This window comes from Serinus canaria, chromosome 3 (genome assembly GCF_022539315.1).
Source record: "Serinus canaria isolate serCan28SL12 chromosome 3, serCan2020, whole genome shotgun sequence".
In the NCBI taxonomy this organism is placed as follows: Eukaryota; Metazoa; Chordata; class Aves; order Passeriformes; family Fringillidae; genus Serinus; species Serinus canaria.
In genome coordinates this window covers 8,657,220-8,800,702 of record NC_066316.1, presented here as the reverse complement: position 1 = coordinate 8,800,702, position 143,483 = coordinate 8,657,220, and the positions used below count along the sequence as shown (strand labels likewise).

Sequence of the window (143,483 nt, the reverse complement as noted above, 5' to 3'; positions counted from 1 at the left end):
GTTCTTTACTTATCCAAAGTAAGCCTACAGTCACCTGGGCTCAGGAACTTCCCCAGAACAAGACTTTCTGTTGGGTCTGCAGTCCCTTTGAGCTGGGATGTGAACAGTTCACACAGCAGCTGGCTCCTTGGAGCTATGGGAGATGAGGGCATAAAAGTGCTCATGAAAAAGACAGCTCATCTTCTTCATCAGTGCTCACTATAGCTCTGTGGGTCTGAAAGCTGGGTACTGCACTCTGCCTGCTCCTCTTTAAGGGCTTTCATTTCCCCACGAGACCCCAGCATTTAGCAAACTCCAATAGGAAACGCATCCACGCAAATTAGAGCAAAATCTGCCTCAGAGGGCAAAACAGGTGCAGTTTTCCTTTAAGAGCTGTTTTCCACAAGCACTACATAAATAAAAGCTGATTGCAGCAGGAGCAGGGAGCAAAGATTTCCTTCATGGCAGGGAAGGAGCTGAGAGGTGATAAATGCCGTGGCTGCCGGCTCCTGTGACAGCAGGAGCGCCGCTCGTCGCCTTCTCTCCTGGAAACGGCAGGTACAGCCCCCTCCAGCCATGGGATTCATTGTCTGGAACTGATACCTCTGCCTCAATGCTGGATTAACATGATTTAAGAAATATTCATCGCAAAGTTGATTAGAAAGCCCCATCACCAACCTGGCAGGAGATTTCGGTTCTTGCAGCACGAGATCATTTTGAGGCTGTCAGCTTTTCTGCAGAAGGCTGTATGGATGTGTCCATTTCTGCAGTGGCTCCAGAGAAGGAAACCCACAAGGCACAGGGATTTATGTGCAGTAATGAGCCTTGGGATTATTTGCTACCCTAAGTATCTGTGGAAACCTGCAAAAAAAGGAAAAAACCCACAAAAAACCAAAAAAAAAAAACCAACCCAGAAGGATTTGAGTAAAGTGCCCGGGGCTGTGCAGTGGGAGAGCAGGGTTTTCTTCCAGTGGCACCCTGTGAGATGGTGGTAAGTGCCAACAATTCCCCTGAGGCAAAGTTTGCTTTTTGCAGAGCAGGGACAGGAATCCATCTAAGGGTAGACGTGCAGTTTAATCTTCTCATCAGCAAAAGATGCTGAAGGATCACTGAAAAATCAAAACTGCTTCTGCACTGTGAGGCACCACTTCAGGGCTGGTAAAACCCAAATAAAGGAGGACACCTTTCCTAGGACCAGCAGCTTCCTCTTGCACTGGATACTGGCACCAGAGGGCAAATACCAGCAGGTGCTGCTGAACCCAGGTTTTCTGTGAAGCCAGCATGGCTTGTGAGGTCTCAGCTGGCACCAAAGATTTTTGGAATTTAGTGAATCTTTTTATTCCTCTCTACTCTGGGATAAAAATACACACACACAAAAAAATATTTGCACAGCACAGAGGCACTTTTAAAATGGATTTTAAACTAAACACTTATATCTCCTCTTTGCCTGGCTTTTCTGGGTGTGGGCTGCTCTTCTGGATGGATGTCATGGTCTAACTGCAGCTGTCAGCTCACTCACTCCCCCATCACCAGGTCAGGAAGAGAACTGAAAGAATAAAAGTGAAAAAAACTCATGGGTTGAGGTCAAGGCACCTCAAAAGGTGGAGCAAAAGCCGTGTGCACAAGGAAGGCAGACCAAGGAATGAATTCCCTGCTTCCCATGGGCAGGCAGGTGTTCAGCCATCTCCTGGAGGGAGAGGCTCCATCCCACAGGGCAATTCCTGGGGAAATCAGTGACTCCAACATCCCCCCCTCCTCCTCCTTCCCCAGCTGTACCTGCTGACCAGGATGCCCCAGTGTGGGATGTCCCTCGGCTCAGTGGGGTCAGCTGGCCTGGCTCTGACCCCTCCCAGCTCCCTGTGCTGGTGGGTGAGGAGCAGGAAAGGCCTTGATGTGTGCAAGCACTGCCAAACAACAACAAAAACATCTCTCTGTTATCAGCACAAACCCAAACTACAGCCCCACACCAGCCACTGTAAAGGAAATGAACTCTGAGCCAGTAAAAACCAGCACAGCAGCCTGTCTGAGGCAGAGAGTTTTGCATCATCTTCCAAGGCTGCTTGGGGAGGAGCTGCATCACTTTGCCCAAGTGCCTTGGAAGCCTTGGCCTTAAGAAAGGGAGCTCTCCTCACTCCACCCACAGAGCTTCTGCACTGAAGTATTAAGAGTGTTATTTTTTGCAACATTTCAGACATATGCCTTAATTTCTTACTTCTGCTGCTCTCGCCCCTGTGAAGATCACACTCCTTTTAGCAGAAAGGCTCCTAATTTACACCGTGGTAAATAAAAGAAACAGGCTGGGAAGTTTTCCAGGGTAGTGAACACAAATAGGTTTTGTGTAAAAGAGGAATCATCCTTCAATCATTGTCACATTTGCTGCAGTGATTGGGCATCCCACTGGTTTTTGCATTATGGGACTAATGTAGGAATACTATCAATCCATTTCATTTCCTCATTCATAATTTTATATCTAGGTCAAGTGTTACCATTTATTTGCTTCTCTTAGACAAGATGCAGGGAAACCATGATTAATATTAGTCATAAACAAGCTCCTTTGCTCTGTGTTTATGCATTCCTATTTCTGGCAGCACCTACCCTTCTAAAACATAAACTTTTTTGACTGTAAAAACCACCAGGCAAGTAACAAAGTCCTCCTTCAGCATCTGTTTTCCCCCAACCCTCACCCACGAGCTGCTCCTCAGTGCAGATTCACCACGAGCTGCAGCACTCTTGCCATGCTCACATTTGAATCATTTTGCTCATAAATGAAGTACAACTGTTGCTGGAGTGAAACGTGGCAGCTGCTTAACAGTACATAATGAATCCACAGAGCTGGATCCTAGCTGCCTCTTGGGGGAGGGGGGATTTGGTTTGAAAAAGATCTCTCTCCAGAGCCCTGTTTTCAGAAGAAATATCCACTGACTTCAGAACCACTGTGGGGATTCTTTGAGAATAAAAATAAAAATAAAAAAATAGGCAGCCTGCTACTGACACCCATATTAGCACTAGAATTTCCCAGTGGAATATTTTTCCTTCAGAAAAATGCAATCCTGTCAAAGATGAAAGACACTGACAATGAATTTTCACCACGAGAAAGATACAAACATTTCAATAATGCCATTGGGCTCCATTCGGATTTTGCAATGGTTGCAACTTTTGCTTATGAAAACCCCATCACTTCAGGCTCATCCCTGCATTATCCAGAGGGTTGAACACTGCAATGTAGAAAAGATTCCAGGTGTTATTGCAATAGCTCTCTGCATTCTGTCTGACGGGATTTTTATGAATGTGATTTCCCAGGAAATTTTGGACTTTGTTTTTTTGTTTGAATGAGAACAGAATATGATACCACTTTGAATACCAAATCTCTACAAAACCTCTCCACCAGTTTGACCCCTCAGCAGGCAGCAGTGACACTCTCCTCAGGAATAAGCCCATCCTATCACCAGGAGTAAAATCACAATCTTTTTAAACAGAGCCATCATGACTTTATCCTTGCTAGTGACACAGCCTCCCACCTGGTCACAGCACTGCTGCTTCACTTCTCAGCAATAAAAGGGAGGGAGCACTTTTATTCCTTTCTCCTTGGTGTCCCTCACCTACCTCTTCACAAGCAGCTTTTTGGGTCCCAGAGACAGCCCATTGTGCCAGGCACATCAAAGTGAAGCTCTTGTTTTCATCAGCACACTGGCCTTGGTTTGGCATTCCTGCCTCCAGCCTCTCTCAAGCCTCGTGGGTACGAGAAAATTTATTTCACGCTTTTTTGTTTTGTTTTTGTCTTGGTGTGAACAGATTGTGGCAGCCTCACATTTGTTTGTTTTCCAGAAACGTTCCTGCCATCCTCTAAAGGAGAATCCTTGGCCTGCAGATCCCTCTGACAGCTTACTAAAAACATTTGGGGTTCCCAGTCTTTGCTGGCTGCTGCCGTGCACAGCACAGCTTCCTCCTCCTTGACATCTTGCCTTTTGGGAGGTGCCAACAAGGCTGTACTGCTGGCATTCCACCTCTCCTCCTGGCTGCCCACCTCTCCTGTGGTGTTTGTGAGGGTCCCCAGGAAGAGGGGAGAGAATGGGACTCTGACCCCATGTTCTCAGAAGGCTGATTTATTATTTTATGATATTATATTACACTAAAGAATGCTATACTAAAACTGTACTAAAGAAAGAGAAAGGATACAGACAGAAGGCTTAACAAGAATGAATAATAAAAACTCCTGACTGACTCCTCAGAGTCCAACATAGCTGATATTGATTGGTCATTAATTAAAAACAATTCACATGTTTGGATAAACAATCTCCAAGCCACATTCCAGAGCAGCAAAACATCTTCCCAGGAGAAGAAATCCTGGCAAAGGGATTTTTCAGAAAATGGGAGTGTGACATTCTCCTCCTGGCTCCCACAAGACATCCAACACCTGGAGAAATTCAGGGCTGCTCCCTGAGACAAGCCAGACAGCTCCTCTGGGATTCCATGAGCTGCAGCACACAGCCAAAACCTGAGAGTGGGCTGCATACCCAAATCAGCACAGAGGGGTCTGAAGCTCAATTATGGCAAACCCCAACCCTGTCACAGGGGAATTAAGGCCATGAGCTGGCTGGAAGCCACAGACATGACAGCCTGGCCGTGTCCTCTGAGGAGTGCTGGTGGAGCTTCTCCCCCTGGATGCTGACAGGGCTGGCCATTGCTTGCACAGAATGGTTCCACAAAGCACAGAAGGAGAACTTGAGTTAATCTCTCAGACTAACAACCCTACCACCAAATTCCTGCAAATTTCAAAGTTAAGGAAAACCCAGAAATCATCTGTTTTTGATGACTCTGGCTCCATCTTCCCTTGATCTAGCAGAGGTGACCTCTCCTGAAGCAGTAGAACCCAAGCATACACACCTGGAAGGTTCCTGGGCAGTTTAAAAGGAAAGGCTGTGGTGAGAGAGGATGGTGAGATACCCACAGGCCTGATGGTAAAGCCAGAAAAAACTTGTGTTCACCTCAGGTACCACATGAGGTAAGAGTGGCACAGATATTTTCTGCCTGCTGGACAGGACAGCAGGCAGCTCCCCTGGCAGCCCCAGGGAGCACAATGCAAGGCTCCCAGGATCATGCTGTGTTTCCTTGGAATACTCAGGGTACCTAAACCTGGGGTTTTCCCTCTGAAAAAAGCATTCCACACTTTGTATCCCACTCACCAGAGACCCATTTGGTCTCTCCCTGAGAATTATTTTGGCCAAGAGAGGAGTCAAATCAGAGGTTTGTAACAGCATCAGCACTTGCTGCCATCACAGGGTTGAAAAGTAAAAATTCTCAAAGAACCTAAAAATCACCAGCCTGAGTTTTCTCATCCTGATGACTTTGTAGCCAGATGCATCTGAGCTTTCTTATCTGACTGACTCAAGTTGAAAGCAAAGCATTGTCCATAAAGAAACCTGTCCAGCTTAGTCTGGAGTCTAGATTTGTTCAGCCCCAAACCAAAGGAGAATATCAGCTCTGATTTGAGAGGCACAGAAAGGGTGGCAATTCCATGGAGAAAAGTTCCAGACAGGAGTGGTCTCCTCCAGTAACTGAGACAAGTTTTGCTGCTGAGGCCAGCTGTCAAAAGAGGAAGGGGAAAAAGCAACAAGATCATCTTGAATAGAAAGAGTTGAGGGGTTTACAAGGGAGAACTTTCAGTCACTGTACAGACCTGGAACCAGAGAGTGCTTGTCCCTTTGCAGCATGGCTCTGGTGGCTGCTCCAGGACACGTGGAAGACAGAATCCCATCCCAGCTGAAAGAGAAGCAGAGATCAAGAGGTGAGGCTGCAGAGCACAAGTGGGAAATCTGAGGCACAGAGCCCATGGTGGGGGCAGCCATCTGAGCATCACAGCATCAGGACTCAGCCTGGGCTCAAACATACAAATCCCTGATGGAGAAAGCTGCTCTCCCCAAATTCTGCATCCCAAGAGCTGTGGGGGGCCCAGCTGTGACCTGCATGGACTGACAGAGCAGCACATCACATCCAGGTCCCTTGGAAAGAAAGGGTTTGTGTGCTCTGCTCTCCTTTTCCACCTGGTTGCGTGGCCTTGGCAGCTGCCACCAGCTGTCCCAGGCTGGCCCTGCTGTGTGACCTCTGTCCCCACACTGTGCTGGCAGCAGGCTCCCTTTTCCTGCCTCAGAGCAGCCCCAGCCCTGAGCTCTTTTGTCAGCATGAAAGGCTCCTCTCAGAGCCGCACGTGTGCTTTGATAACAGGGCTGCTCTCTTTGCTCTGCTCTATCAGAACATGGGAAATGAGGATTGGTGCTCTATCTGAGGCATTAATTAAATACCTTAAAGAGCTAGATAAGGCCCTCAGCTAGGGCTCAGAGCCAGGGATGCAGAGTGAGATGCCAGTGCAGAGAGCAGCATATGCTCCCTAGTGAATGTTTCTGTCACTTTTCATTGACACATCAAACTAATGTTCTTCACTGATTATCTGTAGTCTGCACTGTACTGGGGAAGCACATCACACACTGCCTTTAACTTGTCCAGCCAGACTACACTACCATGCTGAGAGCTTCCTTCTTCCTGGGGGAGGAGGAGGAGAAGAACTGAACTCTCTGATTCCATGGTCAAACACAGGAGGCTGTGAGTAACAGTCACAGGACAGAGCAGGGCCATAACACACCAGCCTGTAAAAGGGAGGGCCGAGCCTTTATTTACAGAGGATGACTTCTGTGAAAAGTATTCCATCCAGTAAAAAAGTGAAAAAAGCAAAAAAGGTAATGCCTGAAAGGGAAGAGGGACACTAGGAGAGGACAAGGCTCAGCAAGACCAGTCCTAGACAGACTTGGAAAAGTTGCTTCCCTTTGAGGTGAGCAGAACTGGCACAGTACCATGCTGGGAAGCACCCAGGAGAGTAAAGGTAGACTGGAAAGCAACGTGACAACGCCTCAATTCCTGGTGCATTTTTAATTTTAACTTTTTCAGAAGGAGAACTTGTTAATTTTAAATTTGGTGAGCTTATGAGAAAATCCCAGACCAGATCACTAATCTCACTATATCAACACTAATATAAGAGAGGGTTTAAGATGGAGCAAGAGCTGAATGAGAAGCAGCCACATCCCCCCCCAGCCCACCTGGTGAGAACATCTTGTCCCTCTCCCAGACATCTGATTTCCTCCAGCTGCTCTGATGCTGGTGAGCCACAGGGAGATACAGAAAGGGAGTGAGAGTGGAGCAGAGCTGAATGAAGCAGCTCTCCTGACTCACTCATGGAAGAGGCAGCACAAATCTGGCAGCCCCCAGGAGCCAGTCAGGGACCTTTACTCTGACACAGTGAACCAGCCAAAGTTTCTTCTGCAGAGCAAAAAGATGAGACACTTTGAACCTAAAAACAGTCAGTGCTGGCATCTCTATGCACTGTCATAGCTTTTTTACTAATATGGGATAAGACTTTGGGGCAGGACTGAGCCAAGCCCCTTGTTCACTGCATCCAGGAGAAAACTGTCAATAAGCAAGTGGGTGATGTGCTGAGATGAAGACTGAGCCTTATCTCTCCTGCAGTCTGAATTTCAATTACTGTGCTTGCTGCAGCCTACTGAGAGCAGGGCTAGGTAGCCATTAGCTGGAGAATCCAACTCTAATGTGTTTGACCCAATATAAGCCCCAGTGAGTGACAGAGGATGGGATTGAGCAGGAAATACTGCAGGCTGTGATGGATCAGATTCCCAGAACAAAGAATTGCCTTCCTCTTCTCCTCTCCCTTTATATCCTCCTGCCAAAGCACTGGGGATGGTCCTATTAACCAGGGGCTACACAGAGTATTGGAGGAAATCACAGAGATGGGTTTTGCACTGAATAACTGGGCTGTCAGAGAAAGAGAGAGGGAAAAGACATCACTGCATTGCTGGGAGACAAAAACTGAAAAATTGCCCATCCTGCAGCTTCTTTGGGGCCACAGATTTATGATGTGTGTGCAGTGCATCACACAGTAAGACTCTGAGCCTTCCACTGAATCTTGAAAGACCTCTGTAATCCAAACAGGAAGAACAAACAATTATTCCGTGTCAGGACGAGGAATGATTAAAATCATTTAACTGTGTTTTAACTGTTGGGTATATAAAAACCCAATGAAGTTTCAGATTAGTTAATCTTTAACTCTTTTTTTTTAATTTTTTTAACATTCTTCATAAATCTCTGGGCATTTTTTTAACGAGCACAGTTATAGGCTGTGGAAAAGCCAAGTGATTGTAATAAAAATTCTGTGTTATGAAGATTTCTGTGCCTTGGTTCTACTTGTGTTACCTGGTCAGCAATACAGGGCACAGAGCTCCAGTGCAGATACAGCCACTCTTTTAACTCCCCTTCATTATAAGTGCACACCTTCACCTTTTTTTGCCCCTACTTCTGGTGGCAGTTTAGACTCCCTCAGTCAACAGGGAGCAGGAAGAGGAAAACTTTTACTGGTGAAACATTCACAGAGAGGCAATCTAAAGTGAAATCAGAAACCATTTGGTTGGAAAATTGTGGTGTTTGCTGGGTCCCCCGGACAAAGGAGGAATTGAGAATCTGACTCCATGTTCTTAGAAGGCTAATTTATTCTTTTATGATATGATATGTTATTAAAGATTACAATACTAAAACTATACTAAAGAATAGAGAAAGGATACAGACAGAAGGTTACAAAGAATGATCATGAAAAACTCACGACTCTCTAGAGCCTCTACACAGCTGGCTGGGATTGGTCACTAACTTAAAACAATTCACATGAAACCAATCAAACACCCACCTGTTGGATAAACGATCTCCAACCACATTCCAAAGCAGCAAAACACAGGAGAAGCACTCAGATAATTATTGTTTTCATTCTTCTCTGAGGCCTCTCAGCTTCCCAGGAGAAGAAATCCTGGTGAAGGGATTTTTCAGAAAATATGTGACAGAAAATTAATTCCTATTCATAATTCAAGAGTCCATCTCAGAAACACACCTGAAAAATCTTGTTTCTCTAACCAGGGATTAGCTCAAGGCCTGGATTTCTGAATAAAACCATGCCCAGCTGGCTGCAGGATCTAACAAAAAGGCCACTGACTTGGACAGAATAATCCAGTACCTTCAGAGCAGCCTAGAGCACACCTGGGACAAGGCAGCAGCACCCCAGCCCTGCCTGGGGGCAATGGCCACACCAGGAACAAGCCACAAACACCGAGTTCCATCCCCTCTGCTAAACCCCACAGGAGATGCCAAGGGCCTGAGTCTGCCCCTGAGGCTGAGAGCCACAGCCCAAACCACAGCCTTCTCTTCTGCCCTGAAGAAGGCACCTGATCCAGGCTGGATGGGATGGGCATCTGCAAACTGCCACCTGCTCAGGAGGTAACAGTGCTGCTCTGCAAAAAGCAACCTTTTGGGTTTACTTTCAGACTGAAGAAAAGCCTGAACATTTCCCTGTTTCCCTTCACCTGCACTTACATTGATAGCTTGAACACAAGGTGCTACATCACACCTGCACCTGTGCAAGGCCATTTATTTAAATTTGTGTCACAAGTGCTTGAGGAGTAAATATTTGCAATGACCAGCTCCCCTGACTCTGCCTGCTGACTATTGCCTGGGGTTGGGCAGCAAGCTGGGTGTCACCAGACCACAGGGACACCCTCTGCTGACTGTGCCGCTGTCATTGTCTGAGGGAGGTGTTGGTTTCACTCAGACTCACATCTCTTTATCCTTGATCCAGTAAAACACCCACAAACACCCCCTGGGCATCCCCAGCCCAGGCAGCATTGGAGCTGTGCCCCAGACCCACACTCCAGCTCTTTTGGTTTCACAGAAAGTCACACCAGGTATGAAGTTCAACCCTGGCACAGAACCAGGCACCTCCCCTTGATTTTTCTCTCTCTTCCCCCCATGCCCAGGAGGTGGCTGGGGGGTGGCAGTCAGAGAGTGCCAGGGTAGCTCAGGAACAATTGTGTGCACATCCTCATTTCAGGGCACCAGGCTGGGATTCAGTGGAAGAGGCTTTTAATGGCTGCATTGTTTTTCTGAAAAACTCTCTTTCCCCTTTTTAAAAGGCTTTGCTTCTTCTGTTTTTGTTTGTTTTTTTTTTTTTTTCTTCCAGGTTCCTGCTAACTTCACGTTACTTTTCTACAAATGCACTCCAAATAATTTTGCTGGCAACAATATATTCAAAAGTAGTATTCTAAGAAAAGATTTTAGTGGCAAAAAATAGTCACAGAAAACAGATTTGCAACGTGTAACATGAGTCACTGAGAATAGATGGAGGTTCTATCATTTGGGTGAAAACTCACAAAATTTTCACATCAACAGAAGAGTGCAGTGTCCAGCCTGCAGCTAATGAAATGCAGAAAGCTTTGCTAGGAACAGTCCTTATTAGAGAAGGCATTCACACCCAAACAAATCATCCCCTTTCACCTGTGTCTTTTTCTGGTATAATGGAAAAAATAACAAACCAGATGGTGATAGCTTTACTCAGGGTTTTCTTGCAGGATACTCAGATATGGCAAGGAAATGTACAGATCAAAAAGCAATCCTGTCAAAAGAAGCTGGGGGAAAGTTCACTGCTATCATTTGTCAATAAGCAGCCCACAGCTGCTCTTTCCCACCTCTGGATAATATTCTTAAGGCATAGGCCAACTACTAATGGCTTATTATTTTTAGTAGTACAAAACATTTTAAGGTCACACTCATTTTAGGCACAAAATAGAAACACATCAAGTTCCTCAATGCATTCAGACCAGCTAATCAACACATCAGCACAGGCAGGATTTGGAATCTCAAATACCTCACTTTGAGGTGCTCGCAGACTGAAAAATTCATAAATCAGAAATGACTAATGGCTGCATTCAGCAGATCATTTCAGACAGCAACTGCATTTGAGAAGCCCTCAATCTGTCCACACAAAGGTCAGGGATGCTGAGAGGAGGTGGCTTTGGCTGTCCTTCTCTGCCAAATGTGTTACTCATGGGAAGCCCCAGTTGTTTGGCCCCCAGGAAAGCATCCCTGAAGAGCTGGGCAAGCCTGTGTCCAGCTCAGGCTGTGCTCTGGGCATTCGTGGCAGGAACCCTGCAGGAACCCTCAGGAAAAAGTCTGCAGAAGTGATCAGATTTACTAAAAAAGAGCTCCAAATCTCTGACACTCCCTCTCTGTGGCTGGCTCAGCCCTGCAGGAAAAGGCAACATCTGCTGCTGTGGTGGCTGGCTGCTGTCTCCACTGAAACACAGGTGTGGCTGGAACAAAGCATTGTGAGGATTTAAAATTACAGCTGCTATGAGGGCAGACCTGCAGGAGGATCCCAAACCCTCTGTCCCACTTTCTGACCACACAGGAAGGCTCCTCCCGTTTGGGTGTCCCCCCACACCAGGCTGGGAGGAGGTGCTGCAGGCACTGGAGCAAAAAAGCCCCTTCCCCTCCCTGTGTCCTCTGCTCCCCCAGATCCCTCAACAGGGAGAGACCCAAACCCCAGATACCACCAGCTCTTCTCCCTGGCTCTCTAGAAGGAAGGGAAGCCAGGGCACCCCTGGGAATCCTCCTTATGGCTTTCCCCACCATCCAGGGCTGTGCCACTCCCCATCCTTGGGACAGAAATCAGCTTTTTGTCTCCCCACCTATGTCTGGCCCAGGCAGGAGAGACCACACCTGAGCTGGAACACAGGTGACTGTGCACATTCAAATCTCACACACACACAGAGCAAAGATGTCCATCCACTCCTGTCCCTTCCCGTGAGGGAGATCTCCTGTGCAAGAACATGGGGAGGCCAAAAGGTGCAAAGGACAACCACAGAACAGCCACCAGTGCTGAATGGGAACACCTTGAGCCACGCTGAAGCACCTGCCAGATCCACTCCCTCTCCCCCTCCTGCAGAGATCCAATTAAAATGAGGAGAAGCTGCAGCTCATGGCTGGCAGATCAGCCCCATCCAGCCATGCTCTTCGATGCTGGGCATGGACTTTGGGGTCAGATACTCCCTAATCAGCCGAGCTGCTTTTCAGGGGGAAAAAAGAAGAACCAACTTTTTTTTTTTTTTTTTTCTTCTCCTTCCTTTTTTGGGGTTGTTTTGTTCAGAGCTTCGCTGCACTGGTAGAATTCTGCCGGGCTCCTGGGCAAATCACTCACACCACAGACAGAGGGTTTTCACTGGAGATCAATGTAATTGCTAGCATTTATCACTTTAATAGCCTAATGAAGGTGAGATGTAATTAGAAAGGGTGTCAATTGGAATATGGAGTTTGTTTTACAATTACCTGTACAGTGGGTAACCACTGGCACAGAACAGTGCAGTTGATAAAGCTGGTAATATGTGGCATAAATGTTCATCACTGGGTGACTTAAAGTGACCTAAAGCCACCTTCTGTAATTGCTGCCTTTTTTCCTAAGTGCTTGAAACAAACATGAAAAGGTTGAACTCCTCCCAAGGCAGCTCTTCCAGCCAATGAAGATGGTTTATGTCCATGAAACTGAGCCCATAGAGCTGTCACCTCCTCATCATTCCCACTTGCAGAGCGATCAGCAGTGATTTTGCTTGAGTGAGTTTTGTCTGTGTAAGCAAGCTCAAATGAATGCAACAATCATAAGAACTCCCAGCAGGGCCATTGCCAAAAAAAAAAAAAAAAGGCTCCAAAAGCATACATAAAAAGCTTTCTCATCACACATCCCAAAAAAAAAAAAAAAAAAAGGTAAAAATCCACTAAGAATTAAAAGCAACCCATGAAGTTATTTTTCTCTCTGCTTTACTCAAAATAAGTGTTTGGGTAAAGTGAGTTTAATGCATTTGGCAGGATGGCTGACCCTTGTTTAAGGCAGAATGTCTTAAGGCAGAACACTTCTCCTGGATAAGCATCTCCTGCTGCTAAATAGACACCAGGGCTTGCTGCTTGATGGATATTGTGCAGTAATGAGGACTGATGGTGCTGTTAGCAGACAGCTTGATGCTGAATGGGAGACCTGAGAGCCACAGTCAGGAACCTCCCGAGCCCAACAGCCACAGCACAAAGTGTGACTGTCCTTAAAGAGCTACTCTTGCTTCTGAATGAGAAAATGCAGTTTTGGTTTGTATGATCTCTGGAGGGTTGGTCAGGTTACTGGAAGAGTGATTGCTTCTGGGAAACAAGCCCTTCCTTTCTTTCCCCTCTGCAAAATGGAAGTGCAGACCTTGGTACTTGCCCAATACCATGAGTGTACCCCTGCCCTGGCAGCTTTTTCCAGGTGTTATGGCTGTAGGATTAACCAATAACCTGCTGCACTGCCACCCCTCTGACATTATCTCCAATGGATTTTAATTTAGTGCAGAAGACCGACAAGAAGCAATGCTGAAAATTTTACCTTTAAAAAGTCAGAAACGGCAAAGATGCAGCCTGGAGGTGAAACAATTTGTGCTGTGGATGAAAACAGAGGGTCTGTGAGATGCTTCCATCTGGTTCATCCTGACAGGATCCCCTGAGGTCCCACAAACCCACCAGTGGCTCTGCAGCAGGGGCTTAGGTGGGGGTGGATTCCTACAGCACTCCAGGTGACACTCCTGTCATTGGTTCACCATGTAACATTTTCACCAGATGGCAGGAAGCACTCAGATCTCCCAGAGAATCACCCTGACAGCTCTGAAGGGAATCCCCTTCTGCATGAGGTGAGCAGCCACAGGGCTTTTGGAGAGTGTGGTCACCCCCTGGTCACTCTGCCTCCTGACACACAGTCCCAGCCTGGTCTCCATGTCCTAAACAAGGTGCCTGTCGCCTCCAGGTGGCACTTATTGTCATGGTGGCATGTAAATTGAGTTCATGGAGCTCCTGAAGATTCAGCCTGAGACCTTATTCCCTATTTCCTGTACTCTGTGTAGCCATCTGAATCCACAGACAAAGGACATAACAAAAGGAACATTTCAGAGAGGCACCAGTTTGCAGGTCACCTTGCAGGGCTTTAGGTGCCTTCACAAAGAAGAGGAAATAGCTCAGATATTCCCTTTCCTGTGGCCAGGTGAGCACAGCTTCTTGATATAATTACATGGACATCCCATACATCTGCACTGGGTGCCCCAACAGGTGGGACCCTGCTATCATGTGGAGGCCACATGATGACAGTGATGGCTCAGAGAAAGTGATGCTGCTAATTGCAGCAATTAAACAGTAATGACATAATTAATGCAAAAATTATGCATGGCTCGAATCCAAGCTATTGCAGTGCAAGAGGTATTCATCACACCTAGATGAAAATCACTCCTGTGGAGATGGTATCATATCTGCTTTTATGACTTGATCAGGGATAATGGTTATGGGGAATTCAGGGAGCACTGACAGCAGCAGAAGCAGCTGAGGGGAATGGCAATGAAACACAAAAGGACTTTAAATGGGAATGGACAAATTGAACACTGAAGGTGAAGGGAACTGAAAAAGTTGTGTTCCAGCAAGACCCTCCAGGTCCATGCCCCAGACCAAAAGATATCTCACAGGGTGAGATGCAAAGACTGGCTTCAGCTGCAAATAACATTCAAATGGACATTTGGTATTTCCCTTTCCAAGTGCAAGGCAATAATGAGGAAGAGAAAAGCCAACTGGTTCATTTTTCTTTTTACAAAGCAACTTTTGATTAAGTGAAGGTTCAAAGATCAGCATTAATTCTGTATAATCTACATCGTGCATTCCTAGTCTAGTATGCTCACAAATCCTTAATCTGAGAAATTAAAAAAAAAAATTAAAGTGACATGAAATGTTAAGAAATTTCTGTGATATTGCTTAAACCTCAGAAATCAGGTATTCCCAGAGAGGGTAAAAATAGGTGAAAAAATTAGTCTGATGTATTTGCTCCATGCCTGACTCAGCTCTCGGTTCATTCTGCAGTTTGGCTTCTAAATTTTGAGAATCCACTTTGTCATATTTCAAGGTACCTCCCAACAGGGCCATTAGGAGGACTTGTTAAAAATGGGTCTGATTAGGCCTCATAAATGGCAAAGAAAAGATTTTTTGGGTGATGTTCAAAGCCAGTTGTGGCAGCCCACAGTCAGACAGTCACATCCCTCAGAGGGCTCTGCCCAGGAACTCTTTCCCACATTCAGACCAGATGATGCTCTGTGATTGCTGTGTGACTGTGCAGCAAGAGCAGAACTGCAAAATCTAAGAGTTCCTTGGCCATGCTACAGGTTGAGAGCACTGAATGCCTGTTGGCCCAGAGATACCCTGGATTTGCAAAGCTGGACTGAAAACATGGCCAGCCCCCAGCCTTTCCCACAAATCCAGCCTGAAATATCACGGCATTAAGGGGTGGTTTACTTGAACTGTATTATTTATGCTTCCATAGTGGGCATCTTAATGTGGCAATAAATAAAACCAAAATACTCACTGTGTGCTACCAGACATTTTACTGATGGATCTCCTTATGGACAAGGGCACTGGGCTCCAGGAAAAGGGAAGGACTGAGCAATCTCTGAGCTGGAAGCACACAGTGCAGAGCTGCTTTCAGAGGGTTTTGTACCCTGGCCCAGAAGCATCCACTTTGAACCAATCCTTCTGTGCTGAACCCAGGATTCTTTCCCTTCTTTCTTCACTGGAATGAAGTCACCAGGGAGTTTTGGGAGTCAAAATTAGCATGTGGTGTGTACATTTTTGTCCTCCAGCAGCTTCAAACTAACTGGTTTGTTAGTCTGCAGCTGAACACAAAGCCCTGAGGTCCAGTAAAGCAGGCTGTGGGTTTGTGCTCAGGCAATAGGAAGTGTTGGCCACGGGGCTTTATGAGCATACCTTGTTTGGTGTCTGAGGAGGAGTGATGGCTTTCCATTTAGACTGTGGAGTCTGCTGCTTAATAATAAATACACTCCTGACATTGCTAAATGATAGCCTGCTTCTAATAAACCCCATGCTGATCCCTGTGTTGGTTGGAGTGGGTAATTCATCTTGCTGGGCTGTTCAAACTTGAGCTGAGATTACAGAGACGACATGAATCAGGCACGATCAACACGTCCCCTGCTGCTTTGCTCATTTTCTCCCCATAACAAAATGCTGGCTGGTTCTCTCTTCACATTGCAGATCTTGTTATTAGTTGATTTCATAACTAATCGCTCCTGAGGCTTGGGAGGCCTTTTCCAGGCACATCCATAAGGGATCCACGTGGTCTACAGTGAAACACACCCCTGCACTTTCATGCTCACGCTTCTCCCAGGCTACTTGATATCAAGTTGTAATCCCTTTGTGCTGCTGAGTACAGCCTGCAGCCACACTCTGAACACACAAGAATGAACTGAGAGCTCCAATTTTTCCCTTGATTTGCTACCAGAAAGAAAGAGAGGGGAAAAAAATAGAAGAAGAAAGAAAAAAAAAACCTTATTATCCTCAAATCTAATTACAGCCTCAATAGCTCCTGAGGATTTGGCTTCATGAAGTGGTTCATAAAACCTTCCTTGTCATTATGCCCACTAACACCCTTTGGTCTCATGCACTGATAAGGGCTTGTGTGAGTAATTTTAAATTAGCTGATAATATGCAGGATGCTCCAGGCACAGCCAGGTGTCCTAGAAAGAGCAGCCTCCAAGGAACAACTCTTTTGTGACTGCCTGACCAGACCTGGCTTCCCACCAAAGGCAACTCCCTGTGCTCCCGTGGCTGGGCAGGGGCTGGCACGGGGCCCCAGGAGTGTCACACCAGGAGGGAAGGGTGGCACAGCCAGGGGCACACAGGACACCATCAGGGATGGAGCCCCCACAGCCCTGCACACAGAGCTGATGGAGCAGGCAGAGTTCTCAGCTCTGAGCCATTGCCTCTCACCAAGGCAGCCCAGGGCTGCCCTTTCCAGTCACAGACTGGAGAGCACACAGCCCCTTCCTGCACATCTGCCCACCCACCATTATCTGCCAGAAATAGTTGAAGTCAGGTTAAGAACGTGTTCTTTTTCTTTCCCCAGTCCAGTAACTTCCCACAAAATCCATTTGAAGCCCCACAGATTTTTCCTTTCCCTTCTGGATGCTTGTGTTCTCAGGCACCTTTTGACAGCCACCATTAATTACTGTGCTGGGTGGACATGGCACCTTTCATTTCCACAGCTGTGTGCAGCCAAACCAACAGAAGATTTGCTTTCTACATCAAAAGGAACAAGCCCAGCTGTGAATGCCACCCTGCTCCCTGCAGAACAACCAGAGCTTGCCCCAGGCCTGGTCTTGGGCAAGCTCTTTTCCCCTGCAGTCTCATGGACAACCTGAGTTGGCATCTCTTGCTAGGAACCCACCTGCTCCTGTTTGGAGAAGCTTTGCAGTGTTCCTGAGCCAACCTGACACTTGTGCTGAGGGAAAAGGGCAATGCAGGACCCACAGAACACACCCAGTCTGAGAACTGGAGCTGACAAACTTGTGCTTAGAGGGGAGAAGGGATGGCTCCAGCCCAGGGCTGGACTGCAAATCCACCTATATCTTCAGCCCCACTGTGGTTTCCCAAGCCCTGAGACCTCTCAGATACCCCACAAATTAGATGCTACTACACATCAGGGATATCTGTTACAGAAGGCCAAGAGATTGGGAGAAGGAAGGGAGGAAGAGTGGTGGGTTTGTTGTGTTTAATTTTTTTTTTTTTCTCACTGCTTTTCCCTTTAGAGCACACTTTCTGTTTTCTGCTCTCTCTGTAGGTTGGCTACCACGCTACCTGAACAAACAGGAACCAGCTGAGGACTGAATCAGACAAGACACCAAACCCATCCAGAAAGAAAAGAAAGCCCCGTGGGTGACCCTCCAGAGCCACTGCTCACTCAGCAGCAGCACAGGCAGAACCTCACAGGCCAACCTCAGATCAGTGGGAGCAGCTCAGCACCTTATTCACCACGCCAGACCCTCAAAGGAGATAAAGCTGCCTCACTTGCCCGGGTTATACGCTCAGTGTTAACACCTCCAGGCCTCCCTAGTGTCTGTAATGTGATTGGGAAATAGGATACACCTGTCCTGAATTAGAGGAGATGGGTTTATCTCATTTCAGAGCCAGCTCACGGATGGGTGGAGATCAGATCAGCTGTGAGAAATTCCTTTTATTTCGCGACTTGTTACTCGCAGCAGGGTGAAAACGTCTTCTAAGGTGATCTCGTGCGCTCTGAGGGATATCTTCTTATCTCTAATGCAGTTTATACAAACCAAATTGGTTTTTGCTTCCAACAGCTTTCCCTAGAAGAAAATCAATTTGAAGGCGCGACGACTGCGATCCTTCACGCCGAGGATCCGCTGCAAACACACCAGGGCACGCTCTGGCAGCACACGGCAGCAGAGACAGCACAAGCAATGCCTCTTGTCAGCAATGGGCCCTGCCCAAACCAAGCCTTCGTGTCCAGGGCACTGAATAATCCACTGCCACTCCAAAAACAGTTCCATAAACAGAAGTGAAAGTGTGTTGTAGCCAGATAAGCAAATTCCTTTTAACCCCTTCAGCGCTCTGGGGCAGCCGCTTCAAGCACTGGATCAGTTATCAGTCAAAATAAATCCCCCCCTGGAAGTGCAAGGTGCTGATGTGAGATCCACCCAGACTCTGCACCCCTGGGTGCAGGTGTTTTCATGCTCAAATACTTTGAATTGTTCTTGGTTACTCCCCAGCCTCCACGTCTTGTAAACCCATCCACCCCATCAGCTGCAGTGCCAGCCAGTGCTTCCCACCACTGCCAAACCTCCAGGAAACCTCCTCTGCACCTTGCCTTCTGCACAGCCCCTCCCAGATAACTTCCCAAGGATGAGTAAGGAGGTGATAGCAGCCTCAGTATGAGGATTGGAAGTGCTCTCTCCCTCGTTTTTCTGCTGCTGGTGAGATGATCCTTGCTGCACGCCCTTGTCAGCAGCCTCAGGCAGCTGGAGTCCAGTAAAATTTGTAAAAGCCATCTAAATTGTGTGGCCTTAGGCCAGAAGGGTCGGAGCTGATGTTAGTAACACCCTTGGATCTGGTTGTGACCACATGTAGGCTTTGGATCTGACATTGCATTTAGAGAAAAGAACAATCTCTGCTACACAGCACAGGCTGGGTGTCCATGGGGATGATCCAGGATTTGTCAGCAGGATCAGAATTCAGGAAAACTGCTCCAAATGCTCGTAACACGGCTTCTTCTGAAACGTGTCAAATGCCACAACACCATCACAGCACCAGGACGGCAGTCTCCATTGGGAGAGGCTCACCCAACTGCTCCAAAGCTGTGAAAAGGAGGCAGGGTTCTTGTCTGCCTGCTGCAGAGACACAGACACGTGGATCCATCAGGGGTGTCCATGGCCAGAGTTAGCCAGGACCACAAAGTCCATGCTGAACCCCTGACAGGAGCACAGCTTGGGCCACAGGAGCAGTGCAGACTCTTGTGTTCTTTCAGAAAAATGAGGACTGGAGGGACTTTGCTCAGGTGCTGTGTTATAAACCTGTCCCCATGGAGCAACTTTGAGTCACTAGGGCTCTTCAAAATGACCCTAAATAGATTCCTACTGACTTGCAGACTCCTAAGCTTTTCACCCTGGGAACAGCCCTAATTTTGCAATGTCATTCTTTTATTACACCTATCAGGTTACATACAAACTTTCAGCGCTCCTTCTCCTTTTTTTTTCTCTTTGGTTGGTTGGATGGCTGGTTGGTTTTACTACTGAGTTTAACCCTCTGCAGTAGCAATACCTTGCCTGGACACTTTTTCATGTAAGTCACAGGAAAATGAGAGACATCACTTACTGTGATGGACAGCTGATAGATAATTATTACATGTGTGCTTATGCAAAACTCAGACTTGGCTTCTTTTGTACATCACACAGAACCAGTTTGGGTTTCTTTAGTGCCCAAGCAGTATCAGGGAAAACAAAGCAGCCCCCAGCTCCACAAAAGCAGCATTCTTACCTGGAAATTTATGTGTTGCTCTTTGTCAGCTTTGTGCTAAAATGCAGCTCCATTCGAAACTTAATTAGACTCAGTTGGAGAGGCAGTAGCTTGCAACAGGTTTTTATTCTTACAGGGTTCTGAAGGCACTTCCAGGGAGAAACAGAACAGTGGACATTGGGAAAACATCCATAAATCTGGAAAAATGCCACTGGATTTCAGCATGTAAATCTCAACATAAGCTGGACACCCATGCCACAGGCTTCCTTTAACTCTGCAGCCATGTAAAGCAGCTGCACATTAAAACTGGTGCTGGACTGATCATTCAAAATTAATTTAGCCAGAACATAAATGAGCAGCAGAAGTTTCTTCTGTTGCTTGTGTGAAACTTCCTTGACTCTGCTTCCTTTATCCCTTCTACAAACAATACTAACCCCCAGCTTTTCACTGAAGCTTCTAAAATCTGAAATGTGAGCGGTGCAGATCGCACTGCAGAGCTGTGATCAGAGCCTGAGCCACCAGGAACAGCAGCCTGTCACACCACTGACCCTGGTTTGCTCAGGGAATTTGGGTGGGCTGGCCCTGTCTGGCAACTCAGCCCCTACTCCCTCCCTGCCTGCCCAGCAGGATGGGAAAAAGACTCTGAAGGGCAAAAGGGAGAAGCACTTTTGAGTCAAGATAAAGACAGTCATGAAAGGAAATGAAATGAAACAACCTCCAAAACAACCAAGTGATGCAAAGGCAGTCAGCCACCACTTGCAGCCTGATGCCCAGCCAGGAGAGACCCCCTGTGGCAGATCTCCCCCCAGTTTTACCTCTGAGTGTCACATCATGTGGTATGAGAGGTGTCTTTGGTCACTCTGGGGGAGCTGTCCCAGCTGTCCCCCCTCCCAGTCCCTTTCCCCAGCCCCAGCCTGCTCACAGGGAGCAGCAGAGTGAGAGATGGAGAAGACCTTGATACTGTGCAGGCACAGCAATAACTAAAACATTGTTGTGTGTTATCAACACTGTTTTGGTCACGGGACCTTACAGGCTGTTATAAAGAAAATGAACTCCATCTGAACTTTTTTATCTGAACAGGCAGATAAAAAGGGACCATGGAGACTGCCAGCCCAGTACTGCTGGTGTTGCATGCAACAAAAAATAATCCTTGGCTTTTTCTCTCTTCAAGACACCTGGTCTTCACTAAACTTTTGGGGAACTGTGGCAGGGAAATGAAGTTAGCCATCCCAAGCCACTCCTAGAAGCAGGAGAAGGGATTAGCACTCAGGGCTGTGCTTGTCTTGAACCACCACCAGTTCTCCAGTCTTCATCCACCAGTCCCATTTTGCTGTTGCATTGCTGGGTAAACAAAGATCTTTGAGTTCAGTTTCCACCTCTTTGCCAGTGAACCCCACCTTGACAAGTTGTAACCTGAGGCTCCATGCACAGATGATTTGTGTTGTGACCTTATGGTACTGCACTGGTGCAGGGAGAAGATGAGCATGAGACACCTAGAAATCACACAAGCAGCAATGTAAGGACTGCAGGACTTCTCCAGCCCAATTAAAATCAGACAGATTTGTTCTCATGGGAACATGGATCTCCTTTGATATGGAGGGAATGTGCTTTTTTTTACTTTATCTGGTGTGTTTTGGGGGTTTTTTTTAAGGTAGCATTAGCTGGCTCTTTAAAAGCCAGTAGTAGTTCTAGCCTTGAGTTTCCTGCTCTGAATCTAAATTTCCCAAGGCACAAAAAGTGACTTACCTGGAGATCATAAAGGCTGTCACAAAGCTCAACAGCCAGGATTAGAATCATATTTTCTGCTTTATCTTATGTTCTTTCAAGTCAGTGCAGTGCAAAATGTTACCAAAAAGCATTACTAGCAAATGATGCTGGGGCTTAAGCAGCACTGGCATGGGAGCCCATCTAGATCCCAATCAGTCACATTGTACCTGTTCACTGCATGGCAATCATTTGTCCAGGCATTGAAAAAACACAAAGCAAGAAAAGTTCATCTGTTTTCAGTGTATTTTAATAAATGAAAGAAACCTGAAGGTGCGAGTTGGATTTCAGCAGCAAGTTAACCTTTTCCCTGACACCATGCCAGTCTCTCTGCAGGGGTGTTAGGCAGATTTGCTAAATTCCATACTGGGGTTAACTCTGGAGACTGCCAGACCATGGCCAGCTTTATATAAAGCTCCCCAGGAGTCAGGCTGATACTCTCAGGCTTCTCTGAAAACACTGCTGATCCATAGGGATAATCTCATTTCCTGGACCATGAAATAAGCTGTAGCCTAAGGGTTACAGCTGATGGCTGTGTGAGACACAATCACCAGCTTGACAAGTGCTGCTGCCCCCCAGGTCTGTGAGGTATGTGGTGGCTTTTGGGCCTGCAAGAGACTTGGCTGCACCTGGCTGCTGCTCTCTGGTGAGGGACACCATGCCTGATGCCCCCCTCTCCGCTGCCCTAGACATGTTCACAGTGATGACTGAACACAGGTTTTGGAATAGGAGGGGTTTGCTATAGCATTTGTGTTTCCCAAAAGGCAAGAGAGCTGCAAAGCTGGTCAAACAACTCCTTCCTAGAGCACATCCCTGCAGGTCCCAGGGGTCCATGTGCCCAAGCACACACACATATGTAGTGAGGTAGCTGGTTCTGCTAAGGCAAAGAGCAGTTTAGAGAACTTTGGCTGTCAGGAGAACGGAGATTTCCAGCTCTGGTGGAAAACAGTAAAGCTAGATAGGTCTGAGGTCCTGCTCAGAGTGTACCTGCCAGGTGCTGAGCTTCCAAACCCATGCCAAGCTGTTCAGCAATCTGAATTTTCAGAGTTGAATTGCCAGCTGCTGGGCAGTTCCAGACTTTGGGCACAGTACAGGTGTGAACGTGTTGAGCTTCAAGCTCTTGGGAGCTGCCTTCCCTTGCAAACACTAGACAGGGAATTACCACTCCCTGCCTGTCATCACCATTGTGAGAAGCACATGTGATATGTCCCTGTTCAATTAAAAAGAAGCCCAAGGTCACTGCCCTTCTTTGTGAAGCGGGTCCATTCCATTTTGAAGAGCCCCCCTTTGTTTCCTGGCAGAGTGGTGGCACAGAAACAATGCCACCTCCCACCACGAAATGACAGCTTGCTCCAGCCCTCTCAGAACAGAAGCCCTTGAGGCTGGCACCAAGGGAGCCTGATGAGGTTAGTAATCACTGCAGCACATGAAAAGCATTTTGCACCTCGACCTTTTGCACATAAAGAGCTGTACTAGTTTTGCTTCTAAAGCTGTGAGGATTTATACACATGGCTTTCTCCCGCACTGAGGGAGGAGAAACTGAGGCAGTAAAATCCTGAAAGCCAGCAATTTATTCAAGAAGGGATGCTGAGAGCACTTGAAGGCTTAAAGCTTATGGTATTTCACCTGCAGTTTGCAGCACAGGAAACAAAGGATAGGATTTTCACTAAATCCTAGCATTTTTAGAGAAGAAACGATGTATTTTTTTTTCAAGTCACATTGACAGTCCTGTGGAAGTTCTCTTTGAGAGTTGTTACTACACAAGAGCTGTGTGCACAGCTCTTGCTGTTACCTGTTACCTGTGGCTGCAGTGACAGCTGCCCTGAAAGACAGGCTGGAAAGGACCTTCTGTTCCTAAGACCCCTCCTGAGGTTGTCTGTCCTACTCTCCCTTCAGGCAGTCACCCCACTTCCACACAGAGGCAGCACCTGCATGATCTCTGGTAAAAGACATCTCCAAAAGCTGAGGAAATAATAATATAAATAAAGGAAATAATAATATAAATAAAGGAAATAATTTCTGCCTGGTCTGGCTATGCTAAGTGACTTGGAGACAGAGGTACATCGTGGCCCAGGCTGCCCTGCCCACTGGTGTGAATGGGGAATCCCAAACCTTTTCTTCAGTACTTTACATTTTATATTGTGGGCTACAAGGTAACTGGGAAGCAAACCCAGGTAATATCCCTCTTCCTTTCTTGGAGCAGTCTCTCATTTTAATTAAAAATTAAACCTTCACCGTTCCATCAGTAGCAGCATTTTATGGGAGTCCCTTCATCTGTAGCTTGGAAATTGGGAAACAAAAATATGACACAATTACTTTCAATTACAAAAATATTACTTTTATGGAAGAAAAGTGAAAATTTGAATTTGTCCAGATCCGAAGCAGAGCAGTGAGAGAAACACATCAAAATTTTAGGGGACTTTTCAGTGACCCATGGCCTTCAGAGAGGAGAAATAATCACGTTACTGCCTTTCCTCCCAGCTTGACAGAAATGTATATCCTTTAATCTCTTGCAGTGAATCCTCTGTTTGCTTGGGCTTTGGAGATTCAACAAGCACCGTGTGCAGTTAGCACAGAGCAGGATCCCCCCATCACTCGCTGCTCTGATCCTGGCCACAGCCATCAAGGACTGCTCTGCCTCTGGGTACACAACAGGGACGTGGATCAGGTACCAATTCAAGGGTGCAACACAGCTCCACCCATGCTGTCTGCAGAAGACAGAAACATTCACAGCAAAGCGCAAAAATAATTCAGTGTCTTCCACTTGATCCCTGGCGATGTTTCTGAGCATCCCTTGGCACATCCCAACTTGTGCACCCACCTCAACCCCCAAGAGCTACTGAGGTACTTGTTTTGCTCAGCCCAAGTCTCCTTTAGGCATTAAAGGCTCTTCTACCTGCGTTTCCAGGGAGATTCATGAATGCTGTGGATGCTGAGGTCCTGTGCAGCCCATTGCAGGAGCCCCAGTACCCCTCTAAAACACTTCAGGCTTGTTGCTTGCCATCCCTCCTCCTTGACCATCACCAGGCCAATACCAGCTGCACGCCTGATGGTCAACATCCGCTGTTCCACCTGGAGTGCAGTGTCCCATTTTTATTTGAATGCTTCTCCTCCTGTCCCACAGCACACAGGGTTTGGATCCGAGCCCCACCCGGTGCCGTCTCAGCCGCGCGTGGCCACGTCCCGGCGCCCGTCCTCCTGCAGGTCAAGACATCAGCATGTCCCAGCGCTGGCTCATGGCTGTGCTCTCACAGGGGTTGATGACCAGCTCTCTGACGCTCTCGTGGGTGTCCCCAAAGGTCTCAGTGTCCAAGCAGAAGCGTGAAGCTATGTGCTCGATGTGTGACCCCACCTTGCCCCAGCGCTGCGGGGAGACACGACAGGAGAAACAAGTGAGCGAGCTTCCTGCCCACCGTGCTTCTACTGCACTGTTCCAGGGTCACCAACATGTTCTATGGAAAATCCTTTCCTTAGGATTTTTCCTCCTGAGAAGCTGAGAGGCCTCAGGAACAAAACGTAAGCAATTCTTATCTGCTGCTGTGGAATGCAGCAGGTGGATCTGTGATTGATCTCATCTGGTTGTTTCTAATTAATGGCCAATCACAGTTCACCTGTCCAGACTGTCTCAGTCAGAGACAAACCTTTGTTATTCATTCCTTTTCTATTCTTAGCCAGCCTTCTGATGAAATCCTTTCTTCTATTCTTTTAGTATAGTTTTTAATATAATAGATATCAAAAAATAATAAACCAAGCCTTCTGAACACAGAGTCAACTTTCTCGTCTCTTCCCTCATCCTGGGACCCTTGCAAACATCCCCACATTCAAGCATCAAGGGGACAGCTGGCATCAAGCTCTTGTGGCCTGATGCTGTCAAGTACAAGGTCCCCAAACCCACACTGTCACCATGATATTTTCTGAAAAATCCCTTCTCCAGGATTTCTTCTCCTGGGAAGACAAGAAGCCTCAGCTTCTCCATGTTGTGCTCCTCTGGAATGTGATTTGGAGAATTGTTTACCCAGCATGTGAATTGTTTTTAATTAATGGCCAACCCCAGCCCAGCTGTGTTGGGCTCTCTGGTCAGTCATGGGTTTTTATTATTCATTCTTGTCAAGCCTTCTGATGTCTCCTTTCTCTTTCTTTAGTATAATTTTAGTAGATAATTTAAATATATAATTATAATATCTTAAAATAATAAATCAGCCTTCTGAGAACTCGCAGTCAGATTCTCCTCTCACCTCATCCTGGGGACCCTCACAACACCACAGCACACAGCAAGCAGAGCTCACACTGAGCATTTCTCCCATCAGGAGCACACTCATTTAACTCGGCCTCTGCCTGGCTTCAGGGAGATAATATATTACTAACAGCTTTTTCCCCAGGTCACTGGTTCAAATGCCAGCTCAGTGATTAACTGCAGGGAAATGTTAGCATCTGCTGCCTGACTGGCAGCCCATGTGAACTAAATTGCCAGTCTGGGTTTGACTTCTGCATTGAAGTATCCAGATCACCACCCTCACTAATAGACATCCTTATCAACACACTCATTTAAGAGGCAAAGGGCTGAACAGGCCAGAGTCTACTCCCAAATTGACTGTGCTTCCCAGATGAAGTCAGAGCACAGGCAGCACAGGCCATTTAATGTGCAGTAATACTGTGATGAAAGAAAGGGAACTTCAAAGAAAATGGGGGATCAGTGAAAAGGGCTCACCTGCTTGTTGTCACCTTCTTTACAAGGTGACAGCAGCACCTGGGAACCAGGGAAGAGGGTGTACACAGACAAACAGAGCTGCTGCTGGCGGACGTGGTGGTTGTATGTGTACGTCCATTCCTGCACAGAGGAAGAAAAAGAAAGGTGGTGAGAGAGCAGTGTTGATTCTTGCTATTCCTTTACCTGGAAAACAAACACTTGGGCTTGGATCCTGCCCCTTACAAAATCAAGCACAAACCTCACTGACTTCAGGAGGCATCAGGAGAAATCATTGGGATGTTTCAAGGCTCCCAGAACTACAGTTGTCATTAAGGGACTGCAGGTACCACAGAGAAGCTTCTGGGAGAACATGTTTCATGAGATCAAAGATTCCACATAGCCAGAACTGGGCTGTGGTTGGAGAACAAAAGGATGGGGAAAAAAAAAAAAGAATAGAGGCAGGAACACTACCAACCACACAATGTGCAATCCTATTTTTTCAGGGAAGAGCAGCAGAGACGCTTTGCAGCTGTCAGTGGGAGACAAGAAGTGGTACATAGCAAATGTCTGCAACTCCTGGGGTTCTGTTCCCAAATATCACAAAAATAAGAGGAAAAGCTCTGCTTTCTATCAAGGCACTGGGACCAAATTTCAAAGGTTTGCTGTACTGGTTGGCTATAACCATTGCCACTCTCATTCCACTGGGCTGTCGGGGAGGTTTCTTTCTTTTGCTGCTTTTTCATGTTCACCAGCGTTTTATCAGCTTGTCAGCCCCAGAAATAAACTTCAGAGGATCAGAGACTCTTTGTCCTGTGTGATGCTTACCAAACAACGGGAGATCTCTGGGATCTCTGTTTTTGGGAGAAGAAGAGGAGCAGCTGATAGACTGATGAGGATTTGCAAATGCACTGGACAAAGCACCCCGGATGTACAGACACAGTGCTTAGCCCGGGAGTGTTTCACAGAAGTTTACTCCAGCTGAACATTTTCTATCACTCACCTGTGCTCATATTACCCAAGAGCACCCTCCTGAGAGGATCCCAGCCAAGGGATGTCTGTCTCCCTGTTCTCTGTGTGTGTGCACAAGCAGACAAGAGCTGGTTTGGCTGATGGGAAACCCCACGAGCCAGGCTTTTACATAACCCTGGAGAGGGACTTCAGGACCAGGTGTTCTGCTTGTAACTTTCTGTGAGCATCAACTTTGAAATTAGAAAGAGCAGGGCTGGAAGGGTTTTCTGAGGGCTCCCATCCAGGGTGCAAAGCAAGATCAGCTCCTGCTGTGTAAATGGCTCTGAGCAGCAGCAGTGGGAGCAGATGGAAAGCAGGTTTCTGAGCTGTGGCAGGGCAGGTGAGCAGAGCTGGAGGACCAACAGCAGGCTGGCTTCACTCTCAGAGTGCAATAACCCTGCCAGAGACAGAAAGGCCAGGGAGCACAAGGGTTCCCACAAGAGACCCCTTGTGCTAGGGCAGATGCTTTAGCAGGGTACAGGCTGTGAAAACTCTGAACCTGCTGGGAAGGAAAAAGTGCAAAGAGGAAGCAGAACAGTTGGGAGCTCAGCTCTGGAGAAGCCAGAGCTCCATGAGAAGTGATGTGAGCAGCAGTGTGGGCAGTGGAGGGGAAGGCAGTGCTCAAACATATGGCTGTTAGGCTGGGGCTGGAAAAATGGGGCTCCTGGGAGACTTCAACCCTTTCTGAGTGCTGGAGGGGAATGTGAAGAATGGCTGCCCTACTCTCAGAGCTGGGATGTCTGCAGTGCCCCTGACTTTGAATGGTGGAGGTTTTGGGTTGCATTAGCATGAGTTATTAGAGCAGGGACACGCTTCTGGTCCTTTGGTATTTGTCACAGTCAGCAGCTCTAACTCCTCTCCTCAAGCTTCAGAACAGACAGCTACAGGCATTTAACTCCTGGGAATATAAATCCCACTTTCATTCAGGTTCTTAGCCACCTGGAAGGCAGAACATGCTTTTGCACAGCAGACCCAGCTCCACAAGGACTTCACACTGTGATCCTCCTACTCTGTGCTTCCCAGCCCACTATTCCCCACCAGCTCATGGAAATCAAGCCTGGCTTTCTGAACAGCCTGCCCACAGGCTCCTCAGTAAGAGCTGCCCAGGATCTGGGTACATAACAAGCATTCATTTTCAAAGCTGTAATCCACACCCTTCTGGCAACCACTTTTCTTTGTCACATGGAGCAGGGGTTTACCTGATCCCACAGGGAACACGTCCCAGACATCCCAACCACGCAGGCTGTCAGCTGCTGTGTAAACCACCAGCCTGGGAAATCAGGTGCCAAATTACTCCAGCATCTGTGAAGAACCAAACCCTACGGGGCAAGCTCCAACATCTGTTCTTGGCACCCACGCTGCTACAAGCTGCTCTGAAAACCTGCTTTACATTTTTAACCAATTGCTGGCCATTTTAGCTCAGGACAGGGCTGAGGCTGCACCCATGAGGCTCCTCAGCAGCAGCCAGTTAATGCTGTAACTTGTGTATATGTTGAACTCTCCAACTAACCCAGGCCATGGGACTTTTTTGTTTGTTTTGACTTCTTAACCTTCTTGCTTCACTGAGGTTATCTCACAGAAGACTGCTCCTACCAGAGGTTCTCCATTATTTTTTTCCAGGCCAGGCTAGGTTCAAACCTTCAGAATATTCACTCAAGGATATTCAGAATATCCTCTCAAGGCAGAGCCATCCTCTCATCCAGCAGTGGACCCTGGGATAGGAAGGGTGGGGAGAACCATTTTCCCTAAGCTGTTGTTCATCATAACAAGTGAGGGCTCCAGAGCTGGATGTTCCACATCCAGCAGCAGTTCCACAGCTGACACCGGATCCTACCCTCCTGCCCCCAGGCTGTCCTTCCACTGTCTTTATCTCAGCTGACAGATTTTCACACAGCTCATCTATCTCGGCAGAATGGCTTTTTATGGAAGCCAGCCCTGTTGAAAATGTTTTATCCAGCTCTAATCATGTCTTCTTCCCTTTCAGCCCTAGATGAAAGCCAAAGAAAATTATGCAGAGAATGAAGAAATGTGAAGGGGAAGGAGGAGGGAAGTCAGTTGAACAGCACAGAATCCATGAAGGACTTTGAGTTAAAATACATGCCCATGGCCACACACATTTTTATCTTACCCCTTCTCTTCCCTTATTTTTGTGAGTTGGGATTGTTTTTTTTTTCCTTTTTCCATGAGGAACTGCTTTATTTCCTGATCCCTGGCACACTGACGTGGCCAGCACAGCAGAGGTTGTGGTGGATGGGGCAGCCCATGGTACTCCTAAGGAGCCCTGCAAGGAGCTAGCCTGGCTTCAGAGCTGCACACTTGCCTGAGGAGATGCCATCAGGGTTTAGAGCTGACCCAGAACCAAGGAAAAACAGACCTAGGAGGTAAAACAAGATTTCCTGCCTTTTCAAAGGCAAAGATGGAGGGGTGGTGGAGCCAGGAGGAAGAGGGTGGACTCGGTGAAGAGAGCATCACCAGCTGCACAGCACAACCAGCAACCCCCTTCCTCCAAAGCCTCAGATAACACCAACCCCCCCATCTGGGGCTTGTGACTGTTTCTCAAGGCTTTAGCATCATCTGAGCCGGCACCTGTCACTGTTACTCAGCATTATTGTGAATTGAAGAAGTTATTTTCCAGAGTGACCTTTGGCTTGGCACAGCCTGGCTGGCAGATGGAGGAAGGAGCCCCTCATCCCGGGAAGGAGCAGTGCCACAGGAGCCCAGTGTTCCGTGACAGTGAGGCCTGTGCTGCCCAGAGAGAGGTCAGCCCTGCCCTAAAGCAGGGCCAGGAGCAAGAGAAAAGTTTCTCTGAAGAAGATAGAACAATCTAATTATCCAATTATCTCCTTAAAATCCCAGGGAAGGACATCCCAAGGCACGTGACTGCACGAGGCACCAAAGGATACCCAAGTGCTGCTCTCGTCAAAGACCCTGGGATACAACTGGCACTTCCACACACCTCAGGAGAGGGAAAGCAAAGTACACCAGGGGCCCCCAGGACTGTTGCCCTGATCTTCTAAAGTTCTTCTAAGCCTTCTGATGTTTCCATTTTTGTAATGGAGTTTCTCACGCACTTTTCGTGTAAATAATGATTGGTTTGCATTGTTTCTGGAAGAGGAGAGAATTGATGGACTGCTGGTTTGACCAGTGTAGTTAGAGAGGTGGCAATTTCATCCTCCAATCCACAGTCACTGTTAGAATTCTATAAACATCGAGGTGCCTTGTTTTGCCTTGGACACCTCAGCGTGGGAGTGTTCATTTCATGTTGTACTGTGACACAGGACAAGCTGGGTGCAGAAATGACACTGCTGTCCCCCTGCTCTGCTCACTCAGCCTGGCTCCCACAGCTCCAGCCAGCCTTCAGCTGGGGCAGGTCATGCCCATGGAGGAGAGGAACGAAGGCTTTTGAGGGGAGGAGGGTCAGAAGAGAATGTTTATGGTTAGGATATCTCAGGAGGATCATAGTTGGGACAGATGCTAAATGCTCTCCAAGAAAAGGGCAGATCTAGTCAGCACACAGAGGACCTCAAGCCAACTGGGATGAGCAGCAAAGCCTCACCAGGCAGGTGATCACACTGCCTTTCCTTCCCAAGAAGAGTCAAGGTCCTGCCACTCCAATGCAATGGCAGCCACTCAGCTGCAAAGCCCAGGGATTTTGGGGTGCAGGCCCAGGAAACGGATGCTGCAGCCTTTCCCCTGGTTCCTTGCTTGTCTAAAAGAGGCCTGAGCTTTACATTCCTCTTGCAGCAACTGCTTACACATGTGTTATATCCAGGTCAAAGCATCTTCAGAGTTTTTATCTGAAGCATGTCAGGTTTCCTGAAGCTGCTAATGGCTTAAATAAATCCCAGTCAGATGTCTTTTCCAAACTCTATCAACTAATACCAACTGACACTTGGTTTGAAAAAGAAAAAAACCCAACTACTCACATCTTCATTAGATAGATGAGGACAAAATTATGATCAATTATTTTCCCTCAGATGCATTTCTCTGGTGAAAAACTGAATCAATCTGTTCATTTAGCAAATGAGACTCAACAAGGCATGGAGTGCTCCAGTGGGCAGGAGCACAGGCAGAGCCTGGGGATGGGCACTGCACAAACATCTCTGCCTGTCACTAGCTCAGGAGCCCCCTGACAGCCACCCTGAGCTCCTCACCCACCTCAAGACCCCTCTGAGAGCCACCTCAGGGGAGAGAGCCCACCCTGACTGCTGCCAGGCCTTCTGGAGAGCAAAGAAAGGGCCAAGTGGATCCCCAGGATGAGAAGACAGAGCTCTTCTACACAAAGATGAGGGGTCTTCTTGTGCCTCAGTGTCCCTTTCAGTAATTCAGGACCAACACCAGGGAGGTTTTCTGACACCTGCTAAGAGCGTAAGTCTGATTTCACCACTGATTTCTGCCTCAAGTTACCCCAACTATGGTTGTAGCCAGAGGTCTCACAACACCCTTCCCCTACACTACAGTTAGGAAAACCTAAAATAAAGAGCAGCTGATTGCCATTTGACAGCTCCTGTGCCTCTCTCCTCAAACCATGACAGCCCAGATCTTCTCACACCCAGTCTCAAGACTTCATGCATATAATGTTGGGAAAGGGCTGGGGCAGCCCAGCAGGCAGACAGATACAGAAAGGCAATCAAAGCAACCAAATTATTGCTACTATAATAGTGATAATAAAGAATTTGGACAGCCAGGATATTTTCACGGTACTTACTGAATGCCAAGGAAGCACAGCTTTGATTTAGCTAAGCCTATTTCTCACAAAATGAAGCTTAGGGTAAACAAGACGTGACTTCAGTGTCTCAAAAGTGAAGATTATTGCTCTATTCTGGTGTATCAAATGCAAAACCAAGTAGCATTCAGGACTGCTGCATAATCAATCCTACACAGCCTGGTAACTGTAACACCCACGTCATCCACAAGTTCAGGTGGTCTTGTGGCAACTGAGTCATTAAAATACAGGTTTCTATTCACAATAAAAGTTGAAATATCCTGCTTTAATCTGAACTATTCTCCATGGGTGCAAGTAACAAAGAACCATCCTAGAAAGACAGAGAAAGATAAAAAGGAAAGGCTTGTCTCTGTTCCTGCTGTGTACTGAGTGCAGTCATTCTGCAATCTGTTTGTAGTGCATTTTTCTGTTCCTTTGCAAAGTTAGTCCTGGATGTGCACAAGAAATAGAGTTGCCATCCAGTGGGAAGTGTTGACCTATTGCAAACTGCTGCAGAATCAGAACAGGAAGATGAAAAGTTTGTGGCGTGAAAAATTCCGAAAATTTACTGCACAGAAATGTCAAAACAAAATGTGCTTGGTAGGAATGAAACAATCCAACTTGTTGGCATGACATTTCTCATTTTAAAATACCACATCAAATTGGTATTTCAGAAAGACCAATACCATTTCATTTTGAAACACTAACTTGCAGCAGCATTTTTCATTCTGATTTTCCCAGATATTTTTTTTTTTTAGAACAGCCGATTCATTGGAAGTTGCTATTGTTAGAACACTTTTCCTTTCTTCTGCAGAGCTAGCCCTGAAAAACATGATGACCTGCTCTCATCAGCTTGCTGTTTGTGTGAAAAGTCCATGCAGCAGTGGAAGAAAAAAACCCAACAATTCTGGAACATGGAAACCAGTAAAACTGTAAGAAGTCCTACTGTATGGCACTTGCAATTATATTAACTACATTTTCTGAACTGAACTAATATTCAAGTAGTCATTGTTGATTTTGCCATGCTGTGAAACAGATATTAATTTCCTGCCTACAGACAGGCATGCAACTGCATTTGAAAGAGATGCACATAATGACATGCTTTGTTTGCACACACAGATCAGGGGTATTTAAAGCAGTCTCCCCAAGCTGGGCTTTTTATATGCACAGCTACCTGGTTTGAATATGTAACCATGAGGGTTAAGGATGTACAGCTGAGAGGAAGCATGCACACCACACCATTTTCTACTGAATTATTTCATGGCAACCATGGAGAAACAAGGGATTGTTATCCTCCCTATTTTATAGAAGGGAACACAGAACTTACTGACATGCCCAAAATTGCAAAGGTGAGTTTTGAAGCTGTGTGTATCTTCAGGGTCTTGCTCCAGAAACTCTGCTGCAAGGCACATGGGCCTGCTTTTGGCTCTAAAATCTCCCAGGCTGTGCAGTTGAGAACATCAATTCATACAGCTTTTTCTCATCTCAGTGAGACTGAAAAAACTGAGATCATCCTCATTAAATCCTCGCTAGTTTCATGGGCAATCCAATACAGAGAGGATGCAGACTATGAAGTTACAAATGCCATGCAACTCAGTCCATTCTGAGAGAAAGAAGGCTGAGAGATGAGAGGAAGTTATAATTCCCTTTGCCTTTGATCTGTGCAGATGAGCAGCACATGGTGTTCCTGGGCAGTGGGAAAAGCTCAGCATAGGCTCCCACAAAGATGAGTGGGACACGCTGCCCTGTGGCTCCTGCACCAGTCCCTGCTGCTGCCCAGGGCCTCCACCAAGGTCAGGTGGAGTTGCCAGGGCTCAGTGAGAGGTTGCCTAAGGAAAGACACTGGCAGAATAGGTAAATCCTCCAGCAGAGCTTTAGCAACCTTAAGAATTATCATCTTGAAGCTGCCCCCGTGGCTTCTTCCCATCCAGCATCACAGGGATACACAACACATCTTACCTGTGCCTTTGGCACTGTGCCCTTGGTGCTGTTACAAGGATTTAAGCTCAGGATGGGGAACTCCTGGTCTTCAGACTTGTGTGACTCCAGGCAGCTCTGCCTTTGCCTGATGATCCCAGTCTGATAGAGCGATTCCTCGGGAATCCTGTGGGAACAGAGCGAAAACGACATCGTCCTGCCCCATGCACAACTGCCCCATGCACAGGGAGGCTCTCTGGGGTCAGGCTGCCCCATTTCACCTCCAGAAAATGAGGGGTGGCAAGGTCTACCACAGCACTGAAGCACTGAGAGCAGCACGTGGACAGGGACGCTGCAGAAGCAGCGCTCAGAGATGGATGGCTGACCTTTACAAGAGGAAAAAATAAAGAACTGCACCAGGCAAACAGAGGAGCCAGGAGCAGGCTGTCAGCAGCCCTCAGCTTACAGGAGAGGGGAACTTTATAACAAACTGTCACAGAGCCCTGGCATTGCCTGAGAATGCTGCTGTGCAATGCCACCCATGGCAAAAAAAAAAAAAAAAAAAAAAAGAAAAAAAGAAAAAAAAAAGTAAGCAAATGGCTATAAATCATCATTTTCACACAGTGATTCTGTACCCAGCCATTGCACCAGCAGGTCCCTGAAGGTATCTCTAGAACTTTACCACCCTTTCTGAGGATGGCTCCTGATAGGGACCAGGGGAATGAATGCAATGGTTTCTGGAGTAAATTGGTAGCTAAAAGGTATCTGTGCAAAAGCAACAACATTTATCAAAGCATTGGGCTAGGAGCAAGGCAGAGCCATGTGAATACAAGTCATAAAATCCTAGGGTGAGTGGTTTCACAACAGAGAAACCTTGAGTGCCACAGAACAGTGTGAAAGGACTGGAAATCAGGTGCTTGTTTAAGGAGGAGTCACTAAGTACTGAAACACCCCAGCAGAAGCTACGGTGAATCTTCTGCCTTGGGCTACTTTTGTAAGGAAAACTCTCATATTTCCCTACACAACCTGTTCCACAGCACAGGCAGGAGGATACCTGATGAATTCCTGAGAGCAAATGGGAACAATTGATGGTTTGTCCCTCACCAGCCCTGCAGCAAAGAGCTTGGAGGAAGCAGATATCACAGAATGTCACTCTGTGAGCAAGCTGTGCCACACAAAATTCCCTCTGCCCTTCTGTGAAGCCCAAGGGAGGGGGTGCCCATGTCTCTGGGGGGCAGGAGGGAGGGATGGAGCATCCCACTGGCCTGCTGGATGAGGTGGAGAGGGCACATCCGTACCGAAGCTCGGGATAAACATTTTCCAGGTACCACTTGAAGCTGTGGCATTTCAACTTCTTCCTCAGCTCCACTCTGCTCTGGATGCTGTGGGAAGAAAATATCACAGAGATACAGTGGAAATGGTGAAGGTGAGACCCAGCACACCAAGAAAGGAGGATGAGAGAAACCCATCAGAAATGCACAGACAGCACATGCAGGAGCATCAGCAGCTCTGGTTTCTCTCTGCATGAGTTTGAGCAGTTGTTTTATCTCTGTCTCTTTGGAGGTCTCACTTGGTAAAATGGCATGATGACATATTGTCAATTTAACAAGGAGTCTGGAGCTGAGAAGGTTCATGGAAGAGCACAGTAATTTAAAAATTGTTAGTAAAAAATGTATGCTACTATGCAATAACCCTTACCTGAACATATTAACATATCAGGAAATTAAAATCTGCTATTTGGTATTCTAAGTTACTCTTGGTTTGCAGGACTACAGGAGGCCTTGATTTGCAAGAGCACCTGAACAGGCTGGTAAGCCAGCAGAAGTTAATCACACAGTCAAACACTTTTTTCTTTTATTAATCAGGACAAAATTTCTGCTGAGGGACCATGCTGTACAGTGACATTTTCAAAACTCCAGCTCCTCCCTGGGCCAGCCTCCACCTGTGGAGCTGTTATGAGCTGGCTTTTATGGAATAGCCAGAAGCCTCCAGTCCCTCCTTTTCACATAGGTCAACTTCTCCATACCCTAAGCAGAGGTCAGAGCTGCTGCTTCATTCTGTGCTGATGGATGGGAGGAGGATATTAATTCAGAGGTGACAGGGGAGTCCCCAGGACTTCAAATTATTTATCCTGGACATTGAAGAGTGATCACAAGGAATTCAAGTTTAGACTCTGAACCCCCTGGAGTCTGAAGGAAACTTTCTAAGGCAAAGAAGAGCATGTGAAAATGAGAAATGCAACACAAATATTTACAGTCCTCCTGACGGGGAGGCATTTCTGACTCCTCACAGAATGAATGGCAAACTCCCTGCACACAAATGCTTGCTGCCTTCCAATAAAGCATCAGCAGGCAAAAAACTGGATGATTTTCCTGCCTGTCAGCTGCCACCAACACTTCTGGACTCTCCCCACCAAACTCCACTCTGGGATTAGAAGTAGTTCTGATGTGTTTGGTTTTAGAGTTCTATGTAATGCCAAGGACAGGACAGAGGCAGAGGGGGTTTTCCCACCTGGGTTTGGTTCACTCACTGGAATAAGCCAGCACAGCATTCAAACTGGCACTTTATCCTCCTCACTGCTGCAGCACGTGCCTATCATCAGTATTTTACTGTCACTACAGAAGTGCTGTAGCCACATTTCATACAGAGAAAAGCAAGGCACAATTCTTCCCAAGAATATTTCCGGGATTCACATTCTCTGAACATTAGAGAAAGGAAAAACAATTCTTCTCATTTGCTGTGCCTGTGCTTGTGCCAAAGTAGAATGCAACATGGAGGCTGTTTGCCCAAAGTGATGGTGTTTTGTTTCCTTGGCCTGTCAGGGCCAAGTGTGTGTGTGTGTCAGGAATGTTGGGTGACAGTCACGAGATGCTGTGCAGTGTGAGCAGAATTGAGTGCTTGGCATATTCAGTTTAGATATAATGTAACACAGTGTAATATAGTATAGAATAATATAGTCTAACAAAATAATTAATTAGCCTTCTGATAAGATGGAGTCCTCATCATTCCTCCTTCATCAGGGCCCTCTCAGCACAGCTACAAAGCAATGCAGGTGGGTTTCCACAGCAGGGATGTCCCTGTGAGCACCCACTGCAGCAGGCAGGGCACAGGCAGGGCACAGGCAGCAGAGGAAGGATCCTTACTTCCCAAAAGGCCTCCCCTGGGCTGCAGGGCGGGCAGCATAGTAGTACTGCTTGAACTCGTCCATCCACACCTCGGCCGTGCGCTTGGTGTTCCTGGGGAAGGCAAGGGGACAGGCTGAAACCAAGGGGACAACTTCCACAAGGCACCAACTGATCCACCTGCCCTCCTGCCACCCTCAGCTTCACCTGAGCCCCCTCTGAGTCAGCCCATCCCTCACCACTACAGAAGGCACTCCTTCCTTCCCTTTACTCCAAACACATCAGGCCAAATGCTTGGATGAAGAATTCACCATTTCAAACTCAGCTGGATGCTGTGCATCCACCAGACCCAGAACTGAAGGTTGTCTCAAGCATCATCTCCAAGGCAGGAGTGCCTGGGGTTTTGTTTAGTGGATGGGATGGAGCTCTGAAAAGTCTGCCAAAGATTTGCAAGGATTTCCTTTGTTTCAATCCTGAATGGATTCTCCTGCTTTGCACTCCTGGATTTCACTGAGGCAAACCTCAGCATTCCCAACTTACAGAAAGTGGCCCCAGCACAGTGCTGCAGCACGAATGCCACCCTCCCACATCAGCCAGGTGTCTGCAGAAGGTTTCTGAACCTCAGCAAATCTTCTCTTGGCTTCAGATGGCTCTAACTCCTCTTGCAAATGGATTTCCTGCTCCATGGCTATCTGCCTGTCCCTGTCCAGACCAGGGGAGTCCTCCAGTCTCCTGCTCCAAGGCAGGCCAGTGCCTCCAAGCTACTGCTGCAGGTGCTGTGGGCAGGCTCTGGATCCAGCCAAGCCCCAGGTGCCCAGAAAAGGATTATTCTGCACAAGCAGCCAGCACTGCACTGGAGCCTGAGCTGTCTCTCACACTGAAGTAGGGGCTCTGTGGAAAAGCAATCAGTATCTGGCAGAAAGGTGGAGATATTTTTTGCTAACACCTCTATTTAAACAGAACTGCTACAGAGGATGAGGTTGCCAGGAGCTGCTTCTCCTCTCAGTCTATACACTGCAGCATTAAGGCTGATAGATACCCTAAGGTTAATAACATCCCAGCTCCTGATGCCTACAGGTACATTTCTCCAGACTGATTCTCAGTTCCTTGCTGATTCATGGGCTTCCTCCTCTCTCTCTCTAAGGCAATAGTCTAAGTGCTCTTGCTCAAGAGATGACTAAATCAGTGTCTGCATCTGTACCTAACCTTGCCCAGCGTGCAGGGCTCCTTTGTTCAGCTTCCTGATCTCACTGGAGTTTACAAGAAACACGGGGATAAGTGCCAAGGCTCACACCCAGGCATGACACAGCCATCCCCCAAGTCCCCAGGGGCCTGTGCCTGGCAGGGAGTCACAAGAGCTGTACCCATTCAAGCTCCCCTTGCTCCTCCTGCAGGTGCTGCCATGCAGGTGCCACCTTTTCACTCAGGTTTGCAGCCACTCTGACAGGGGAGGTTTTGCCATATCCCCTCTGAAGCAGTCTTGCTTCACTACTGAAAGCAAGAGCCCTCCCAGCGATTCTCAAATTTGTGCTCTGCCCCTTGATATGATGCCCTGTGCCTGTCACAGGCATCCCCTTCCTGCTCCAGCCTCTGTGTGGCTGGAAATCACCTGTGATTTTCCAGAGGTGTTAGTGAGAGGTGTCATTTGCACTCCCCCTTGTCTCAAGCAGAGGCTGGGGGAGCTGCAGAGAGCCTGGGTCAGCAGGAACCCTGTGGCAGATACCTGGGTCTGAACAAAAGCTGCTTTCTGGCAGTGGGGAGCCCACACTAAAAGGAAAGCCTGCTGTGTAAGCACTCACAGCTGCAGGTTAGCTCAGGAACAACCCTGCACTTACTGTAAGTGCCCCCAGTGCTTTTCTCTGTCATTCACCTCAGCAACAACGTTCAGCCTCACACTCTAAAAACGGAGGAAATCCTTCCTGACCTCACTAGCTGCTCTGATCATCCTTCCCATGCCTATTCCCACTTCTGGATTTTCTCCTTCTTTGCCTGATGTTTCCAGGATCTTAGCCCATTTCAGGGAGCCCTTTCAGTACCTGATGCAGCCTGTGTTGCTGTGTGTGAGGAGAGGTGCCCTTCAGCTGGTTTGCCCTGGCAGTCCCTCTGGTCCATGCCAGCCAGGTGCAGCCCACTGCTGCCTCTGCTCAGGAGAGAGCACCAGCCTGGAGACAGAACCACCCTTTCCAGCAAGATCTGTGGCTCCCATCCCGGAGAGGCACTGGGAACCAAATTTTCTGGTTCAGCTGAGCCACACTAAGCCCTCAGCTAAGGTCACTGGCTACTGACAGACATTGCTGGCAGCCTCATTTCAGGTCATTACAAATGTGTTCTGATGACCTCCAGGTCTAAACCATTTGATGTCCCAGCAGCCAGCTCTCAGGGATGTGCTGGGGCCATCCCTCCATTTCTGTGCTGATGAAAGCTACCACATAAATGTCCTATTTCTGTCATATTCTCAACACTGGAGAAATCCTATGGGACAGTTGTATTGACTTACATTTTCTTCAGCTCAAGAAATTCCTGCCCAAGGATATTTCAAAGTTTCCCTAACAAACTTTCCTGCCTGTCTTCCCTGCTCTCCCCTCTCTCTACAAGGCTAATTCACAAAAAAAAAAAAACAAACCCACCAACCCAAAACAAGTACAAACCACTTACTTGATGTATGTATTGGCATTTCCCTCTGGAAAGACATAGGGATGTTTCTTCCTAAAGACGTGCCCAACACGACTGCAGGGGATGATTTCCAGGCTCCCTCCACACATCCACACACGGAAAGAGATTTCTGTAAGAGAAGCAGCTTCAGCACTTTGTCTTTCTTGTCCTAGAGCAGTCTGAATCCTGGTGTTAGCTCTTACTTCATCCTCTGCAACATTAAACTGGGGTAAATCAATTACCAGACTGGCTTTCCTAGGCACAACGGCCTTAAAAGCACATTTCAAAGCTTCTTTGCAAGCTGTTTGAAGTCAGTGCACTTGAAACCTGCCTCCAGCACAGCAGGTGCAATCACAATGGTCTCGATGTGAGACTGTAAGCAGGTCCCTTTTCGCACACTGCAGAATTCTCTCGCCAGTTCTGTGCCTCCCTTATTACTTCTGCACTGCCTCTTTTAGAGTCACTTCCCTCCAAAGGGCTCTCAAGTTCACCAGGAGAAGCTATGAATTCTCTCCATTAATGACTACAACTGTCATTATCTTTATGAATCCACCACTGACTCTGCAAAGTGGACAGAGAGCTGTGCATCCATCGCCTGTCCCAAAATGGACAGGAGCTCACCCTGCAATCCAGTAAGGCACACACCTTCACACACAAGGGGTGGGAGGGATTATCCCAAAAATCTGGATAAGGTGTCAGTATGGGAAATGTCTCCCAGTCACTCCAAGCCACTCTATGGCTGGCCCACAGGGCCCTTCTCAAGGAACATGAGCCTGTGGCACAACTGACACCAGAAGTTATAAAGCTCTTGGCAGGGAGCTGGATGAGGTGGGAAGGGTAAGCAGCATGGCTGATCTAATGGGTCCATCTGGTCCTGATGTTTATGAAGCTATGAATCTGTAGCTCTATTGTCAGACAGAAGCGGCGTGGAAAAGAAATGAAATTAAAATGAAAAGGCTTCTGCAGCTCTCTGAATCCTATTTTATCATCTGTTGACAGTGCAGGGCTATATGTAGCATGTATCTACTGCAAAACTAGTAATTCCTTTTCACACACACCCCCCTATTTAACTAGAGAATTAAGACAGGAGAACACCCATTGCCTTTGCCAACTTGTGCTCCCAGCAGTCCCCTCATTTATGCCAGCTCAAGGATCACTTGTCTCCAGGTTGGATACTGGCAAGACAAGCACCTGTGGCAGGAACTGGGCAGTGCCAACAGGACTCCTCCTCCTCCAAGGGCAGGAACTGCTGGTTTACAAAGCTTCCATCCCTCCAAGAATAGCTGAGCACACAGGGCTCAGCCCTGAGCTGCTGCAGAGGTGGGAGCCAGGTTCATGTTGCTCCCATCCCACTCCCAGCACACCCACCTGCTCCTGAGCTGATGGAAAGGGAAGGCTGACACAGCTGCAAAGCCTTCTTGCCTGGATCCAAAATTCAAGGCTTTGATCCCATCCCCAACAGCTGGCCCTGGCAGCAGGGACAGGCAATGGCAGGGGTGGGAAAGCACAGCAGGGAGCAGTACTCCTTCCCAGAAACTCCCTCCCCTTCCCTTCATTGCCGTGTTTACATGCAAGAGCTGCCAACAGCAGCTGGAGCCTCACCACTTTCCCCAGTGCTGGGTATTAAGAGGCCAATAAAACGTGCCCTTGTGCCATGTCCTGGTGCTATATTGGGAGCAAGCTTAATCACAGCTGCAGGGAAATGAGATTATGGCAGGATGTGCCCACTCTGAGCTGCTGCTCTCGGTTCTCCTCGCACGTGGCTGCTGCTGTCACTTGTCTGTGTGTCACAGCACTGGCCACTCTGCTGCCACTGCTGGGTCAGTCATAAGGGCACCCAGCACAAGGGGGACACCCAGCTGAGCAGCTGTGGAGCACAGCGTGGCCACTGCAAGCTGCCTTCCCCTCCTCTGGCCCTTCTGCTCGGCCTGGGAGAAGAGCAGCTCCATGAAAGACTCGCACCATTCACTCCTTGCCTGGTTTTTTCAAAGCCTAGTGAAGAGGTCACCTCCGTGTATTGTGAGCTGGAATGAGGACACAGCACACAGGAGATGCTGAGGACTCTGAGCTCATTGCTTCAGGCTAGTTGCACCCTGCAGAGCCTGCTCCAGGTACAGCAGAAACAATAAAAGCACACGTTTCCACGGGGAGGGATCACCCATGGAGCCATCCATGGCAGGTAACAAACAAGATCTCCAGACAGGCAGCCAAGAGCTAAGTGCCCCAAGGGAAGGTAAACTGAAGCACCAACTAAAGCAGGGCACAGGGTCAGCTCAGAGGAGCCAGGGGAGCAGGAACCAACAGCGTGCTTCCCTTGATCCTCAAGAGATGCTGCCAGTGCACATGGCCCCTCCAAGTGACCCCCAGGAGGGGGTGTGAGCAGCACATGCTGGGGTGTGTGGACTTGGCCTTCATTCAGCAAAATACCTCAAGTCCTTCTTGCCATTATTCATCTACAGGGAATTCAGGAAATTTGAGATGCAAAACACATTTGGTGTCCTCCTTCAAAGGCAAACACACTCACTTTTGCCCTGACTGATGAGACATTCTGCCCTCGACTGCTGCACCTGCAGGAGGTGGAGCTGTGAGCCAGGCATGCTTCTCCTCCCAGGAAAATGGGCAAGATGGCATCTGCCCTGCTGCCATGCAGACCTGCACTTTGTTGTCACAATATTAACCTTGATTTTGCTTTCCTCTGTCACATGAGGCCGTGGTACCCCTGCACCACTGCCAGTGCGTGTTTGGTCAGGACCAGCCTCCTGGGGCATAGCACCAGTAAGGGAAACCCCTGCTCTGCAAGATGGGTCATAACCAGGCATAAGGAGCACAATGCCTGCTGTTACAGGACATGGGACAAGCTGCCAGGATAGAGCTTCTCCCAGGAGCAGGCTGTCCTGTCACTGTGCATCTCCCAGGAGCAGCTCCTGGCTGCTGTCAGAGACAAATGACAAGCACAGACAGACAGCAGGTCAGGCACAGCATGGCAGCTCCTCTCCTGCTCTTCTCCTAGTTCCCTTCTTGGATGCTTTGTTTGGGCTACTGCTCCAGCAGGGGAGGTGGGAGGGCTGCCACTCCCCTCCCAGGTTTCCTCACAGCCACCCCACTCAAATACTTTGGGTCACTTCAAAGGCAAGACAGAGAGAAAGCATGAAAGAGTGAGATTCTTACTGCATAACAAGACAGAAATAAATAAAATATATCTAGAGGGACAAGGCATGTGAAGGAAACACCAGTGCCAGGCAGTGGATGGATTACTGCAAGGCAGCAGCATCTGCTCCCTTGGATGACTGACAGCATCACTGTGTGTGCTGAGACACAAGAGCCTCCCTTCCTGGCTAGCCCCACTCCTCAGAGGTGCAAGCCATTAAAGGCAGGCTCTGATCTGTCTGCCTGACATTGAGTGCCTCCCCCTTCTTTCCTGGGTACAGCCTCTTGTTCTGATCCACAGCATCACTGCAGCTTCAGAGGGAGAACAGCACGGCCCAATCCAGCTCTGCTGGATAAGGGGACAAGGGACAGGCTGGTACCTCTTTCACGTGCCCTCTCAAGTGTGCTTGCAGGAGATTTCTTTATGTCCATCTTGTCCCATGGTAAGGGCCAGAGGTGACAGAATTTGGCTGAGCTCAACCCTTTTTTTTTGTGGAGCAGGAAAAGTGACAGTATCAGAGAGAGCTGGGCAGCTCCCAGCCACCCAGGGATACAGCAATGGATATGCAGCCCTGGTTACTCTGCCACCTGTTTGCTGCATGCTGATGGAGCCACAGTTTTGTGTACTCTGCCAACTCAAGGAGGGGCTGATACCTCACTTCATAGCTTGGAAATGCTGTCATTAATGGATTAAGACAAATTCTTTAATTTATTAAGGAGAAAATAAGACCAGGAAGGAATAGAAGGGTGCATGTAGTGTTCTCTCATCTGTTGGTAACACCAAAGCTGAAAACTGTGTGGTTGAAGGTATTTACCCACAGGAAATCAAAGCAGCATGGAAGGCAGGCAGTCCCAAGTGCCAACAATTGCTCACTTCCCATCATTCGTGGTTGCTGGATCTCTGTCTCTCCTGAGACCACAACCTATGAATGTAAATGAGGGAAACTACCCAGAACATTCAAAGTGAAGTCTGGAGTGACCTTGTATCCATCCAGCATGACTCAGAAAGGGAAGCCAATACAGCAAGGCACAGGAGGATGAAGAACAACTCACCAAAGTTCTCTCCACCCCAGATGTCCATGGCACTGTCATACTTCCCCAGGTGGTTGAACCAGGCCTTGTCAATCACAAACAGCCCCCCAGCAATGATGGGTGTCCTGAAGAATGCACAAGGAGAAGAGGACACACTCTCAAGCACTGCTGCAGCACCTGGGTGCACAGAAGAAGCCCTTCCCTTTGCCTCCTCTTCCATGACCAGGACATCACCTTCTCACCAAGAAAAGGACATAGCACCCCAAAATGCATCTGAGCCTTTCTTTCAGCCACCTTGGTGTTCTGCTGCCAATCATAAATTGCCTGGCACTTAATGACTGGCTAATGCACCCGTCAGCACAACTCCTACAAGCCCAAAGTTGACAGCCCTGATTGTAGGCTTCAGCATCAAAAATGCACTTAGCACTCGGGGGTTATTCACTCAGACGGGCTTTTTGCCTGGAGCCAGCCTATTAAGAGCACCATTCCACCAGGGAGAGGAAGGCAGAGCCAATTCAGAAGGGCTTTTTAAAAGCCATCACTAGCTGTGTGATCTTTATTTCAAACCAGGGTTATTTTTTTTTTTCTTTGGATTAGCTAAGGAAACTGCACAGAGAAGGCCTGTGGAGGAGGGGAGGGCAGACCCAGAAGAGAGCTTGAGGAGACTTGCTGCTTGCTGGCAAGTCCCATCTCCATTCAGTTGGAGACAGTGTGGATGCCTCAGTGGAGGCCTGGGAGGAACTGGGGTGATTGCTGTGCCCAGGCTAATCTCCACAGTGCCTTACACTGCAGAGTGATCAGGAATGCAAGGCCAGCCTTTGGGAAGCCAGTGAGAGCTCCTAACAGCAGCATCCTAAGGAGAAGCAGTGCTCTTCTCCCCTGGGAGCCTTCTGAGGCTCTGAGCTTCCCCAACTCCAAGCCTCACATCTGGCTGGGGCTGCAGACACCAGCACCAGGCTTGCTGCCAGCAGAGATTTCCAGCAGAATGAAGGACCCCTCCATCCCATGAGGACAGATGGCACAACCTCTCCAGTTCAGCTTTGCTCCCTCCCCTGCACATCCCCATTTCTGAGGAGTCTTCAGTGAGGTGCAGAAGAGCAGTGCTGCTCTGGGAAGGCTGGACTAGACACCAAGTTTATCATGAGGACACTGCCTTATTCTTCAGTGGTAGCTGAACTGAGAGAAGCAGTTTGCTACAGCACTGGCCTTTTCCCCTAACCATAACCCTTAGCACTACCAAAACCCCAGAAACCACAAACACACCCCTTCCATCTTTGTGGCATTCCAAGGCTTCAGTGCTGGAAGGTGAAGCTGCACTGCAAAACCCAGGCTAGCCAGGAGCTTGCTAGAGGTACTAGAAGGTCAGAGCTGTCCTGGAAGAGATTGCACACTGCTATGGAGCATGGGGACACACACGAGGTCACATGAGAAGCCTGTCCTGCCCCTCATTCAGGTGCTTCCTTCCCCTCCTGACTTACTTGATGGGCTCGGTGGGATCAAGTCGTTTGGCTTTCTGCTCCGGGGAAAGCTGCTCCCATTTGAAATGCAGACTCCAGTCAAAACCTAAAACCAGAGTAGAGAAGTGCCATGGGGAAATTATAAATTGACATGGATTAGGAGGCAATGCAGCTGCAGAAGCTGTGTTTGATGGAACACTTTCCCCACTTTCAAATGACTTCAGCCACAGAGATGCAGCTCTTGAGAGGAAAGTCCAATGCCTAACATATTTCACTACATATGAACAAGAAACAGCACGTTGCATTACAATTTCAAAGTCAAGTGCTCCAAAGGCAGGAAAAGTCAAATTAAAGCTGCTGCTGAAACCTAGTCCCCCTGTGCACGCTCTGATGGATACTGCGTGCTCCAAATAGCACAGGCATACTAATAAGCACTACACTTGCATCCTCCAGCTGTTGCCTAGACATCTCCCATCTCCTCCTGTCACTTCCAGTGCTGCCCAGGGTGGCTTTGACGTGACCCTTCTCTCCTGCTTGACCAGCTCATCCCCTGTAGCAAGCACAGTGCTCACACCACACCCACCTGTGTGTGGAGCAGCCTGGGAGCAGCACTGAGCAGCGTTCATGTGCTTTTTTGTGAGGCAGCAGCAGACAGAGGCGTGGTGCAAAGGCCAGTGCACATTGCCAGCATGGAATGGATGCCCACAGGACATGCACAAAGCTTGGACTCACCTCCTCTGAGGTCTGAGGAAGCTGCCACGTAGGCAAAGGTGTCCAGGTTGATGATGTCAATAACGGGACTGACCACCCGGGTGGGATCCTGCAAAGCAGAAGCAAAAACACCCAAACACCCGTGACTTCAGATGACACCATTCAAACTGGGCAAGGGGCTCCAAACTCCTGGAGACACCAAGTGCCTGCAAACATTGGTGTCATTCAGTTTTGCCTGGGACAAGTGTCCCTCACTGCCTCCTCCTCCTCACAGTGTGCCTGTACTTGGCAGACAGCTGGGCTGGATGCAAAGCTCCCTCTGTCTTTTACAAATTCACCAAAATATTCCCCTTTCACCTCCCTTAAACACTTTTAACTGGATTTCAGAAGTCAAGTGACAAACAGGCAATTGAAATGACAGAGGAAAAACACAGCCAAATAGCTTAAATATGGGTATGTTTTTAAATGCACCAACCATGGCAATACAGTTAGTTTTGCCAAAGTGGTGAAAGGGTTAAAAAAGAAAGACCTGATTTATTCAAAATAGTTGGTGGTGATTTAATTAACATCTTGTTATGGGCAAAGAGATTATACAAACAGTTATGAACAAAAATATCTACAGGAGGAAGAGACTCTGACAGCTTTGACTGGTCTCTTATCTCCCTTTTTCTTTTCAAAAATCCCAAACTCCAATTATAGCTCAAACTTCAAGGTTTTACCCTCACCAGATCAAATTGTTTTTCACAGCTATACAAAGCAAAGCATCTGAGCACACTCGGGCTTGCTCTCTCACTGGGGAAAGACTTTGTTTTAGAAATTAGTCCTGACAAAGAAGTATTCAAATGCATCTGTAGGAAGAATCAACCAAAGGCCATGAGCTGGGAGCTGGACCAGAGCTGATTTTCCAGTTGAGCATGACAAATACTTGGTATTTCCATAACAGGGTCAAGCCAGGGGTCTCACTATCACTTTCTGTGAGTCAAACATCTCACTGAAAGGGCAAGGTCTGCTGCACCTCTGTACTGCACAGGGAAACACAAGCCACATCCAAGCAGGGTGAGCCTTCCAAACCCTCCAAATCTATCCTGGCTGCTGCACAGTGCCCCCCAGCCTGCCACAGCTCAGGGCAGCCAAGCTTCCTTTAATTGCCTGAGGGGGAAGGTTTCAAGCAAAGCATCTGCTTGGTGTGCTGAGCAGTGCTGGGAAAGGATTGCATCCACTCATTTAAAACCTGCCCCTCAAGCATCTTACTGGGGAGCACTTCTAGCTAGCTGACACCCACCCCCAGCTTCAATTCCACTCTGCTCACTGCACTCCTCAACTTCTTGTAAGAAAATCCCCTTCACATCTGGGCTGAGAGCACTACTGCAAGATGCTAACCTTGAGCAGTGCTGTCTTCTCCCTGCCTCACTTTCCCTGCCATGTCCTGGGAACATATATATTTGCTCAGCTTTCATGAAGGTCTCTCTGACCCTCAAAAGAAAAGCACGGTATGCTCAAGAGCACAGTGCTGTTGCTATGATTTATTTTGGGCTAAGCACCAGATCTTATTATAGGCAGCTTCATCTTTCTGGGTTTTTTTTGCTACCCACCCATACCAGGGCATGTTAATATTAACACCACCCAAACCTTCAATTCTCTCTCACAAACCTGAGAATTCATTTCTGCAATGCCCTTCTCAAACACAACGATGTATGGATCTAAACCAACAGGGAAAAACTCTGATAATGCTCCTGAAGATAACAGATATATTTCAGCCTTGGAGAAGGGCAGAGTGGTTCTCAGCTTCTACATCCTGACCTTGGAATGGACAACAAAAAAGGCCACACTTGCTCTTCTGGCCCCATGGCAGGATTAGGCAAAGATTAGGCAGGCTGCCCTTCATGGGTCTCCTTTTTCCCAAGAAAGCACCAGACTGGGGGTATTTGAGCTGGGAGTGGGGGGGGGGTCACCATTCACTGGTTCATCCCAGTGCCATGTGCAAATCCAGTTTTGGGATGAGCTTATTGAGTCATACTGCAAAAATACCTCGGGATGGATAATTACATGTTTAGAAAAGTCACTTGGTTGAAATGCACCGTTAATGACTTAAGAGATATTTGTTCCATAAGCAAAAACAAGAGCCCAGGCCCACACTCTCAGCCACGTGTTTGCAAACATGCTGGTGAGAGACACTGGCCATCACTGCTGCTCCCTGAGACAGGCACCCTCCCAGGCACAGGGCTGAGATCCCCCAGACCCTCTCTCTTTCCCCCACACTCCATCACTTGCTCTTCCTGCTTGTTTCCAAATTCACATGCTGGTTATGTGCTGCCCACACCCACCAGTGGGGGGGAAAAAATCATCAGCTGCTGGGAAAGCTCGAGGTGGAGCTTGAGGGGCACCTCCACCTGGGTTCATGGTGGCACACATGGGCTCTGGCACTTCCCACCATGGAAAGGGGCAGGAATAGCTGCTCTGGCTGAGAAAATAAGGGAAGCAAAGAGTGGGGTGGCTGGGCTGTGGTGGCAAAAGTGATGGCTGTGCCTTGAGGCACTCACCGCTCATCTGCTTGGAACTTGAAGCACAGTAGCTCAAAACAGGCTGTTCCTGGGAGCAACAGAGTGAGAAAATGCTCCTCCTAGGCAGCTGATCCTCCTGGAGCAGTTGGCCAGGGAGCCCATCTCTAGGGCACAGCCTGAAGGTGGCAGCAGTAACATTTCATACACTTCACTGATCAATACCTTAACCCTGCTGGCAAGGATGGCTACGGTGGGCCTGGAAGAAGGAGAGGACTCTGCCCTTATCCTGCAGCTTCTGTGAGCAGTTAAAAAGCAGGCATGCAGGACCCCTCTGGCTTTGCAGGTTCCTCAACACTCTTTGTAGTACATCTCCCCTGCTGCCTGAGGCTGCAAGATACTGGGCAAGGTCAGGGCAGCATGAGCAGCACTGCAAGCCTGCAGACTGCCTTACTTCCAGCTGGGGAAAGATTCAATCCAGAAGAGTTTACAGAGGTGATGTGTGTGTTTGATGCTGCATTCAGACCTCAAGGCATTGGAACCCCTATGGTGATGCTGCACATGGCACTCACATTAACCTATCCCATGGATGCTGGGGCACTGTCCTGGAGCTGCGTGGGAAAGCAGATCTGCCAACCCCCTTCCTGCTGCCTCCACTGCCCTTCTCCTGACAAAACACATCAAAAGCTCTGCTGGGAAAGAGGCAATTGCTCTGGATACTCCTTACTGAAGTACAAGCAGGGCTTTGGCACAAAGCAAGGAATGCCTGCCTTTAGAAAGCCCAGAGGAACAAGTGATGCTGTAAAGCTTAGTAGTAAATCCCACCCTGGACAGGCTAGCCATGAGGCTCCAGTGGGATATCACAGCATGTGCTCTCATAACTCTACCAGAGCCAAGATCAATGATATGAACAGCCCGTTTCCATCACATTTCCATCTCTCAGCAGCTCTCTGGCCCAGCCTGCAAACTGAGGCTGGGACCTCTCCAGTGCTGGCTGGGCTGTGAGTGCCAGCACCACCGACTGCCCTCACCCACGTGGAGGGACCTGACCTGGTGCTGTGCCCCCCTGCCCCTGGTCCCATTGCTGACACACAGAGGGGATGCACAGCCCAGCCATCACAGCTGTCACATCTGCAGGTGTGAAAAGCAGGATGCCTTAGGTGAGGGGCACTGTGAACACCAGCCAGGCAGTTTTTTCCATGACCCACCACCTCAGCATCCTCATGCTCCTTACCTGCCCTTATGTCAATGCAAGTCAGGAGTTATAAAATTGCTGAGTAATTAACAGTGGCCACCAGGAGCCAGAGGTGTAGCAGAGGTGCAGCAAGGGTGAAGGCAAAGGATGGTGCATCCACACCCTGGCTGATGGTGCATCAATCCCTGCACTCTGCTGCCAGCAGGTCACGGGCACAGAGCTCCCCTGACTCGAGTGACAAGGCCAGCAGCCTCTGTGTGCACGTCTGGCAGGAGAGTCGCCGCCAGAGAAAGGCAAATGTCATTGTCTGCTCCGAAATCAGCAGAATTTAAATCCTATTAAATCAATTTATTAGCGCTTAATTTGCATGAAATTAAATTCGGCCCCTATTCAAGGAGCCGTCACTCCCTTAAATCATCATCACTGAGCATTTTACATGAGCCTAATTAAAATCTCTGCTGGAGCACTGCCCACGTATTCCCCTACCACCACTCAACCTGTGCTTGCCAGTTAGAGTCCCAGTGCCCCAGGAGACACCTTGTCCCACCCACCCACATCTCCCCCAGTCACACAGACACACCCCACCTGCCTGCTGGGTGGAGGAAGACCAGAAAAGGGCACTTTCTACCCCAAAAGGCCTCTCTGTACCCCGTACTTGGATGTTTGCATGCAGCTGGTTGTGGCTGGATGGTCACGCCCACTGGGAGGAAGAGGAGGGGGACATTGGGATGCATCCCCTGAAGGTGACTCTGGTCTCTCAGGAGCACTCACCTCCTTGATCCTCTGCAGCAGAGGGAGCAGCCAGTCCTTATTCACCTCGCAGTGACTGTCCAGGAAGGTCAGGACAGCTGCTTTTGCCACGTCTGCCCCTCGGATTCGGGATCGGATCAGACCTGTACGGGGACACACCGTGTCAGCTGCTCCCCACGTGGCTGGGTAACATCCCCAGCCTCCTCCACTCATGCTCCTCCTGGGTTTTAACCTGCCTAAATCCCACCCAGATAAAACATGGCCCAGGTTCATTGTCTCCTTTCCGGTGCTGCAAGGTGATGCCAAGCATTTCCAAAGATCCCCAAGGAATTAGATGGCTCCACCAAGGTTACTGATTTATGGCATTTATGCCAATATGTAGTTTGCACAATTAATTCTGCTGTCACCTTCTGGGACAAAACATGACTCAAAATGCTCTCATGTCGCTCTGCAGGCAATAAATCTAACATAGATGTGAAGCAGTTGGGAATGCGACAGAGAAGTTGAGGGTGGGAACACCTTGTACCAGAATTAAGCTTTTCTCAGACTACAAATTCTTCCTGCTGCAACCCCTTCTGTGTCCCAGTGATCCCCAGATCTCCCTCCCACCCTGAGGGCACTGCTGATCTTCAGCTCAATGGGAACACATTTTCCATCAAGAAAGAGGGTTGGTTTTTCAAGGTGCTTGACTTATCAGGGTCATGATGGTGAATTTGGAATAATTTGGAGATTGGAATGGATCGCTGCACACATCAAACAAGAGGAGAAACAGGTGACTCAAGGGGAGCAGAACTTCTTTAAGAAGGAGAAACAATACAAGGGGACGTGTGGGCAGATAAAGAGAGACAGGATTTCAGGGAGCAGCCACACATCAGGTTCATGCAGGAGGTCACTGACTTTCATACTAAAATTCCCTAGGGGAAAGGGGTTAAGCAACAGCCTCTGAGGTGGAGAGGGAACACATGAACAAAGCCTGGAGCATCCAGAATTTGCCAAGGTCTCCTCCTGCAATGCAGACTTGTCCCTGTATCTCTCTCTGTGACTCCTAAGATCTTGTGCGTAGGTATGCTCTTCTTCACCCACCCCTGCTCTTCCCAAATCCTGGCAGCCCCTGGGGGATACAGTTTAAGTGATGTACTCAGCAAGGTAAGGTTGAGTTCCCACACTGTGACTGCTTTATAGAGCACCAATAGCTGCAGGTCCCTCAAGTGCTGGAGATGAGCACACACATGCCCCCATAAGACAGGGGAGAAAGGTGAGAAGGAGGTGCAGGTCTATGGAGATCTCCCTTAATCTCCTGCCAAAGCAAGAATGTCTCTTACACCCATGGGGCCTGATGCCACCCTGTCACCAGGCCTGCAGAGCTGAAACCCTCTGCAGAAAGAATCCACAGAGAAAAGAACCTTTTCCACTCCTCAGTCTCCTCAACCCAACACTGACCTGGATGCACACCTTGCATTTGAAGCACCAAAAAACTCCTTTGTTTTTAGTTATCCTAATACTGCAAACCAGGATGTGAAACGTTTCCAAAGGCAGTCCAGTAGGACAGGCATTCATCCTCCATATAGCCCTTCTTAATCTCTCAAATATAATTAATTATAAAAAGAAAAAAAAAATCCCACAGAAGCAGCAGGAGCAGATCTTCTCTTTTTCATTAGAGCTAACATCTTTACAAATAAGACCCGGGGCTTTGTTTTGCCTGTTCTAATTTTCTGGCTAATAAGCTACAGCTGAGCCTCACTGGAAATCTTAATAGCCCCATCTTTTTCGGTGAGAGAGGGGAGATCCATTTCAAATCCCAGCTCTTTATCACATTTTCTTTAATCAGGGTCCCCCTTATTCCCAGGAGCCACTGACCTCCTTGCTGACCACTGTCTGGAGGAGGTTCCCCGTGGCCCCATGACTGTCCCACCTCCCAAAATCTGTGTTTCCCACGTGGGCTGTGGGCAGGCAGCTCTTACCTTCCCGCCGGCCGTTCCGCAAGCACTTCACCTTGGGCAGCTGGCCCAGCAAGCGGCAGTCATCAGCTGGGGACACACAAAGGGAGGACAAGTCACCCCCACAGTGGCTCTGGCAGCAGAAATGGGGATCCCTAGGAGAGACTGGGAGCAGGGAGAGGACCCTTGTCCTGTTTGATGGTTTGTTAGGGCAATGGCACTGCTGGGTCACGACAGCCTTACCCCATAGCTCCTGAAGCATAAATTGGGCATGGCAGAGCAGCAGTTTTCATAGAACTAGTGTAAATTCAGCAGATTTACACTGAGAGCAGCTGAATTATGCTCTAAAATCAGCATAGAAAAGTTGTGGTTCAGGTCAGAATCTCAATTTCTGCACATTAATGCAAATGACTATTTTTGGTAGCTGCAAAGCAACGCGCAAGCTGTTGATGCGTGTCTGCCTGGCGGGGCAGGAGCGTCCTGTGGTGGCCTGGAGCCTTCAGCAAGGAGAAAGGGATGCTCAAAGAGAGCCCTGTGGAGCAGCTGGGGGCTCCTCACGCCCTGGGCAGGAGCTCCATGGGGCAGAAAGGCCTGACAGCCACCTACACCTGAGCTAAGGAGCTCCTGCAACCTTACACGCAGCCCTAGGATCCATCCTCACCCAGATTTCTCCCAGGAAAGGGGAGGATGTCAGGTGTACCCATCACAGCCCCCTCCACCTCCACACACCCACACTATGGCCTCCACATCCCATTCACGGCTCTCAGCCCTCTGCCTCTTCTTCCTCAGCACTACAAACACAGAGGTGAGTGCCCCATCCCCTCTGCCCAGCCCCTGAGCCCACACACTCCCCCTGAGCACTTCCACCCCCTCCAGAAATCTCTGTCAGCAAGAGACCACTGTACCCACACCCCGAACAATTCAGGGACAGAGCTGGAACTGGGGAGCAGAAGTGGCAGGGCTTGGCTATGGACTCTCAGTGAAAATCTGCTGCGGATAGTGGGAACTCAAGTGCTGCATCCCAGTGAATAACAGGTCAGCAGGCAGAGGGAGGTGAGAAAAGAGACACAACTGGGCAGGAGATAAAAGCACTAATTGCTTGGGGTGGGTTGCAGGGAAAAAACTGACCATGTGTGTGTAGTGCATTATGCAAATGCATGTATTTTATGTAAATGCATGCAGAGCAGATGCCAGCAGGCTCAGACTATCACAGCAAAGATGTCAGATAGCTGAGAAGTGCTGAGTAGCTGAGGGGCTGCCCGAAGTTACACAGGAAACAGGCTCCCCTCTGGTGCCCTGGGATGAGTTACAACCCAGCCCTGCTCCATCTCCCTTGGCACGCTGGGACTGGGGAGCTGTGCTCCTACAAACCTGCCTCCTCCCAGGAAGGCAAGTGCTTTGCCTATTTAGCCAAATACCTGCCCTTTACTTCCTCCACCCTCCAAACATCCTGCTCTGCTGTTCTGCAGGGCAGCTCCAGTCCCTGCACCTGCTCCTCTTCCCCATCACAGCCATTCTGCCAGATCCCAGACTTGCCCAGCCTGCCTGCCCCGTGTGCTGGAGCTGCTCCAGGGCTCACCATAGTCACAGCAGCTCCTTCCCCTAGCTTCAGCAACTTTCCCAGGGAGGTGTCAGTGCCAACAAGTGGGTCTTGTGTGAAATCTGTCCCTAATGCTCTCCGAGGCAGTGCCTATTTATAACATCCAAGAGCAAAGCCTAGATCCGTTTCTTAAAAGAAACCTATCTGGCTTTGTTTTCATGTTTCCAAGTAAACAGCTTTATTTTGCAGCTCCTTGAAACATAAGTGCCACAGACCACTCAGCCAGTTTATCATCCTTTTTATGCCGAGACAGTGTTTTTGAGCACTTAGATCTTCAACTTTCCCATCGAACTAGGCAAGGTCTTTAGCAGGGGTGGTTCCCTGGGAGCCCCTGGGGCTTCAGATCTCTTCTACTGGAGACCAGAGCTATTGATTTCCCTTGAGTCACACTGTTAACTGGGAGGGAACAGCAGGATGATGTGGGCTGTTTGTGTGGTGTACAATGCTATTTATGGTGCACCTCAGAAATGGGAAAACCCATGCAGGGAGTCCTCTTTCCATGGGTGAAAAAGAAGGCAAAAAAAAAAAATTAAATCAGGAGTTGCTGACAGCCTACACAAATGTATGCAGAACGTACACACAGGGTCAAGAGGGTCAGACTGTCATTGTCCTGTGGAATTCCAGTGGTGCCAACCCAGCTCCTGGCTGCAGCTGAAAGCCAGATCAAACACACCACGGGATACAGCCGTGTAAGGATTGGATTCACATCTGCTGGGCATAAAAACGATTTGCCAAGCGCTTTTCTTGCATTATTTTCCTGAGAAGAGGTTGGATCATCTGGAATTTGAATTCTACACGTGGCGATGCAAACCCAGCAGAGCGGGGTTTGCTCCTCACAGCTACAGAGCTTTAAATTTCCTTCCACTCCAGCAAACTCTCCCCTGTCTCAGTGCTAATCCCAGTCTCTCCCAGGCTTTTGGGCCCTTTGCTTTTAACAGGGAAAGGGTCACTTACGGTCATCACTGAAGTCATCCACGAGTATGATTTCATGGATCAGGTGCACTGGGGTGCGGTTCAGCACGCTAAGGAATGAAGAGAGAAAATCCATGACAGTCCTTGACCAACTTAACAACCCAGCAAATGGAGTGGAAAAGCCAAGGAACTGACCCCCTGCCAAAGCACAGAAGACCAGGCTTGGATTTCCAGAAAGGATATACCAGATAAGAACCCAAAACCCACCCCCCAGTCATCTACAGTGCCAGGCTATCACCTCCCTGTAGCTGATCGTGGAGCTAAGTGCTCTGTATTTAGGAAATAGCTGAGATTCACCCTTCTCACCTCTGTGAGCAAAGCAGAGCCCCAGATAAAGCCAGGAAAATCTGGCTTTTTTTTTTTTTTTTTTTTTTTTTTTTTGTTTCCCCCCAAATTGCACCAAGATTCCTAACTGGACTAACAGCAAAGCAGCCATCACCTCTCCACCTCCTCTGGGGCTAATGATATGGTGTCCAGCCACAGCAGGGCCAACACAGAGAAAATTACCCAGCTCAAACCCATCTTTACACAGCTCACAGCTGTGGCAGGACAACTCCTGTTTTTATCCAGGAGCTGATTGTGTTGCAGAGGCTGCTGAGAGGATAAGAGCAGGGCTGGAGCCCACCCAGGTAATGAAAGAGAGGCTGGAGGATGTGGTTCACAGCTCCCTCCGTGTAGACAGACACTGAAACACGGCTCAGAGCTAAAATCTTCCCTTAATTAAGCCACCAAAGGTTATTATTGTTATTATTAAAAAATCAAGACCTGTTCTTTCCCTTTCTCTCATGGTGCAGAGGTCATGGATTGGTTGCACTGGCTCCAGCAATCTCATCTCCAAATAAACAGCAGTGCAGCAGTCACCCTGACACGTAGGACATGGAGTTGCAGTTGCTATTACACATGCTTAAAATCCTGCCCCAGCAAAGGGTCAAGGCTGTCTGCTTGAAGCAGAAGACCCAGAGCATCCCAAAAGCCTCCCAAGTGCTCGAGTTGGGCTTTGATAATGCCAGTCAGATTGTAGAGGCTTTCACAACATTTAAACTTCTTTGCCTTCATCCTGAGCATGGTTCCTTTTCCACAAAGCATTTAAAATCCCCCCAGATTTCAGATCTTCACACCTCCCACTGGCACAGGAGGGCAGTCACCCAACCACCTAACAATCTTGCAGCCCCTGATCCCCTGCCAGATCCTTATTAACAGGTTCTCTCAGCCTCTCAAGCTCCCAAAACTCTTGCAAAAATAAAAGCACCTGGAAGTCTGGAAAAACCACATCCCTGGCCCAGACCACAGTAAGGAGAGCTACAAAGGGCAGAAGCCCCAGGGAACTTGGGAGCCACCCAACCAGCTGGCAAAAAATGCAGCCCACCCCACCCAGGGGGTTCCCCTTTGCCAGGTGCCTTCTGCCTGCACTGGTGTACTCCTCCCTCCCCTCCAGGTGCTGCAATTACAACCCTGCAGAGAGAAACAGTTGAACCAGTTTTTTTGTGTTTTTTTGGAAGGCATACAGGACATCCCAAGGCAGATGCATGACATAGAATTATAGAATGGTTTCAGTTGGAAGGGAGATCATCCAATTCCAATCCCAGTGCCACAAGGAAGGGACAACTTCCACTAGACCAGGGTGCTCAATGCCCCATCCCACCTGGTCTTGAACACTTCAAGTAAATGGGCATGCAAAACTTCTCTGAGCAACTCACAGGAAAGAATTTCTTCCATATATAATCAATCCTTACTCCATGCTGTTTGGTTTTTTCCCCTAGGTGAAATCCTCTGAAAAGAAGGAGGTTTCCTGTCAGACCAGAGTAGGTAAGCCTAGCACCTCCCTTGTGGAGCTCCTCAAAAATCACTTTCAAGAATTACTTTCTCTGGAAAGACAATCCCTGCCTCTTCCAGTTTCAGGATCTTGGCAAAAGCCATTCTTTCCCCCCACTTCAGACACCTTGCACGCTAAGGTTTGAAGGGAGAGAAAGTCACTGTCCCCTAAGCAACACCCTGACACTTTGGCTTGTAGCAAGCAGAGTTAAACACCTCTACAACACCCACACCCTGAATGGAGAACTGGGAAAAAGTGGCTCAGCGCCCTTCCTCCCACTGGGGCACACAGAACAATTTAGATGTGCTGTTTCCACCTGTCAAGTGTTTTTTAATTATTGTTATTAATAGGCTTGTTATTTTTTAGAAATCCCCGTACGCCAGAGCTGAGTTCAGCAAATTACTGTAGCAGAGCATCAGCAGACAGAGACAGGAGAGCAATATCATGCTCAGTGGAATATTTAACAAGTGTTGATTGCCTGGAAACCTAACTCTGTGCAACCTGCAGGAAAGAAGCAGGCTTGTAAAAAAGCCAGCAAAATAAATAAATAACCCACCGAGAGCTGGAGGGGAGGAGGCAGCGGGAAACTTGGAACATTCAAGGCCTGCCTCTGCCTGGTGTCCCCTGTAGATCTGGCTGTCAGAAATGCAGTGCAGGACTTAACTCTGTGGGAAGGGGGCTGCCAAGAGGCTGATTCTGCTGCTTTTGCTGGGACCAGCCATTAGAACTCAACCAAAGCATTGGGCTGTGCCGGCTCAGAGGCAGTAATCAGTGCCTTAGAGGATCTCCTGCCAGAGAACATCTTAGGGAAAAATGGACCACTTCCACTCCAATGGACCACTTCCATTCCAAAGGACCATTTCCATTTCAAAGGACCACTTCCATTCCAATGGACCACTTCCATTCCAAAGGACCACCTCCATTCCAAAGGACCATTTCCATTCCAAAGGATCACTTCCATTCCAAAGGATCACTTCCATTCCAAAGGACCACCTCCATTCCAAAGGACCACCTCCATTCCAAAGGACCACTTCCATTCCAATGGACCACTTCCAAGATCCTGGGCTGGGGAGAGGCACAGCCCAGCCCCAGCTCAGCTGCAGGTTCCCGCTGTCCCCAGATTTGCTGCCAACTCTGTGCCTGGGCTTGCCACCCCGTAAATCAGGGGAGATGACCCCTGAATGCCAACAGTGGCCATCTGGGGCACTGACCAGAGCAAGGGGGAAAAGGCCAGCACGCTGATCCATGAGGGAAGGATGTCTCCAAGGTCTCCTCCATAAACTGTCACCCTTCCATGGGGTTAGTGACAGACACCACTGTGGGTGGCACAGCACCCCCTCACCTGTACCACCATAGCCCTCTCCCAGCAAATCCCTTGTGGGACCCACTCACCACACAACACTTTTCCCAAATTCGAGTGAACAACTCAGGCTGGTGAGGGCAGTCCAGAGGCTCTGTGGGACCTGCTGTCCCCTGCTGTCAGCACACTTTCAGCTCATTATTGCCCCTGCAAGTCTGAGCACACACCCCAGCAAGCCCCAAAACTGCTGCTAAGCCAGGGGCCACTTGACGCAGGCACAGAGAGATGCCCAGCAAAGCCAAATTTGTGTCTCCACTGCATTTTTTGCCTGGTGCTCTATTAACAACACAATACCACGTGATGCTGTGAACACACAATATAAGCACCCCTCCTGCAGTGATCCTCAGGGAGGATGGGAAAAAGAGGCATCAAATCCTCCACATTTTCAACATTACTTTTTTGGTTTGGTGTTTTTTTTTATTTCAGATAGACCATAAAAGCACTTCTAAAAATTCAAAGTCGGCTTTTCTATTACTTGTGCCTCTGCTCAGCTTTGATTTTTTTTTTTTAATACTTTCCTTTCTTTATGCCTGTGCATGGCTTTTTTTCTCCTTTTATATGGGAAAAATCAGAAGACAATATTACAGTGCTTTGAAGTCCCTCTGTTATTATAGATTTTCTTTCCCTGAAATCAAACATAGGTAGATATATACTGCAGTGATGGACATATTTGAACAAATCAAAACAGTTTTTAAGTTCTGCTGTGCTAAAGATCACAACATTTTCTCCCTTAAATTGCCAAAAGACCTGTTACCATCAAAATAAAAGCTCATGCCTCCAGTCCAGAAAGCATTTTCTCACCCTAATAAGAACAGGTTTGCTGCTGAATTCTCTTTTGACAATGCTGAAACTTTCTTTGCTCCAATTTATTTACCTCATGCAGAGACACAGCCATGGAGAATTTCACCTTAAATTTTCAATGTGAGGTCCCTCTTCCATCCTCCTCAAGAATTTGTTGGGATCCTTTTCCACCTACCCAGAGGTAAGCACTGGATCCAGCAATTTCACCTCCGAATAAATACCAGTGCAAAAGTCACCCAGGCTATGTAAGACATGGAAAATGTTTGCAGGAAGGAATTTTGACCTTCTGGCCAAGTCGGGGTGGTTTTGGTCATCACCCAGTTGCTATAGGGAGTGACTGTGGACACCCATCCTTGAGAACTCATGAACCTGTTAATTCTCTCCATGGCAACATATTAGGACTTGTTGGGAGGGAAAAAAACACCTTTGGGAGGATAATGAAGTATGAAAAGGGCCAAGGGTCACAATTATCAAAATCAGACTGAGTATGGAGAGAAAATACCCACCAAAATGAACTGCTTCAACAACCCCAAATGGCTAATTATGTAGGAAGAAAGACATCACACCAAGAATAACCATAATGAGCTTTGATTACACTGCAGCTTTTGCATTTTATTCTTTCAAATACCCACCAAGCTCTTTGAAATTCAAGAGTTCTCTTATGTTAACATCAAAAGGTAAGAGCGCACGGAGGGCTGTGTACTCAGTCACCGCGAGAGATGATTAGCAAATTAAGAGGAAAAAAAAGTCCAGGGTTTAAGCAAAAAGCAGAAAAGAAAAGAAGAAATGAAAAAAATAGTCAGCACAAAGTGCTAATTATACAGTTTCTGTGCAACACCTGGCTTGTTTTTGCTTCTTTAATCAGGCTCATTTCAGTTATGGCACAGACTCCATATGGTGCCTAAGCAAGGAGGCTTTGTCACCTCCCTGTCTCAGATGTGTCTGGATGCAGACAAGGCAGTGGCACGAGGGGTAGCTGAGAGGTGTTGGCTGCCCAGGACACCACTTCTTTCACCTGTGAGCACTGGAAAATGAAAGGCATGCTATTCACTGTGCTAATTAATGATCTAAATATTTGATGTGGTATTCACAGCGCTTGCATCAGGACTCCTGCCAAAGGATGTGTTTTGGTTTGTCAGCAAGAGGTAAATAATTTAAGTTTTCTTATTCCTGCCCTGAGCTCCCCAGCTGCAAGTTTGAAGAATAAATAAATAAAAACCACTCAGCAGAGTAAACGGGACTGTCTCACCATCTGCCCAGCAGGTCATCCACACGACAGGATTACGATTCCCTTGCTAAATCCAGGCTAGTATAGGATGGAAAGACAGGAAAGAAGAAATTGCTGTTTTGGTGGGGTTTTACTTTTTATTTTAAACACCTCTGTATTGCTTATTTCCCCCTTGCTCCTGCCTTCCCACCTTGGGTTTACTCACATGGTCCCATCTCATGCACTGTTGGAGACTCTCACCATTTTTAGGCACTGAGCCCTGGAGCTTGAAACACGTGGAACTGAGCCACAGAGGGACAAGGAACTTGTTAAAAAGTCAGTGGTTGAAACAACCCAATGAGACTTTCTGCACAGTAAAAAAAAAAACTTTAAACTCTACAGAGTTACTTTGCTACTGACTATCTCCTCCTTTCTGTCCTCTTCTCCTCTTTTCTATTTCCCTTCTCATGACACCCATCCCCTACTCCCTGGACAGCTGTACATACTCACAAGCACAGTTGCACATGCACTTATAAATGCTAACCTCACCATTTCCAGAGATGTGAACCTTCAAAAAATTTTACTTTTCCTTTTTTATTCCCCCCCCCTCCACTGCTTTACTTCCAGCTGGCAAATGGTCAGAGAAAAGATCATGAAACTTTTAAGTGAATTCATTATTCAGCACAATCCAGCAGCTTCTCTCAATAACTCTGACAACGCAAAATGTCCGTAAATGAATCGTCCCAAGCGCTCCCAACGTGACCTGAGTAAGGGGTGCCATGGAGGCCACGTCTTGCTGCTTCCTACCAAGAGCCTGAAACACACTGAGCCTGTAGCACAGCTCAGCCTCGGCACTTGGGGAGCACTGAGGCTCTCAAACATCCCAGAAAACTGCAGGAATACCAAAATCCCCCCTGCTCAGCAGGGACGTGGTGACTTCTGCAAGAGGCATTCCCTCCCCTGCTGCCTTCAGCAGCACTTCCCTCTGCCACTCCTCTGTGTTAACACAGGGAGTGCCCCTTTTGCAGGGACAGTGCCACATCACCCATGGCTTTGGACAAGGCAAGAAATGTCCCTCTGTCCTATTTCTTGCTCCTGATAGGGCGATTAACATTGAGAATCGCAATTAACATGAGAACATTGATTCTGCAATGAGGCTGGAAAATCCAACATATTGGAAACTCAGGAAACCAGGTCTGCAACTCAGAGTCTTCCACCAGCTACATAAAAATCACCTCTCTGTGCCTCAGCCTGTCCACCTGTCACCTGGGTTACACCACTGTAGACATGTACTAGGGAGAATAGGGTAGAAGAGGTGCCAAATTTACCCACCACAATGCTAAAAGCAGTTGGCCACAAACTGCCCCAAAAGGCACAAAGCACTGTCAGGAGGACAGAGTTTGTTTTGAATGGCCAAGGAAAATGATCCATGTTGTTACAGCCACTGTGGGATGGAGTCATCTGGAAGATCTAATTAAACTGAGTATTTGGCGATCAAGAGAGAAAAAGCCCCAAGCAGTCAGAAGGCACAGCAAATTAACCCACAGAGGCTAAAGAGGCAGATGAGCCCTCAGATGGGTCCAAAAAGAGGCAGGGAGGTGGCAATATGCACAATCACATCTAGAGAGAACAGAGCAGGAGCCACATCACCATCTTGCCATCAAGGATTAGTACCCCTGGGCTTGGCTGCACCAAAGCAAGCCTCTAGGCACTGCCTCCAGGAGGAAATCAGTGAACCCTGATGCCAAAAGGCCACCTCCAAACCATGGGGACCTGAAAAAAGAGGGTCAGCCCAGGAGAGCTCAGGACCTCAGCCCAGGGACAAGCAGAGGAGATGGGGACCCCAGGCTGTCACCTCAGTTCCTCACTGCCTGGGCTTGCCTCTGGGGTGCAGCTCAGTGGGGCTCTGGAACTGTTGGGGGATGAAGCTACAAGAAAGAGGGCTCAGAAGGGTCCCCAGAGCTGGGTGAACCTCCCCACAGATTAAACATGAGCACTAGATTTGCCAGGGCCTGTAAGAGAGAAGGAGCAGTGCAAAGGGGCAAAGCTGTGGTGAAAATCACACATGAACAGGTAAGGAAGGCAGTAAAGCCAATTAATGCAGTCAAGCAAATTGAAAAAAGAGGAACAAGGAAGAAAGTGTTTCTATACTGGAAATAAGAAACTTCAAAGGACAATCACCTCGAGGAAGAAGTAAAAATTCAATGTACCTGTGTTTCTCACCTTGCCACCACTGCAATGAACAGTTCTCTAATGAAGCCCAATATGGGGGACCCAGGCCTAAGAGCTGGATCATGACCACACCTGGCAGGACAGTCAGGTGCTGAGTTATGGGGAGAAATGAAGTTAAAATCCATGTTATAATAACTTATAACTTCACATGTTATAAGCCCCCTATATCTCAGGAGCTGGAGGACTGCACTTGCCACCTCTGTTACCAATACACCTGGTTCTGAGAATGGCAAACTTATGCAAGGCACTGTAAAGATGAAAGGCAAGGTCCAGGACTGAGGAGGTGGCACACAGCACCAAGCATCAGTGTCACTCAAATCCACACATGCCAGAGAGAGAAAGCAGTGACAGATTACTGAGTGTGAAGCAGGGAGACAGGATTGGGCATGAAACCATAAAGCAGAGCAGGAATTCAATTTCAGGACTGTCAAACTCACTTGTGGCCTTGGATACGCTCACCTGAAGAAGGATGCTGAGAGAAAAGCTCAGCAAAGACATGACAGTGAACAGGGCACAGCTGAAGCCTCCCCCTAACCAGCAACCCCAGTCTGACCAGCACCAGCAATGGCAAGGGGTCCCTGGGGATGCCAGGATGCCCTTTAAAAGCCAAGACTTGCAGCAGGGCACAGACCTTCTCTAAGCACACATGAGATGCAGCTGCAAAGCAGCTGGCACAGAGCACAGCACACCCAGGCTCGCTACAGAGCAACCCACCAGCCCAGACCTGGACACAACCTTCCCACAAGAGAACCTGCAGATTCAAGGCACACATTGGGATTAAACACAGATTTCAAAAGCCTGCAGTGAAAATGAAGCCTTCAGTCTGTCCACGACAGCAAAGCACAGCCAAGAACAAACCGACAGATGAAGGAATGGCCACATGCCCAGAGTGCTCCACCGTGTCGCTGCAGGAGTACAGAAACCATCCCTGAAAATCCAGTCTGCATGTGTGTCATTAGGGCTTCTCAATTAGCAAGCCTTTCTGGCACTGGATGGGGCACTGGAGAAGCTCGTGGAGCACCACTGTAGCAGATATCTGTGGAATGATAGCTGTCCCTAGAGAGCTGTCCCTAAATACAGCTGAGCACTCCTACCCAGCTGGATATAAAAGCTCTTAGCCCAGACTCTGTCTAATCTGCTGATGAGCCCTCAAGAGTTTCCCATGCCAGACCCTGCAAAGGGAGCACAGCTCCTCACTTTCTTGAGCATCCCACTGTAAAACCTACTTCTCAGGGAGCAGCTTTCAGGCTAATTTCTCTCAGTCTCCTTTTGAGACCACAGCTGGCAGGTCTGGTCCTGTTTCTGTGGTGAGGGCAAACAGATTCTGCCTTTGTTTGTGATGACCACTGGCCCACTGACCCTCTTTTAAGGGATCCCCAGGAGCTCTCACCTGCGGATTGTCCTCAGCAGGGTGGACCTGGCCTCGTTGTGGAAGGTGATGACCACGCTGGTGGGTGGGAGATCCTGGCTGTAGTGCAAAGTAGTACACCTGGGGAGGGAGAAAGCAGGAAAGGCTGTTCAGGTGCCTGGAATTCCAAGTCAGAGCTCACTTCACCAACACAGGCAGCACAGTCCAACAGTCAATGGTCTCCAGCCATTATTACAAAGAAATGAATAAGACTTTTTCTGTGTGAATCATTTCTAGAGGAGTCCAGGAGCTGCCAAGTAAGCCACTGAGGATTAAAGCAGCCAAGAACTGAACTGTCATTAATGGGAAGGGATGAGAAGGGAGGCACACAGCTGGTAGCCCTTTCCTCTAACCAGTGCTTCCCAGCTACCCACCAGGGCTTCTCTCATCCCCCTGGCTCATGGCACCACCAGAGGTAAGAGCATCCCTGCAGTTCCATCTCCCATCCACCTCACCTAAGGAAGCAATTCCCACTAGCCAGATGCAAGGTAAGCCAAGCCCTGTTTCTAAATTGATTGTTTCCTTATTAATTCTCCTTAATTGCATAACCAAATTACAGGGAAGATTGGGATTTCAAACTTTCCAAGCCAGCCTTCAGAAGGTGAAAACCCACAGCTGCAGCCACAGTCCCTGCTGCCTCCTTCCCAGGAGGAAATGTCACAGGCTCTGTAATTACTTTGACCTTTAGCTGATTAAATTTGTGGCTTTTATAGACCGACACCAATATATTCCCAGCTCAGAAAATCCAGATACCCCTTACATCCATGCTGCCCTTTCCAGGGCCCCATCAGTCCCTCAAGATGATCTTGAGATGACACAACAGTAGCTCTCCATCACAGCTATCCTGTCCCTTGCCATCCACATGCCACTTGTCTGCTCTTGTGTCACTGCCCAGGTGCTACCACTACCATCCTCAAAGGCAGCAGGAAAGAGCACTGAGCAACCACTCTTCCAATAAACCATCAGCTTGCTCCCCCAAAAGTTCTGGACCACGGAACCTGCAAGGTGAAGTAAAAACAGATGGAAAAATTAAATTGGATATGGAGAGGAGAAAGCACGTAAGAGCAGCCAGATATTGCTGGTTTATGCTATTCAGAACAGCATGTTGCACCTCTCAAATGCCAAAATGCTCCAGATACTATTTTTAAAGAGGTTTTCCATGTTTTAATTTTGAAATTGTATTTCTGATTATTACCAAAGTGAACAAGAGGGCACAACAGGAGAAACAATTCCAAAGATAAGGAAAAAATGGTATCTTGGGTGGGACAAAATATTTGCAAGCTCACGCTAAATTAGTTGCTGCTTTCTCTCACTGTTTCACTCAAAACCCTTTCCAAATCCTGCTTGAACTTGACCAAAAGCAGGTTTCTCATTACTCCCCTGTACTTTCAGCGCAGTCATCCCCACCAGAAATTCACTTTCGAGCCAATTCTAATTCTGGGTCCATCCCCAAAGGAGGCCGGAGCCGCGCAGCTATTCCATATGCAGGAGAAAGTTCAGCAACACTGCCCTGTGCGACTACACCCTCATCCATCAAAACTGCATCTCAGGGATGCTGGAAACAGAGGGGTTCTGAATTATGAAACAGCACTGGGTCATGCCCTGAGCTGCTTCTCTGGGTCACTGTGTGCCCCTGCACCACCCAGGGTCCCGCTCCAGCCGAGCCATCCCAAGCTGCTGCTGCTCAGCTTGGCCAAGCTCAGGCTCAGCTCCCGTTTGCTCTGCGGAGCTGCAGGGACAGACGATGGCAGCAGCTCTCCCTGAGCTATTTATACACGGCTCCCAGATGCCTGTCCTTCCACCCACTTCCAGCAGGGCTCTGTGGAGCCAACAAGGGAAGCTATTTCTGGCAAAGAAGGAGCGAGAGTGGAAAATACAAAGTCATCAATACTTTACTTACGCTGTTACAACAGCCCAGGAGCTGGTAAAGAAAGCAGGAGCTGGGAGTGTCTGTGCCTCCCACGGGTGGGAGTGCTGCAGGCTGGCTCAGGCTCCTCCTGAGCAACAACCTGCTTCTAAAACTCCAGATGTTGACACACCAGACCGGCCCAACCAGGCAATGTGCATGTGGGAGAAGCTGGAATGTCACACATGGGCACCTCCAGAGCTGCAATTCACCTCTGGCTCGTGTCTAGTGAGGCTTGTCACATCCCGAGGACAGGAATGATGCTGCTATGGACCTTCAGCCTCGCTTTGTCTCTGTGACCAGCACCACACCACAGCTGGGACTTGCCTCTCCAGAAACTGCCTGCAAAGGGTGAGGCAGAGCTGCTGTACTTTCCTCACAGGGCTCCTCCTCCTGGGTGCTTTATGGCTCTGACTCTCTCCTTGCCCAGGATTTTACCCCTGGGTTCTTCTTTCAGGAGCCCTCCCAAAGTTTCCTCCACTTGGTCCTTTTTTTTTCCCCCTTCCTCCCCCAGTGTAACTGCAGCTAAACATCCTGGGTCCCCAGAAGGCAGTTTTCAGTTTAAGTTGTTGACTACAAGTGTCTTTTTTTGGCACTTACTTGGGTAATAAAAACCACAGCTTGGAAAAGCATTAAATCCAGCATGTCCAGAATTATTTTGTGTGACAATTACATCTGGGGTAATTTCAATTTAATACCTCACTGCAAGTGAAAATTGCAGCATGCAGCCCTAAAATTGCTGTAATAATGAAAATAAACCTGCTAAAAGCTGCCTGTGCTACCTCAGGCTGTCACTGGATAAACGTTTTGTGCTGCTGATGGTATTTCATAGGTCACCCAACTGCCAACAAAAAAACTGAACAAAACCAAAACCAACACCCACAACATTTTCAAACCAATCAAAGTTTGGTTTGAAACCAATGAAAGTTTGAGGATTTTTTTAGATTGTTAAAAAAACAAAGGAAAGAAAAAAGAAAAAAAAAAAGTAGTAACTGCACTGCCTGTATTTGCAGTGTGTTGAAACTCACTGGCTAAAACCATTTAAAGTTTGATGCTTTGAAACCTTGCAGCAGGACTGGAGAGCAATCCTAGCACAGCAAGTGCAAGCAGGAAAGCTGCCAGGCTGCTCTGCAGGCTCCCAGCATCTGGGTGGGGTGAAAGAAGACAGAAGCCAGGCTGGCCTGCCCTAAAAGCCCCAGGGAGAGCATCCAGATGGAGAACAATTCTGATTTCCTCATGCAAGAAGCCAAACTTCATTTGATGGGAAGAGTCACTTTTTGACTGAATTTTTTTTTCCATTAAAAATGGAAATAATTTCACAACTAGGAAGTTCGAAAGGGGTAGTTTGGCTACAAACACCTTAGGAATCACCTGGAAAACCCCAGCCTGGACTGGCTACCTGTCTAACCTCCTCCAGGTTGGCCAGAGCAGCACATCTGTCTCCACATTCCCAATGTGTTGTTAACTGCTCAGGAATAAATTATGCAGTGCCTGTTTGTGGGGACATGGAGCAGACAGCCAGAGCCCTGCACTCACTGCAGGAATTGCAAAGCTCTCCTGCAAAGTCCCAAACTCTGGACACTCCAGCATTGCCCCCGAAGTCCCTTTCTCAAGATCTTTTTCTTGATCTTCTTCAGCCCTTGTGCTGCTGGTGAGCAGAGGGATATCACAAGCTGGTGGCCTCCACACACAGCTGCCCCTGCATCCTTAGAGATCCTCCTGAAAGGGCAGCACACGCCCATTCCCAGGGAATCTGAACCTATCTTACATTTAAAAATGGCAAACTTCACTCTCAGTGCCCCTCACCAAACCAAGGGCCACCTTGCCACCACAGCTGCACAGCACAATGGTAAAGATTAACAGTGTGAACAGAGACAGACCTGATGCCATTAGTTTTAACTTTCATATTGTTTAGATTCTGTACTGCCTTGGTGTGTGACTCTGAACTTCATGTAAAGTGTCAGCAAACTCTCTTCTCAGTTTAGTTGGACAAAAAAATCCTTTTCCAGCCTGAGAACCAAGGACACCATTGCAGCTTTAGGCTCAAGAAGTACAAACAACAGCAAACTGAGGAGAGCAATCTGGGAAGATGTGAATTCATAACCTGAAGCTGTAATTGGACAATTGACCCCAAGATGTAAATGGGCCAAAACTTATAAAAGTGTGAAAACATGTGACAGGTCATCCATCTTGGGTAGAGCCTCAGCCAGGCTCTTGTACTGCCCAAGGTGTATCCTTTGAAGGCATTTTAATAAATATCTACTTTATTTCTTTAACTCTGTCTAGCCTCTGTTCCAGATCAGCCTCTGTAGGCATTCAGACCCTGTTCCACAGCCTCTTCTGGTGCCCCCAGGCTCATCCAACATCACATGTCCACAGTGTAGGGCTGTGTCTCTCAAAACCCACCTCTTACATTCACCCTCTCCTGTGCCTCATTAAATTCCCTCAATAAATGATCATCCTCATCCCACTCCCCTAGATTCCCCCTGCCAGGCTTCTGCTCATTCCTCTGCTCTACTTCAACAGCCATCACTTGCCAACAGCTCTGCTCTGAATTTTTAACGTTTTCCATGAAGTCCAAACTCTCCCTCAACGCGGCTCACCACTTCCAAAGCACTCTCTGCATATTTATTTCAAACAGCAGCTGCATCAGGCAGAGCCACACCATCCTTCACCTCCCTGCTGGCTCCTCTCTTCTCCTTGGAAACACATGGGAGAACACAGTCTCGTCACCATGCATCCAAAATAAGGGCATTTGGGTTTGTCTGCACTCTGCTGCCACAGGGCTTTCCACCAGCCCAGAGCACAGGGAGCTGCCAGCACCAACAGGATGGGCTCACACCAGCCCTGATGGACAAACCACGCTGATTTCAGATGACATTCCCCAAGGAGTGAAAAATTACTCCCATGGAGCAAAATGAAAATCATGGCCATGGTGAGAAAGGAGGCCACTACCCACCACAGGCAAGGAAAGAGTTGTCAGTGGAAAGGAAAAGGTTAGAACCCCAGCTGTCCTGGCCAATAGCAAACATTGCTAAACAGGCTCTGCACACATGCAGGGATGGATGGTAGGACATGCAGGCACCTTGGTCACACCTCTCAGGACAACCTCTCAGGGTGGCACACACAACGGTGGAAAACTATTGTGCCTAAGCCCTGTCTTTGAGCTGAAACAAAATTCATAAATCATAAAAACATAGAATGCTTTTATGTAGGGCTGGAAGGGACCTTAGGGATCATCTAGTTCCAACTCCTTGCCTTGGGAAGGGACACTAGAACATGCTTCTCTAAATCCCATGCAACACTTGTACACCTCCAAGGATCTGACATTCCACAGCTTCTCTTGGCAACCCATTCCAGTGCCTCATCACCCTCACAGTAAAGAATTTCTTCCCAATAACTAACCTAGGAAAATGACTTCCATGAAAATACTCTAAAAATTGGAACCCTGGATATGGTTTGATATAGAGCTATAAAACAATGTATGTGCCAACTCCTATGGAATCTAGGAAGTTCATGGAGCTTACTGCTGGGCAGGACTGTGCACCACTTCACCTGACCTCTGGGCAACACAGCCTCTGGCATTTCTCCCAGTTATTTCTGCATTTTGCAGTTATCCATGCATTAAGTCCAGCGACTTGTGCCTGACTGCAAAGTACCTTTCAAAAAAATCATTACTTGATGACCTCCAGAGATGGAAAATCCAAGAAGTGCTGTTCACGCCACAGTCAACGCATCAGTCTCATACAGGAGTATAAATGGGACATGACAATTCAGAATTTGCTTGACCAGAGCACAGAGAGGGGTCAAGTGATCTCCATGGCATTCACCTCCCATCAATGCCCTTGCTTCTCGGCTCTCCCCAAGCCACCCCTCCTGCATTTGTCTCAAAGTATTTTTTCATTCAGCTTTGAGAGACCTTCAAAATGCTCCTTTGTATTCCCAAGCTATGTCAGCATCTCCTGCTCCTTTCTCTGGGTGTGCTTTGCCCCTCCTCAGCCAGGCAGAGGGCTGGCCATGGTCTGTGCATCTCCAGCAGCACCACGGCATCCAGGGCCTCTCCAGGGCACAGATATGAGAAACTGCTGGCACATCCTGCACGTGGGGTCAGCTTTGGCACAAAGACCTACTGAGAAAGCTCCGGGATTCCCTCTGGTGTTGCCTCTAAGCTCCACCAGGACACACCACAATCTGAGCGTGGACGTGGCAGCTCAGAGCACGGGTGTGACTTTCACTGCACAACAGGAAAAGCAGCAGCAGGAATTGCCACCAGCTCCAGACCCTCTGATCCTGCAGGTCCACCTCGGGCTGGCCATGGCTGTGGGCAGGCTGGTGCCACTGAAACACCAGAGCAAAGGCCTAGAGCAAAGAGAGGCTGAAAACACAGCTGGGAGGCTCAGCAGTCCGGAAAGCAGCCGTGCCAGAAGGAAAGAAGAAAGGACGCGGAGTCAGATGTCAGCTGGCAGTGCCACATGATTGCAGGGAATGCCAGCTCAAGTTTGGCTTGCCAAAGTGAAAAAATACCCTTGAGAAAGGTCAGTAGGATTTCTCTGTGCTGGACTGGCACGTGCCTCAGGTTTGCATTCCCAAAATGGGGCTGAAAAATCCCTAGGGAGGCGTGCAACAGGCGCTGTCAGACTGGGAGAAACAGTGGTGATGCAAAGAGAGGAATCCCTGGTTGAGCAGATGACTTCAGGGTGCACAAGGGCTTCTGCAAGCGTAAGGAGGCACATCTGCAACAAATGCTCACTGGTGGTTAGCACCAGAGCTAACAAGGAATTATTCAGCAGGCTTGAACTAGATGTAATTTGATAAAATTGTAAAGAAAGCCCTCAGGAAAAATCTGCTGGGGCTGTGAACCAGCTCTGGCTGTAGTTAGATGTCCAGAGGAACCTGTCCAAGTCTGCACCTTCTCCACAGAAATAATCAAAAATGCACAAAGGAGTAGAGTCCTGCAAATTGGTGCAACTTAACCACTGGCTGACCTGAGATCAGTCTCCTTGGGTTGACCAAGAAAGACATTTTTCTACGCAGCTTCTGGAACCTGAAGCAGTGCTGGATTTGGCTAGCATGCAATTAGTATTTTCTCTAACTCACTGCCTCTTTCAGTCTCTTTCTTTCTTCTCCCAGCAAGATAGATATCTGAAAAATTAATCAAATGACTAAATTTGAAGAAAAGGGGAAATGCAGGAAGGCAAAAATAACCTTCTGTGCACATGACGTGCTGCTGCCTGTGAACCTCAAAACTGATGAGAAGATGCATTTATAATTCATTAAAAATTTGCTGGGGTTTTGTCTTCAGAAAAGGAGAGGGGAAAAGAAAGAGAATTTACTAAGAAGGAAGGAAAGAATAGCATGGCTGCCTTTAAAAACAAGTTAAACCAGATTGTGTTGTCTTGATTTTCAAAGCAGCTCATGAATAATTCAGACTTCTAGGGCCCTCCACACAGACTCAGGGTCTGTCTTGCTTCTTGACTCCTTCCACCCTTCCTTCCTTCCTCAGAACTGAGGCAAAAAGAAAAATAGAGCCAACAGAAGTAAAAAGAAGAAAGCAAAACCAGTACAACTCGGCAGAACTTTAAAGTGATGCCAGTTTTACTGGAATACCAGAGCTGATGGCAAAGTTTTTCTCTTGGTGGAAGTAAAAGCAAAATCTGGTACCTTGCACCTTCATGGAAAACCTCCAATCCATTATTAAAGATCTCGAGAAGCCAGGAAAACCTGAAATTACATTTCAGACGGTGGGAACCCTGGATGTAAAGATGCCATGGGGAGGATGCATTCTGACCAGAGAGCTTCCTGGCATCACGTGGCAAATCAAAGCAGAGAAAGTCCCCATCCTCACAACAGCTCTGTAGTCACAGCTGGGGAAGCACAAACCCAGCTCCACACTGTGACAGCTCAAAAACACTTCCAGCATGTAGGGAACTGCAGTGCTTAAAGCAGAAATCCACCCAAATGGCCCCAAAACAAAATGCCCTTTTGCTGCAGCTGATGGAGTAGGAATTTAAGGTGCTGGCTGGAAGAAAAAACCAAACAAGGGCTTGATGGAAGTAACTGTCTCATGGCCTAAATTATCAACAGGAGCGAGTCTTGGAGAATTAGTTCCATTATTTACTAATACCTTAGTCTGATTTCAGCCTACATAAACATATTAGGTCAATAGAAATAGCGAGACAAGCACAAGAGTTAAACAAACAACTTCATTCTGTCAGAATTACTGGGAGCAAGTTATCAAAGTAATCGATGGCACATAATAACTATAAGACAAGTTGTCAATATGTTACAGCAGTCAAAGGCAGAGGATGGTTCTAGCAGAGGGTGATCAATGGCACCCTGGGAATGCTGACTGAAGCACTTGGTGATGAAGGGATGGCCACCACAAAATCATCACTGGGCTCTGGTGTGGTTCAGGTGGGTGCACCCACTGAAGGCCACTGAGACAGGCAAGGGTTTCTCTTCCCTTTAAAAACCCCAGGATCCTTTCAGTCCATTGCAGGGAAGGAGGCACCTGAAATTTAAAAAGGAAATTGTGTGCCCCCATGGACGGATTGATGTCACCGTCATATTTTCTGAAAACTCCCTTCATTGGCATTTCTTCTCCTGGGAAGCTGAGAAGCCTCAGAGAAAAATGGAAACAATAGTTATCTGATTGCTTCTCCTGTGTTTTGCTGCTTTGGAATGTGGTTTGGACATTGTTTACCAACTGGTCATTGTTTCATTGGTTTCATGTGAATTGTTTTGACTTAATGACCAATCAATGGTCAGGCTGTGTCAGACTCAGGAGAGAGTCACAAATTTTTAATTAGTATCTTTTAGCCTTCTGCTGTATCCCTTCTCTATTCTTTAGTATAGTTTTAGTACAGTATTCTTTAATATAATATAGTATCATAAAATAATAAATCAGCCTTTTAAGAACATGGAGTCAGATTCACCATTTCCTCCCTACAACGGGGACCCCAGAAAATACCACAGAGACTGATGTTGGCACAGCCACCCCGAGGGCCAGGGCTGGGTGTGTCAGAGACCCCCATCCCTCCCTCCATCCCCTGGGAAGAAGCCTCTCCCAGGTGCAGTGACTGCCTCCCACCAGTGGTTCCTGCACCCACCAACGCACCTTGCAGCATCACTTCCACTCCAGCACATCGTTTGTTCCTCAGGAGCCCAATGTGTACTTTTCATCTGATACTCAAAATCACTTGCTTTTAAATACAGCTTGTCATTTTCAGATGACTAAAGTGTCAAAAACATTTGAGATCTAAATGAAATTTTTCCCTTTTCAGGATGAGAAAAACAGATCTCTTTGGCTTTAAGTTTTCCTGCCTTTTTACTTTCAGATTCACCAACAGCTTGGCTTTTGGTTTATCCTGAAATTGCCATCTCCTGCTTTTTCTTTCTCTTAAATAACCAAAGAACAGAAACACTGTTATTCACTCAGCTCTACTGAGCCCTACCTACCCATGTAGCCCCCAAACTCAAGCTCCAGAGATGTGGCACTGACAACACAGACACAGCCCAGGTGTAGGCAGCAAGGTGGATCCCACCACCCACTCTGTCTCTGTTTCCAGCTCCAGCCTCTTGAACAAAAGCAGCAGTGCCTGTACCCAGGCATTGCTCACCTTGAAATGGAGCAGTTTGTCCTGAGGGTGTAGTGACTGGCAGGTCACTGTCTTTTATTAAATTCCCAGCTCTCACTCCTCTGCGTCCCCCATCGTGACAGGGACAGGCAGAAAGATCACTGCTCCACAGACAGGTATCTGGGGAACGAGCTTTTATCTCTGGGTGAATGTGTCACAAAAGTGGAGCTAATTAACTGGGGCTCTGTTTTTGAAAAAGGTTAATATTTTATCAAATGTATTCTGTCTTGAGGAATAATTAGCTCTGGCAGTAGTAGCTCTGCCATTTCCCAAGGGACTGAGCAAGAGGAGGCTGGAGAGAGACACGTGGTATTGATGGATAGACAGCAGCTCAACTCTGGGCTAACAGTGCACCTCACCAGCAGTTACTCCTCAACACAAACCAACCTGCCACAGGATATTAACAGAGGCAAACCCCTCTCTTCAAAGGCTGTACACATTCTTCTGGTCCATTCCATGCCCTCTGGTGCAGGGATGCTTAAAAAAACCAAGGCACTGTGTCTCAGCCAAGAGCACTGACACTGGAGCACCAGCCCCAATCCCTTCTCCCCAGGCACTCTCTTCCCTTATTGCTCCAGCACCCCAGTCTGCACAACAAAAGGGAAATCCCATGGGCTCTCCTAATCCTTCCATCCCAAAACCAAACCTTTTCTCATGGGGGAACCAGCAGCTGAAGTAAATTCCCACAGGGACTGCACAGAAGGAGGCTCCCCCAGTGCCTGCACAGAAGTCCTCAGTACAATGCACAACATCTCTCCACAGGGCTGGGATGCAGGCAGGGAAAATGGAGGGACTGAAAAAGGATGAGGGAAGGGTCATTTCAAATTGACCCAGAACTGGTTTGAGCATGCGTTTTTCTTGGCAAAATGCAGTGGACGGGTGAGTGGGGAATTTCCAAAATGAAATCAAAACTGTCTCATAGGGAGCAAAGCCAAAATGACTTAGGGGAAAGAAATACATCACTTTGTGGGGTGGGGGGCAGGGAGGAAAGTTCTTAGCTTTTTTCCCCTCTCTGAAACTGCAATTTTTGGCAAGGAGCACAAAATAAAGGTATTCTTCAGGGAAGGAACAGCTGGGATGGAAGCTGTGCATGGTCCCCTGTGAGCTCCTCAGATTCTCTCTGGGAGGATGCCTGTCCTGTGCAGATGCTTTTCCCACCCAGCAAGGCACTGAGGGGCTGGGAGGAAGGACAACTTGGACAAACAAAACTCAGCAGTAAGAAATTTAGTATTGTACCAGGATATTTGCTGGAACAGTCCAGTCATCCCCACTGCCTGCAGCCAGATTCCAAGACACTGAGTCCCTACAGACTCCCCCAGACCCGCCCTGACAATCCCCTTTGGCCTGCAGACATCTTTTAGCCAAGAATACAGCTCAGGAATAGTTTCTGCTCGCTGTGCAGACAAGTGCCATAACTCACACTCCTTGCACAGCCCATTCAGATGGAAGTAGCTTTGCCCTCCAGAAAAAAAATGAGTAACACAACCACTTAACTGGCACATCCTCCTGCATCCCAAACACCTGCCTATACACTTCCATCAGCTCCTGAGAGAGGCCAGCTCACTCCCAGCTCAGCTGCTTCTCAAGCTACCCTCATCCTTCTCATGCAAGAAAAAGAAGAGGGGATGAATAGCACTGAAAATCCACCACTGCAGAGTAAGTGTTGTCACATCTGCCACCTCCCTACAGCAGACACAATCAAAACACAACCAACCCTGCTCCTGGAGAAACACCAGCCACCCCCAGGCCCAGCATTCCTTCCCAGAACCATTCTTAATGAAAGCTCCTCAGCCTGCCTTTTCTCTAGGCAGCCCCTCAAGATACAAAACTGCAGCATCTCACTTCACCTCAGCTCCTCCCCTTGGTGACAGCCAACATCCAGAGCTCATGACTCCAGGGCACAATTCCCAACCTGGGATCAGTGGAGCTGTGCTCCAAAAGCCTGAGGGGAGCCACCATACAGCCAGGGTGAGGAAGACACAGCACCTCTGAAACCAAGAGGGTGGCAGGAGCTCGTTTTCCTGGGATGCAGTTAGACTGGTGGTGACAATGACCCTGTGTCCCTGCCAAGGAGGCAATGCTGAGTGACCCAAGCCAGCATCTCTAGCTCCAGTGATTAGGCAGGGCTTGGAGGGCACAGAGCAGCACCACAGGCTGCCTCAGGCACCTGGGTTTGGATTGGGATCTCAGTGCCTGAAAGTCTCTCTCCTTTCCACAGAAGTTTCTGCAAGTCCCACAGGGTGGTTTGGGTGTCCATGATGCCCAGGAAGCACACCAACTCCCTGGGAAGGCACAGGAGGATCCAACGTGGGCAATGGCAGAAGCCCCATCACATCCAAGGAGGGAAGAACGGGCTCTTCAGGACAAGTGAATGTCGGGATGATGCTCCAGGCAGGAGTGCTGAACAAGGAGAGATCCCAGCTCAGACATGAGCAGCCATCCCCAGGGAATGCAACTTCTCTCACTGCTCAAACCCACAATAATCCCATTTCATGCAGACCCTACTCTTCTCCTATCACATTCAAAAAAACCCCAAACCCAGAAGGCTTCAAAAGAGGACAGTATGTAGAAAGATATTTGAAAATAGATCACTGCATTCATCTGTTTTTGTTCCCTGAAACCACCAGTCCCGGCCTCAGAACCCATCAGGTCAGCTGAACCCTCCACCTCCACCAGAAAAAACGTGGGGCAGCAAATGTCACCGACACTGGGGTGGCCACAGGTACTCCCAGTGTGGGGGCTTGGACACTCCCCAGCTATTTCCCAGGATTGTGCATGTCCAGCTCAGTTTGCAGTTGGTGAATCCCGAGAGAGACCCATCACACTTCTGCAGAAGGTGCAACTCTCAGGAAGAGGCACCTCAGTGCAGGTACTCCCACACCTGTACCACACACCAACTCCAGCAGAAGCAGGAAAACACAAAATACTGGATTTCTGCAGGCCTAAAACAGTCCAGTGAATATTTTTGTCCATTTTCAAGCAACATAATGGAATGGAGACTCCATGGGATTTTTGTCTTTGATCAAGTTTTCCCAAGCCTGTCTCAACCCCACCGTTGCAATGTTAACCCAGAGAAGATCCATGAGTGGGGTAGTTAAGTGAATCACCCCAAAGTGATGAACACCAAAAGAGGAGATGACAGCACCTCAAGCAACTTCAAAGTTGTTTCACAAACAGAGGTAGGTGGGGGGAAAGAACTACAAATTCCATGTGCTGCAAGCAGGGTCTTCAAATTCCATCAGCTTTTACAAAATGCTGGGGGCAAGCCTGAGAGGCAGGAGTCCCAGTGGGCTCATTGCTTTTTGCATTGAGACAAACCTGGGCTGATTACAGAGCTGACCCAACCTGGAGCAGGAGGCTGGATCAGAGACCTCCTGTGGTCTCTTCCAGCCCAAATTATTCTATGATTTTATGAAATGCCAGTTTCTGATTAATAGCTGTCTTGCTTTCCTTGCTTAGCTGCCAAGAATTGCCAGTCTCAATACTCCTTGTTCTCTGTGCTACCTGAAAACAATTTCTCTGTGTTTTGATCACACAATGGTTCCTCAAACCCCGCTGCAGTTTCAAGTCCAAATTCACCCAGAAGACCAAGTACAAATGCCACTATGTGAGGTGAGCACTCCACACAAACATGGAAGTTTCAAATTTAGGCCACAAAAGCCATCTGATCAAGGGCAGAACCAGGAACTTGACCAATGCAGGTAGTTCTAGTTTATCCCAAAGGGAAAATCCAGCCCCAACTCTACTTTAAGGATGGTTCTCATATATTCATCCTGAGAGATCTCAGCCTAGGGAGATGATGGAAAAACACAGTGCTGTGAGCTAACCTCTTGGGGTCTGGTGTCCAAGGAAAAAAAGTAATAATGTAGTTTCTTAATTGAAATACTTTATTTGTGTAAAATGTGTTTTCTACCATTGATTTGTGTACCTGCTCACCTGCAGGGTTGTGCTCTGCTCTTGCTGTCACTAGAAATAAGGAGACCAAGACCAAAGGCAGGGGTATCCCAGATCCTCCCTTACCCAGCTCTTTCAGCTCCAAACTGCTTTGCAGGCAAAAGATCTGGACAGCCCTCACACAAACAGGATTTTTCCAAAATGTGATAAATCTTATTTTGCAATGAAATGACAAATATCCTGGCTCTGCCCAGAAACCAGAGTAACAGCTGGAATAATAAATCAAGCGACAGAAAAACTCCTCAGGACATTGCTGACAGCCACCCAGCAGCTGACAAAGAGCCCCAAAGGCAAGAAGAAACCTGGACCCTCTCACACCCAGCCACCCCAAGCTCACACAAGGTGCTGCCACCCTTCTCCCCTCATGGCATCAGGCACTTCTCATGGGGGAGCCCCACACAAGAGGGTGCAGGACAGAGCAAAGCCAGCAGCACAGACACCTGGCCACACCATGACACCTCCTCCAGCTTTCACCACTGCCACAATCAGAGATGTGGCAGCATCTGAGCACTCCCTCTGCCCATCCTCCTCACCTGGCTCCCTCCTTCAGCCAACCTCATGGGCAGGGGTCCATCCATCTGCCCTGCACTCAAGGCTCCTCTGCTCACACCTGCCCCACCACCCCTCTGCCCCAAGCAGATGCACCCAGCAGCACCAGGCACAGGGAGACCACGAGCACATGCACCCCTGCCCACACCACCTCTTGCCCTGCTCCACCACACAGCACACCCCGAGCCAGCAACTCACGAGACACTGCTTGAATAAGCACATTTCAAAAATAATAATCCCTCGGGACTTAGTCTGCTTTACACAGGAAAGTGGATTAGCCCAGCTACAGTCCACAGGCCAAAGTAAGAAATGTATGGAGTCAGCAAAGTGAAAGATAACAGGAGACCTCAAAAATCTATAGGTTTGGTTTTGCTCTCAACTGTGCAAGGTCCCTACAAACTCTCCCTCAAATTCAAAGTGGGTTTGGTCACCTGCTAGGGACCCTAGGGATTTACCTGCTTCTGCAGGTCTAATGTTCAGGTACCACTGAGGCCAGCAGAGCAGAGCCCCACTCTGTCCTGCCCGGGCTCTTCCATAGGTGTTGGTCTCCAGACATTAAGTTTCTCCTTTGGGGACTCTCAAGAAACCAGGCAAAAAAGGTAAAATGCTTAAAATTCCTATGTGAGGCAAAACCCACATTTCTGGCTGCTGAGACCCAGTGTCCACCTCAAGAACAACCTCAAAGTGGTTTTGATCTGGTGGGAAATGAAGCTGGAAGAAGACAATGCAATGTGAGAAGTCCAAGGACATCATAAACATGCCAAACCAAAGGCAATGCTGCCAGCTTTTCTCCCCTTCAACTCCTCATTCCCAAGAAGATATCACCACATTCTCAGGGCTCGCCCCCCCTGGGTAGCAATCATCAGCTCACCCCAAAAGAGAGCCACTCCTGGGTGGCAATCATCAGCTCACCCCAAAACAGAGCCACTCCAAAGCCTGCACCTGCCACAGCTGCCCTCCAGCCATCTGCACAGGGATGCCAACATGCGCTCCCATGTGCCAGCCGTGTCCAAGAGGGACGCAGAGAAGGGCAGAGAGCCATGCTCAGCCCCAGCATGGGGGTACACGGGTACCACAGCCAGCAGAGGTGACCCTCAGGACCAACTGCTCTTCCCAGTCACCCCCACACTCAGCACAGCCAGGTATTTTTGCCTACCCCAACCACAGCTGCTCCACCGAGACGTGAAATGTGCAAGCTCTGCACCCTTGGGATGCAAGCTGAAATTAATGGGTCAAAACAGCACTGCAGTGTGCAATGCTCCTGCTTGAGGGCTGAAATCCTGGCATTTCTGGACCTTGAGAATACAAGACAGCAGCTCTCTGTCTTAGGGAAACTTCACAGGCATCACACATCCCTCCAAAAACAGACCATATGAGCAGAGCTACCAGTCCTAAGCTCCTTCCTACCCAGGGAACACTCTCCAGCTGGCTTAACACAGGGATTTCAGAGAAGAAACCTGGAGGAAATATTAAGTGTGTGCTGTTGTCCTCAAAGAGAATAGGACTATAACACTATAACAGCAGAGCTCTTCTAGGGGGCACAAGCTGGCAGGACCTGTCTTCTGGGCTGCCAGGATGCTCTCACCTTCAGCAGACAATGCAACACCTGATCTTCATGCCTGGTGCATTCCTCGTGTTTCAATCACAACTTGATCTTAGCAGCTGCTTTCCCTATCTCAGACATACACAAACACACCCCTAAGCAGCTGTAAAATTAAACTTCAGTTGGATAGGTAGGACCTCTTGTAAAGCACTTGAGACTCAGGGAAGGAGGGAATTTAAAAAAAACGCAGTCTCGTGCTAGAATTTGAATCTATCCTTGGCCTTCTTGCTTTATCAGCTCTTGAGACAGCACTACTAAATGTGTATCGGCACTGCTGAAGTGAGAAGCAAAACAAACAGAGGAAAACAGACACGGGGAGATGCCTGAAGCTGGCTGACGTGATTTCCAATAGCTGGAGAAGTCAGCTGGAGGCTCTCACCTCTCCTCCAGCCTCTCGTCTCCTCTCCTTATCCCTGATTTCCTCCCTCAGCCAGCACAAACCCCCGCCCAGGCCGGTGCCGGGTCCCAGCCGAGCCTGGCAGCCACAACAGCATCTGCGCATCCATCAAACCCCGGGGAGCGCGGCGAGGCGGAGGTCAGCCCAAGCAGCATATGGAGCACTGGCGTGGTGAGCACCAGCCTCCCCAGGAGCTGTCTGCCACAGATGGAGAAAGCCCAGGAGCCATCACGACGAAATCTTCTGGCTGGGGGCGACACGTCCTCGCTGCCGGCTTTCCGAGCCGCTGAGCAATACTGGAAAGCTCCGCTCCTCGCCCGGCACTGACTCATTCGCTGCCGCCTCGGTCCCGCAGTTTGCCAGTGGGAGTTGTGGGAGGTGGGGATGAGGTAATTCCCAGTGCATGTGGCTACCGTGGTGGAGGGAGACTAGCCACCCACTCCAGAGGAATGAGCTGGCTGTGCACAGTCTGGATAACCACCAAGCTCCAGGTCCGGTCTGCTGATGCAGTCACAGGGATGTTTTAACCTTGACTTTTGGGGAAGATGGGATGTACCACCACAGGATCATCCAAGGTCTCCTTGGAGAAAGGCAGCCTTTATGTGGTCCAAAGGCTTAGTCAATGTGCAACCAGGAATGGAGTTAATGGCAGGGAAACACAAGGTCACCAGGAGCAAGGCTCCAGCTGTGAGATCTCCCAGGCCAAGTGACACAAAGTAGTCCACAGAAAGCATGACAGCTCCCTGGCTGAAATCACCCACAAACCAAGCTGAAGTTCAAAGCCCTGCACTAGCCAGAGGCAGACAAAGAGAGCCACCACGGTTCCTCCTGCTCTCATTTCTTGGAACACTGCAATTCCTCTCCATCTGAAACTATTCCACTGGCTGCAATTTAAAAACAAAATCAATCCAGCAAACATTGCTAAGCAACTGGCTGTCAGTGCCACATCCCATCCCATTGAAAGTATTTGCCCTCTCCATGACCTCCTGGCAAGGAGCTTGCTGCTCAGCCCTTGCCAGATTTTGTATATTCAGCTATCGCTGGCAAGTCCAGATGCTTGGCTGAATTAGTTGAGAAAACACCAGGAAACTTTCTGCAACCCTCCTAATGAAAAACACCCCACAGAGAAGCTGTAAGGAGCAGCATTCCCACATCCCAGTCCCTAGGATTAGGATCCAATGTCTGGGTCTCTGGGCATTACCATGGTCTGAAGTTCCATCTCAGTGTGCCACACATCACACAGGCAAGAAGGATGGAGAGCCAACACACTGGAAAATTTGTCACAAAGCAGAGCACAACATTTCACCAAGAGGCTGAAGGAGAAGTTCCTTATCAATGGCAAGGAGCTGAAATGATGGATGAGACCCTCTCCAAAGCCTCCTAAACCCTCGCACAGACTGGGCAGGAGCCTCTCGGCACAGTGGCACCCCTTAGTGTGGGGTCCTGAATTGCCCCAAAGTCAGCTGGAGTAGAATTGAGTCCCAACTCTCTGGGTTCACTCTAAGCAGCTTAATCCAAGTTTTCCATTGAAACCAAGCCTCTAAACACAGCCTCCAGTAGGACATGCAGCAGGAGCACTGCAGGTGTCCTTTCTCCCACAACAGCCTGGTCCACACAACACTGCTCTCCCCTTCACAGGAGGGCATCTAGTCAACCCCTGGTGGATTGGTGGATTCCCTTTATATGCTCTTGCACAGCCACCAGCAACTTCTCCCTGCTCCGAGAGCAGGCCGTGCTTATCCATGCTCTCCCACACATTTCTGCTGCACAGTTCAAGACCAGCTTCCAGGCTGCATGGCAGGACCTGACCATCACCTGCAGCAGCTCCCAGGACACCTGTGCTGTAAGTAAGGATTATTTTTCCAGAGGGGGCTCAGCTCTGCACTTTCCTCTCTCCCTCAACCACCAGTCCTAGATCCTTCTCCCTCCTCCATCCTCTCCATCAGCGCCTGCCTCCCCCAGATCTGCCAGCAGCTCCATTTCCTCCGTGGCTACTCTAATGCTTGGCTAATGGTGCATCATCCACAGCATTCCTCAGGCATATTCAATAAATCAGAATCCAATTACCGGGTTAAGGAAATTGGAAACAAATTAAATTAGCCCCAGCCCCTCCCACATGCTGTGCCCTCTCTTCCTCCTTAATGAGAACTTTTCTTTCACAGGAGCACTCAGTGCCACATCTGCCTGCCCAGGAACAAGGTGGCTGCCACTGCACACTGAGGGTAGGCAAGGGGCAACCGAGGCAATCTTCCTTTTTAATAGGGCAGATGGTTAATATCCCTGGCATTAATTCTCTCCAGGAATAGCACACTCGCTCTCTGCTCAGCTATAACAGGCGTCCGTCAGGGCTGACAGCTCCTCTCCGGAGAAAGGAGCATCTGGTCCTTACAACAAAAAGAAGCTAAATAAATAAATAAGCACATGGCTTGCTACAGGGCTGGGGAGCTGGTGCTGTTTCAGCATTTCAGCCTAAGTGCTGCATTTGAACTGGAATAGGGGAAGTTCAGAGCTGGGTGAGATGCCAGGAGTGGAGTCACTCTGATCTGGGAGCAAGGTGCAGCACGGGCAGCAGGGTGCTATGGCTGGGTCCAGCACAGAGCAGAACTTCCCCAAAAGTGCTCCCAGGACAAGGCAGTAGAGACAGCTGCTGCCAGCAAGATGGGACATGATGCCAGGCACAGCTCCATGGAAAGAGCTTGCACTGGCTGTGGACTGGTGACTGACAGCAGGGGCCAGGCATACGCTGTGTCCTCAGGTGACAAGGAGGAAAACTGCATTGAGGGGACCTTGGGAGCTCTCCCTTCACCACCAGGACATCTTTGCATCACTCCATCCAGCAAACTAACAATTAACCCCATTGACCTTCAGCAGGAAGAGCAGCTCTTCCCCAGTGAGTTTGGAAAGACAACCAGAGGGAGCCTACAGCTGAGGCCTCAGCAAGCAAGGGTGCACCAAAACTCCCACCCCACCCTTCTCACACCGACAGGGGAGTGCAGCTCCATCTACAAGGCAACTGTTGCTGCAATCCTCCCTGCTTTCCTAAGAGCTCCTCTGGGCACCAAAGGATATTTCTGACCTCAGTGGCATTGGAGCAGCTAGTAACCCAACAAATTCTTACCCTTCTCTCCTCCTCACTCAGCAATTACCCCTTACTCCCCACTCTTCGCTCTGCAGAGCAATTTCAACACTCAACAGTGTGATTATTTTATCCCACTACATCACCTCACTGCACCTGCAGAGCAAGAGTTCCCAGCACCCGTGAAGACTTTGCCCAACAGTGAGACTTGCTCTTGCAAACCTACTACTTTTTGGAAGGGAAAATAAAGGCCTTTCTTTTCTTTCCCTATAGTCCCAGAGTAATTTATACAGTTTCAATTAACAGGTTTAAGACTTCCAGACATGCCAAGAAATCAAGCAAAGGGAAACACTCAATCCCAGAAATACAACCCAGGCAGACCCAATCCCAAGAGCACCCAGTGGCAGCTCGAAACCACATCCCTGAAAAAGAGGAAGGGAACTAGGCCCCCATGCCGTGAAGGTTGGTGAGGAAGAGGAGGAGGCAGGGGGAGGCAGAACCTGTGGTGGCGTGTGTCGCGGACAGCGCGGTCACTGGGGATCCTCTCGCTCTCCCGCTGGTTAAAGGCATGCAGCCGGTACGGGTCCTCGCCGCCCTTCCACCTCCGGGCACTCAGGTACCTCCGCTCTTCAAACTGATCCCAAAGGTCGTCCCAGTCCGCCTCCGATTCCTGCGCGCACAAAGTCAGCCCCGTTAGACACAGCAGAGACCGGAGCACGCCTGACCCCGCTCCTGAGCTCCTCCCAAGCCCCGCCGGAGCTCCGTCAGCCCCGCAACTCGGGCAAGCGCTGCAGGAGCGGCCAACGAGGAGTCCTGTCACAGCAGCCTCTTTGAGCCAGGACTCATAAGCTCTCGGAGGTCTATAACACACCCAAGATAGCTCAGCTACTTTTGGAGGCATAAAAATCAGCAGGATGGCTTCTGCTGCAGTGGTGGAAACAACAAAAAGGTTTAATAAAAGGCACAATAACAAACCGAGCCAGGTGCTCCTGGTAAAACACCTTACAAAAGCAGTTGGTTTCTTAGTTCACTTCTTTTTCTAGCAAATTGCCCAGGCTGGACTTTTTGGCTTCTGTCCAATTAGCTATCCTTAAGTTTGAGGTGAAGTCCCCCAGGCCTATGAGGTGGCTTTTTCACCTAATGGAGAAGAGAAACTTCTGGGCTTCTTTACTTTTTTGAGGGGACAAAGGATAATTCTGTCACTCCATCAACAAGAGGCACACTCCTATAGAGTCCCATGAGATCTTCAGGGTTTATTTTTTGTCCTTACATCCTGAAACAATATGTCAAAGAGAGCCTGCCAATTTGAATAAAAATACTAATTTGAACCCAAATTCAGGTCTCTGGTGGATGCCCCTCTCAAGCAGCGCAAACATTTTGTAAGGGTTTTAATTTCTCTCCAGGCAAAAAACCAATGGTATTTTGCAACGCATGACCCCATTGCCCCCATAACCTTTCAGGTAGGAAAGGAGTAATCCCATCTTTCCACAGCCACAGCCCCAGCAACAGGACCCAGGAAGAAGGGGGCCATCAGGACCCGGGAAGAAGGGGGCCATCAAGCTCCCAGCTCAATTTCAGTTCATCTTTGCCATCACATGTCACCCACTGAGGACTTCAGTCCTGCCGCAGGGAGAAGAGCAGGGAAGCACATGCCTGTGTGGTCCCCCCACTCCAGAAGGATGGAAAAGCTGCATTTCAGGGTTACCCAGCAGCTTTAACAACCTTGGGGGGTTTAAGCATTTCTTGGTGGCTCGGTGCTGTTGGGCTTGAAGCATCCCTGAGCAGCAGAAGCTGTTGGGGGTTTAAGCATCCTTTGGCAGTGTCTGAGGCAGCCAGCACAAAACAGCGTCGATAAGATCTCATCGCTACAGCAGCACAACCTCTTTGATCTCAGCCTACCTGTAACACTGAGAGATGCAAACATTTACACACATCTCAGCCCTAAGGAAAATTGTGATCTTATCCAATAATTGATCTTTTCTTCTGCTTTTCTTTTTTTTCCCCCCTCCTCAGTTCACTCCATCTCAAAGCCGATTTTGCTTGCTAATAGCGCAAAATGAAGCTTTTGAAAAGGGCGATTTTTATCCCATAATTGATTTTACTCGCATCTGGCAGTGCATTTTTTGTAGTCACAGAAAGGGGAGGAGGGAGCACTGGCTCCTGCAAGTGAACCACCACAGGAGCAAGCCAGGCACCTCCAGCCAGAAGATGCCCCACATCACCCCGGGTTACGGCGACGTGAGCACTCCCAAAGAGCCAACAAATTCCAGGGATGCAGGGGTTTCCAGATACAGGGTTGTATTCATCCTCTGCTGGTGTGACCCCATGGCCTTCTCAGCACCTCCTCCAGCACCTTCCACAGTGCAAAGAGATCAGAAGAAACCCCTGAGTAACCAGCCACACGGAGAGGAAGTCATTCAGGATGGGAATCAAGGTATTCAAGGCTGGGAGAAAGTTATGAAACCAGTAAGGTCCCTGCAGGAGTTTTATGAGGAGGACGCACATAACCCAGCCGCGGACTTTCGGGAGGGCCGACGTGCACAGGGTGATAAATGCTGTTTATGTTGGGTTTTTTCTCAGGCATCTTGCAAAACATGATTTAGCACGGCAGTAAAAGATCAGGGGAAAGTGAGGCGATTGCATCGCGGAGCCAGCGACAGCCTGATGTTTATAAGATTTCACGATGACCCCAGGAGGCCTGGCGCTGCTGAAACGACCACCCGAGCTGCAGTCCCTAAATTTTAATGCTGTGAAGAAAAATAAAAGTTGGTTTTATCAAACTTAATAAGAAGAGAAATGGCTTTCAAAAGTGGCCACACAGCACTTAAGGCTGTAAGGTGTGTGTGTGTATATGTTGTTTTGAATTTTGTGACGTCAGTTACACCCCATAGCCTTGGATCAGCTAGAAGGGTGCAGCTGGGCTCTTCTGATGGCTCAGGTGGAGTCCCTCAAGAAAACTGGAGCTTCTGCACCTGCTACAAGCACAGCAATGCTCTGGTCAGGCAGCAGAAGCAGGGTTTGGCATGTGGCAGGGTCCTGCACAATCTGGGATGGCATTTTCCATCTAACTCCACCTAATGTGCTGTTGCCAGGGCTGGGGTCCCAGCAGGAAATGGACAAATAGCAGTGTCTTACCCCACAGTATTTACCTTTCATCCTGCTCTGGATACACCTTGCATTCCAGGCTTGCATTCCTGGTTCACTCTGCAGTGACTAATTAATACTCCCGTGCAATCTCCACCTGAAAGACACCAGCCCACCTTGATTCACCCAGGTTCTCCTTTTTGGGCTGAGGGAAGCTATCAGTGGGATGGATAATAAATATTGGGTAATTAAATACACACCTGAGATCTACAGTAACTAGATGCCAGAGATTAAACAGTTATTTTAATCCCTATCTGGCCACAAAACAAGGCCAGGGATTGGGTTCACTTTCTCAGCCAGAGGTAGATACTGGGGGGTGGTCATTTGCTTTTGATCTGTATCACCCACCCAAATCTTCTGGGTGGGTGATGTTCTTTCCATCCCAAGCCTCCCTAAAAGGGTAACTGAAATTAGAGCAGAATGCTCAGCTCAGACACAGGTGCACACTGACCTCTGCAAAACACAGCTGCTCAAAGCAGGAGAGGAACACATGAAAAGCTCCCAGCTGTGCAAGCAGCAGGAGGCAGGAGACATCACCAACCTGCACACGGGGACTCGCCTGTTTCTCACCTGCACCTGATCTGAGACAGGGAAGGAGAGTTAAAGCACCAGGAGAAATCCCCTTTGCTTACCCAGGGACAGCACATTGGTTACAGGTTACCAGATAAGGTCTTCATTATAATATTTCCACAATGTATTATCACCTCTTCCTCACACCAGAATTCTGTCTTGGGAGTTATTTAACTGATGTGCAGAAATCTAAATTTAATTTATTATGATCTAACTCACTTTAGAGGCCAAATTATCCTGCACTAGAAAAGGATCAAGTCAATACTCCACTTGCCTTTCTATTTATCTTCTACAGGGCTCATCTCTCCAAGTTTCCTATTAATTTTCTCTCACGTACTAGTAATAAATTTTCATTTTTTTTTTCTTGGAATTAGGTAATTTCTCTTTCAACACTGCAGTTTAATGACTGGTATTAATTATAGGAAACACAGTCAATGCTTAAAGGAGTTCCAGAGACTCAGTGAGCAGAAGGAAAGAGAAGAAAAATATATCCAAGGAGGGGCTGTCTGCTCTTGGCAAACAAGTGTTGCCTCTTCTAACACCACACTGGGGAGTCCCCCAGGGGTGGTCAAGGAGAGGGACACCCACAAAAAGACACTAACAAAACTTATTGTGGAGAGAAGCTTCCATCTCACACCAGCACCCAGACAAGAGCAGGGGTCACCAAGCGCTTTCTCTGCCATTTCAGTAAAGCATCCCCCAAAAATTGACCCACTAAAGGCACCTCCTCCAAAACCACCCATCACCCTCGTTGGCTAAGGGCACACAGCCCAGAGCAGGCACAGAGGCAGCTTCTCACTGTAACTGTACATTAAAGATTAAAAGCCTCTCAGTGCAAAGATGTAATTCGTCATCTGCCTCTTAAATCACAGCTCAGAAACAAAACAAAACAAAAAACCCCAAAGAAACAAAGAAGGGAAAAAAATAATATTTAAGAAAAAAACCAAGTGGTGCTGTGGGGGGAAAATGGGTCATTAGCAGTAAAACTACAATTTCCTGGCAACTGCTAATGCCTTGTTTATGTGGATTTCTGTGAATATGACATTTTAACGGCATAATAATTGTGTGATTACAGTACAGCAGGGATTGCTGGAGCGGGAAGGAGGAACAAACAGCCCAGCCAGCGGCGGCTGCTGCTGCGGGCCCGCGGCGTCCCCCGGCAGGGACGGGAGGCCAGGCCAGGCGGGACACCGGGCAGGGAAAGGGCAGCTGTGGCAGCACTTTGGCAACCCAGAGGCAGCCCAGAACTGAGGGCATGTCAGGTGAAAAGCCTCCCAAGAGAAGCCAGCAGGGACTGGGGACAGGCAGGTCACAGCGCTCCCCAGGGCCAGGCTCCACTGCCCAGCAAGACAAGGAGTGGGCAGTGCGAGCCAAAGGGAGGTTCTGATTCACTTTCTTCTTTTGTGGCACTGTTTTAACATAGAGAACTTAAGCCTTTGCTAAATAAAATAAAAGCTGTTTTCCTTTTGGGGCTGCTAAGCTCTGCCTTCAGACCAGAGTGAATAGGACCAGTGCCATGAGCATGCCTATTTTAAAGGCAGAGCCACTGATGAGGGGAGAGAATGATGCATCTGACTCCATCTTATCAGAAGGCTAATTTATTATCTTCTTATACTATATTATATTAAAGAATACTCTACTAAACTATACTAAAGAACACAGAAAGGATACTTACAGAAGGCTAAAAAGATAATAATGAAAACTGGTGACTCTTTCCAGAGCCCTGACACAGCTTGGCCCCAACTGGCCAAAGAGTCAAAACAACTCACAGCAGAATCCAATGAAACAATCACCTGTGGGTAAACAATCTCCAAACACATTCCAATGAGCACAACACAGGAGAAGTAAATGAGATAAGAATTGTTTTCCTTTTTCTCTGAGGCTTCTCAGCTTCCCAGGAGAAAAACCCTGGATGAAGGACTATTTCAGAGAATATGAATGCCACACATGCTTTCAGGAGGCAGCAAACCCAAGCCAGCCCAGGGTGCTGGCAGAGCTGACAGGGTTTTCCAGGGAAACCATTGGCCACAAAAAGGGTTCTGCTTGTGCAGGTGCAAAGAAGACCCCAAAGGAGTCTGGCAGCAGCCAAACATGCCTCGATTCCCCTCAAACCCAGCTCTCCCTGGAAAATCTCATCCCTACAAAACACCTGACTGAGCACTTGCCACTGAGCCCATTCCCTGGGACTCAGGCATTAAAAAACAGGAGCGGGGGGGGAAATTAAAAACTGCATCAGCCTATCACAAGGTCCAATAAAGACGTGAAAGCTCTGGAAAATCAGATGCCGTGCAGCACACTGCTGCTGCCCAGTCACGCTCTGTCACTCCTCTGCCAGCGAGGACATCCTTGTGCTCAGCAGGCTTGGGGGCACTGGAGGCAGAGGGCAATCTTTCAGCAAGAACTGCAAGCAGGCATTATACAAATGAGATTTAGAAGCCTCACTGAAGCTCAGGGCTCCTGCAAACAGGAGGTTCAATTATAGAGCTGCTGCTGGCCCAGGCACTAATGCCATCTGAAAGGATTATAATACTTCAAACAGGATAGGGCTCATCCCTCCTCGTCCCCCGGTGCCAGCACATGCACTTAAGGGGGTCAGCAGCATCAGAGAGAAAAGAAGTGGGACAGTGTCAGACTGCCTTTGTCCTCATCCTTGAATAACCCAGATGGAGCACTGAGGTACAAGACCCTTCAGTCAAGTTTTGGTGTAGTTTTCTCAACCCCAGAGCCCAGTGCCTTGGCTTAGCCCTGAGTGAGCAGTGCTGTGCATCCCGATGGCCTCAGCCTCAGGATACAAGGGGGAGACAGGCAGCACCACAGCCAGTCTCTGTCCCATCCAAAGAGGATGCGGTGGTGCCAAAAGCAGGCTCTGGGTCTTTGGAAAACAGGCTTTGTACTCATCTTGCATCACATCCTCCCATGCATCAGGTACCGTTCAGCCACAAATTCACACCAACCCTGGTTAACCTCCTTCCCCAAACTGCACAATCCCTAAGTCAATCAAGCACTTAAATACAAACTTAAGTGACTCCATGCATTTGTAGGAACTGACAGAAACCTCTGTTTAAATGCTTGAAGTTAAGTACTTGCTTAAGTGCTTCACTGGCTCAGTGCCCTGCTTTGTGCTGACACAAACCACACACTGGGAATGGAGGCAGCTCCAGCCCCGATCATGATCTGCGCTAATTCATTTTCTGACCCATGGAGATTTTAGCTCCAGTTCATTTATTTGAGGGCTGTGGAACTCCTCTTCCTCCTGCACTGGTACCTGGGCACAACATGCATGAGCACCTTGGTGGCAGCTCCTCTGTGACCCCATGGGGACACACAGCAGATCCAGGATCCCACCCTGCTCCAAAGAGGACCAGCACCTCCCCCTGCTTGGAGGTGATTTTTTTTTGTCTCTCAAGGAAAAGCTTCTGATCTGAGTCTGTTCTGACCCCACTTTGGAGGAAGTAAGAACAAAACAAAAGAAAAATCAAATAAAATATTAATACAGATACCTAATTAAAGCAAAGCACTTCTCCAGCAAAGCCTGCCCTCCAGCTGGAGTCCCTGGAGAAGCTTTGAACATTCACCATCAGGCTTCTCATTGCCACTGACCCTTTACTGCTCATGCACATCCACAGGCATTCTCCTCCATCTTCAAAGGATGGAGCATCTCCTCCTCTTCTGCTGGCTCAGCAGGGAGCACGAGTCCTTGAGGGCCTTTCAGTGTCCCATGTTCTCACTTGGCCCTGAGGCCAAGACCACATTGTCTTCACCTTTTCTGCCCTTGCTGCTCACCACCTCCCATGTGGGCAGAGCCTGGATCTCTCCTGTGGTGCACACACATTTACACAACCAAGGCACCTGAAACATCAGGCAACAGGAGTGACAAAGGCTGGAAAGGGGCCATGGAAGAAGATGTGACCTTCAAGAACCAGAAGAAGACTTGACCCTCACAAAGTACAGCTGCAACTTCAGCCTGGATGAAAACATCCCCCTGAAGGTCTTGGAGAAATAACTTCCTCCTGTCATCCCTACCCTCAGCTGGCATCAGCTCAGGTTGTTGGCCACTGAGTCAGTGCAAGCAGCTGACCCAGGGCTAAGGAATCTGGGCCACCATTGAAGTCAATCACAGATAGAACCAGCAATTTGTTTATCTTCCTGCCTGTATCTGTGGTAAATAATATACATGGTCTGAAACACCCTCCAGAGGCTTAAATCTATTGAAGTCTCCAGCCAAATATAACAGCATGAAAAGCCACTGGAGAATTACTGATGCTTTTTCCAGTAAGGGCACCAGAGCTTTAATTTTAAAATGGATGGCCAGGGCAGCCACCAAAATGGGGAATTTATTCGCAAATCAGGAGCAGGGGACTCTGAGCGGCACAGAGGGAAAGATGACAGATTCATTGCTTTGATGAAAAGCCAAATTTTGTTTCAAGGGCTTCCCTTAGGAGAAAACAAGTCAGCTCAGAGTTCACACCACACTTATCAGCAAGCAACTGCTGCACTGGCAGTGGTGCCAGGTTAAAATACATCCACATCTCCCACAGGCAGCTAGAGCCAGAGCTCCATAGGTGGACAATGCTCCTACCGCAGGCTGTAGCACCTGGCCACCATCCTGCCTCTACAGAGGGACAGGCAATGCATGCCAGCAGCCAGCATCACACACCCCAGAGAGACCCCAGGAATTCCCATGGTGACCCTCACCATCACCAGCATAGTGAAGAACCTCATACCACTCTGTGACAATGGAAAGGAATGCAGGATCCAGGCCATGGACCTCTAGAAACAACATCCAGCAACAAAATTCCTTGCATTTCCACCTAGGAAGAAGCTCTTTCATCTTGGACCCCCAAAATCAGGTGTGTTCATAAGAGTATCACTACACAAAGAACAAAGATCTTAACTCTTTAGAATTATAAATTAGCCCATAGGATAGCCTGACACATGGAGACAAATCCTGTGTAATTAGAAAGGAAAGGAAGCCGATTATATCCTCCTGGAGAATATTGCTGCCTGCTTCTGTTTTATTTATACGTTAGAGTGTATAATGAGCTGAATATTTAGGAGGTCAGCACAAACCAAGCTGCTGACTGGACAAAAGAGAAGACCCAGCTCTGTCTGTACTGAGAGTCAAGGAGAAGGACGGAGAGGATTTTTGGTCACTTCCTCCTACGCCTGCCCACAGCTCTCCTGGGATGCTGCAGGACTTCTCAGTTCAACTGCTTGAGCTTGTGCTGCATCAGTCTCCCCAAGTTTCTATCCAAAATTGGTCTTCTGGGTTTTCCCACAGCCCCAAGAAAAGGATGAGCAATGCCAGTCCAAGACCACTGGCACCTGTGAACTGCCCTAATGGGTTTACAAATGGTAACTCTGGATGGCAAACCAGACAAAATACAATTTAAGAGTCTCTGCTTTCACTGAGATTTTTAAGATTTCAGGGTTTAAAGACCTAAAATAAGTGGAAAACATCTGGACTGGCAGCAGCCCCACAATGAGTTGAGCATCAATTCCCATCAGTGACTGCTGGGAGCAGTCCCCCAGCAGCACTCCCACTGCCACTCCCATCAGCAGTGAGATAACCACAGCGCCCTTGGGCTCTCTCCATCATTCTACACCTACTAATTCCCAAAAATGCCTTTTCCCCCTGCCAAAGAGGACCCCCTCAGCAACCCTCTCTGGGCTCACCAGGGTGCCAGGAGATGCCAGAGAGCATCTTTGGGGCCAGGGTGCCACATTAACAGGTGTCCCACAGGCAGCCCCTCCCCAGCCCACTGCCCCCACTCAGTGCCATCCTCTGCTGGCTGCATGCCTGGTGTGTGGGTGAGTGCAAGAGCTGCTCCCCAAAGGTCATCACCAATTACAAAGGGCACTGATTGGGAAAGAAATTAAGGCAACATCCCATGTGTACCCCCACACCAGCCAGGATCAGCACATTCCCAGGATCACCAGAGGTCAAATACATTGAGAAGAGCCCAGAGTGATGGTGGGTAAATGAAGTAGCAAAAGGGAGCTCCTGCATGGACAGACAGTGTTTTGTTTTCCTTCTGGGCCTTTCAGGACAGACATGAGCTGCTTCCCAGCCATGAAGGTCGAAGCAGCCTTCCCAGGCTTCAGCAGGAGCAGCAGATGATTTAGTACTTAGGAGCCCATAGCTGTACTCAGTCTCCAGCTGAGCTTTGCTCTACCTCCTGCATAACAGCCAAAACTCCTACCAAATCACAGAGCTGGAACATCTCAGAGGTCAGGGAAGGTCTGACCCTTCCCCAAGGAGCTGTGGTTCCCACGTGCCAGAGGACAGACCGGGATGGGGCACATCAGGGGAAAGGAAAGGGAAAAGGGAACAGGGAGGGAAGAATAAGGGAGCCAGCCAGGCAGATCCCTGCTCTGAATGTCCTGCTTTGAACCCAGCCCTTTAAAAATCAGGAGGTTAATCCCAACCACTCCTCCCAAGAAGGAAGGGATCGTGCTGTTAATAAAGTCAGCATCCTCGACCCAACACGGCCTTTTCACAGCAGCAAAGCCAGGGGTAATCCATCTGGTAATTGCTTCCATGAGGATCTTTACACAGCTTTAGAAACTAATGCTACTACCCATCCAAGGCAGGCAGCAACAAGGGGTGATGGTAACTGCAGCATATGAATGTGAAGTGTCTCCAGGGGAGGGAAAGGTTATTAAAAAACACATATATCATAAAAATAGGTATTAAACAAAAATACAGTAATTGCAAACACACAGGATAGTTACCCGCTCCAAGAAAGGAGCTCAGCAAGGACAAGAAATGCTGTCAGACCAAACTCCCCACTTCTGCACTTGATTTCTGGTTGTGGAAAAGCTCTGGACTCCCTCCAGCCATGCCACAGCTTTCCTGCTCCTACAGTTAAGTCACGAGGCTCCCACTGGGTGGGAGCATGGCCTGTGCTGAGCAGCTCCAGTACAAGGGCTTTTTTTCCCTTTCCCCACCTCTCACCTCTAGCAGAGGGGGAAGAACAGAGGAAAACCCTTGCTGGTGACTAACCAAAATGCTCCGAGCCCTTGCAGAGAGCCTTCCTGCCATATGCCCACTGTGCAGGGATGTGCTGCAGCCCAGCCCAGTCCAAACCATACCAAGCAGCTATTGTGGCAGCAGTGGAGAAATTCCTGGTCAAAGCTCAACTTCCCCTATAGATTTAAAAGTATCATTGGGAAACATGAGAGCTGCCCTAACACACATGATGCAGGAGGATGCAGGGGGAGCAGAGGCTGTGGGGCAAACTCTCAGGGCTCAGCTGGAGCTCAGGACCTGCCAGTGCCCACCTGTCAGACACCATCCCCCTGTGAAAAAGCACTGGTGACCCATGTCCTCATCTCAACACACACATTCTGCAGAGGAAGGTGTTTCTCTAGCCCAGAGCTGGTCCTCAACACACAGGCAGGGAGATGAAGCTCAGGTCACAGCAACAATGCTCCAGGGTGTGTGTACTCCTCAGATGTACCAGCCCATCCTCCCCCCAACTCCCCTCAAGGAGAAACCAGATATAAAACATTTGTGACAGCAAGAATGGATCTAAACCTTTGATCCTCAGGTACCTGCTGCTGGAGTGTCTGCAAGATCCTCGGCCTGGGTACACCATGACTGACAGCACCGGAGATACAGCAGCATAATTTAGAGCATATGTGTCAGCCCAGCCTTCCTCTATCTCAGCTCAGTAACAGAAATAAAAAAAACAGTGCTGGCTAGTGAGAAATGCACCCTAGGAAGGGATGGCAAGTTAGAAAATAATCAAGCCTGCTGGGGAAGGACTGTGAGTCCTGGCCAGCCATGAGCGCAGGCGCTGCGGGAGCCTCAAGTGCTGTGCCTTGGATTGATGCAGGCTTGGCTGGGGATGGGGAAAAACAGAAGCAGGACATGGCTGGTGTGGCCTGGCCAGGCAGAGCACAGGCAGATCTCCAGGCTCTGGCCATCCTCCAGCAGCACAGCCTGGCTGCTTGCATGGGAAAACCCTGAGCAGAGCCACGTCTAGGCACAGAAGCCGCAGCATGGGCATCACAGAAACCAAACCCATGCTAAGTCTCCTGAGGCAGCAAACCCAAAACATCCAAGAGCATGGGGATCTGGATGGAAACCAGGAACCAGCATTGAGCTTTGCTGTTATTATCATAAAAACAAACCAATCTGCATTTGGCACTGATTCTCTCTGTCACATACAAACACGCATTTCACTGCAGTTAAGGAAAAGAGCATTTTAGAAGCCCTCAGCCACGAAAACACAGTATGGAAGTCTTGGTGAGCATCTCCTGCTTGGGCTTGGACCAGTCCTCTTGTCTGATACAGGAAGAGATTTCCTCCACCCAGGCAGTATGGCTCCTGGCACGCACACATTAAGCCCCACTATTCCACACACTGTGGGGGCAGCAAGCCCTGCCACATATCTCAGTGTCACAAACCCTCAAACCTCATCCCCTTCCTTGCAGACACCAGGGCAGTCCTGTAGATGACATTTTGTCACATGATGCACGTGGGCAAGCAGAGCAATCACGATACAAACCAGCAGCAAAGCTCAAATCCAGGCAGAAATAAGCTGCCCTGAATCTCTTGGGTCTTCATGCTTTGGCAGCATCAGGCTTGGACAGAGGCAATGGCTGTGGGCACAGTTCAGCTCCTTGCAGCATGGCTGGGTGGCAAGACAACACTTAGTGGCCTAGGCAGCACAGAGGTGTCACCACACAAGGTTTGTCCACCCAACCACCAGAAACAAGCTGACAGACAACACCTCCAGGACCTCTGAACCCAAAGAGTCAGCTCTGGAACAGCCCCACGCTCACTTCCATGGGGAGCATCTCATGCTGGGTGGACACATCAGCTCCACCAGCAGCTGTGCACTGTCTGCTGAAGGCAAAGCTCCCTGCCCTCAGAAAGCCATGGGAAGGGAGGGAAGTCCCCCATGTGACACAAGGAGTGGAGAGCAGAGGTTGGACCCACATTTAGGCAGTCCCATCACCCGTCTGGGCTACATCCCAGCCCACACGCCTTTGATCCCTCTCACTCCAGCAGCAACACACTGCCCTTGCCTGCAGAGCTGCATTAAGGATTAGGTGGGATCAGACACAGGATAATACAAATCAGGTCGTGTTTGCTGCTGGCTGTAGCTGCAAGGAAATGAGGAGCCAGTCTTTCCAGCCAGAGGGAAACAAGATGCTGGCAAGCTCTGGTCAGGCAGGCAAGGAAAGGAGGGATATGGCTGAGACCTGGTTAATGCACGCAGGTTCAGATATACAGTGCCTGATGGGCCATGGGAAGGGAATCTCCTTGCTGAGGAGCCATGCCTCCTTAGCTGAGCTTCCTGGTGGAAACCAGGGAGTAGAAATTGCAAAGGAGGCTCATGCTGGTGGAGGGAAGTGTCTCACACCACCCCTGCTGGGTCTGTGTAACCAGAGACAAGCACAACCTCCTATTGTCTGGATGGTCCTGAAAGCACTAGGCAAGTCCCAAGTTGGTGATGCTGCTTCTCTTAATGTTAGGCATCCACTGGGCTTGTTTTCTCTCATAGATCTTTTTCCATCCTTACCCTCTCCCACTCCAGCAGCTCTTCTCTTCCAGCTCCAGATAGGCCTGTCTCTATCTCCCTCACTACCCCAACCCTTGGTACCAGTCACAGTGTGTCTTCAAACATAAGGGAGAAGATGCCTGGGGGTACACTCAGGCTTTGAGAGGCATGCAAAAGCCATACCACCTCAGGGAAGAGCAGAAACCATGTGGATAGAGAAGATGTGCCAAGCAGCAGACATGCTACTCCATGATCGTGCCCAAAAACACAGCAGCCAGTGTAGAGGTCCTATCAGCTGTGCATAAGGCATCTCAACCAGCGCTGATCCTGATGGCTGTAAAAAACCCTACCTGACTGCTCTTATATTTGATTTGCTGTTGTAAAGGCACCTTCAGAGCACAAGCTCCAGCCGAGAGCTTTCATAATCTTTATACCCTCGCTAGAGCCCAAAGAAGAAAAAACTCTCATGAGATGTGAAGAGCTCTGGACACAGCACCAGCTGTGAGCTGGATGACCTGCCCCTGGCTCCTGCACAGCCCTGGGAAAGGCAGGGGCACAGAGCCCCAGCAGCAATGCCTGCCACTGCCCCAGCAAGCCTGCACACAGATGGTGACAGCACCGGTCCCTCCGCAGCCAGCAGCATATGCTGCTGCTGCTGCTGCCCACATCAAGGCAGATGCCTGGAGAGATGCACCAGAAATAACTGGTTACACAAGCCAAGACTTTTCATCTATGCAGTCAAAGAGAGTTTTAATCCCAAACTACTGGGTACAGCTCGGCATCTGAACTCATCCCCCCTTTTTTTTTTTTTTTTTTTTTTTTTGCAGCAATGGGAACAATATCTCAAGGGCAACAAAAGGGACCTAAAAAAGTGCTGAGACAAAAGAAGGCCAGTGGGATGTACTGGTGGCTGCAGACAGCCAGGCTGGTGAACATCTGTATGGCAGAGAGTTTCTGCTCCTGCTCTGCCAGCAACCTTTATGTCTGCTTTAACACGGGGCAATAATGCTCACTTAAGAGTTTCATGCTGAATTAATCATTGCAAAGTGCTCTATGGTTCAGCCAGGAGAGATAGGAAGGCAGTGCTAAGCACAATCATAGCTGTACTCAGCAAGACTAATGGTCTGTGCTGTGCTCTGGCCCTGGAAAGCACTGCTTTAAGCTCCTGAGCAGGATGCACAGCAGCCCCAGCAGGGATGCAGCCTCCTCCTTGTCCTAGATAGGCACAGAAACATCTGCCCAGCTGCCTGCCCAGGCAGGGGGCTCAGCTGGATTCAGCTGGACCACCCAGCCCTAAAACTGCTGAGCTCAGGAAGGTGGTATTCAGAGGAGCAGGGGAAAAAGAAGATCTCATTTAACACTTGTCCAGACCTTTTCCCCTTGCATCTTGTCCAGTCACTGCTGAACCCAGCCAGACTTTTCAGCATCCAGAAAATGCAGTTGTTTGGGGCTCCACAAGCAGCTTGTGTCCCAGCACACTGAACCTGCCCCTGCCAGCTTTCTTTGACAATCCAGATTTTGTCCAGGAAGAGATGGGAGCTATTTCCTATCCACCACTTGTCTGCCATTAATGACTCTATGGACCTGCAGCACAACCCCTGTCCTCAATGCCAGACTGAGCAGTCTAAGGCCACTTCTTACAGAGAAGCCATCACCTTGTGTCCCCCCTCTGCACCATTTCCAGCTCTCCAAGATGGCAAGGAGCAAAACCAGGCAGGATTTGCTGTCAATTTACATGGCAGCACCCTGCTTGTCCTCACAAGTTACCCAGGAAAGGCTGTTCAACATTCCCATCCTCTCTGCCTCCCTACTTAAATGTGACGACAAAAAGAAAAGCAGCAAAAACCTCCTCAATCTAAAATACGAATCCAGGCTGTTAAAAGGCACCAGGATCCTGGTACACCAGGACAAGATGGTTTTCCCCTCCACAGGGCATTTGGCAGGGGCTCTGCTATTTCACATGTCACAGCTGAGCTCCAGCAGGCTCACTGTGGCTTATCCCTCACTCCTGCCCAGCTTCAGCAATGCCAAACAGGAATGGGCAGCCAGCACTATTGGAGCAGGGCTCAGCTGCCAGCACCAGGCTAAGCCCACCAGCCTTTTATTTCCCAAGTGGTGAAGATGAGGAATAAAATAAATAAATAAAAAATATTTGTTGTGTTTTGATTTAACATTTTATCTGCACTGGAAGCAGCAAGGAGAATGTGGGAAATGTGGAGCAAGTAACCACTCCATAGCAGAAGCAGCCAGAAGAAACACTAGGGCATCTAGGGCAAGTTCTGAGAAGCTCATTTTAAAATGTTCCCTCCGCCAACACAGATAAATATTTGAGAAAAAAAAAAACCACATGAAAATTCAGTTGACTCACGAAGAGCAAGCACGTTAAATATAGAAAATAAATTAAATAATTAAAGGGCAAAAGAAACAGGATTTTAGCCCTGCTTTGAGCATAACCTTCATTACAGCCTTACCCAGGGAACTGCTTTTCACCATCAGACTGGGTGAAGTAAGTGGCAAAGGGAGCTTTTGCCATGCTTCTAGGCCACATTCCTAGCCCTCCCACTGGGAAGCACTGGGCAGTGACCTGAGTGCAGGGTGTCATGCTCTGTACCCCAGAGCACAGCACAGCCTCACCCAGGCCCCCCCATCCTTTCTCCATGTCCTGATGGGACAGCTGAAGTGTGGAACAGTGACTGCTTGGCCCACAGAGACCCTGAAATTCTCCATGGGATGTAAACCCATTGGGAATATGCTATAAGCTGTTAGCCCAGATGCTGGGCAATCCCAGAGCTGCAGGTGTATGTGGCAGCTCTTTGGGTACAGTCCAATTCAAGCATAAAAGAATAAAATTAAATTAAATTTTAAAACTCCAGCTCCAGCTAGTCTCAGAAGCCTTGGGACAGGATGAAATTTAGGCTACAGATGTTACAGCCAAATCCTATTATTGCCAGGAACTCAGCCCTGCAATTTAAAGGTGCCCCGGCACAAACCCACACCAAACACAGCTCCCAGCATCTGCTGCACTCAGAAATCACACATCTCAAAAGGGGCAAGCTTTTGCAGCACTTTTGAAGCATCTGCAGCACTTTTGGGAGCTCAGAGCTGTGCTGGCTCCCCACGAGTCTCAGCAGCCCTCAGGCAGAGCAGTCGAGCTCTGCTGGGGAAGCCCAAGGCTGCCCAGGGAGGAGCCACGTGCTCCTCCAACCCTAGAAACCATTGCCCAACACTGAGGCAGGAAAACTCTCCTGGCAAGGCTGTGCTGGCAGGTGCCTGCCATGGGCAGAGGGGCAGGGATTTGGGGCACCAGCATCCATCCTGACAGCTCTCTACTTCCACAGCCTGAAAGATACAGCGGACAAAGGATGTGAGCAGCAGCCTAATGGCCAGGGAGAGGATAAGCTCAGGGTCAGGCTCTTTCATTAACATCCTTCTCTTTTTTTCTGACCCTCAGAAAGGTCCTTTTCTCTTTCTGAAGTGACATCCTCCGAGTCTCCACTGCAACAACAGCACCAGCGCAGGGGTGACCTGGTCAGCCCACAGAGGTAAAACAGCAGAAACAACTCCAAAGCACATTTTTGTGCCTGTGATCAGATGGCTGAGAACCAGCAGCACCAACTCCCTAAATAGCACATGGCATCTGAAGCTACACCACTGATCTTGGCAACAACCCCTTCCCTCTCAGCTACAGGAAACCTATATATAGGAAAATACACATATGGATATATACATGTCTGACTTCCACATTACTTTGCCTTTTCCCAACAGTCCAGTAAGGCATCACAGATTTGCTTTGCCCAGGCAGGAGACTGGCATGGCCACGGCTAAGCAATGTCCCCCACCTGCTGTGCCACACTCAAAGTGTCAGCCTCTTGCTTTTCCTGCCTTGCTACAATGTGTGCAGCTCAGTTTTGGTGTTAATTGCAAAGTCCCCACATTCTGCAAACCAAATACAGCTGGAATTGAAATCAAAGAGTAAAACCACCCACCAACAAAAATCAAAGCATCACACCGCCAAAAATCAAGTGGGATGCACAAAGCAGAGAGCTTAAACAGGGAGGGGGGAAATGGAAATTACACTAATAGCATGTTTTCATTTGTAATAATCTGAGAGCTGGGTAATGACACTGGAAGGTGAGCTACCCTTGGCCCAAAGAGAGGTGGCTGTTTATGAAACCATCTGGCTGTCAGCAGCTCAAACATCACGTGAAGGAAGAGTGTAAAATGGGCAGGTAGAGCTGGCCTGTCAGCAGCCCTCTGGGTTTGGAGAGAATATTTTGTCCTCTACCTGACAGAGGGGAGGAAAAAAAAATCTAGGAATTGTCTGCATTTTGGGGCAGAGTAGCAGTCTGTGGTTTATGGGGTTGGGGGTCTTTTTCATTGTATCTAACTTTTTTAATTAAGAGGAGCATTACAAATCATTCTTTTCTCAAAAGCAGCACCACGAACAGCAACAGGAGAGTATTCATCCCTTTGCTTTTAAGAAAGCCTTGCACAAAAATGATCAGATCTATATAATGGGCTGTTGAACCAGTGTAATGCCAGCCTCTTACGTTATCGTGGCTCCTAATGATTTTACAAAGCAGAGAGCTGGAAGAGATCGACTTGGCAATCCTGGCCTCTGCCATTACATTCTGCTCAGACACAAGCAGCATAGCTGAACAGCAACAGGTGGGATGATATTTCATGCCCACCTCTATATCTTGACATTGTCTGGTTTGAAATAGAGTCCTCATGCCATTTACTGGCAGTGAAACTAATAGGATTCTGTAAAAATCAATCCATAAATGCACCGACGCTAAAATGAATGGTTTCCTCTCTGTTCCATTTACGGGAGGGCTCTTTTATGGATATCTATATGCCAGCGTAAAAATTGCAGGAACAACTTTCTAAGTCTTCATTAAATTCAAGGGGACTTTGGTACAGAAGATTGCTTTAAAAGAAACTGCTATTTCCCATGGCAGCTCATTATTACCCACAAACCCAAAAAAACTACACTGGCTTGTGAGAGCTGTCCCAGCTGCCCCACATTCTGCTGGGCACACTGGAGCTGCAGGAGGAAAACTGAGATCAAGGTTAGACTGGGACACAAGCCCACCCTGCCCAGCACAGTGCTTTGAACAGAGACTGTGTGTCACATTCACCCACATGCTGCACACTGCCAGCACTGCCAAACCCTCTGCTAGGGTCTGCCCAGCCAGCACAGGTTTCCAGAGAGGAGAAATAAATCCTTAACTAAACAATGCTTCCCAATAACATATTTAATGGAAGTGAAGGAAACAGAGAGATGTATTTATTCCTTCCTTGCCCTACCCACCACATTAAATGGGTGTTGGTTTTTGGGATTTAGGGATCCCTCCTGATCCGTAAGCTTTCTACCTAATGGAGGAGGAGATAGGGACCCCGTGGACTGGCTTCAGCACTGCTGGCCAGAAACACTGACCCCCTTGGCTGGTCGACTGGAATTGTCTCTGGGAAAAACCAAAATCCAGAAAGCCACTAGCACATCACCAGATCCTCTACCAGGGAGAATTTTCCATGGGGCTTACAACTATGTCAAACATAAATTGCGATAAAGGGAAAAATGTACATCCAAGCCCTTTGTACTTCTGCAACAATCCATCTTGTTTCTGTCAACTTAACATCTGCAGATAGATGTAGCTCTGCTGGAGGAAAAATAGCTCCTAAGTGCTCCTGGTCGTGACAGATCCCGAGGCACACAGCAGAAGTTCACCACATCCTCCTGGCCAACAGCCAGGCTCACAGAATTGGATTTCATCTTACTCTCTTTCACCTCCTCCTTCAGCCACTTCAGAGGCTTTTCTTCAGCTCTCCTTCCTCGTATTTCACTTCCAAGGGCACAGGACTACAATAGCCCTGTTTTTTCTCCCCACCCAGCCTCAGAAAATGAATTATTCCCGACCCATCCTACCAGGCACCTTGCCTCCAACACAGGGCAGGAAGGTGCAGATCTCTCTGCACTGACAGCTACACACAGCTCCCCTAGGAGTGATGCTTTGCCCCATTTTTCTGCTCTCAAAATACCATCCCGAGTCACAAGACACTTTTTTCCCCCATCTCTTTTTCTTCTTATAAAAGCTGCGGCTGAGGGTGACCATGAAGGCATCAAATCCTCCTGCTGCCAGCCATCAAGTGCTTCGAGCCACAAAAGCCTGGCAGCAGTGAGGTGCTCAAGACAATTACTCTCATCTCCCTGCAAATAACTTCCCATCATCCACCTTAATTTCTTCCAACCCAGGATCCATCCCAACGAGACACCCAAAACTCAGCAGCATACCCAAGGCAGGGGCATGTTCCTGAACTACCAAATGGTGTTACAACTTCATCAGTGCTGCTAAGGCCTCACTTTCCCCTTCAATTTCTGCTTTTCCTCCATCCAGACTGACAATTCTCCAATGATTTTTGCTGAATTTAGCTCATTTTTAGTTAATTTGGCTAAGATTTTGCTAAAGTTAGCTAAGTAGCTAATTTTACAGAGCGTCTGCCATTAAATCTTCCCGTGCCTCAAAGTCCCTCTCTATAAAAAGAGACTCATTATCACTGATTTGTCTCTAAATGACAGAGATTTAAATCACTGCCACACAACATCTGGTTTGTGGCCCATGGGGAGCTGCCAGGCTCTGTTCAGCTGGATAACAACCCACAGGTGGAGATGCCACTGACTCAGCTCCAAACCTCCTTCTACATCCCCAAAGCTCAGGGACAGAGCACAGCCAGCTCAAAGACCTAGAAACTGCTGAAATCAGTAGAAGGCTTAAGCCTTGGGGGCTTTCAGCCTTTCAACAGCAGGAAAGTGCTTTAAAACTCAAAAAAAAAAAAAAAAAAAAGGAAACCCAGCTAAGGCAGAAAGCAAATGAAGGGGTTGCAACCTTAAGAGCAGCAGAGACTTTCAGACAATAGTATCTCAAACCTTCCCTGCAGCTGTAGCCAGCAAGACTATAAATTGGCCTCTGATTTAGCTCCATTTGGTGCCCTCTATCCAGCCCTGTGGTGCAGCCCATGCAGTGGATACCAGCTTCCATCCTTATCTCCACCATCCATTAGCTGCTGTCAGCAAGTGTGCGGGCACGGTGGGGTGCCAGCACAGCTCTGCATGCACGGGATCCCCCTTCTCCTCCCCCAGCAGGTCCTCCTGCAGCACCTCCAGACACTGCTCTGCTGAGGGGCCTTGGCTGAGGTAGATATTTCATCTCACAGCCCATCCATTGTTGAGTATGCTGTTTTCTTCCCAATTTTTCCTTCTGTTTCCCCCTCCTTTTTTTTTCCTCCTCTTCTCCCCCCTCGTTCATTACATCCATCATTTATATCCACAGCACCAGCCAGCTGATTTACTGCCTCGATCAATGCAGCTCCAGCATGAAAAAGAGACACAGCAAGCTCAGCACGCAACAGGGACCCAGCTGTGGGAACCTGGAAGGACAAGAGGGAGGGACAGGGATCAAAATCATCCCACAAGCAAAAGCACCAGCAGCACAACTTGCTGTACTGAGAGGGAGTGCAGAAAGTCTGCAAGGGCAGGGCAGTGCCAGGGGAGATCCTGCCGGACACTCCAGGAAGACAGGAGGTTTGAGGCTGAACACTCTACGAGCAGAAGAGACATGGGCAAGAATTTTTTTTTTTTTTTTTGCCCCTAACCAGGCAGTGGAGAAACCTACTCCATCAGGATCGACTTGCAGCACTTCTGCTAAGCACCTCGTTTGCTCTCCCTCTCCTAATGAACAGCGTGACAAGCTCAGAAATCAATGGAGGCTCGGAGCGCAGCTCCTGACGGCGCCCAGCCAGGCGTCCCCGGCGCCTGCTCTCCCTAACTCGAACCGACGGGAGCGATTGCCCGACAGCTCCGCTAATGGCCACGCTGTCAGGGCTCCTCACCCGCACCCTGCAGGACAGGCCATGCCAACAAGGCATTTGTGGAGGTGCCAGCCTCCTCCCCGGCAATACCTGTGCACAAAAGGGGGGCTGCTGCAGCGCTGCCGGGAGCCGGCCTCGGGGAAAGTCCCCAGCATTTATTTCCCGGCAGCTGAGGATGCTCGGCTCGGTGCTTCTGTCCCAAACAATCACTGAAGTTTCTAGGTCCCTGGCCCCATAAGGAAAAGCCAAATCTTTATGGCTGGATGGACACTGCACGTTTTGGGCCAAATAGGAAGTGTGGAGACACCTCCAGGACAAGCCACCTGCTGGAGATACCCGCGGCTGAGCAGGAGGGCACACAAGAAGTGCCACAGCTCCGGGGGACAGAGAGGGGTGCAGAGCAGAACAGCGGAACAGGGTGCCAAGAATCTGCTTTTGGCTCTTTTCCCTCAAATACCTGGCATACTGAAGAGGTCTGAGGGAGCTGGAGAAATAGCTGCATCCCAGTGCCAGACAAGGAAACACGGGAGCTGTGGCAGTAGCTCAGGCATGATGAGCCACTCCAAACACTCTCCAAACCCAACACCAAGTGGGAGCAGCCCCCCCACCCAGAAGAGGTTAGGATGCAACAGGGCTCTCTCACAAAAAACAGCTCCTAGCTTCAGTTCCAAAAGCCTCCCCACCCCACAATCACAGCACTCTCTGCTACTCCCTGCTCCGCTGCACCACCCAGTACGTACCAGTACATACACACAAATATGCATTACTCAGTTTGCTGCTTCTCCCATCTATTCCTGAAAAGAGGATGAGGAGAAGAAGCATGCAAAGCACTGCTGCACCAAGCATGGGCTGCCCTGAGCCCTCCAGCTCCTTCCCCTCACAGTTCCCATGCCCTGTTCTCTTAACCTCTCTGCAAGGGGCTCATTTCCCATCTTGTTTCATGGCTCCAAACTGTTCTGCTGTGCTTTGTTTGCTTAAAAAAATGCTGTTAAGAGACAGCAAAAAACCCAAAAACAAACAAACAAACAAAAAAGAAGTGGACAAACAGGAGGGATTTAACTCTGCATCTCCTGGCTGGAGGGGCTTCACAGACTACTCACTGTGGCACTGGTGATTCAATCATCAATGCTCTGCTGCTGCAAACAGCAGCAGACAGCAGAGCCGGCAGGAGTAATGCTCCCTCCAACAGCGTGAATATTAAGGGCGTTTAACAGCCCTTGTAATCACACTGTGGCTCCTTGCAAGAACACAGCCAGGCAGCACGAGGGAAGGCACTGAACCATGCTGCTGGGTTATCAAACTTCCCCGTGCTCCTCACGGCACTGAAATCAGCCCTGCTTACAGAAAAGTGAGCGCTGCCTTCCCTGAACATTCTCTCCAAACCAAATCCATGTGGCAAAAGCCCTTGAGCACACACGGGGATGAACTGGGTGGCTTGAGAGCCTCCCTCAGTGAAAGCCAGCCTCTTGTGGAATTTGGGTCCTTGTATCATGGAGCAAACATTAAGAGCTTGAGTAAATCAATCTCCTGTACCTGTCTGATGCACTGGGAAAGGATTCCTGGGGGAGGTGAAGAAATCCTGAGCATGGCATGAGTTTAGCTGCGCCTCAGGACTTGAGATATATCATACTTTTTAGGTCAAGCACTAGTTTGTTCCCAAAGAAGAAATGTCCCCAGCTTTCACACTTTGAAAGTTTTACTCTTTCATTGGACTAATACAATTCTGAAAATTTTCCTGTGATTTTGAGGCAAAAATAGCCAGTTATCAATGGCATCCTACTGTAACAAAAACAGCCACTCCTGGCCTACAGACTTGAAACACAGCTTCTGGAAACAAGGAAAAAAAGTGCAGATTTATCTGCTTTATCTCTCAGATGCAGTAATGGCTGCTGGTTCTGCCTGAAGATGGGGAGAACATCCTGAGAGGCAAGCCTGCATTCAGACAGAAATGCTGGGTTGCCCAAAGCCACACACACACAGCTGGTGCCAATGCACAAACCAAGATCAATACGAGGAGATCAGCTTCAAAAAACAGTTGATCCCAGTTGATATTTACATATAGAAACTCAGGAGTGTTTGGCTCTTTTGGCTGGACTAACATCTGCATTGCCAGGAGCTCCCTCTTCCAGGTTGTCTCTGTGCAGCCTGTGCACCAGAGGGAAGGGAATTAGCTACCTGGCCTTCCATTCACACCTTTAATTATTCAGCTTATATTGATATAAAATTAATTGAAGCAGAATAAGCTCTTCTCCTAAATACAGGTGCCCACACACAGGAATCACGGAGATTAAAAGGTGCAAATTACTTTATTTAATGAGTTAATTTCCAGCTATCACATGGGCAAATCCCCGTGCTGAGCCTGTACCTGCTGCTGCACCAGCTCTGCCCCAGTGCCACGGCTGCTGTCCCAGCACAATGCTCTGGGTAAAGAGAAGATGTGCAAAGGTTTGGTTACACAGCAGAGATGTGCCTCTCTTCTGTGAATGAAACTTCCCTTTCATTCACAGAGCCAGGATTTGGCCACGATGATGGCAGCAGGAGCTGTGGTCCCAAGGATGCAGAAAGGCACCAAGAGCAAGGAAATGCCATTTTCCAGAACACCCCTTGTGCCTGTTGGGGAAGGCTGATTGCCTCCAGCTCCCAGCAGCTGGTGCCCTAAAGCACCAACACCATTTCCTGCTGCTCCTCCCATGGGAGCAGAGCTTCTGCCTGCAAAGGCCAAACTGAAACTGCCTTTCCTTTGCTGACATTGCCTTCAGGAGGGAAGGTGTCCTCACCTTGCTGAATCCCGCAGTGCCTCAGGTGAAGAACAACATCTGAATGACCCTCCCCAGCACTCAGATACCTCTTGGAGCTCACTCTCACCTCTCAAGGCAGATTGTGTTTATATTTTATGTCTGATTTTTGCTTCCTGAGTGCACAGGTGCACCCAGGAGGTCCCTGCTGAAGAGACACATCCATGCCCAGGTGCAGTAACAAAGGCCATGTCACCAGGCAACGCAACACTTTTCTCATAATTTGATTCCCTTTTTTACCACTTGCAAATCTAATTTCAATTTTGAGATATTTCACCTTCTCACCATTTCTAATGCTCCTGACCAAACCCTTCACACATCACCTCTGGAAGGGGTCTCCATCCCAAAATCAGCTCCTCTCATGCCATGGCCAGCAGACATGGCTGCCAGCACACTGCTGGGCTGAGGGCACATCCCCAAGGGCTGCACAGGGCTTGGTTCTTTTTTCTTTGAAGAGACTTAAAGCAGAGATCGTCCTGCAGGGTGGGAGGGCAGGACAGGAGGTTCTTCTTCACAAAGTGTTTTGCTGTGCCACCGAGAGCAAACCATATGCAGCCTACACATCGTACACGGTTTAACTCCGAGCACTGTGTGTATATTCATCCATTTGGATCCCAGTGGCAGCAGCAGATGGCTGGGTAATGCACGTTTGAGTCTGCCTCTCTCCAAATTACACTGTATTATGGCACCAGGAAAATGCAACGGGCATTGTGAATGCCACGATTCCTCTCTTCTCCATTCCCATGGAAGGCAGGACCATGGTACACAAGTCTCCTTCCCAGCTTGGCTCCCACAATGCCAGAGCTCCAGCAGCTCCCAGTGTCTTCCCACTGCCCACCTCACCAGAAAAACCATGTGCCTACCACCCCAACCAGACCCTGAGTTTTGCATTTCATCTGGGCAAGGTCAAAGTGCAAAGGGCTGCATCCCAAACATCCCCCAAGACAGATCCCAAAAGATATCAGAGGATATGATTCCATCCTGAATGATCCTGAATCAACCCACTGGGTAAAGCAGATTACCTAGACCCAGATGAAAAAAACCTCATTTAAATAAAAATATATTCTTTTAAAATCACCATTTTGTAAGAAGAACTAAGCCAGCCATTGAAAGCGATTCTGCTCACACCTGTAACTCCTCCCTCCCATCTTTCCTCCATCTCACCTAACAACGAGCAACTAAAAATTCAACACAGAAGCAAGAAAAGATGTGCATGAACTCCATCCAGCCCGGGGGGGGCTGCAGCCAAGGCACCACTGAACATACTCATGTCTTATTTGTGAGCCGTGTGTCTCCATAATGGGTTATGAGCTGTGGTTGTAACTGGCGGATGCCGACGGTGGTCCTTGAGGAGGAAATGGTGTGTGTCTAAATGCAGGCAAAGCTATTTGGAAAGCCAGGACAAAGCAGCCTTTCTCTCCTGGCATGGGCCAAATCACATCCTTTGGACTTACTCCTTCAGTGGCTTCAAAAGAAAAAGAATCATCCGTCTCAATTTTCCTGGCTCTGTGAATAATGTTTGCAGAATAGAGGGTGATTTCATAGCTCATTTGTTTTTGCACCGCATGAACCCTGCTCTCCTCATATCACTTTCCAATCAGGTTTATTGCTGATGTTTCCACAAGAAAACCAAAGAGGGAAAGGCTAAGACCCTCAGTCTCACTTGAGATTGAGGGGGAAGAAACAAAAGTAAAAAAAAAAAAATAGGAAAAAAAAAAAGAAGGAGAATCTCTCTTTCCCTTGTCTTTCAGCCTGATCTGAAAATGAACCTGTTTTGCTTCTGAATCAATTCTCTCCTGGCACTGCACTTCCCGCAGTACTTTCTGAGATGAGATGCAATCATTAGCTCACTTGCTCCTCCAAATAATATCACAAAGCTGGAGCTCGAGCTGCTGTGCAGTAAATCATCACTAATTTCTGCCTATGTGTGGCAAGGCAGGGTTTGGCTGGGGACACAAGCCCTGTCACACCCTCCCAGTGCCACCACCCATCTGCACACCTGCTGTCTGGGGACAGTACAGCATCCAGCATGTCACCTTGTCCCCCTGTGGAGAAGTGACACTAGCACATTGCCCCTTATTCAAACACCTCTTCAGTGACCCACAAAGGACCACCACACCTCTCAAGGGCTGCACGAAGGGTTAACCAAGGAGCTTAAGGGGTTTCCAAACAGCAGGACTGAGGCAAACTATCAGTACAACTAATGTTACCTCCATGAACAAAAGGGTGAACTCCTGCTGAACCTCTCACCGCTGATCATTTTCACCAAAGGCACATGTTAAGGATAAGAAATCCTCCTCCTGCTCCTCCCAGCAACTCTGTGCCACTGGCACCCAGAGCCCCAGGCACTCCCAGGACACCCAATGCCCATCCCACAGCAGGAGGCCTTTCAGGTACCCCACAGACTGATCCAGCCTGATCTGGAACTGCCCTTCCCACCCCAGCAGCAGCTATATGGGAAACCCTATACCTAAGCAGCCTCACCTTCCCAGCTCCTCTGGAAATACATATGAAGAGTGGAGTAATACTGACTTAGATGAGCAGAAGATGGGGCACAAGATCTCCTCCTTGGCTTACTCTTCCTGTAACACTGACTCCTGCTGAGATTCTGGAAGCAAAAAGAGTAAAGAGGGTGGGAAATCAATTTAATTGCAGCTTAGTAAGCAACTGCACTAAGCATCGCTGGCAAAATCTGAACATTTTGCTGTGAGAGAAAGGGGGAGAAATGGCTTTTTCATTGCAGGGGAAAGTGGATTGAGAGCAAACTCCCCCCCATCATCTGCTCCTCACCCCTTCCTTCTTTAAACAGGAGGAAGCCAGCAAGAAACACACAGCTAATGCCAGCAATCTCCCGCTCCTGCTACTCCAATTAACAGTCAATCCGCTGCACCCTTTGTCGTTAGGCTGCACGTAATTACTCCTTCACGAAAACGTCTTCCTTAAGCAGATCCTACTTCTGCTTTCTCGCAGATACATTCCCCTTAATTGGTTTTATTGCACCAAATGCTGGCCTGCCCTCGCAGATGAGACTCTCCCAGGCGGAGTACGCTGCTTTTGCATTTCCACAACTTCTTCCAAGCTTGCTTTTCCCACTGGCAAAGAGATTACGGCAGAGAGAAGCACAGCCAGAGGTACCAAAGTGGCATCCCCGTGAGCTGTGCATACAGAACACACACATCCACGGACCCAAGAGAAACACTGGGCACACAAAACCCCATTATCCAGCTTCCCAGGGATTTGTCAGCTTGGGACAATAACGGTGCACCTGCATTCCTGAGGGATCACAAGACAGTTTTATTTGCAAGGCTGAATCTCCTGGCAGTGCCCTTCCCATGCTGGAGCTCGCCCAGCTCCCACCTGCGGAGCCACAGCAGCTCAGCAGAATGTGCCCTCCACGCTCAGCCCTGGTATCTACACATACAACCAACCTCTCAGCTTCAGGAGGCACAAAAAATCTCTAGTTACAGCACCATAAAATGCTCCCTGGACCTGCCTTCCCCAGGCACAGCATTCCCATTTATAGGTCTCACCCTGCAGCCATTCCATGTGCAGAGTCGCCTGCCTGTGGGGAGGCACGGGTCACATTGCAGAGCCAGGGACAAGAGATGTCTCAGTAGAGCAAGCAGTAAACCCAGCCAAGACAGGCCCTGGGCCATGAGCCCATCAAAATAAATCAGGATGATGCCTTCTTATCAAGGAAAGGAAGAGCGAGGAGAAAACAGTGAGGTTTTGAGTAAACAATCCAACTCTGTGCATGTCTGAGGTGGTGAAAGGATAAATAGGACAAAACATCTTCCCTCATAGTCAATATCTTTCTCAAGCATAGAGACTCTTCAACATATGTGCTGTGTCTCTGAAGCCTTGGCATCCAGACACACAGCTCATTTTGGAGGCTTCCCTGCTCAAAAGTAAGACTTTTGTCAAGCCTACCCCTAAAGGTCACCAAGGGTTCCCAGCTGTGAGCCAGAGCTGAGTCCTGCTAAAAACCTAGCAGCAAGGGCTTGAGCCCTTCCCTGTTACCTAGGAAAGGATGATGCCACACCATGTCACACCAGCTGAAGAGGGATGCTGCAGCCTGCAGCAATTCCACGTGCAGGGTGCTCTACAGGGACCTTGACAGGAGAAGCAATTAACAAGGGAAACCATGACACTCCTGAGCCCAACCCACCCTCAGAGCATCACCACCTCCAACACCCCTTCAGAGTAAAGCAGCAGGACTCTTCCAACTCTTTTTATCCTTTCAGAGCACAATAAAAAGTATTTTTCTTCTGCTAGTGCTCAACAGTTCTTGTCAACAAAACACGTACCACCTGCACAGAAATTTATTTATACTCTTACCAGAAGAGAAGCAGAATCCTTGCCTCCTTTCCTTCCCTCTCTGATACTTCTTTTAAAAGCACCAAGCTAAGAAAGGCACCTGTACATTCCAATGCTCACTGTTTTGCAAAGCAAACAGGTCTTGTTCAATCAATATTTATGCCCCCATCAGTCACAGCTGCAGCACAGAGCTCCACCACAACGTAATGGAGGCAAAATTCATTCATTGCAATTACCAGTGAAAAATTAGGAGGGTTTTCATTGACTGGTTTTTGTTCTACAGGTATCCCAGGGAGTGCTGTAATGCACAGAGGGCAGGTTAATTAATCGAGGTGCGCCAAGCAGGCTGCTCACCATTTGTCCACAGCTGGTTTAGCCACCAGCTGACTTCCTCACCTCACCCCTGCTCCACCAGACCTGTCCTGCCTGATCCCACAGATGAGAGCTGCTTGGGCATGCCTTTCTGTTTAATCCAGCACTAAACACACAAGCAAGAGAGAGAGGAACTGGGTTCCATCACAGCTCCTTCACAAGCAAAACTCGACATATCCTAGAAAGCCTGGTTTTGCTCCTAGAGATTTCAGAGTCGGATATTACCAACAAAGCATGAAATAAGTTTCCCCTTCTCTCACATCCTAGACCTATCCATGTCCCCAGCCAAGTCCCAAGTCCCAGTCAATACAAGCTTCCTGGGTATTAAACACTCTGCCTTTTTTTTTTTTTTGTTCCCAACAGCCTTGCCACTTCAATCCCTTAATTGTCAAGATCTGAATTTTTGCAGGATACACAGTTATTTTAATCTGTTAAGTGGCTCTGCTGCTATAAAACTGACAGGAATTTAATATCTGGAGACTGTCAGCTGAGCTCCAGGTGCTGAGGCTTTCTAGATGGCAATGATGCAGAAGGAAGCACAGGCTGGTGCGAGGCACATAAGCACAAAGCTGGCAAGGCTCCCTTTGCACTGAGGTCTGACCCTGCAGGGTGCTGAGCAGTGGGGCAGGCAGGGAGGCTGCTGAGCTTCTCCACATCTCCCAGGAGCCATTCCCCAGCTGCATTTGAGCACACTCAGAAAGGAGATGTTGCATTGCAAACACTAGTACAAGTCAAGTAGAACAGGTCATTCTTTTTAATAAAGGAAACTTTTCCTCTGTAGCTTTTCTCCCGCAGTCAAGCCCGTCACAGACCCGCTTTCCCTCCAGAGGCTGTCAGCTGTTCTTCAGCCATTCATCAGAGGGAGCAAGCTAGCATGCAGGAAGGAATGAAGGGAAATAAAATCCCAAACCAAACAAAAACTATCTCCCTGCCCCTCCTGCACACACTGCTGGCCCTGAGTGTGGGAGCCCAGACCCCCGAAAACCCCTCCCTGATGCAGGGCTCTGCCCCACAGCCATTGTGGTCTGATACAGAGCAAGAAAGGAGATGACTGAGGGCTTATCACCCACCTACTCATCTCCTGCTCCCTCACAAGCATCCCCAGCCACAGCCTGGCACAGGAGCCAGCACACCAGCAAAGCACTGCTGCAGAGCCAGCTACAAGTACTCCTCACAATTAATTTGGGATTTTGCTTGTAATTAATCCCGCGTATCAGTTCCCCTCATTATTCCTCAATGTAATTAAGTTATTAGTTTATATGTCCCCCCCCAAAAAGCAGAGCAGGGGGATGGATCAGAGGGAGGCAGGGGAGATGCCAGGCAGCAGCATGGGGCCATGAGCCTGGGATTACTGGAGCACATGCCAAGCCCCATCACTGCCTCCCTGGATGACTTCAGGTGGGTCACTGACAGCGTGATATTCCAAGAGGATAAAATTATTCCAATTTCTCTGGAGTCCACCAGAGACAGAAGGATACAAAGTTCAATTAGCCTCTCTGGGTCCTGGTTTATCCAGCTGGAAAACTGCTGGGACAAGGAGACAGGCTGGAACTAATTAAAGCTTCCAGAGTGCTTGGAAACCCTCCGCCAAAAGGCAGGGAAGGAAGGAGGCTCAACGAGTCCCAGCTGATCCATGACCCCGGGCAGCCCCGTGTCCTCACACCCCCATCCATCAGGCTGGGCTTCCCTGCAGGCTGAGCCCAGGGCTGGGCTGGGTAAAGCTCCCTGGCAGGGGCAAGCACCCTGCTAGAGCTCCTCTTCCCAGCCAAGTCACAGGACTGCACAAGGGCAGTGAAATGGCGAGTGTTACTCACGGCACTACCAGGACTTGATCTGCCCCTTGGAAAAGAGAGAAAAAACAACCCCCAAATCCCAAGTAACAACAGTAGAAAGAACACTGGAGGGACTGGTGAAATTATGCCAGGAACAACTTCATGGTCCTAAACACGGCCAATTTTGTTCTTCCATACCCTACAAGCCCTGCAAGGTTGCTACACCTCACGGCCAGGAGGGAGTCCCACACCCTAAAATCCAGCCTCAACCTGCTGCTGCTGCCCTGGCATGTACCACCAGCAGCTGCAGGCAGCAGGGAGGAGGAGGAGGGAAATGAGGTGCCAGGGATTGAGGGAAAAAAAGGCTGGCAAGAAGGGGGGGGCCCTCTGCCTGCCTACCTGCCACTGGGCAGCAGCAAGGGATCCATAGAGATGGATTGCAGGGGAATACAAGGGAAAAATTACAGGGGAAGGTGAAACTAAGTTAATTACAACAGACTGCTGCACCCACCTCGTTGGGCATGAGCAGCTTGGGAAAGCTCAGCTACTGTTGCAAGACCTTTCCTGAATGCCTGCCTTCACCAGGTCCTTGGTAATGATGCCAAGCCAGGAGCATGTTTTGGGCAAAGGAAGGACTCAAACACTGCAGAGCACCCCTCATGCCAAGGTCCTGCCTCTTGGAGACCTTGCCCACCCCAGCACAGGACTGCAAGAAAAACATCACAATCCTTCCTTTGGGAAGTTGAAGCCTGGAGCTGGGTCAGGATTCAGAGTGAAGCAGGGGGGAGGCTGCAGACCAAAATAACAGTGACTGGTGGGCATCCATGGAGCCAAGGGCAGCAGCTCTGTGAGCTCTCAGCAAGCCACCAGCATGCCACAGCCAGCCAGGGAGCTCGGGCACTGTGGCCATCCAGCATGGATGTTTGCTGGGAGCCCTGGACGGGCACGGGCAGGAGGCAGCAATACCAACTGGAACCTAACTGGAAAGGTCTAAAGGTTAAACCTACCCAAGGCATGATACACAGTGTGCCCATGTCCACAGAATACAGCTCAACTGGGAGAGAAGGGGGGAGGAACAGCTTGGAAAATGCTGCCAGGAAAGTTTATGTGGATTTGCTCCATTTCCCCTCTGTAGCTGTCTTACAATGTTTGAGCTGCTGTTAGCAATCCATCACCTTCTCTGGTTTCCCGAGGAATTTGGGAGGACAACCCTTAACTGCTCAAGTTTTCACCAGAAGCAGCCAGTCCCACTGGCCAGGGCAACAGGACACAGCAGCAGGCTCCTCTCTGGACCAGAGCATTCCTGTCTCTGGTAGCCCAGTCAGCTCTGCAGCTGTTCAGAACTGTTAACTGAAGGGACACCACATCCCTATGCTCATAAGCAGCTTATAAGTCATACTGCTCCAAAGCAGTTTCCAAAGCCAAAAAATTCAATGCATTAAAAAATAAAAAAAAACAATCTGCACTTTATGAATCTCAAGGGGATGCAACTGTTTGGATGGAAAATTCAGAAGAAATGAAGGAGAGGCAATTTAAGCAGTCAAATTGCTGGAGTTATGGCAACCTGGCAGTGGCAGCTTCAAAACAGGGGGACAGATCCTGTGTGGCAGAAGTTCCCTTCACCTGCTGTGGGAGCCAGGACCAGCCTGTCACAGCATCGGCAACCTACACCCCGAGGTGGGGGAGCCTTGAATGGGAGCAGAAAGTCAAAATGGACTGCAAAATGGCAGTGATGCAGTGGCAACTTGTGCTAAGCCAGAAGCAAGGTTCATTTCAAGATTAGAGTAGCCCCCATCAAACAGGGGAGGTCTTTTTTTGCAATCTTTACGAATACAGTTCCAACACCAAAGCACAGTTCTGGTTAAGAAAGCCCTTGTCTCCTAACTCTGCTTTCAGTGACTTATTTATTGCCTTTCCTAGCTTAAATAAATAAATAAATGTATAGATAATTATGTCTTTTTGGGGCCTGAAGTCACACAGATTCATTCCCTTCTTCTAGGATTGAAAGATTTACAAAAGCCTGAAGAAACCTCCTCAATCATTTTTATTTAAAAAAACATGGAAAACCAATAATTCCTCAGGATGAAAAAATCAAAGTAAGCTTTATGAGTTCTGACTTTTTTTTCCAATCAGGTCGTTAATTCAGTTGCTGAGGTGACAGACACATATATGAGACTCTCCAAAGATGCAGCAAACACTTAAAGCTGTCACATATTGTGGGCCAAAACACTGTCGCTGGTGCAAAAGAAGGGGGTGAGGACTCACACCCTTCCACTGCCACAATAACCTCAATCTCGCTGTATTTTCAGGAGCTGGGCTTCTAACCCGGATTAATTAATTCAAGATTTACAACAGGACAACTAAGCAGCATCTAATCCACGTCCTTTGGAAAGTTAACCCTCAGCTGAGCCTCAGCCGCTGGCAGCCGAGGAGGAGAGGACACGGGACCCGGAGAGGACGCGGGACCTCGTTCAGCCGAAGCTGCTCGCAGCTCCCCTGCCTTTCGTTTGGGCAGTGAAACTCCTCCGATTCACTCCCTGTGTGCAGCGAGATGCTCCTCACATCTCTGCCGTGCTGGCACTCCCGGGACTCAAACACGACACGGAAAGGCGCGATTGATTGCACGGGCACCCTCGTCCCAGCCCGGCCGGGGCTCCCAGGGCAGCAGCGCTGCCCGATCCTGCTCTTCCACCACAGCCAGCCCCGAAAGCTCAGCGCTTTAACCCGGCTCGCCCAGCCCGCGTACGCCAAACACGGACCATGCAAGTGTGCTCCCCTCCGGTCCTGTCAGCCCGGACAGGACCGAGCCCTTCTCCTTCGGGGCAGAGCTCGGGAGCACGGCGTGACCCACGGGGGAAAGGAGCCGCCGGTCCCCAACCAGTGACACGAACCGCGCGTTTCGTTCTCTTGGGGAGCAGCGCTCCCCCCGCTCCCCGGAGCCTGGGATGGTCCAAGTTGGCGGCGGGACAAAGGGCCGGTACCGCCGGCAGCACCCGCGGCCGCGGCACCCCCGGTGAAGCGGGGCGGGGGGGGGGGCTGGCTGGGGCGTCCGCTGTCCGAGACCGAGCGGAGGGAGGGGAGGGGGAAAACCAAGCCCGGGGAGTACGGAGAGGGCCCCAGCGCCCCCTCGCAAAGGCACAGGTCAGGTACCAAACTTGAAGGGGAACGCGATGGGGTGGGGGTCCCGAAAACCGCAGGGAACTTCTTCCCCGGGCGGCGGCGGCGGCATTGAGCCCAAGTCCCGCCGGAGCAGCCACGGCCCCGGTGCCCCTTCCTTACCTCCGGCGTGTGTCCCTCGGGCTCCGGCGCCTCCAACTTCCTCCGCGCCCCGAAGAAGAAGAGCAGGAGGGCGGCGAGCCAGAGCACCCCCAGCAGAGACAACGCCAGCCGCCGCGGCGGCCGCCTCATCCTCGGGAGGAGGGAAAAGTCCGGCGGGGGCACCGGGAGGCGCCGAGGGGGAGCCGCGGGCGGCTCGGGGGGCAGCGGCAGCAGGGCTGGCGGAGAGGACGGTCTCGCCCGCCCGCCTCGGAGCCGGCGATGCGAGTCCCGGGCTGTGCATGCTCTGCAGGGGAGGGGAGGGGAGGAGGAACGGGAGGAGGAGGCGCCGGGAGGAGGGGGGCTGGAGCCGGAGCCGCTCGCCGGGAAGGTGCGGCGCGCAGACAGCCGGGCTGGTCCCTGGGGAGCTGCTGTTCTGCTCGCTTCGCTCCGGAGGGAAGGCAGCCCCGGGGACGGGGACACCGAGGGGTGCGGGGGTGTCTGCGTGTAACCGGGGGCACCCATCCCTCTGCCCTGCTTTCCTGAGTGAGTCCGGGCCACTTGCACGCCAAGGGATGCGCGGGGCTGGGTAGCGCCGCTGCGAGTTTGGCCCGGGTCGGTCCCGGTCCCGGTCCCGGTCCCCGTCCCCGCCCGACTCCGGGGCGAGAGGAGGCCACCGTTCAACAACACACAGAGGAGGCTCAGACATGATGGGAAGATTAATTTAACCAATTGAAACAGCAGGGGGAATTCAGGTAGGTGGAATTTAATTACTGGATTTGGAAGAGAAGATGTGTGTGTCTCCAGAGCTGTCAAGAACACTTAAAAAATAAAATCATAATCATCAGCTGTTGGTATTCCGGCAGCAGCTTAGTGCCGGGACGTGGTCCTGCAAGGACGGCCCTCAGCCGTCATCCCTGTCCCATGGGTGTTCCTTGCTGGCTCCATGCACAGCAGGCCTGCCCACACAGGGCAGCCAAAGTGGGAATTACAGGCATTGCTGAGGGGAAAAAAACCACCTAAGACAACTACAGAGTAGGACTCCAGAAAAGAGCTGTCTCACCCAGCTATCCCTGCTCACCTGCCTGAAGCTGCTCTTCTGATCTTGCCACTGACAAATATTACATGAGCTGAGCAAACCTTTGCAGAAGACATTAGAGAATAAATTAGGTATTGGAGCAGATGTGAGTCATTCATGTTAGTACAAAAACTATAGAACAAACCCCATAAAAACAGGAATCCATGCATAAAGTAACATATGGAATGAAATAGAGATAAGATGTCAAATGCTGGAAAGTCCAATGCACATGTTGCAAACAACCTCTCCTATGCATTTCCCACACACTTCTCCTGGCTTTATTATTTCCTGCAGTTGTTTTCTGTCACTTGCTAATTTATCATTTGCGATCTTCATCCTCTGTCCTCCTCTGATTTATTTCCAGGGCTCAATAAGCCCTTCTCCCTTACATAATCCGTGCCTCTCAGGCCCAACATTCACAGAAAGATGCCCAGATAAAAATTTCATTAGCATCCACAAAAAGGGACATTTCTCTTTCTTTGTTTTAAAGCTGTGTGACTTTGAAACACCTTTACCAGAAGGAGGAAATCCAGGTCCAGCAGGCAGTGAATTTGAACTTTGTTTTACAGCCAAGCAAGAGAAGAACTACCCAGGTGAGAAGAGGGCAGAAAGCTCTCATGCCCTGGTGAGCCACCAACCTGATGTCATATGGGAAGCCCCCACCAACCTGAAAATGCAACTTGTTCCCACAGTGTGCATCATTTCTCATGCCAATTAACCTTTCTCAGTCCCATGTTCAGGGTAGTTGGACCATCACACTTCACCTCTGCCACCATGAGACATCTCTACCCAACCTAGATGGAAACTACAGGTGCTGCTCTCTCCCCAAACTGTTGCCTTATGCTTTTTTCTGATAGCCAAAGAAAAACACCTGAGCAGCTTTCAGCAGCTGAGGCACACCAGTGATAGTTTTTACATGGCTTATTGTTGTTTTCTTGCCTTTCTGCGGTTGGGACAGGCTGGTTGCTACCTCTCACATACCTCCTTTGGATCAGGAATGGCTTTCTGACCAAAAATATCACCTTGCCACAAGTAGAAAATAGCCACAAGTGTTTTCCTGCCTGGGACAAAGTGACCTTGGCTGCTGGTAAACAGTGTTCCCCCAACACATTTTCAGAGGGTGCTGAGTTTTTCCTACCAGACCTCCCTCTGTGCAAGGAGAGTTTTTCCAGATAAAGGCACCTGGAGGGTGTTATCATTCAAAGCTGGATTAAAAACCTTGTCTTTTTTTGTAGGTCAGACTTTCAGGGGAAGCTATTACAAAATACAGAGGGGAAGTATAGAAAATATCAAGGAAATACATTACAAATTAGATTACAGGTAAGGTAATAAATAGGACATACCTGACAAAAATGCAATCAGATAATGCTTTCTTATTACCTTGAGAAACAACTCCCTCTGCTGAGGGAAAGCTTCACTGGCAGGGCTCGGTGCCGTGATGGATAACTCGCTGTTATCCCGGCAGAGAACGGGGAAAGGGCCGATGCTTCCCTGCTGGCACAGCCACCGCTCCAGCCAGGGGGGGACGCTCTACAAATCCCAGCTCTGTGCAGCTGTCCCTGTGGAGGCAGGAGACCCCAGGAGCTCTGGCAATGCGTCATTCTCAAGGGAATATATTCCTCCTGACGGTGTGCCTGTGTGCTGGGACAGATAATCTGTCAAGCAGATGATGGTAGCAGCTATTTAAACAAGAATACAAATCTGGAGGTTCAGAGTTATGTGAAGTTGTAGACTTTCAGAGACTTGTATAAAAAATAATAATAAAAAAGAAAATCTTCTGTTGTATTATTGACCCATATCTTTCCCATTTCTCTAATTTTTTTTTATCTGCCAATCTCAGCTGCTTCACAAGTGAGGTCCATAACATATTACCTGTTTCCAACACAACAAAATTTACAGGCAGTACAGCCAGAGACAGAAAAACAATCTAGGAAATGGGTGGCTGGCATTTGTTGGTATCAGCGTTGAAAAGCTGATGAAAATTATTGTTTTGTGAAAGGAAAAATAGGACATTTCTAGTGGGAGGGGGACTCTTCACAATCACAGCTTCAGACAATGTCCCTTCAGCTCCTTTGAGGAATGGGTGGAAGGGGAAAGTAACTTTCCTTGCTGTTTCAAGGACATCTGTAAAGCACATTTCAAGGGAATCTAATCTCACTGGGTCTACAAACCAGCTGGACACTGCTTCAGTGCATTTTTTACTAGGAATAATCTTCGGTTTGAGTTAGGTTCACATCTGAGATTCCATTGACAGACTGTTTCTTTTCCAAAAGGATCACAAATACTTTGCAATTTTTTCCTCAGAAAGTTGAAAGGGGCTCAAACAGATAAAGTCAAGAAGTGATCAGAGGAAAGGATCAAAATCCACCCCCAGCTTGGGGATACTGAGGAGTCTCAACTGAACATGGGAGGTTATTGTAAGTGGAGGAGCCCCACTGAGCTCTGGATTGAAATGGGCTTCTAGGACAGAGCTCCACTGCCAGGGGAGGATCTGGTTCAGGCAGGGGTAGCCTTAACCAGGAGTCTGGTTCAGCTTGCTGTAGCCCAGCACTCAGTGCTGTTCATGGCAGTGCACCATCCCCATGAAGAAGTGCTTTTTGCAGTAGCACATGTATCAGAAAGACTCTGTTTGTTTGCAGAAAAATCAGAGATCAGCATTTGAAAGGGTCAGCATGGTAATAGGTGGTTATACAGGGGGCTGGCTTTCATTCAGTGGTGTCCCTGTGGTGCATCCTCAGGGGCAGACACTCATCCAGAGGTTTCTCTCCCACCCCTGGCAGAGGGGGTGTGCTACTGTGCTCCCAAATAGCTGTTTTGGCAAGTGCTGAGCACTGACCTGTTTCAGCAGGAGCCCAGCTGTCCCTCGTCACCAGCAGCAGGGGTGCCAGCCTGCGTGCAGAAGCTCCAGGACAGCAAGCCAGCACATGCCCTGGCCCAGCACCACCCCACAGCCCCAGCCTGCTCCCAGAGATGACTCAGAACCATTTGATACCCCTCTGTGGGTGGAGCTGTGCTTCAAATGTGAACAGTCATGTCAGGGACTTCCAGGTTTATATTTAATATGACCTGTAGCTGTTCAAAAAGCCTCCAGGTCACTTGGTCAGTGCGAGGAGAGGAAGGGCAGAAGTCCTTTGCACAGGAGCAAGGAGGTTGTTTTGCCATGGGGGTCCCCAGCTCTGCAGCACCTGACACCACTGTGCTGTGGCCCTGTGGAAAGCTGCTGCAGGGGTGCAAGTGTGTGCTGAGCTGATGGTGCCTACCCACAGCTAGCATCCCACACAGCCCTCAGCATTGTGAGGGCACCAAGGGCTCTCTGCCACCTCAGGCAGTACCCTGCCATCTCAAAAAACAGCTTTCATGATGGCTGTTGAAGATAATGTGAACAGTATTCCACATTTTTGTGGCAGGAAAGATCTGCCTTTGTGCTGTAACAGAAGCCCAAAAAAATCAGACCAGTGCTTATATGAAAAATGTACTCTCTGTGTGCCCTTGGAGAACACCAAAAATGTTAGAGAGAGCTCTGGCCTAATACCAGGAGAATTGTAAGTTAAAGTATTAAAAAAACAAAACCAAAACTTTTTATTTGCTGTCTTCTCTCCCTTGCTGAGGTAACAGAACTGTAGCTTGTCCTACATCTGCAGCTTAAATGGGAGGGTCAAACGTGAAGCTGTGAAGCACTCACCTTCTCCTCTCAGGTGATGATATTGCTGTGCACCTCCTCACCTACTGCTGCTCTCAGAAGGGAAATGCAGGAGTTCCTGCAGGCTTTTTGCCACTATCAGTGTTGCAAGCAGATCTCTTCCAGTACCTCTGAAGGATTTTTTTTCCTTTTAATTAAACCGCAAGCATTCTTCTCTGGCAAACTTTCCACGGTGGCATCTCCAGTTAATTAAACGTTTAAGCTGTCAGGAAATGCTATGCATTAAAAAAAAAATAAAATAAAGAGCAGAGCTACTTTAATAGCATTTGTTAATTGAAACTCTCATCAAGTCAGCTGCAGCAACAGAAGCTGCTTCCCAAGTCAATAGGCAAGAGGACACACCCAGACATTTGCCTGCAGTTCCTACAAGTCAGACTCCCACCTCCAGGCTAGTGTCTGTGGCACTGATGGATGAGGCAGCACTGAGCTCCCTCTCCACTGGAACAACTGCAAACACTTCTCTCTAGTGAATCTGGAGGAAGGCTGGGGGGAATTCTTGCTTACCTCAAGGTATTTTCCATTTCCAGCAACTGCAATCAAATGGGCACCCACTTGTGTTTCACTCCCATGCTCCCCCGTCCTTGTCTCCATTTGCTGGAGCACAGGTTTTTCTGGACTAGATGCAGCCTTTACTCACAGCATTTCCAGGTGCCCAATGATGCCAGTTCAAGAAGGTGTGGGAACAAGGGGAAGAGCAAGGGGAGATTTGAAGGGAGACACATTGACTTCAGTGTCTGACTGAGGGACATTTTAGCAAAGAACAGTTCCCTTGACCAGCCCTGCCTCTGGGCTTCATTGCTACAGTAAAGCTTTCTGGATCCTGTCTGTCCCCAAATGTCTCTGGTGCTTGTTAGTCTCTCCTCATGCTCCTATTTTCTGGAAAAAGCCCCTAAATAAGCGATGGCTGCTGATCCCACAACCTGTTTTTTCCTTGTTTTGGTGGGGTAAGCTGCCTAGCTCCAGGTCACTGCACCAGCCACCAGTGGCAGGCACTGCAAATGGCCACAAAGGAGTATTTGAGACCAAAGGCAGCAGAGGGTTTTATGGGCCAAGCTGCAGCACACAATAAATAGAGCACAGGGCAGGTGACTCTTTACCAGCAGCAGCTGAACCTGTGAGGTCCTGGGCACCCTGCAGCTCTCAGCACAGCTCTGGGTAAAACACATGCTCCCAGTGCTGCTGGGACTTCCAGGGGAAGCAAAGCTGCTCACCTGGCTCCCAAGGAGCTGTGCTCCTCTGTGCATTCACACACAGGCATACCCCCCCACCCCCACATCCATCTCCAAAAGCAGAGAACCCTGCCAGAATTCAGACCAAGCCCTTTTGTTGCTTTGAATGTGCTAAATCAGTCCCTTTTAGCCAGCTGCAGGACTGTGTCTCTCAGACACATTGAAGCCCATAATTGTGGTTTGGACAGGTGACACTCAACAGAATAAAGAACAAGTCATGTGATGGGTGAGAGAACACATTAGCTAAAATAAAGCTTTGTCCTTAAAGCACCTTTATTGCCTCTGTCCTTTTGTGTGCAGGTGTTAAGCAGACTTCAGAATTAAATCTCTATTTCTGGGATGTAAGTATGGCCCAATGCCAACTGGGATCTAGGCATCTATTAGCACAGCTGGCAATATGCAATATTGCACCAGGCACTTCTGGGGAAGGAGGGTTCTCACAGCTGGGTGGAAAGTTTTACCCTCATCTTCCTCCTATAAAATTTTTCACAGAAAAAAATCCTGACTGTTTATCTCTCCCTTCTCCTGAGGGATATAAAAACTGGAGACAGTGAACCACACATCACCTTACTTCTTAAAATTTTAATCCCATTATTTAGGTGAGGTGTCTAGGAACAGACATTTCTTCATACACAATCCAATGCTTTAAGCATAAAGACAGTGATTTCTATTTGATCAGGCAACCTCCCTCTCTCACAGTACAAAAGTTCCAAAGGGCTAACAACTACTAACCCCACAGCTCCCTGGGAAATAGTTAACAAGCAGTTACTCTGTACAAAAAAGAGTGAGTCATGTCAATGGCTGTGCTTGCTCCACGTTGATCTTTTCATAGGATCCACAGTGATCTACACAAAAACACACATGGGGCTAGAAATCCTGCCTACCCACAAGGGAATGGTATTCTACCCTGAATGTGCTCAGGGTGGATTAACATCTCCTTTCCCATCACCAAATCATTGCTGTTGGTCAGACAGCAAAGCAGCAGCCTGATTCCCCCCCCACCAGCAGGACAAAATTTCAAGGCTGCTGTTTAGAAAACAAAGTAATGTTTAATTGCCCACATTTGTTTTGCTGTTATTGAGCAAGAACAAGTCAGAAGCCCAACAGCATTATTTTTCTTTCCCTGCATAGAACCTCATGAATGCATTCAAACCTGTTAGCATTTGTTAGTCCCAGAGGGTCTTGTTGAACCAGAACGATCAATAGATGCAAACAGAGCAGGTAAAGAGGCAATCAGGGCCCTAGAAACTTGAAATATTTTCCATTAGGACACCTTAATAACTTCCCCTGAACAAGTATTTCAATGGCTGGTGCTACAAGCAAGGAGACATCCCAGGTAGGAGCAGTCTGGTCGAGACATGTGAGGGATGAAACCCATCTTGATTTTTCCACCCAGAGTAAAATGTGCTCTGGACAGCAAGATGTTCTCCAAATATCTTGGGCCATCCCATGCAGGAGAGGTATTTCACAGGAACTTCTGCATATGGGAGATAATTGGAGGGAACTGCTCCAACGTTCGGGGTTCTGATCTCCTCACAGTAATGAGCACACAAGCAGGGGATGCATATGCATGAGAACATAATTAGGAGTGGTAAAACCTGGAAGATTTTCAAACTCTGTGGCAATTACCAACTTAAACACACAAAAAATTAAGATAGCCTTATACCCAAAGGAAAGTTATTATTCAAAGTGCCTTGCCTCATTATAGTTAGCTGGAGCTCAAACAGCAGGATGGTGAGCAGGGGAGAGCTGCCTTCCATTAGCAGCAGGTGCTCTCCCTGGGATGGAGGCAGGATGCTGGCATCCTTCTGCTCTTGCCCAGACATCTCAAACGGTCCCAGAATGCTTCATGGGAACAAAAATAGAAAGCACAGGGCACACATGACTGGCAGCTTGGCCTCCCCTGTTGCTCTTTGGGCCTCTCTGGTGAAGAGCGTTCGTGGACAGAGAGCTATCCTGTGTAAATAGATTCACTAAATAAATGTGGTAATTATACTGAATATTATTCTCAGTAGAAATAGCAGCAGGCAAATGATTTGCATAAGAAATGCGGATTATTCATGTAAATGAATGTGTTATTTGTTTATAGAAAAGATTAAGTCTTGTCTAAAGACCTAGAACTCAGCTATACATAAAAGCAAACACTTAACCAGACTTTCATGCCTCTACTTTGCTCTGCCCACCTTTATCAAATTCATCTTTGCAGTACTACCTATGTTTTCCTCATCAGTCCATTTTGCTAAAGCTCAAGCTCAAACAGTGCAGGGGATAGTTAATCTTCTCTAGGGAGCTTGTTTGGGCTGCCACTGAAGAATCTTTAGTGGAATCCAAGCTTTTAATCTTTGTTTCAGCAAGCTGAGCCTAGTGCCAGGAGAAAAAGGAGTGGTTTCTAGGTTTGAAGAGCTGTACAAAAAGCCTGACTTGGAAGGATGACTCCTTTAATTACCCTCCTCTATGTGCTGAATGCAGGGAGGGGGTTGGGTCCCAGTCTGGCTGTTCCTGCACAGTCCAGAAGCAGCCAGGAGTAGCCTCAGTTTGGGAGCAACAGGGCAGGTGAGCATATCCTTGGCAGCCCCCAAGAGCTGGGCTACTGATGGAGACACTTTGTGCCCACCCCCCAGCCCACAGCCTGCTCACCCATGGAGTTCTTCCACCCTGCTACCCAAACAAAGCAGAAGGGGTTGATCCCACTGCAACCACCTCCTGTTAACATCAGAGCAGCCTCATCCCTCACTGCAGCAATCCCCAGGGTTATTCACCGAAGGAAAAACACTGACTTCACACAAAGAGCAGACAGCCTCAGCTGATGCTGCAGGACCTCCACCCTGCCATTCATCCCTGCAAAGCAGCCAGCTCAGCTCTTGGACCCAGCCTGGGAAGGGCACCAGCACCCAGCATAGCCTCTGAGGAAAGCAGCTTTACCAACCATCAGGACACCTTCTCTCTGGGCTTTGTGAACTAAAGGCAGCTCTTCATATGTTGCCAACCACACCCTGGGCTTCATCAAAGGAGACAAAGCCACCAAGTCCAGGGAGGGGATTCTCTCCCTCGACTTCTGAGACTCTGCTCTTGTAAGACTCCACCTGGAGTACTGAACCAGCTCTGGGACTCCCAACAAAAGAAGGATGGGGAACTCCGAGTGAGTCCAGAGGAGGCCGTGAAGATGCTCAGAGAGCTGGAGCCCCTCTCCTACAAAGACAGGCTGGGAGAGCTGGGGTTGTTCAGTCTGGTCCTTGGAGACCTTAGAGAACCTTCCAGTACCTTAAGGGGGCACACAAGAAATCTGGAGAGGGATTTTTTATGTGAGCAGGTAGTGGTAAGACAAGGGGGAATGGCTTTAAACTGAATGAGGGTAAGATTTAGACTAGATATAATGAAGACATTTCTTTCCAATGAAGATGGTGAATCACTAGAACATGTTGCCCAGAGAGGTGGCAGTTGACCTGTCCCTGGAAACATTCAAAACCAGGTTGGATGAGACTCTGAGTAATCTGGTCTAGTTGAAGATATCCCTGCTTGCTGCAGAAGGGTTGGGCTGGATGACCTCTGAAAGTCCTTTCCAACACAAACTATTCCATGATTCTCTATGCCAGGTCATTGAGGAGAAACATTCTCAGCTGATCTTAACTTTCAGGCATATGTAGCAGCATGGGCCACCAGAGGGTCTGTTGCCTCTGGTTGTTTTAAGTAATTTGAGAAAGGAAGAATGTCTGCCTTGCAGCAGGAGGGGCTTATTTCCTGTCACAGTAAGCTCTCCAGTGACTGCTGTGTCTATCTAGCTCAGGTTCTGGCACCTTAATTCAGCAAAGTAACGTGGACTTCTCAGCTTCCTTCAGCTCCATCAGGTGGTCAGAACTGACAGAAGTTCTTTGATGTTCTACAGACTTAAAGCAACATTTTTCATAATTTAAAAAGTAGTGTTGAGGAATGGCACCTCCACACGGCCTTCCCACCAAACTTCTCTTGTCATTTTGTATTTCCAAGTACTTGTAAACCATAAAAATAAAAACAAAGAATAAATGGAAGTTCCTTCTACTGGACTCAGCAGTTTTTTCTTGCAGCATATGAATTATTTTCTGTTAATTCATCCCCTAAATTCTTTATGTGCTTAGCTATGTGTTGGTTTGATAGAGTATCCCTTTCTTTTTTGCATTTGATACAATTAAAGTTCTGCAAAACTCAGCGGTTTAAACTCTTGGAAACTTGCACACATTGGAAAATATTGATCCATACAGAGGAGGCTGTGAAGTGCCCAAGCCTTGCTCCCACGCTCTGCCCTGCACAAGTAGAAAAGCAAGCCGAAATGGAAATTGAGTTCTCAGTAATGTTCAACTCAGCTGTTCAAAAATAATGAGCCCTTCAGATCAAACTGCTTTGGAGATGCTCAGGGTTATTTCTCTTGTCCGGATCTGCCCGGTGAGTGTTGGGAGGCCAGCAGTCAGAGTCCCTGAGGATGAGCATCTTAACATCAGGCTGACATTTCCCCAGCCTCACTGAAAGGTAGGAATTGTGCACAAGGGATGCATCCAGCATGGACACGACCTGGGCTTCAGAAAAGGGCTCTGAGACAAGCATGGCTCCAAGTTAAAATAAGACCTCCCATGTTTTGTGTCACACCTCTCCTGGGTACTGGGACACGTGGTCCCACAGGAGCCATTTCCTGCAGGACTTCAGACATCAGTTTGCAGAGCTGGAGCTGATGAACAGCTGGAGTTAATGTTGGCCAGAGGACCAGGGGAACACCTCAGCCATCTGAGTTAGTCTTTTGCTATGTGCATACCTATGCTCTAAGAGTAGGAGGCTTTAGGAGGAGACAGTTTTTAAGACTAGGGTTATGGCTCTGCTGAGATCTGAGATCAAGGAGCAGCTAGGAAGAGTGGGTGATTTTGATATTGTTTTCTTCTTTCATTTTAAAAGGAAACACAGTAAGTTACAATAAAAACCCAAGCTGCAGAGAAGGGTCAACAAGGGTGGGTGCTCCAAAGGAGCCCAAAAACCACCCAGTCCATTAATGGGGAGCTGTACCCAAAGACTTGCAAAGCAAGCATGGCCCCAGGTTATGGAGCAGTATTCCAAACTAACTCTATGGAAAGGGAGAGACTGTGGTAATGGGCCAACCACAGACATAATCCCACTCCTGCATCCTCTGGAAGCTCAGCATTGAGCTGCAGAGGCAGGAGCTCTCAGCAGCCTCAGCCCAGGCAAAAAGCAGCATTGCTGCTGCCAGCAGCCAGGCTGAAAGCACCCACTCAGGCTAGCTTAAGACCAAATTTCTCACTCTTATGCTCCAGCTTTTCAGCAGTGCAGAGCTGCTTTCAAGCAATAAGTCATTTATGTCTAGCTGCAGCATATTTATGAGAAAGAAATCCTGCTTTTACCTGAAGAAAAAAAGCTACTTTAGAGCAACTACCTCTTTCATTTCACCTCGCTTAATGAGCACCAGCTATAGACATCCTTCTTGTAGCCACATTTCCAGGAGCATGAAGTGCTCTGCATGGTTCTGCAGGGTGCTTAGTTCTTAACCCTTCCCTCCACATTTGATGTGTGCATGACAAGTTAGGGGAAAATAAAAAAAAGGTCTTTTAAAACTGTAACGCTTCACAGCAATCACATTTTGGGTCTTTTGAATCTGAAAACACAATTCCCACATTTGTGTGGTTCATTGCAAATATTCCATCAAAATGTGCTGCAAGAGAAAACTGGATTTATAATTGCTGCTCTCTTAATGGAGATCCCCTGTGCGAGATTAGGAGTGAAAATTTTCCTCCTCAGCAGCAATAGCAAAGTCCATTTTTCTTGTCTCACACAGCTGAAAATTTGTACAAAAACCAAGTTCATTTTCAGCCTGACTCTTACTGTGAATTTGAGTTCCAAGGATCAACAGAATGGTCCAGCTATAACATTCATAGTGATAATGGGGACATGTTATTCATCCAAGAATAATTTTCTAGGACACTTATGGCATTAAACACTTACTCAGTAACAAAAAAGTAGCAGATAAGCCCAGGTAGAGAGCACTTCTGCCTCGTATCTGCAGCCACCACAATGCCAAGTGTGTCCTTCACAAGTAGCATCACTCTCTGGCACTGCCAGGCTGGGTAGAATTAGTCAGGATTTTGTAGGTTTTTTCCTTTATCTGTGGAATGTCAGCTTCCTACATTACATGGCTGATGTGAGCAAAACAAAGGTCTGCCTGCACTGGAAGGGAGCGCGATGGAGACATTCATTTCCCCAGAATAGGTAGTGTAACAAATCAATCCTGACTGCACTGATAAATTGAACTTCAAGCTTGGTGATACTGCTTTTCAGGTCTAATTCAGTGTAAGACACAGCAGGAAGGAAAGGCAAAGGCACTCGTTAGCATTTCATTCTGCTAGGAGCTGCTCCCTGAGCAGGGAAGGGGAAAAAAAATTTTTTTTTTGTCTTCGTTTTCACCACAGCATTGCAACAGTTTTTAAGGAAGGTGACATGAGGTTCACAGGAATATGTGGGTGTGTATGTGCAGAGAGAGGTGCAAAAGAACTACTCAGAGATCACTGGCTTCTTGCCGAGCCCCAAACCTTGGGGATGGGGTCACAATTTGAGCTCCTGGATGCCAACAAGAATGAAGTGCTGTTTATGGGAAAAATCCAGTTCCCAGCAGTAGGAGGATTACAGAGCAGTCATGCTGGGGTGTGCAAAGGGAGGAGGACCTCAGGAGGCTGAGGTCGGGTCAAATCTTATCTCTTAACAGAGCCCCAGGCTGAATACAGATCACTCCCACGGGGAACTGCAGAAGTACTTATTTCCTATGTAAATAGCAAGTCCTGCTCTTGTGTCACATAGCAGCTAGCAGCCAGGGGACCTGGTATTTCTCCCCTTGGCACTGCAAATATTAACAAAGGAGAATTTTGCCCTTCAATTTTCTGAATAATGATGAAAACATCATTCCTCTGTATCACACTCCAGCTTTTCACCCTCTTCCACACTGCAGCACAGGTTTGCATTCAACCAGAGTCTAGCAGGACTAACTTTAGGAGAAAAGGCTCCACAACCTTCCATGAAACATTGGCCTGAACAGCTCACAGAGGAAATAAAAGAAGACTTAAGGTTTGCAAATGTTGAAATCCCATTGTCAGAATTGAGTCTCCTGGTGGGGTTGTAGAACTGGAGAGGGGGTCACTGAGGACTGGTGGACACTTGGATTTAGCAGCGGCTTTGACTCCACGTCCCCATGTTGTCTCTTCATCCCATCACTGCTCCGTACAAAGGTCTGCACTCGTGGGACACTTTGCACCCACTCTGCTCAGTAGACAGTTTTCAGGCACCATCTGCCCCTGGAAACGGGCTTTTCCTTCCAAAAGCTTCAAAACTTCTCATTTTTATGGTGCCAGTCCAATGACAACTTGCCCTTCAGAGGTCCATTTGTGAGTCATGGAGTTAGGATTACACGTACTGCTTAATAATCAAAACCAAAGCAACATTATTCATTCCACACAGAGCATCTTGTGGTGTGATCAAAGCCTGCTGACACAGCTTGGACAGCTTTGATAGTGCAGTAGCCATTTGCATGAAGAGAATACCTCTTAGCAAAGGATTGCCATGTGCTTTTAGGTAAGGCAGAAGTCCTGTGGCCCCACTGTAAAATGGGTAAAAGGCAAGGTGTGACCTCAGACAGAGAATGACACGGCAGTGTCCCAACAGCATTTAATGGATTACCCAGAAAGAAACTCACAGACTGAGTATTTCTGCCTATCTCAAACCTGGGCCAGCTTGGTATCTCTAGGGTGGTCATCCCTAGCTGCCTAAGGGCAAGAGCCCATGATCTTGGGGTGATTTGCCTTGTAGTTACTTGTCCCCAGAGGACAGCTCTTCCCCCTTTTGCCTAAAACTGCCACAGCTTTTCACTGTAGCCACGACCTCTCCAGCTCTGCTTGTCATTCCTGTAAGTCAGATCTTTTGGAGTCCTGTTAGGCTTGAGAGCAGAGCCTGTCCTGTTGCCATCTAGACAGAAGCCCTGATCATGCAGAATGCATGTGAGCAGTGAGGCTGACTGGTATCTGCTGTACCCCAACTGCACCCTCAACATGCACACCAGCTATATCCAGCATACATGAAATACTTCAGGTGTGTGTATTTGCAGCAATAAGCTCTAGCTGAAGACTTTATTTGCAAAGGGTTGATTAGTTCGTTTCAATTTCATCTCAGCCTTATTGCTACAATATACCTCACCATCCATCTCCTCTTCCCACTCCAGACATTATTTGCTATTCTTGCACCTGCCTTTTTCAAAAAGGACTTTTATTAGCAATACTAGTCTCAAGCCATAGTCCCACTTTTCTTTCATTTCTGCTAGAGCAATACCACCCACTGCAAAGCTCAGCATCCCTGTAAATGCTGTGGTTACAAACGACTGCATCCTTCAGCAGCATTTCAGATAATTTTTTTCACAATGCACATTGTAAATGAGGAGTAATATATCTTCAGAATTGCCCAGAAAACATTATTCTGTTAGCAATATAAAAGCTTCACAGTGTCCGAGTAGGTGCCCTTGCCAAAAACATTTTATTGTGAGCCAGATAATTCAGTTTGAATTGTACATGGTTTGGTATAATCATTCCAGTAAAGGGTTCTTTACAATTCTGTAACAGCAAGTCACATGGCTCAATAAAGTTTATTGCTGCAAATGCTTAGTGATTCATGGCATGGATGAATTCTGTTTCTTTCCTGGATCAAGTAATCAATAGCAAAATAATCTCCCTGCAATTACATCGCTCTGCATTAAAGAGGTGTGAAGTGAATAAGTACAAAATCTGATAGAAAAAACAATGTGTACAACATTAAAATGAACTGCAACTTGAAACTGGGTGTCCTGCACCAGTTTTGCACACAGCCTGTGGTGGAGCTACGTCCAGCACACTCCCAGCCCTAAATGTGCAACAAGCCCAGTTGGGACTGAGATATTTCCCTCCCATCATGTCCAACAGAGCCTGCTGTGAACACTCTGCACTCACACAGATCCCCCTGGACACTCCCACGGGTGACAGGGACCATCCTTTCCAAAACACGCTGAGAAAAGCAGGACCTATGCTCCCTCAACCAATGCTTTTGGTTCTTCCAACGCTGCTCCTGCACACAGTAAATCAGTGTTTATAACATCCCCTGCTGAGTTGAGTGCAAATTAAATCAGGCTAATTTAGTTTGCACCATCATGTTCAGCTGCTAGTCACAAAAAGAAACAGAGCCGTGCATTGAGAGGGGAGCTGCTGATGGAGCCCGGCGGGACACGGAGCCTCTTTGGGAGCCCAGTGGGACACAGAGCCCTTGGCTGCTCCAGGGACCCTGGGTGTCCCTGCTCTCTCCAACCTGCTCTGCTCCACAGACTGAGCCCTGTGAGTCCACAGCAGGTCGCTCCCAATAGATGATAGATATATCATCTGTAATAAACAAGTACCAACACAGCCATCTATTTATCTGGTTCTAACAGTTTTCTCATAAAAACAGGATGAAAATTATATTGCTTAGAAACAGACTGTTCTGGAGAATAAAGTGCATGCTGTTGTTTTTACTGCTTAATGCCTCCTGACTGGGAACACTTATATGCAAAGGAGTTCCTCTATAAATATGCTTATGCTATTGCTCAAGCCTCAGTGCAGTGGTAAGTACATCCCTGAGCTCAATCATGCCCAAGTTTACTTTCTTATCCACAGTCCACCTCATTCCTGAATATCACATGCACTCTGAAACAATATTTATGAGATTAAGCACCTAAAAAGTCACCAAAAGCCAGAGGGAAGGCTGCCTATGCAAGCTTAATATAACTCCTTCCTACAAAGGTATTAGAGTGTGATCTTTCATTATATGTTCATTCCCATTGGAGCTCTGTTCCATTTAGCACCCAGACTCAGACTAGGCTGTGCACTGTAAAGAGCCTCTATTGAGCTGTCTACAGGAATGAAAAAAAAGGAAAAAAAAGAAAAAAAAAATCAAAGCAGCAACCTGTAACAGTCACTTAGCGTGGAAATTTCCAGCCCAAATAAATGAATGGTAAGAAAGTGGAAAAGGATCCTACAGACAGATGCATCAAGTATCTCTCATGGATTTTGATGTGAATAGTCCCACTTACACCATGCTCTCTGACACTGCTCACAGCCACACACCTTGGTTGTACTATTTAATTAGCTACAGCCTACATTTACCTGCATCCTTTAGAAGTACACACACACATATTTTCTATGCTCACCCTATAGAAAATAAATATCCAAATATTTTATCAGACAGCTCCTTTATCACCCTACTGAGAACATTAATTCCCAGCCAGTCTCTTAATATGGGATCAGTTCCCTCTTCACTGTACTGTACTTATCAATCTGCAGAGAAAACTCACTGCCTTTCTGAAATAAAAACACAATCAACATACAACAAACAGCTGGAGGCTCAGCTCATCACTTGGTCAAATCAGATTAGGGCCACTTCAATAGGGCTTTGTTAACTGATAAAAGCAAAAGAGACGGTTTGAATGCTCGCAAATCACCTTTCCAAGTCAGGGCCAGGGAAGAGTGTTCACTCATTCTGTGAGTCTCCACCCCTTCTTTCTCAGAAGCCTACAGATTCTAGCTCTCTATCATGGGCCCAGCAGCTACAGAACTGTGATCCCTCTATCAGGTGACAAGTTACTCAGGACAGGACCTTTTCCCTCCCGGACTCAAGAGCCCCACCACCAAGCACAGCCTCTGGGCACTGCCACACTGTGTGCCTATAACAGCAGCATTACATCAGCATGAAGTAGTTGAGCCCCAAAAACTCAGCCACCATGCTCCAGGGTGTCATGTCACACTGTGCACTTGTGGTAATTGGCATCCAAGGGTCTCTCCTCAGTAGGGTTGTCTGAAGTGAAATAGGACTCAAAATAAATACATTAATTCGTAAAATTTCAGTTCACCAAGTCTGTGGTTATCATGTTAAGTCTGCTCGAGGAAGACTTTTCATATGAAGTAAAAAGTTGGAACAAGGCAGCCTTCCTCATCCTGGTACAGGTCTGGTTGTCTTCTCCTCTACAGCATTGCTTCAGGAATAAAGTGTCATCATCATCCACTGAAAATAATATGGAAAGGGGGTTGAAATAATCCATCCCTGTGAAAGCTCTGCCATATTCACACCTAGACTGAACTATGGGGCACTGAAGATATTCTGCCTCCAGAAGAAATAGAAGCCATAATAAAGTAGAAGACTTAGAAGCCCAAGCCTCCTTGCTGTTTGTAACCTGCCCTGGTCAGTTAAAGATACCTTTTCTAAGGCTACAGAATAAACCATGCAGTGCCACATGCAGCAAAGGGGCCTGCAGCTGCAGTCAGGGGCTGAGCTTTACCTCAGATTCCCGGAGGTAAATCCCTTTGCCATCCTGGGTTAAGTTGCGAAAGGCCTCTGCAAAAGAAGCAAATGAGGAGCATTAACTTGACAGCCAAGAGATCACCACAGCCAAGGCACTGTCTCAGGAAAAACCCCAAAGGCAGAGCTTGTAGGCTATTCTCAAGTGCAGAGCTTCTCTATTCTGTCCCTGGGAGATCCCTGAAGGCTGGAACACTGGGAGCAGCTGAATAAAGTCAGGCATGTTACTGTCTGCCCATCCATCTGTAAAACCCCAAAGTGCTGGTGCTCCCAACCTTACCCACTACTGTTATGAGACATGTGCTGAGTGTCTGCAGCGTGGTCTGACTATCAGCTATCTTATCAGCAAACAGCAGTCCACCAAAGACATACTTCAAAGCTTTCTTCTTCCTGGAAAAGGTGTATTTCAAGGTTGTCTTCTTCATGGAAAACAAGTAGATTTTGTCCGTAATTTGCCTACCTCTTCCTACAGAAGGCTGGTGCAAATGTGCAGAGAGCTTAATCACTCTGATATGTACAGCTTGGATGTCTGTAGGAAGGGATTGATGGGGAGGTAGAGAGAGCTCAGCTTCCTCTGTATCTGTCCCTTGCTTTAAACTGATTACTCTTGCTTTATTCAGAAATCCAGTCCTGCAATTTTCCCACTTGCCAATGCCAGTGGGAACAGCATCAGCGGGGCCATGGCTCAGCTGGCAGCCCAGCTTGCCTGGCCAGACACAGAACACCAGCCTCACCTCCCATGATCTCCACTCGAAGCATGAAGCAAACAAAACTCTCAAAACTGATCTGTAAGTCAGGGTCACCATATCTGATTGCCATCAAATTACAGACTTCATTGCTGAGTGAAATGCCTGCATAAAATGGGGGGGGGAAAGGAACACAGAATGAAATGGCACAAGTGAGTGGTTTTCATCCCTTCTCCAACAGCCTTGTTTTTCAAGCCTGGCCTAAGATAATCAAATATTAGCCAGCCCAAATGAGATCTCTACACAAATCTCTCCAAATTTAAAAGGGTTCAGGTCTGCTCCCCTATACTTACAGTCCTTCCAGAGTTGAAATAAAATACAAATAGGCCTCTTTTGCTCATGGGATGTGAGGGTAATAGTAGCAGCTGGGTTTAAGAGCAATATTCCCAAGAGGGTAGGAAAGAAGATGAAAAAGAAAATCCACAGGAAGCTCATACTGAAAGCATCAGTCCCAATGTCAAGCAGCAGCAGCTTTTGCAAGGAACAAAAGCATTTTCTATTCATGGCCTGGGATTTTAGTCTGCTTTAGCAGAGGTCTGCCTGGGTTTCTCACTGTGCTTTCACTGACTCAGATGAACTGGGTGAACATGCACCAAAAAGAGGAATGATATTTAAGGTGTAAACATGCAAAGGAAGCTACAAGACTGAGCTCCAGCCCCCACACAACGCCCAGTAATAGCAGCAGAGCTCAGTCCGGTATTTGGACCCATATGGATCATCTTCCATTTCTAGATCAAGCCTCAGACACTGCATTAGTGAAGTCAAGCAACAATACAGCCTCGGTGCAAGTCCCACACTTCCAGTTTTGGTCCCTGAGCTGTCGTTTTCAGCAGAGGCAGCAATTTAATAGGAGCTAGATCTGGCCTCCTGCATCCCCACAACCCCACAAAATCTTTTAAAATTCAATTAGCAGCACACAGGAAGGGATTTTAAAATTGGATCTGAAATAGGCAGACACTTCTGCTTCAGACAACTCTCAGTGTGAGACCACACTGAGAAAAGAGTGGGCAGCCCATCCCATGGCAAAATAATTTTCAGACGTGTTGACCCAGCTAAAGAAGGAAGCAGACATAGCCAAGGCCATGCAAACTATAAGGTTTTCCACTCCTCCTGAGCTCTACACACAGTAATAAAGATGTTTCCCAGCCCTGTGCTTTTTCTTCAGCTTTCATGAGCAAGAAGATGAGACCTGCCAAAATATGCTGTGGGCTCACCTGTCTCCTGTACAGCTGCATGCAGTTCTACAAGGTCAAGCTTTCCTGATCTCTTGGTGTCTCTCTTCTGGAAAACTTCCTGTGGGGTGAGGAAGTACTTTTAAACAAACCAAGCCACCCAAAACCCAGCAGGTGACACCAAAGGGATTGTGAGCAGGGAGATATTGAAAGGCAGCATAGAAATTGCTGTCATACCAAATAGAAAAGCAGCCTCTTCCACAGGACTCTGAATTCCTGGATACTCAGTGTGCCAGTGGCATTCAGCTTAGTGGGAGCATTAAGGTCAAAACATCTCAAACATTAGAAAGCACCCATTACACATATTAAAAAATGAAAAAAGGAAAAAAAAAAGCCAAACCAAAAACCCAGACAATCCAAAAACTTGCAGCCACTCTAACATCCACGCAATTATAATATGAGGATAATGATTTCTTAGCCCACGTGCCTATTTATAGACTTGATCCTCATCCCACTAAAGTCAAAGGAAACCTGGATGCTGATTTTAGAAGCAGCAGGAATCAACCCTTTCCCAAAGCAGCTCCATTCTGTCACAGCTGAACTGTTATTATGGAGGGTGAGAAGTTCAATAAGCAGGGCCATGTCCTGGTGGTAAAGAAATCACAGTAACACCCAGTCTGGCCTAAGAAATAATGCTCTGGTAAAGTATTATATGAGTCAGAAGTACCACTCATGACAAGGATACATCCAGGAGTGCCAAGATACCCTGGCAGGAATCCAGACTGAAATTCAGGCGAAAACTCTGGAAATCTGGAGAGGAAAAAAAATTGGTTTGGGGAGTCATTGGACATCTCTCAGAAAAATGGACTCACAAAATCCCCCCTTACTTGAGAGGGCTCAGGCCCCAAAGCCTTTGTGAAACTTTACACCCACTTGAGAAGATGTATCATTTATGATGATAAAAATATGAGGCAACAGGATGGATTCTACTAGTCTCAGAAAATCCAATATGAGCTCCCTGCAGGCATGTAATATGGAATGAAATATGGTACACTATCTCCAGCTATTAGAGAAAATGGAAGGAAAAGGACATCCAAAGCTCTAATCCCAAACAGAATTTACTGCATGACCTTGAGCAAAGTCACTTGACCTGAAGAGCTTTGGGGAACAGCACTGCAGATTAATTGAAACCCTTGTACTAAGCATCTCTCTCTCCCCTCTCTTTCACAGACACGCTGCCAGCTCTGTTAATATAATTAAAAGTACAGGCACTGCTGAAAACATGATGCTGTCTCAAAGCTTAGCATTCCTGGTTCATATATAACTAACAAAGAATAACAGAAATTTGCTCTAATCTCATCGCAAATCATGATTACAGTTGGTCTGCACCTTCCTGAGTAAGGGACAGAATCATAACTCACCAATCCCTTCTCTGCAGGAAGTCAAAATGCTTTAATAATTTTAATATTGTAATAGCCCTGCTTAGTAAATATGAACCAAGTACTGTAAAGATTTGAAAATAATTCTTAAAATCAATAATTTATTAAAAGTAAAGACTACTTGTTCAATATTGTTTTCTCACAGATAAGACAGTGCCTGGTGGGTCAGTTTACAAAGACAGAAGAACTATCCTTGCCCCCTTTTGCAGAAAAGAGAGTAATATCAAATTCAGTTTAAGTGAAAAAGGCATCACATCACTCATTTGATTATCTTCTTTGTTGCCTGTAATGGCTGGATGGAGCATTTTCTATGTTGCATATTAATTGTTACCAGTTAAAAAACTAGGAAAAAAATCTGGACTCATCATTATATCTGTAATTTCATTGTCATTGTCCAGAGAGAACAGCCACTGCAATGCCTCACTTCTGCCCAGGTAGTGTTATCTGTTCCCAAGGTCCAAATTAAAAACCTGTGGAGTGCTTTGGGCTGCCCCCAGCAGAGTGATGCCACACCTCAGAGAGACAAGCTCAGGGCTCACCTGGCTCTCACAGGCACAGGTTCCAGAGGCCACCTGTACCTCATCCTGTGCCCCAAACACAGAGCATGGGGCAGCCCTATGCATGCACAGCAGGGAAGAGTAAATAGCAACAGCAGCATGGACCAGGCACGCGAAAGGAAAGGCAAGACCCTCCTCCACCACACCAACTCCTACAGACCAGGATTTCCACATCTTCTAGCTTGGTGCTGCTGAGACTGAGGCAGTGGCACAGGCTGAAATGAGATACAGTTTCAGAATCAAAGCTGAGGTCAAGCTGGGTTTGGAGGCCAAATTAAGAATCTGCATCCATGCTTGCTCTCCTCCCTCATTATTTCAGTTGTTGAAATTCAAACTAGATTAGCTCTGCTTATAACATTTCTGCCATATTGATTCACACCCCAGCAAATCCTTTTGCTCTAGAAATCTAACACGGCATCAGAAGAGTCAGTTCAGTCAGATTGAAGCCAGCTTCTCTTCCCAGAATTCAAGAAATAGATACAAGAGCTGAGGCCTTTCTCTGAGAGAGCTTATTTTACAGAAACATTATTTCTCAGCACTTACTTCTCCAAGATATATTATTCAAGATCCTCTGGAGCTGAACAGCATTTATTTCAGGATTCTGTGATATGGAAGAGAATTTTAGCTTTTTTTTTCTAAGTATTAAATCACTTTTCTCCCTCTTTTGTTTTCCCAGCATGCCCCATCTTCATTCTCTGCTTTTCTGGCCCCACTCCAGCCACTGTGAAAATCGATAGAAAAGACTCCCTTTGAATATGACAAGATTCTGAGCCTGCAGGAGCTGCAGTGTGCTCTGGGCTAAGGTCTCAGGGCTCCACACAGATCAGTGCAGAAGTGCAGATTTCCACTGAGTGAGGATGCAGGCCTTTCAGCCCTGGTGCCATCTGTCCCATCAAGCACACTGTCAAGAGATCTGCTTCAAACATTCCCCTTTTATCATTTACAAGCAAACAAAAAACAAAAAAAAAGGAAACTTTGGAATACTTCTCCCCAAACTTTTCAAAGCAAAGACTCCCCCTTGCCATACTAAAGTTTATAAATCTTTTAGAAGCTGTGACAATCGTTTGGAGGATTTTTTTTTAAATGTCACTCTTCAAAAATAAAAGCCTGCTTTCAGATCATTGAGAGATGCCAGGGTAAAGCCTTCAGAAATGGCAGTAGGTGCCTCTGTGTGTACTTGGACATCCTGACAGCAAAGGACCAGCACCTCACAGTATGTGGCAATTTCTAGCACATCAAAGCCACATCATTCTCAAAATCTTAAACAAGGGGCAAAAAGTGAAAGCATTCCTTGTTTTTAGTAACAGCTTCCTTCAAAATATTCCTATTAAAAGTGCAAATTTGTTTTTGTGAAATTGTGTTCGCCAAATACAGGGATGATGCTAAATAAATGCAGTGACCTTTTCTGAAAGGTGAAACACTTACATCCCTCACCACAGTCAGTGGGATCCCTGATGGTCAGCTCCATCCCAAATCAGGCCAGAGAAATCACTAAAAAGAATCTTTCACAGCAAGGATCATATTTTTCAAAGGAAAATTAGGGGGAAAAGATGATGGGACACCCACTATCCATTTCACATCTCAAAGTAGGTTAGTTGCCATCCAACTGTGATGAATTATGTGTGAGACAAGGTTCAATATTTCAGGGTGTTCTCTAATAGACAGCTTTCCCCAATGAATGCCCCAAAGGATAGGATGGAGCCACACAGGCCATCACTTTGTCCCCAGTACAGGCAACAGGAATTAATGTTTAAGGAGAGCATGTGAGCCTGGTCAGCTTCTGTAGTCCATTCTGCTGTTTCCCTGTTGGAAAAGTGATCATACAGGGTATATATCCCTGCTCAGTCCTTTGGCATTTGTTTGTGGACTTTGTGCCCATCAATTTCCTAATGTCTTTTGAGCCTCCTGATACTGTCACACTCACCTTAAGTTCCAGGTACTGACACCCTGTTGTGCAGAAAAGTGTGCCTGTCTCAATGCTATCACATTGCTAAGCTTCACAGGCAAATTTGCTGCCTGGAGTCATCACTGCACACAGGGTCCAACCTCCTCTCCATAGCCCCTCTCTGCTCCCCACACATCCAGAGACCTCCCTTGAACATCCACATGCTTTTACTTTCACAGAGCTACATAATAGCTCTGGAGGAGTTTACTCAAGCAAGCACTTACCTGTTCAAAATGCTTTGTGAAGAAATCCTCCCAAATCTTGCCTTCATACCTATCAACAATTTCCTTTAAGGCATCAAAAAAAATCATTAACTTGCAGAAGAAAAATATTGTCAACCAAATAATTGAAGATGCTTTACCAGCACAGCATTCCATTCCCTGCCCCTTCCACCCTCTTCCCACCACTGCAATCAGTGTTACATCACTAATACAGCCCACTGCTAAGACACCTCCCTACACCACAAAACTGCTGTTTCTTGGAGAGAAATACTCAGATAACATTTAGTGGGGAGAAACATTCCTCTCACCCCACCCCAAGCTGAGCAAAGCAAAGGGCTCACTCTGTGCCAAGAAGAGAGAAGGGTCTCTGTTCTCCTTTATACAGCCCAACAGAGGAGATGAAAGCAGGAAAGGCCCTGGTTATGCCAGGGGAACAGACTCTGCCATAAATTTCTTAGCACAAGCTGCAGATGTGCATGCAGTGCCACTGAGACCAGTTCTTTTGAAAATAACCTTTAGGCCATTGCATGGGAGTGGTAGAGCTAAGGTCCCATAATGTCTTCAAAATGTCTAAAGCCTGAAAATGATGGGGAGAAGTGCAAGAATGGACCATGAGTCTCCAAAAAGCCATGAACAGGAAAGACTTTAGAGCAAGCAAAATATCATTAAAAGATGTTTGCAAAAAGGGCAACTAAGCTGTCTAAAGTCTTGCCTGTCCCCCACATTTGACTGCATCTGTCCCCTTGGTCCAAAGGATTCTGTCTGTAAACCCAAGCTGTGCTTTCAAGTGCTAGAACACAAGCATTAACACTGTCACTCAGCCTCTCCTCTAGGACAGAGCAACAGTAAAAACCCAACATTCAGAGCTGTAGATTGAACCACAGACCCCCCACTCCCCTCACACCCACTCACCTTAGAGAGGGTGAAGCTCGTGTTCCCACCCATTTCCCTGGAGATGTAAAAAAGCAGACACATTAAGGACAGATCTCAGAGTTGTGTGTGTCACCACAGGTGTCATTCCTCTTCCCCATATAGGGCCCCAGCCTGCTCTTGCTGTGTGTTTTACTCTCTGGTGTTACAGCTGCAGTAAGGTAAGGCCTCATATCCATACAGGACCCCAAAAACTGCTGGCATTTGAAGTATCCAAAGCACCCATTTCTGTACTAGCAACCATCCTAGCATTGCCAGCAGGGAGCTCTGGCAAACTAATGGAGCTAAAAAGCTAAAGAGCTCTTATCCTTCTCACAGTCTCAATCATGTGCATGCTGCAAGGATTGTGTGGGCCTATCTCAGCCTTTTTTGAAAGGATAAGGCCAAAACCAACGATCCTATGCCAGCAGAAATCCAGAGCCAGCTTCTCTGAAACAGACTGTGCTGCTTTTTGCAGAGTTAAGTTTTGCTGGCCCCATTAGAGTAGAAAGACCAGACTTTCCCAGGGAATGAGGAGCTGGCAGAGGGGCAGCAGCATCTCACCGAAGGACGTGCTTCCTGGAGAAGACCCGCAGGATGAACTCAGACTCCTGCTGAGGCTCCAGAGTGGATGGGACAATGACATAGACACAAGGCTCCAGATGGAAGTCATGAGTCACTTCCCGCTCATCAAGGAAAACCTGGTGCTTGTTCACAGGCTGATGTCGGGTGAAGAAACCTGGGGGCAGCTTTCTGGTGCTCTCCTGGTACTGCTCAGGGAAGAAAGGTAAGAGATTCGTGTTCTGCCACAGCTGAACACGTGGACAAAAGGCATGGAGGATTCACGGGCAGGACACAGCCAGCCTGCCTTCACATCTCAGCCTGTTTTACAGCACAAGCAAGGAACAGAGCTCAAAGGACTCAGTCTCTTCCCAGGACATGGTGGTTCTCACTATGCAGCACTCCTGCCTATTGTATTCACAGGGAATACCCCAACGAAGGCAGGAATGATGCATCTGACTCAATGTTCTCAGAAGGCTAATTTATTTCATTATTAAACTACATTATATTAAAGAATACTATACTATACTAAAGAATACAGGAAAGATACTTATTGAATGCTAAAGAGATAATAATAAACTCTTTCCAGAGCCCCGACACAACCTGCCCCCAATTGGCCAAAGAGTCAAAACAACTCACACCAGAATCCAGTGAAACAATCACCTGTGGGTAAACAATCTCCAAACACATTCCACATGAGCACAACACAGGAGAAGCAAATGAGATAGAAATATTTTCCTTTTTCTCTGAGGCCTCTCAGCTTCCCAGGAGAAACTCCTGGGCGAGGTGATTTTTTCAGAGAATGTGAATGCCAAACTTGCCCAATACTAATATGGCAAAAGAATGGCCTTCCTGCAACTTACAAAAAAACTCACACTACTTGTAAGGAACAGCAGCAAGAACTGGGGACAAGGAGCTCTTCCTGTCAATGTGGCTTCTGCAAAAGTCTTTGCCATATGGGCTAAAATGACTGCAGGCAGGAACTGCTCTAGAGACTGCCCTTCACTAGCCAGAACACCTTTTTTTTTCCCACAGGGACCATGTATTTTGTCCCCAACTTGTCCTTTGCACAAGGGATCTGGTAGCAGAGGATTTTTTAGAACACCTGTGATCTGAGCAGACTGTATGAGCAACCTAAGCCCTCATCCTGACTTCATGCAAGTGTCCTTGCTCTGTCTGGCACTCTTTGCTCTGCAGGACCTTTTCTGCCACAGGATGATGGATAAAGTGTTGATCTAGGCAACATGAAACTAATTTTAATGCCACTGAGTGCCCAGTACACAAGCCCAATAAATAATCCTGCTAGCTAAAACTACTGTCACCTTCTGATCTTGGCTGTTCCTCAAAACATTTAGCCATTTTACTCTGTAGCCTCCTGCAGAGATGCTATTCCTCTTCCTTAGCCAGTATTTTTCTTACTAATAGGGCAATCTTTCTTATGAAGGGTTCAGGGTTACTCCTCCTCATGCCCCTTATGTTAAATTCAAAGTTTTTATATTCCAGTCAATACTCTGTTGACAGCAGTTCCAATACCTCAGATGCTCTCAGCTTGCCATCTCTCCGTATTGATCTTGGCAACCACTACAAACCTGAAATTGAAGTCCTGGCTGCCACCATTCCCACTCAGGTGTGGCAGAGCACTGTGCTAAGGCCACACACAGACCCCCTCTGCCAGAAATTTTACCTTGAAGGTAACCCTGATAGTGCCCAAGATATTTAAGTCAGGAAGAAGTGGCATCTTACCTCATGGTTACCATGCTGGGTCTACAGTAACTAGGAGCACAATTGTGCTGCCCATATAATGTACCCAAACTAGTTCTTTGCCAGCCCAAGTACTCATTTAAGAGGTTTACTCTCATTTGAGGAGTAACAGAGTGGAAGATATGCCCTTTAAAGACAATATGAGCTAAATCTTGTTTTAAATATCCCTCTGAGGTCAGGGCCAAAATTGGGACTTAATCAGGATTTAAGTTCCAGGGCCCTTTTTCAGGTCCCAAAGGCTCTTGGATAAAGAAAATGCTGGAAAGGCAGCTGACCTGAAAAAGATGAAAACACCTGTACCATCAGCCAGCCAGGAACCTGAGCTCCCCAGGAGATCTTTGACTTGCATGGGGCACGGGCTCTT

The 143,483-nt window shown here is 48.1% G+C and overlaps 2 protein-coding genes across 2 annotated transcripts in view; both read right to left on the bottom strand.

The window, feature by feature from the left end:
* Positions 1–21,861: 21,861 nt before the first annotated feature.
* Positions 21,862–116,702, bottom strand: GALNT14 (polypeptide N-acetylgalactosaminyltransferase 14). Its single transcript, XM_009096146.4, has 15 exons — positions 116,459–116,702; positions 83,326–83,495; positions 63,686–63,784; positions 54,865–54,932; positions 52,335–52,400; positions 50,395–50,516; positions 45,952–46,039; positions 45,241–45,325; positions 43,784–43,887; positions 39,587–39,713; positions 36,953–37,045; positions 35,108–35,191; positions 33,852–33,996; positions 26,201–26,320; positions 21,862–24,856 (listed from the first exon to the last, which is right to left on the bottom strand). Exons 1-15 carry the CDS (start codon positions 116,585–116,587, stop codon positions 24,698–24,700), a joined length of 1,659 nt encoding a protein of 552 aa, XP_009094394.1. The 5' UTR covers positions 116,588–116,702; the 3' UTR covers positions 21,862–24,697.
* A 14,273-nt stretch (positions 116,703–130,975) lies between these two features.
* CAPN14 (calpain 14) overlaps positions 130,976–143,483 on the bottom strand; it is a 23,584-nt gene continuing 11,076 nt past the window's right edge. The window contains exons 10-19 of the mRNA XM_050972885.1: positions 141,362–141,567; positions 140,801–140,837; positions 139,892–139,954; positions 138,266–138,323; positions 136,472–136,536; positions 135,964–136,032; positions 135,769–135,847; positions 134,543–134,659; positions 133,789–133,844; positions 130,976–133,514 (exon numbers count right to left, since the gene is read on the bottom strand). Coding sequence (XP_050828842.1) covers positions 133,488–133,514; positions 133,789–133,844; positions 134,543–134,659; positions 135,769–135,847; positions 135,964–136,032; positions 136,472–136,536; positions 138,266–138,323; positions 139,892–139,954; positions 140,801–140,837; positions 141,362–141,567 — 777 coding nt within the window. The 3' untranslated portion in view covers positions 130,976–133,487. The remainder of the gene's footprint in view (positions 133,515–133,788; positions 133,845–134,542; positions 134,660–135,768; positions 135,848–135,963; positions 136,033–136,471; positions 136,537–138,265; positions 138,324–139,891; positions 139,955–140,800; positions 140,838–141,361; positions 141,568–143,483) is intronic.

Excerpts from the sequence above, each read along its gene's own strand:
- GALNT14 (XM_009096146.4), bottom strand. The coding sequence starts at position 116,587 with ATGAGGCGGCCGCCGCGGCGGCTGGCGTTGTCTCTGCTGGGGGTGCTC. Across the intron at positions 83,496-116,458 it reads CCGAGGGACACACGCCGGAG|GAATCGGAGGCGGACTGGGA; the intron begins GTAAGGAAGGGG and ends TTGTGCGCGCAG. Across the intron at positions 52,401-54,864 it reads GGATGACTTCAGTGATGACC|CTGATGACTGCCGCTTGCTG; the intron begins GTAAGTGACCCT and ends GTGTGTCCCCAG.